This window comes from Sinohyriopsis cumingii, chromosome 16 (assembly GCF_028554795.1).
Source record: "Sinohyriopsis cumingii isolate HCF-2022 chromosome 16, ASM2855479v2, whole genome shotgun sequence".
Taxonomy (NCBI): domain Eukaryota; kingdom Metazoa; phylum Mollusca; class Bivalvia; order Unionida; family Unionidae; genus Sinohyriopsis; species Sinohyriopsis cumingii.
In genome coordinates this window covers 88379997-88507242 of record NC_142976.1, presented here as the reverse complement: position 1 = coordinate 88507242, position 127246 = coordinate 88379997, and the positions used below count along the sequence as shown (strand labels likewise).

General features: G+C 35.7%; 1 protein-coding gene across 2 annotated transcripts; it reads left to right on the top strand.

Annotated features, from left to right (window-relative positions):
* Positions 1 to 5564: 5564 nt before the first annotated feature.
* Positions 5565 to 100112, top strand: LOC149780958 (ATP-dependent translocase ABCB1-like). Of its 2 annotated transcripts, XM_089938058.1 has the most exons (26): positions 5565 to 5635; positions 42182 to 42518; positions 44052 to 44212; positions 46587 to 46844; positions 47825 to 47996; positions 48850 to 48974; positions 50102 to 50279; positions 51564 to 51788; positions 52484 to 52609; positions 53319 to 53522; positions 57063 to 57233; positions 65407 to 65571; positions 66898 to 66925; positions 68621 to 68724; positions 69137 to 69304; positions 72123 to 72224; positions 74525 to 74602; positions 75545 to 75628; positions 77154 to 77357; positions 81069 to 81169; positions 85182 to 85322; positions 86960 to 87116; positions 87883 to 88080; positions 90834 to 91040; positions 91732 to 91878; positions 95693 to 100112. In XM_089938058.1, exons 2-26 carry the CDS (start codon positions 42279 to 42281, stop codon positions 95888 to 95890), a joined length of 3942 nt encoding a protein of 1313 aa, XP_089794184.1. In that variant the 5' UTR covers positions 5565 to 5635; positions 42182 to 42278; the 3' UTR covers positions 95891 to 100112. The 2 variants fall into 2 exon arrangements, with proteins under 2 accessions (XP_089794184.1, XP_089794185.1); XM_089938059.1 differs by lacking the exon at positions 69137 to 69304.
* The last annotated feature ends 27134 nt before the right edge of the window (positions 100113 to 127246 follow it).

The following is a 127246-nucleotide window of genomic DNA, read 5'->3' as shown; positions in this document are numbered from 1 at the left end:
TATGGAATGCAATTTTCCCCAGTTCGGCAGGAGTAAAAAGATAAATGTGATAAGATAGGAAAAGAAACTTTAAACTGCAAAATTGCATTGTTTTGCTTTTACCTTTTGGTCTACAGAACTGATCACTTTACTTTTGATCTACAGAACTGATCTGAAGACAAGAATAAGTGACAACGGTGTCCCATCTAAAATTCTGCCTCAAAGGATTGGTAATCATCTAGTTCTAGAAATGCTGAGGTAACGATACAAATGTTATGGAATGCAATTTTCCCCAGTTCGGCAGGAGTAAAAAGATAAATGTGATAAGATAGGAAAAGAAACTTTAAACTGCAAAATTGCATTGTTTTGCTTTTACCTTTTGGTCTACAGAACTGATCACTTTACTTTTGATCTACAGAACTGATCTGAAGACAAGAATAAGTGACAACGGTGTCCCATCTAAAATTCTGCCTCAAAGGATTGGTAATCATCTAGTTCTAGAAATGCTGAGGTAACGATACAAGTCATTGGCACAATGTATAAAGTTACCATAGTTACCATAATTTGTTTTTTATCCATATGAAACAAATAAATAAATGTTGTTTTCCGCAGTTTTTATTATTAATGAAATATTGACACGAGATCTGAAGATCGGTGAAACTCTTAATACTTTACTTCCTCTAATACAATTTCAGAATACATAGAACTTTAGAACGCGTTTATACTGAGATTAAATATCATGCAAATTCTCAGCGCACAGACCGCTCCGGTGGCCCAAGTGGTCGCCTGGGGTGGGAAGTCACGGGTTACAACCCCGGCCTAGTCACATCAAAGACATAAAAATGGTACTAGCAGCAGCCTGTCTTGGCGCTCAGCATTAAAAGGTTCGTATTAGGTTTAGTCGGCCTGGTGTCAGGATAATGTGACTGGTTGAGACATGTAGTTACGTCTGCGGCATGATGCCCCAGTGCTAGACATCATTATAAACTGCCACACTACAGATATATCAGCGATATGGCTGAAAAAAATGTTAAAGCTACGTTAAAAATCTAAATCGCACACACACACACACACACACACACACTACTCGCATATACTTTGGCCAGATCGAAACTACTGTAAGCAGGGGACGTGTAGATTGGCACGTTGCCAGGAAATCGATAGCTCAGCTAGGAGTTTATTCGTTCTGAGTTATTCAGGAGACGAATGAATATAAACTTTATATTCATTCGTCATAGTGCAAAATGTGGGACCAGGTATTTGGTGTTATTTTGAGTCGTTGCCTATCTCATAAGGTTAAAAAGTGATACGCTGGAAGGATCAAATTAACCTACAGTAAATTCTTTATAAAGTAAACAAAATTTGAACCTACAAGTACTGTGGCGTAATACCTGCACTAGGAGAACAGTTTGTGTCCGTTTTTCCGATAAATATTTTTTTCATTTGTAAAAGATTTTATCGAAATAAGGAACATATAAAATCATTTTTTAAATAAAGAAGCTCTTTTATATGTGTCTATATTTCCAACGGTTCTTAAGAAATAGCGAAAACATTTACCGGTGATAAAACACTTCCGTAGGTATTTTCGTTGTAAATCCGTTTTTATATGTGTGTTAGAGCTGAGTCTGTTTGAAAATTATCAGGTAAGATTTGTATCAGGAAAATGGCAAGGTTTCTCTATTTCGGCGCCACTATCAATGATGGATTGCAAGGAAACTAATTCCAACCCCTATTCATACCTGTTTGAAAATTTGCATACATTCAAGGTCAAGGAGAACACTGTGATCATATTTGGGAAGGTTTGTAAAAGGTCAGATTCTGGAACGCCTGTTTCATAAGCAACTTTTTTAATATTTCTTATTTCAGTACAACCATGTTTCGCACGATCTATTTGTATGCATGGCATATTCATTAATACTTATATCGGCATAAAGACAGACAGAAAGACAGACAGACATGTAGAAAGGGGCAGCTATGTATGCCCTTTAATTGTCTTTTATTCTAGCAAACCTAATGTTTGAGAAATGTCAAAGTTTTGGCAATGAATATCGTAACGATCATATGAACGGCTCATTGAAACCAGAAGGAAAAACGGCAAAATTGGAAGAAATTTATTGTGTTAGTAAAAAAAATATAAAAAAAACTGCACAAAGCTCAAGTCGATATAGCCTTACAACTTAAGTGTAGAGTTGATAGAAACACAAAGCTAAAGTCTATATAGCCTTACAACTTGCGTGTGGGGTTGATAGAAACACAAAGCTCAAGTCTATATAGCCTTACAACTTGCGTGTAGGGTTAATAGAAACACAAAGCCAAAGTCTATATAGCCTTACAACTTGTGTGTAGGGTTGATATAGATACAAAGCTAAAGTCTATATAGCCTTACAACTTGCGTGTAGGGTTGATAGAAACACAAAGCTAAAGTCTATATAGCCTTACAACTTGCGTGTAGGGTTGATAGAAATACAAAGCTAAAGTCTATATAGCCTTACAAGTTGCGTGTAGGGTTGATAGAAACACAAAGCTAAAGTATATATAGCCTTACAACTCGCGTGTAGGGTTGATAGAAACACAAAGCCAAAGTCTATATAGCCTTACAACTTGTGTGTAGGGTAAATATAAATACAAAGCTAAAGTCTATATAGCCTTACAACTTGCGTGTAGGGTTGATAGAACCACAAAGCTAAAGTCTATATAGCCTTACAACTTGTGTGTAGGGTTGATATAGATACAAAGCTAAAGTCTATATAGCCTTACAACTTGCGTGTAGGGTTGATAGAAACACAAAGCTAAAGTCTATATAGCCTTACAACTTGTGTATAGGGTTGATATAAATACAAAGCTAAAGTCTATATAGCCTTACAAGTTGCGTGTAGGGTTAGTAGAAACACAAAGCTAAAGTCTATATAGCCTTACAACTTGCGTGTAGGGTTGATAGAAACACAAAGCTAAATTCTATATAGCCTTACAACTTGCGTGTAGGGTTAATAGAAACATAACATTGGAAAACGTTAGCTCTTAGCTTAATTTTATTCCCACCACTCCACTATAAAACCATCCACATACTGTATCGCTATTTCGTTCCTCAAAATTTAAAAAACAACAGCTTATGTCACAACTTATTTGATAGTATTCTTTAAGGTCTTAGATCCTTTAGGGTATCATAACGTAAGTGATATTATTGTTGAAGGCCTTAGGTCCTTTAGGGTATCATAACGTAAGTGATATTATTGTTGAAGGCCTTAGGTCCTTTAGGGTGTCATAACGGAGGTGATATTATTTTTGAAGGCCTTAGGTCCTTTAGGACGCGTTAATTTCTTATAGTCCCTATATCACTACGTCCCTCATGATAAGGTGACAAAAACTGCACAAATACAATTCTCGAGCTATCATTGATCAACTGCACATATCAAACCCCGTGTTGCAGACGCATCTCAAGGGAACACTAACTTTATGTGAAATTTGTCTTCAGACAGACAAGAATCCTTTTTCCTACCCCTCTTTTCCATTTATCCATTATTATAACATGGATAGGCTGGTAGCAGCCCCGTCATAAACCAATCAAAAGTTAATATAAACTCATCTGAACACATGCTTTACTTGCTTTAAGAATAAATGCATTGGAATCAAAGCTTCATATGATGGCCGTACGTCCCTGTACAAAGACCGGATTTTTAACGTAGCTTTAACAATTTTAGTATACCGCTCCGGTGGCCTAGTGGTTAGAGCGTCCGCCTCGGATGCGGGAGGTCGCGTGTTCGATCCCCGGTCGAGTCATACCAAAGACTTATAAAAATGGTACTAAAAGCTGCCTCGTTACGCGCTCAGCATTAAGATGTTAGTGTTAGGACTGGTCGGCCTGGTGTCAGGATAATGTGACTGGGTGGGACATCATGATACATGTCTGCGGCATGATGCCCCAGTGCTAGACATCACTATAAATTGTCATACTGCAGACATCGTAGCGATATGACTGAAAAAATGTTCAAGCTACGTTAAAAATCCAAATCACACACACACTTAACAATTTTAGTCATATCGCTACGATGTTTTGTAGTGTGGCATCTTATGTCTAGCGCTTGGAACATCATACAGTATGTCCTACACACTCATGTTATCATAACACTTGGCCGACCAGTCCTAACACTAACCTCTTAATGTCGAGCGCCAAGCGAGGCAGCTGCTATGGGGACGTCCATTAATTATGTCAACAATTTTTAGGCAATTTTTTACCTCTCCTTGTCAACAACTGTCAAACTTTCAATGACCCCCCCCACCAATAAAATTTTACCCCCCCCCCCCAAACTAACAATATTTTATACGGCTGGCTTTTATGCCAAAAATAGAATTATGGAAATTAAAAGGTCTACAAATAAATTTTAATACACTTTTTTACTTGTTTAACAGATTTCAAATTGACTATAACACTTTGAATTCATGAAAAAATCGAGAGTTTATATTCTAGCTTCTATCATCTTCCCATGGGGAAGCCAAATGTTCCTCAATTGTTATAATGGGCATAGTGGCTGATTCATTAATTTCTTGTGGAACCGATACAGTCTACAATCTACATTGAATAAAAACAAAATATGATGATGCAAGACTATGACTTCCTTGGCAAGAACTCAACCGGTTTAGGATTAAGCTGGTGGGCTGTTGACGGGCGAGCGTGTACCATACCAACGCACCGACTAATTTCCTATTTTTTGATTTATTAAATTTATTGTAAAAATAACAGTGTTGACGTCAATTTATCTTGAACTCCCCCCATGTCTACAATTGTCAAGCTTCTTCAAACCCCTCCCTCCCCCCATTTTGTTGACATAATTAATGGACGACCCCTAATACCAATTGTGTAAGCCTGTGGTATGGCTCGGCCGAGATTTGAACCACCGACCTCCCCCTCCCCCCCCCCCCCCCGCATCCGAGGCGGACGCTTTAACTACCAGAGCGCTCTCGTAGATAATAGATATCGTACCTGATATAACAGGCTCAAGTAGATATACCTCCTTATATAATGTATGCATGGTAAATACCTGTGAAAGGCTGAAAAGTACGAAATCATGTCAGTTAACGATGATCAACTTGAAAGATCTTGATGAGTATGGGAATCTAGGGAACAAAGGAATTTCTCGTCTAACTTGGCTGTTACTTCTGGTATTATATATTTTTTAATTTTTATATTATATTTATTTATTTAATTATTTCTGCGAAAAGAACGAAAGCTTGTTTTTTATACTAAATAATAATTGGTTTGGAATTGACAAGAATAATAATCAAGACATATTTATCGTTTCTGTCAAATACAATCGTTGAGCTGTTAAGGTTTTATTTTATTTATTTATTTATTTATTTATTTATTGTATTTTTATTATATTTATCATCCGGAACAGACTCGGCTGACGTTGGCTATCGACTTACTTAAAATCAATACTAACAAAGTTAAGTGTGCGTTAAATCAGTGTTATTACAATGAGTAAGCGCCGCAGGTCACATTGTGGAACGCACACTTTTTTTTTTTAATACCAGGCAGGGTATTTAAATTCTCAACATTCAAACCAGTAGAGCATTACCTGGCGAACCGTCGGTGTTATAAGTACTCAGTACGGCACAGGTTGGGTAGCAAATAACTTTTCATGGTTTTAAAGGTTACAAGGTAACTTTCTCTCTCTCCCTCTCTCTCTCTCTCTCACACACACACACACAAACACATCAAAGAAGTTAAGAACTTTATATTTAGGGGTGACCAAACTTATCCTTTAAGAAGGATATCTTCGGTTCGCTTTGATATTTGTAAAATTATTGCATTTTTGTAGATGCTAACATACTGTAGAGTGGCTATATATATATATATATATATATATATATATATATATATATATATATATATATATATATATATATAAACTAATGTTCTTTTTCGTATCTAATTGCAATCGGGTATACAATAATACGAAGGCCGCGCTTGTCATTTCCGTTGTTTTGCCACTTTTTATGCATGTGCTGCTTGACCATATATTTAAAACATATATCGATGCAACAATGGCACTTATTGGCTTGATAGTATTTATCCGACGTTTATTCGAAGATTTGATACCGGATTATTGAATATCAGACAAAGTACAGTGTCTATCCCACCCTCTCTTCTTGTGTGTGTGTGTGTGTGTGTGATTTAGATTTTTAACATAGCTTTAACAATTTTAGTCCTGTCGCTGCCATGTCTGCAGTATGACAGTTTATAGGGATGTCTTTGATTGGGGCATAGTGCTAGCTGCTGGTACCATTTTTTTAAAGTTTCCGGAATGACTTGGCCAGGGTTCGACCATATGAGGCGTACGCTCTAACCACTTAGGCCACCTAAGCGGTCCGCTCCTTTCATGTGTTTTTCAGTGAAGCAGTATTTCTATTACATTTTCTTTTACAATTCCACACAAATCACTAGTAAAAACAACTTTCAAATCAACTGAGCTTCTACACACTGCAGTGCAACGAAAACAAAACATCACAAGCGATATAAATTTGGGGCGTTTGTATCTAAATTAATATAAAGATATTTGTTTAATATATCTCTCATAATTTACATTTATATTAAACTACCCTGGGGTAGAAATAATGAAAGAAATAGTAAAGATGCCCTTTAGATAAGTAACTATGTTGTTTCAACAATGCCAGTTCATGTATGTCACCTCGACTTGTACGATAATTCAGCCCAGCACGACACTAAATGGGTAGCGTATTTGCAATTCAAACGTATTCTTTCCATGAAATGCGATACATGTTTTATGTTAACGTCTCGGTCGAGTGCGAATTTGACGCGGGTGATACATAGACCAGCAGATACCTTTCCGCCCTCGAAAGGTCAAAAATGCTTTAATATTATCCCATCAATAAGTATAAGATAATCGTAGGCCTGTAATATTTCTCTGACCACTCGCTGGCATTTGAGAAAATACAAATTACATTTAAAGTTATATATGATGGGTTTTTCATCATTTTCCAGTATATTATATTATAAACAGGTGTTTACAACCCGTAATTGTCCGGGTATTTTCAGGTCATTGACCCTTATTTGCCGGATTTAATCTGTTTATGAAAGCTATGTGCGTAACACGTAAATGTACTTGTGGCCACTTTAACATTGCCAGGAAAAGAAGCTTCACCATATCAAAAAAAATTCCACCGTTGTTTTTAATTCAATCATGACGTTTACAAACCAGGTACTGCGTAGGTTCGAGCCTCGGGCTCGACCGTTGTGGGTATGTGGGAAAGCATGTCAGTAGATTCCCGTGAGTCGGTGATTCTTACCGGTATTTTTTCGCGGTTCTTACTCCACTAGTTATACTGGCCGCCATGTATAGAGCAGCCTATCACGCTCTGAAAAATGGCGTTAAACCCAAAGCTAAAAAACAACAACAACACTAACAAACAAGTAGATATGATTAAATATATGGTAAGAAATACATAAATCGATAGTTGTGTAAATACTAAACAACAACAAAAAACCAACAAAAAACAAACCAAAAAAAACAAACACAAAAAACTACCCCCCAAAAAAACGTTATCGGAATCTTCTTTTTGTGGCGAATTTAGATACGAAAATGATCTTTTAAAAGAACACAAGATGGTAACATAAATCAGTTTATGGTGTGGTTGAACTTAAGCATTCTCTGTAACCTTATCTTATGATGTAGAAGTGTTGCATTTTGTATTACGGAGAGGTGATTCTGACAATACAGAAATTGTGATTCTTTTGTGAATAATTTAGGAGTAAACCGAATATTTTTATGAACCGGAAGCAAGGATCAGTTGGAAAATCCATCTCTGCTGCTGGATCTGACCAGTATCACATGACAGCTATGGATACTAGTGTGTTGGTGCTTCGGTCGAGCACCTCTGTCTGCGCAGGTTCGAGTCTCGGATTCGGCCAATGTGGGTATGTGAGAAAGCTTGCAAGTAGCTTCTCGTGGGTCGGTGGTTCTTTCCGGTTTTTTCCCGGGTTCTTCCTCCACCACTAATACTGGCCGCCATGTATAGCCTATCGTGTGCTGAAAAATGGCGTTAAATCCAACAACAACAACAGCTTCGGTCGAGCAGGTTGGTGGGAGTGGTAGTGCATGTGTGTTCAGAAATTAAAACAAAAAATGATTTTTTTTTTCAGTGATATGACTCATGAAACTCAATTTAATATTTGAGTGTTTAGGTCAGTCGATTTACCGGTTCTAATCGTTACTTATGGTGAAAAGTTTCAACTGCAAACCTCATTTGCATCCATACCCTATGGACAACCTGTCTTCAAATTCAGGCTACTAAACATGCCATTGATATACAATATTTTTCCCCATGTGTCCAATTTCTTAAATGCTTTCAGTTGCCTGTAAAATCATCTGGAATAAAGTACACACGTACTGTTTTTTTTTTTAACCGGTATACATTACCTTGCTGTATGTATCTTATCTTTCCTAGTACAAGTAAAACTACACAAAGACTTCCTTACATGATCCGTTAAAATACATTATTAAATACCAGTGAGGCACTATCTAGAGAAAAATGCTTCACATTTAACGTTTACAAAATTTTCAGGTTAAGACGAGAATATTAATTTTGGAAACTTAGATTACAAAAAGAACAACAAGAAATGACTCACCAGTCAAGATTTTCCTAGTCTACCATGGGGATTGCGAATTGGTACTCGGTACATTTTTGGGCATGTAGTTTTTTTTTAAGCCCGTTTTCTAACACAGTAATGTGTCCAATCTGACCAAATTAATCGTTTATTTCACTGTCAAACAAAATATTTGATGTTATTATCTTACCGTTCGGAACGGTGGTGGTTCAAATTGGTGTCACATTGCAACCGAAGAGTACATGCTTAGTCAGTAATGAACATGGCTCACCGAGTTTTACAATCCAGGACGCGATGTATTCTTATTGAGCCGAGTACAGTATTTCAATTGTCGACCTTAACAATAGAAGACCATTATTTGGCTAACACTGTATTAGGTAAGGTGGTAATATGGGGTATACAGATGGGATAGTGAATGACGTTTGCTAGTCTGAAAAGATCAAAAGGCAGGCAACTCTCTCTCTCTCTCTCTCTCTCTCTCTCTCTCATATCTACCACGTTTCACATTAACTTTAACACATTCATTACAAATACGTAAGTATGTGTACTCTTACATTATATCTATTTTATTTCTGTTACTTAGATAAACAAATGCTTTAAGCATCCATTTAAATGTATAATCTTGCAAAGCTTAAATTTTTCTAAGTAAAACTGGCTGCACGTACTAACTAATAATAACTTCCAGATAAGAGTCGATACAAATTGAACTTTATCAACTGAAGAAATTCGAATGAAAGTACATTAGACTGATCTACTGCTTTTTTTAACAGGGCACTTGTTAGAGTTAAAACATTTCATACACATGGTATGAAACCCCAACCTAACCAAAAATTGAGATCTATTCAAAACGTTTGTTGGATTTAATGGCACTTACACGTTATTGTCTTTATCGGGTAGAGGAAATGAGAGCTAAATGCATTTCCCAAGTACACAACAAATCAGCTGACCCAGGCTGGTACAGGCTGTATTGAACATGTGACCCTTTGATTACGTGTCCGAAGCTCTACCAACTGAGCTAGTGCTGCTCACCCTACTTCAAAGTACCGTCTTTTCGGAAAGGTTTGCACTTTTCCCTGAGCTAGTTGGGTGCCGTGTTTTCTTACAGGACAGTAACACAAGTAGCTTCTTTAGTGCCGACGCATTCAGAATAAAGTGCGTTGCCCAAATATACACCATCATATCCGACTCAGGCTGATCCTATATCAGGATTCGAACCCGCACCCTTTAGTTCGTGAAATCGACATTTTAAGAAGAAAAAAGGTACTGCATCATCGCAGTTCCTATTTCCATTAGTCACCGCTTACGATAGAGTTGCTATTGCCTATTCTACCTATTCTATTCTTATTCTATTCTTATTCGTAAAGAGCAATGACAAACTCCCAAGCGTGTATTTTTAAATGTTAATGTAACAGCTGGAGAACGCTTAAGGTGGTGTTCTACAGTTTCGTATTTTACATAGGGAGGGTTAGAATTTTAAAGAAAAAGAAGTTCCCAAGCTTTCCTCACTGGTTATACTAGCCATTTATAAAAGACCTTGTATATCTTAGGAATAATTGAAAGAAACTTTAATTCCCTTTATTTTGATGTATGATTGATGGGTGTACTATGGGTTATAGAGTATACAGCTTGGCCTTACTTCGGATGTGCACCTTTCAAAAAAGTGCTAGCTCTATATGGTCATTTTCACTTCCTGAACTTAGAGGTAAATTGTATAAAAAAGAGCCGATAACTTTTTTTTACATTTTATATATTTGGTAATTCATTCATTGCACTTTCAGAAGCTGGTATTGTCTAGTCTGGCAAAATTCATTTTCCCTATTTTAATAGCTGATATGTATAGTGTACTTTAGACTAATTCAGGCTGATTTTTTGGCACAAGGGAGCAGTCATTTCAGTTAACAGTGTGCTTAAATCATGTACAATTTCCAATATCCAAAGAAATATCATCCACATTACATTAATGTAGCATAGAGGTATGCCAACATTCTCTCCATTGTGCACGTTTTAAATGCGAACTACTTCACCTTACATACATCACTCTCTCAAAAGTACATATTAACTGGTGAGCGCCCTCATAAACAAGGTAAAAGCTATCAAATGCGGAACTAGCCTTCGAGCAGTAGTGCATCATGTGGATATTGAGAGGTCACCCAACCAAGGTGTACGCGCGTTGCATTGTGGGTATTTGTGTACTCAATAGTGTTGTCTGTGAAAACAACCCATAGGTGGGCTCCACCTCTAAGTTTCACTTCGTTCATATTTCTAGTGCTTCAATCCTGATAACGCGTGATCTAAAGAATAGTTAAAAAGTGGTCGCGAAGTGAGAATGAATGAGCCGTTTTATTGCTCAAAAGGTTAATCGATCAAAAAACTGGAATATTACAGAATTTTACAAGTTTTCTCAACAAGAGTACACATCTCAATTAAAGAAATAAATTCCTCATAAAAATACACATATTTTATTTATCATGTTTTAGAATATAATATTTCGGTGTTATGAATTTGGTCCAAGACGCTCGCCTTTGCAGATCAGTGATTTCTCACTTCTCTCAGCGTGGGTTCGTGTCTCGGCTCGACCTGCGTGGGTATGTGAGAAAATTTGCTGGTAGTTTCCTGTGGTTTGGTGATTCTTCTCGGGATTTGCAGGTTTTTTTTTCCACTGAACGCCATGTAGAACCTATTTTGTGCTGAAAATTGGCGTTGAACACAGTAAGGATATCGATAGATAGTGTCTTGCCCGAGTGCACATATACTGAACGCCATGTAGAACCTATTTTGTGCTGAAAAGTGGCGTTGAACACAGTAAGGATATCGATAGATAGTGTCTTGCCCGAGTGCACATTTTCAAGGTCGTTATGTTATATGGAATACATTTTGAATTGTTTATGCATGTGTAATTTTAGGGTTAACTTGTTGCATGAAACAAATCACAACTGAATAGACTCGTATGCGGAGACCGGCATCAGATCAAAGTAGTCGTTGGATGTTAATGATTGTGAAATCCCTCTTCCTGGAAAGACGACAATAATAAACAGATCTGATGGGCATCGATACAATGTCATGTTCTGTTATCATGTTGATTCACCAATCGAATTTCTGCGTTCACGCTTCTGAATGTGAGGGACGTCATTCGGAACATGTTGCGAACGATATTTCTCTCAAGTATAAAATGCGAAATGCAACCCTTTGGTAGCTAAAAATTAGAGAACCGTGAATTCCCAAAGTCACCATTGCATGGTCTCCGTTATGTCGTAGATCTCGTTTTATTAATCAAATTGCAGTGGCGCTCTACAGTTTTGTATTTTGCATAGGGAGGGTTAGAATTTTAAAGAAAAATATTTCCACGGTTTCCTCGGACGTAAATTGTTTAAAAAAGATCAGATAACTCTTTTTATTACATTTTATATGGTAGGTAATTCATTATTTTCACTTTCAGACGCTGTATTGTCTAGTCTGGCAAAACTAATTTTCTCTATTTTAATAGCTGTTAAAGATAGTGTACTTTAGACTAGTTCAGGTTGATTTTTTGAGGACATGGGAACAGTTATTTTAGTTAGCAGTGTACTTAAATCATGTACAGTTCCCACAAGTACAATATCCAAATAAATGTAAGCCACAATGCATCAAAGTAGCATAAAGGTATGCCAACATTGTCTCTACTGTGCATGTTTCAAAAGCAAACAACTTCACATTACATACGTCACTCTTTCGAAAGTACATAATAACTGGTGAGCGCCCCCAAAACCCTTACTTGAACATATGGGATTTCTACTGCATAAATGACTGCTCCTTTGTACAGCCAGTCAGAGACAAGCAAAGAGATCAATATTTTATATTGATGAAAGCTGCAGTATACGAATGGATCACATATCGTCAAAAAACAATAGGAAAATACATTGCCTACTGCCCTCCTTTCTTAGTTAGCTCTCAAATGAACACAAAGTAAACCACGTTGAATCTGTACAGATGCACTTGAAAAGAACCCAATTTATTTCAAGTCTTGCACATAAACAAGGTATCCACTGTACGTCTGAAAACAGCGATGTACAGTAAATACTAGTCCTCCCCCCCCCCCCCGAAAAAAAAAGAACAGTGCCGTATGGCGTGGATTATTTAGGATACATTCTTATGATTAAGTAGGCAGTAAATTGTGTAATGGTTACTTTTTTCGTAATTCCTTCCAGCATCATGAATATTCACCTTTCCGGATTAAAGTAGCAGCTTTATGATTTATTAATTTAACTGCAGTTTATGGGTCTGAAATGTAACAAGCGTCTGTCATTAAAATCTAAGAACATTATCCCCCCCCAAAAAAAAAAATTAAAAAAATAAATAATAATAATAATAATAATAATTGCATCATGTGGATTAATATATCCATCGGTGATAACAAGGTCAGTGTGACCTTTATTTTATGATTCACTGATTTGCACTTACCTTTTCGTAAAGTTCGTCTGCTGTAGGTTAGGGTTTGCGTTGAGGCCATCTTATCGACCATTATTATTCAACTCATTTGGTATTTAGATATGTCAATTTGTTGTTCGAAGGAATCCCAAAATATACCGGCACCCCAAGGATACAAATAGTTTTATAGTATTGGCATAGTGCAAGCATGCTATTTATTTAAGTGAAGAATACTTCCTTACTGGTCTTTTTATCTCACCTTGATACCCGCCCACATAGTTGTTTAACAGCTTTCATCACAGTCTATGCTTTTGTCCAGCAATCTGTATGCAATATCTCGGTTTTTCAAGCATTACATTGCAAGAAATGACTGGATAAACATCAAAAAATTTGATATGAAACCTCATACTGAACAGCCGAATAAGCCTTGAAAAGTTTCTATTTTTAAGCATGAAATCCAAGAAAATGTGTATCCTTCTTACCGTGTTTATACAATAGAATTATACCGTATTTATACAACAGAATTATACCGTATTTACACAATAGAATTATACCGTATTTATACAATAGAATTATGCCGTGTTTATACAGTAGAATTAAACCGTGTTTATACAATAGAATTATACCGTATTTATACAATGGAATTAACATCAGTCAACTTCTAAAAAAATAACGTGTAGGATGTGTTTAATTAGCATTATGTTCCCGCATAACAATGTTCTCTCGTCTCCAAAGCATAAATAATAATAATAATAATAATAATAATAATAATAATAATAATGATGATAATGAGGACTTTGTATAGTGCCTAATCTTCAGAAGCTCTAAGCGCTTTACAACATTATACAACACCTATAAGATAAAAAAACATATATAATGATATGATTATAAAAACAAACACCATGAAATTAGAAAACAGAAAAAAAAGGTTGAGAATATTTAAGGTAGGAAACATTATTAGGTCTTTAAGTTTGTAAACTAGGTAGAAGTATTTATTCAGACAGACTTTGGCATATGTATCAATGTTTCGTGCTTCAGTGTAGACTTGAATTCTTACATTTAACTTATTTTTTGTTGACACTATCGAATGTATTGTCCCGAAATGCGACGGTCGTACTCATCATGGAATACGCTACCCATTAAAAGCAATGTAGAGTACATACTTACTGCATGCTTTTACGTGGCATGAAAAGGGAGAATATATTAATCAACATAAAGGATGTAGGCTGCGGCCGAATATGGCGAGATCTAGTGTTCCACGGAACCATGGTTTATTTATTTTATTTACTGTGAGGCAACAATTGTTCAAACTAATTTTTATCTACAAGATCATATATTAGTCTCCAAATAATTTTCATCATTTTCAAAATAATCCTTGACTCCAGTGGCGTCGCTAGGGGGGTGCGGGGGGTGCGGACCGCACCGGGTGACACCATCTCAGAAGGGGTGACACCAAAATGAAAAATTGCAAATTTTACAGAGCACACACAGCTCGGTCTAGTCGGATTTCATAAGCGGATAACCGATCATAGTTAAATACATGACTAGCAGGCACAGCAATTGCGTCGCTAGGGGGATGCGGGGGTGCGGACTGCACCGGGTGACACCATCAGAGGGGGTGACACCAAACTGACATTACTAAGGATTCTGTATGGTCTGTTACGGAAGGAGGACCATGGGGGTGACACCATGAGCTACCGTACTGGGGGACACCAACCCGAGTGACGCCACTGCTTGACTCGACCGGCGAAGTACTTCAGTGTTAAGGGACCGCTCCGGTGGCCTAGTGGTTGGAGCGTCTGCATCGGATGCCATCGGTCGTGCGTTTTAGCCCTGGCCGAGATATTCCAAAGACTTATAAGAATGGTACTAACAACTGCCTCGCTAAGCGCTTAGCATTAAGGGCTCTGTTAGGACTTCACGGCTTGGTGTCAGCATAATGTGATTTGATGGGATATGATGCTACATGTAGGTGGCATAATGTCCCAGAGCTAGACATCACTATACACTGTTACATTCAAGATACTGTAGCGATATGACTGAAAAATTGTTAAAGCTACGCTAAAAATGTAAATCACACACACACACACACACACACACTTCAATGCTAGGCTAATATTGATGAATGTCATGAAAATAAATGGCAGAAGATACATTTATGTCAGCAGCAGGGAGGGTGTACAGACCAGGTGGCTCAGATAAATTTAACCCTCCCACCAAACATTTATCCGTAGAACCCTCAGAATTCAAAAATAAACCCTCCTACGCAAATTAATCCGCAAAATTTCAACCCAAAGTGCATTTTTAGGCATAAAAAAAAACAGCATTTTTTTGGGGGGGGTATTGTAAAATTTGTTTGTGCCATAATTGAATTATGGTGGGCTGCGGATATTAATTTTATTTCACAATAAAACAATATCTTTGAAAATAAGATGAGTCGAAAAGTTAGCACAGTTGGAGAACCTCATTCTGCCAGATTAGCGCGAGAGCAATTAGCGGCATTAAAGAAGTTTATTCCGACAAAACAATTATTTAAGAAAAATGTTCGTGGTTACGAAGATATGCAACATGGAATTTTAGAAACTTCGGCAAAATGGTTGAAGCCAGTTACTAAAACAATTGAACAAACTGTATATGGTGACGAAAAAGATAAGGAAGATGAGGAAGCCAGAAAACGTGGAATTTTTCGTGCGTTGAAAGGTATTGAGGAGCAATCACGAACATTACCCGATCGATTAGCAATAGCAGCAGCGGCAGCGCAACAGGGTGGACAACCTGCAATTGCCTTTAAAGTAGGTCGTAAAGGAAAAACTGAAGCAAGACCTAGAGGGAGAAAACCTGGAGTAAAAAAAATGAAATTTGATATCGATGATTTAAGAGAAAATTTCACCGATGAGGGATGGAATATAATATCACAACCGCTATCTACGATATATAGTTTAGATCAATTTGGTCAACTTGCTGAAGATATGTTCAGTATTCGAAATGATTATTTGTCTGATATAGGAAGAGGAAGATATCCAACTCGTAAAAGTTGGTTTAGTATGTTATTTAGAATTTATGATGGAAAAACGCAAGCGAGTGAAAGGGATCCATCTTTTAGAAGATTTATGGCAGCAGCAGACGATAGATATGGTCATAATAAACAAATGGCGGAAGAAAGAAAACAGCAAGAGAAAGAAAGAAAACAGCAAGAGAAAGAAAGAAAACAACAAGAAAGAAAAGAAAAAACTAAAACACGAGGAAGAAAAGCAGCACCACAGGAAGATATTCAACCACAGGAGCCAATATTTCAACCAGAGGAATTAGGAGCTAGACCAAAAGAAAAAACTCCACCTCAGAAAAAGGAAAGAAAATCAAGAAGGAAAAAAGATCAGAGTGATGAACCGATAATTGTACCTAAATATAAATCATCACCGGCTAGTAGTGTGTTTAAAATTGATCCTAGTGTAACAGCGGATAATTATTTGAATACAAACATGTTGCATTTAACTCGCAACTATGATTCAGTAGTTCAAATGGCTGCGGATGATTCTACGGAAAATAAAAGATTATTTTTGCGAAAAGAATTTGATGCTGATAAAGTTAACACAATTGATTGGTATGCGATGATGTATTTTGGTAGTTTAGGAAAACCAGTAAGATATTCCGATGAAGATTTTGAGAAATTTACAGAAGATGTTCATAAACAGAGAGTAAAGTTATCACAAGGAAAAACAAGAACATCAATTTCAGCAACACCTAAAAAAGATAGTCCTAAAAAATATTATAATCCAACAGAGGAACTTATTTCTAAATTAATATACCCCAAACTCGAACCATCACCTGAAGAAATTTCTACTTTATTACAACCTCTTCCTCCTCGTCCCACTCTCCTTTCATTACCTACAGGTAAGGAAATTTTGCCACCTAAAAGTTCGCCACCTGAAAGTAGTGGTACTCCTGAAAAGGCTTATATTAGTAATCTTCTTACTATAAGGGAAAAATATCCTAAACAAGATAGTCCTGCAGGGGATTTGCCACCAAGGTCATTGTCAGGGACATCTTCAACACTGTCAGGATTATCGTCGTCAGGGACATCTTCATCGCCGTCAGATGAAGTATTCTACGTAACGCCATTGGAATCTCCAGAAAAAAAATCAGGAAAAGGATATGGATATTCAGTTTGTCCTGACAGTGTTGTCAACGATGTATCTCGCCTCGAAGTATTAATCGGAGGAAAGCGAGCCGGAAATAACTCCCGTGAGATAGTCAACGAAGCATCAGATATTTGTCAGCGATTATTCCGTGGTGGTATCATCGATTCTCACATTTATAAGGAGTTTGTCGATGAACTCATCGATTAAATCAACATAATTGAAATAATATGATTATTCACAAACATCAGCGCAGACCAAGACAGGTCCGCATAGTAAACTCTCGATTGCCAGTATACAAATATATTCACGGTAATGGATTCGGCGATATCGTTGGAAGTCTTGTCACGCGAGTAATACCTAAAATTGGACCCGTGATTAAGCAATTTGGGTTGAAAGCGATAGGAAAGATCGGCGAGACTGCCATTTCTGGTATCGGTAATTTGGCCAGTAAAGGCTTCAACGCTATCAAAGATAAAATATTAAGTTTAGTACGTAAAAAGCAACCCGTCAAATTACCCATTACCAGAGAAATGCCACCTGAAGTCAGTAAGGCCATAAATGATGCGGCAAATAAAAAAATAAATGATCTAGCACAGGAAGCTGCTATAACAAATCTAGCGCAGGAAGTTGCTAATACAAATCTAGCGCAGAATGTTGCTAGGACAAATCTAGCAAATACAAGTTTCGTTTCAGGTGATGGTCTTCGTTTTAGACGATATTATTAATAATAAATGTTCTCACAAGTGTCAAATGAAGTATTTAACATGGATGAACCAGTAGGTATGGATACATCAATGCGAGATTTCCAGTATTTCTCGTACGAGGTAGTTGAGCCAGATTCAAGAAATCGAAAGGAAATTCAAGTCCACGATACAACAAGATATTTTCTTCCATCTGAGGCGTATATCGAATTTGTTGGAAGGCTTGTTAGAGCCAACGATACCAACTTTGGAGCAGATTTTAAAGTTGGATTTGTCAATAACGGCATTATGTCATTATTCAAGAGTGCCACTTACATGATCGATGGAAAAGAGATTGAGTCAATCACGAATAATGTTGATATAGCAACGACGATCATAGGACTAGCAAGATACTCGGATGATTTTACCAGATCAGCCGGTCCTAGTATGATGTTTGCCAAGGATAATTCTAATGAAGCTGAACATAATCGGTATAACATCGCTATACCAATGGATAACACTGGTATAGCACCAGCCACCCAGATGGCTTTAATAACTGGCGTCAATGACAATTACAATCTCGGATTTGCCACGCGAAAACTTATGTTGGTTGGTCCGAGTTTAAGATTTTCCTGCGCAATTCCGTTATCTCATATTTTTGGATTTTGTAGACATTTCAGAAAAGTTATTTACGGAGCGAAGCATACGATATCTTTCGTTCGAGATGTCAATGATGACAGAGCCATCTGGCGAGGTGCAAGTGTAGATCCCCTTGATATCGGCAAAGTTGTCCTTGAAAGAATTACCTTGTGGATGCCAGCAATAACACCATCGATGATCATAGAAGAAAAATTATTATCATTTATGAATCAAGGTGGAAAATCCGTTATGTCCTGGCTGACAACTATGACTGACTCCTACGATATTGATATTAACGGAATATTTACCTGGCGAATTGCTTCACAACAAGGTTCTTCTGCACCTAGACATATCTTTGTTGCCCTTCAATCTGTAGATAGAAATGATCAACTGCATAGTCACATGATATTTGATCGATTTGGGGCAACAAACATATCATTAAGAATAAATGGCCAACAGGAGCCAACCGAGGAAATAGCCATCGATTATACCACCAATTCCACGGCACGCGCGTATCATCGATTACTAAGTTTTATGGGACGCGATCAAAATATTGATACCGGATTGCAAATATCACAACTAGATTTTAATACACTCTATCCTATCTATTATTTTTCCCTGGAACATCTCGATTTAGTAAAGCAGTCGGTTGTTGATATTCATTTCAAAGCCAGAATTAACACAGGAGGACCAGCAAGAGCAATCGCAGTAATTCTCAGTGATAGAACGATGATCCTGGAGGGTATCAGTGGTAGAATGAGAGTTATTGACGCGCCCGTAGAGAACATGTAACAAATTCTAAATTTAGATAAAGTGATTATTAATATGCCATACGATCACGTTAGTGTAACTCTGACCCCCGGTCAGGTGAAAAAACTTCAATCAGCAACAGCAGCGCGACGAGGTTTAAGTTTAACTTTGAAAAGTAATCAACTTCACGGTGGACCTAACAAACTATCGTTAACTAAAAATCAACACGGACATTTCACCAAAGCCAGATCGGCAAATACTGGTATTCGTCTGAATCTCTCAATAGGTGCAATCAGAGATATGATCAAAGTAGGTGGTTTTTTTCCATTGGCCGCGCTTATACCCGCGTTAATAGCAGGTGCGAAGGCAGTAGGATTAGGTGCACTTGGTGGGGCGGGTTCTGCAATAGCAGGAAAAGTTGTTGGAAAAATTATGGGAAAGGGATATCGTAAAAAAAAGGGCGGACTTCTCCTACCCCTTCTTCTCGCAAAAATGATGACGCAGCAACAACGACAAGGATCCGGCCTTTACCTAAGACGACCCCCGTACGGATCCGGGTTAAGTCGAGCTTACCAACCTCAAATTTAGATTTAATCAGTGAAGCAAAAAAAAAGAAAATAAAATTTTTCAGAGGCGTATTTATGCGAGATCAACTACCGGACAAACCAAATTCAACCGAGACAGGAATAATAAATCTCGATAAAAATTCCGGTCCTGGAACTCACTGGGTTGCGTATGCGATTAATCCTCGCGAAATCATCTATTTCGATTCATACGGATTAGCACCGCCGAATGAATTTATCAAATATGTGTCAAAATTAAAACTTCCAGTTTGGTATTCAACACTTCCAACACAAACACTAGTAGATCCACCAATATGCGGCCGGGAGACAATTAATGTCCTTGATGAAATTTCAAAATCATCCAAACCTTATCGCAAAATTTTATTTGAATATACCGTAGATAAATATCATGGTTGACATTTACGGTAGATCTCTCTTTAGGAAAGAAAAAAAAGACGTAGTCGACATCGATACATCAAAGTTTGCAACCAAGAGCGATATTAACAATCTTTTATCACTGTCAGAAGTTGATCCTGGCGAAGTTGCTGTTTTTCAAAATACCGAAGGGCGATTACAAACTAGCAACGTTAAAATAACTGACATAATCAAGCGAGACGAATACCGCGATCACATTAGTCAATTTACTCGCCAATCGGAGATGGTATTAAAATCTATTGCTGATATCGCCGATATTATAGCAAAGTTACCCCTGAAGGCCGATAAAGCATTACACGACGATCTTCAGGATAGAATGACAAAAAGACTTAACAGGTTAAATAACGACCTTAAAAAACTTGACGATGCTTTAGATAAATTTAGCAAAAAATTTGACGAGAATATAAAAACATCAACTGATACTTCCTTCGTATCAGATAAAAAAACCGATGACGATCTTAGCGAGAAAATAAAAAAAATCAACGAGGAAATTACTGGTATTCTTGCCGAAATTAACGAAGTAAATATCTTGATGAGCCAGAAACCATCGATCGACGATCTCAACAAAAAAATCAACGAGGAAATTATTAAACTCGGCAATGTTGTTGTTCCTGAATTTACCAGGGGGATTAACGCGATGCAAGTACAAATAAAATCCATCAACGATGAAATTAACGTGGTACGTGAATTAGCGCGTCAAAAGTTAGATACATCAACGTACGACGAAAAAATTCAAGATTTAAAAACAAAAATATCGTCAATGAACCTTGGAAGATTATCGCGAATTTCGATACCAGAGGAAGTAGAAACAAAAAATCTTACCTGCAGTGTGCCATTTGTGGTAGAGATACGAAAAGAGGCATGGTGGACACCCGTGAATAACACATTTACATTTAACCCGCCAATTAGTGGATATTATCGAATATTTATTCAATCTATGGCAAATTTTAAGGTAAAATCTAGTCGTAGCACCCACGGAGAAAATTTTAATTATATTATGCACAAAGGTCATGATCATATATTTGTGCTGGAACCACCAGATAGAACCAATATGGGACCGTTTGGTTATAGTATAGTTTTCGAATATTTAGCCGAATATAGGAAGTAATTATGCAATTGATATCGTAGATTAATAAATGACCGCATCTGATTACCGTTACAATCTTGCGCGATCATGGCAGGATTCGTTACGAAAACAACTTGACGATTATCAAACAAAAATAAATAAATACCAGCGCAAATTAGTTATCATTGATGTTGCAGTGTACGCGGTATCTGCTGTGGTCGCTGGTGCAGGAATAATTCTATCCGCGGTAACAATGATAGCGCCAATCGTTGCAACAATAATAATCTCGTCAACAACAGCAATCGCGGGTGTTCTTAATATCATCGCAAAAAAGATATCCTCGTGCACAAGTGAAAAGTTATCATCGTACAAAAGTAAACTAACTAAAGTTAGTGACGCGTACTCGAAGTTATCATTGTTACTTTCTGAAAGTCTCAACGATGGTATTATATCCGATCTAGAATTTTCTTCAATGATTAGTATTTACTCGGAGATTGAACAAATGAATATTAATAATGTCCGAGTTAGCCCAGATCGTGACAAACACGACACCGCCGACAACAACGTTAATATCGCTAAGTTCAACGAAACCCGAGTTTAGCATTAATTTTTCAACACCAATTAGCGTTAATGAAATTGCGTTAACACAATTGCGCGTCTACAATAGCTGGCCTAATGTTAGATCGAAATCATTTGGTAATTTGATGCCAAATAATTCACTTGTTTTTGCAAATAAAAATAAACCCGATGGAACTCCCGATTGGATCGTCGTTGGTATACCAACCGGTAGTTACGAAATTGATCAGCTGAATAATGAGTTTACCACTAGAATATCAAATTTAACCGGCGATGCTACTCCGGGAATAAAGATATCTTCACATGATCCAACATTGTCATCGATCATCGAAGTAAAATCGCCGTATATTGTTGATATTTACCAATCGTCGATTAGAACCGTATTAGGTTGGCCCGAGGTTGCACCTCTGATAAAACCAAAGAAATCGGATGTTATTATTCCAGGTTGGTATGAGGAGGCAATTCCAGAACTACCGGAACCAAAAAAGGAAGATTTTACAACCGACGAAGGATGGTATGGAGATATCAAACACAAACCTTTGATCCACAGCGCCATCAATCTCATGAATAACCACAAATTTAACCTGGTAATGTTCGCTTTCACTTTTATTAACGAAAGAATTCTCTCATGGTTGCCTCTTCCTAAAATCCCCCCAGATGTGAAAATCTTCGACGCTACCCACATTAACAGGATAATAGCCCCCATAGACGGTATCTTGGTAAGAAGAACATTAGACGAGTTTATTCAAGAACACGAATTACAATTAAATTTATTGCGAGGATCATTTCATGAATGCATCCTAAATAAATCTAGTTCATGTAGCGAAATTATAAAGCACGTGAAAATTTTAAATCAACTTGCGAATGATATTGAATATTATCATGATATGTTTATTCGGGCGATAGTCGACGATATATCAATTGCCGACTATGTTCTTCCTATTAGCAAATTCGAGTTGATCAAGAACTCGGGTGAGAAACAAAAATTCATGAGAGTATTTGAATTAACCGAGGAAACACTGCCAAATTTCAAATTTCCCAATTCTGATTTTGATGCGATGAGAAAATCCGTCACTGATACCATTGATGATTTATTTCCGAAATTATATACCGCATGGACCAAAAAAATACATTCAGAATTGATTCTTAAACACAACAATGATCCTTCCAAACTTGGACGACATATCTCGCCGGGTATCGTTAATATAACGGATGTTATCGCGATTTATCTTCACGCGGATGTTGTCGAGGGTAGTTATAATGTTGATTCGTCAGTGTCGAATCAAGCGAATCAGGGATTTGTATTGTATTCATTTTCACCTAGCGCATCTCCCGGTTATTTGATAATCAAGGAGCCAATGAATCCGTTTTACCTGCGATGTCATAATCGATTTTTGTCAAGAATAAATTTCAAACTAACGGATCAGAAAGGAAATTTACTTGATATACGAGGAGAAACTGTAAGTATCAATCTTTTGGTGAAATCGTGAGAATCTCTGATTCCTGATTTTTAAATCGCAAGTGAGATTTTCCAAATCTGTATCCCAGAAATATTTCTGGGGGAAAAAAATAAATAAAATCCAGGGAAATTTTCAAAATTAATCTTTTTTTTTGTTTTGCGGAGATATTCAATTATTCTTCGTCACTCTCCGAATCAAATATTATTGGTACATAGGAGAATTTGATCCACGAATCAGCATCATAAGAAAATGTTGCGTTGTATTTTCCTTCTGCCACTCGTTTTACTGAATGCGAGTCAATAACGAAATATTTTGCTGCTGCAGACATCGATGTAAACGCGATTTCCTCACCTGTTGCTTGATTCACTGATTTAACAGTCCTCGAATAATTAGGAAATCCACGGTTATTACCAAATCTTGAATTTTCACTCTGGGTTACCGCGCGCAGATTGGAAAGTTTATTGTTAAGTTTATTACCGTCAATGTGGTCGATAACAAGTCCTCTCTCTATTGGTCCTTTGTAGCATTCGAATATAAATCTATGATTCGAATAACATTCTGTTCTTTCATTTCTTTTATGGACTGTAAATTTGAGATATCCCGAATTACAAATACTACCAACACGTTTCTTTGTTTTGATGTTTCTGACATTACCATCCTCAGATGCTTCGTAACCTTCGATGATGGGATGCGATTTATATTCACTCATGGGAATCGCTGATTTCATTTCCATATATGATATTCTCTTTATTTAAATCGAAATTTGCTTTGAAACGATTAATATAATCTTCTTCGCATTTTATTACCGAGGAGGATCTTTTCTCATAATATCTCCGTAACTCACGATATTTTTTCCCTCCACAGGAGAAACATAATCTTGTCTTTCCTCGAATGCCAACTTGACAAACTAAACATCGCTGTGGTCCTTTGTTACCTCGTCGAATTTCGTATATATGAGCGCCACAATATTCACCTCTGCAGGATTTGTTACATGATTTTGTTGATCCAACTGTTATCCACGCGCATTGCTTCATTATATTTAGATATTTGTCTAAAATATAATAATGGATTTATTTGATCTCGATGAGGCAGAATATATCATTCCTGAAGTTGATAGTGCGAAGAAGGAATTTTTTGATGATGGAGCGATTCATGTTTGGTCGACATGGAAAACTAACTTTGTTGATGCTACGATGAATCTGGAGCGAGCGAAAAAGATAATCGAACATATAAAAAATTCACACAAAGAAGAGAGATTTATTTTCGGAATAAAATTTATTGCACAAATGCCCGATGATACTTGGATTATTCGTGATAAACGAGATCCAGTACGTGGCGGTAAGAAAAATGTTGTTCTTGATAAAAATTCGAAACCGGGATTGCTGCTGGGGATTGATGGTCCTTATTATGCTAGGGCGTATCCTTCTAGTGCTGTTGTTTATGGAATTTATCGGCTGAATAATAATCCTGATGTGAAAAATCTACCTGCGATGAGGGAATCGCCGAAAATAAACTGCGTAGCTGAGCGAGTTATCGAACATATGAGGAATGCCCGTCGCGGATCTGGTCTGACTCAATTGAGATTGGATAAAATTAATTCATGGGCAAAGACAGTTGTTGATGGCGCATCAATCGATGATGTTGCTGCGTTAAGTAAGAAACTTAAATTTCCTATTACGGTTAAAACACTATCGGGTGAAATATTATATTCATCGCCGTATAATTCTCGAGGAACACCAATCGAAATTGTTGATCATAATTCACATGCGTGGAGTCAGTCGGTAATGATATTTCCGCGAGATCGTGTTGTTAAGTTTTATCCCGTGGAATCCAAAGATAGTTCCGATGCAATGTTTAGGTTTATCAAACTATTAGCCAAGTCCGATCCAATATCGATTTGGTTATTTTCTAGCGAAGAAAGATACGATCAATTTATCTTACCACGCGGAGATATTTACCGTGATGAAATATTACACGAAACAATGAGAAATATCGCGGAGAAGTATTCGTCTAATCCAAATCAGTTGCTGACAAATTGCTTTACTGTTCCGTCTGTTGCTGCTCATGCTGCCAGAGAAAGAAATTCGTGGAAACCTACAAGAAATGAATTTCTCAATGATATTCAACTTAGTTGTATCGAATACGGCCATGGAGGATTATGGAATACCAAATACTATTTCGAAGATATGATTTCCGTTGATATGAGCGCATGCTATCCTGGAAGTTTCCTCGGATATGGCGATTGTGCAAATTACTTTGCTAAATTCGGTCATCCTACTAACGAGATGACGAGAGTGGCAATTAACGGACCGTTACCCGATTTTGTAATGACAGGATTCGCTTATGTTACTTCATTCGAACTTGCTGAAAATTTGCATAAAATTTGTTATATTTGGTTTGGTCGGCATTTATCTCAGCGAAGATGGGTCCCTACGGTATTATTGAGGTATATGTTGGATTCGTCGATGTTGATATCATTGACGGTAAGTGAAGCGATTATATCGTATAGAAAGCAGACCGAGGTGTGGTTACCCACGGATTGTGAGAACGCGAAAGATATTGGAAGAAAAATAATTGGTAAATTTACTCAAGGAGGATCAGTTGATCATAAACATCGCCACGCTAGGTTATTTATCAATGATGCGGAGATGGATTTTATTATTGCTGATACGGTATCGCGTGGAATATTTTGCAATAGAGAAAATATTATTATTGATGGAACGAAATTAGGAACCGTGATTACTTATCTCGATGGAGAATCAGCGCAGTATACTCATTTAAGATCATCGATGCTCGCTTATGTAAGTATCAATCTGCTATCAATGATAAATAAATTTTCTGATATCGCGGTAAGGGTTGCAACGGATTCATTTTATATCGATAAGAAATTTCAATGTAGATTGGAAAATTTAATCACCGATGGTTCCTGGGGAACTTGGAGAATAAAAAACGAGGATATTCTAGATTATTGTGAGGACGCGGATGTAGAAGATTGCGATAAATTTCATAAAGATAAATGCGATGAAGTATCAACAGCAGTATCAGTGTTCGATCCAATTTCACGAAACAAATTCGTTTACCTAAATGGTCCTGGTGGTAGTGGTAAAACAACACGAGCAATAAACTTATTTTCAAATTCTGATATGATCGTGTTAACTCCAACTCACAGATTAGCGCGAGAAATAAAACAACGTGGCGTTAGTTCTTGTACGTATCATAGTTATTTCAAGTACAGCGGTGGATTGTGGGATTCAGCTCGAATGGGAAACAAATATATCAACAAGATTATAATATTTGATGAAATTTGCACGGTAAATTTAGTTGTGTTAAAATTATTCCTGAGTTGGCTAGAAGAAAAAAATACTGCAGTAATAATGTGCGGCGATCATGGACAACCTGATCCTATTGATGGTGAATCTCCTCACAGATGGCTTAGAAATTTTGTAGATTATTATGAGGAGATTGATGCTGATTATAGATCTAATGATATTTTACTGACCGAGTTTAAAAAAATGATTCGGTTGCAACCTAATAAATTTCAATGTGATGTGATGAGAAAAATAATCGACGAAACTTCGATGGATAATTTTCTAACTTTGTGGCGTCCAGATCATCTGATTGTTGCTAGCAGAAAAATTGTTCGCGATGTTATTCAGGAAATATTATTCAAACTTCATTGTGATAAATTTCCAACATTGCAGGTGCCGTTGTGTTATAGGCCAACTGATACTAGGAAACAAAATATCAATGTTATTTTGCCATGTGGAGAAGAAAAAATATTAGTTTTGAATGATATTATTTTCGTTGATATTAATCTTGTCAATGATGCAATAAACGCAGAAAGATCGCCATGGAAACTCGGATACGCAGCAACGATACATTCATCACAGGGATTAACAGTAGATGGCCAGGTCTGGATCGTCGATGATAGAATTTCCTGGTCAAATTTAGTTTATCTGGCAGTTTCTCGAGTAAGAAAATTATCTCAGCTAGGTAGAATTAAATTTCACATTAACGACAATGGTGGTAATTGAGTATCCTTTGGTATTATTTGTAATTCTTCTTTGGTAAATCCGCGTTGTGGCGCTAGTGAATCTAGAAAATAAATCGCTGGCCTTCCTGATGATCTTGTTACAGCTGATATTTTATGTGTCGTAACACTCCAGTTTGGATCAGTTGCTCTTTTTCTGCCACCCTCGGCTTCTCCCTCCTTATATAAATATCTGACCGTGACGCTACCTAACACAGGTGGAATAGTAGAATCTCGCTTTAGTGGTATTTTTGTCTTTGTAATTGCAGTTGCGGGTTTCATTGATATTGTTCGTGTTACTTCGTTATTTAGCGCATTAATCACGTGAGGTAATCTTGTTACCCAATCGCGAGATCGTTTATCTTGGATAAATTCTCTCGCGTACTGATATCCGAATAATCGTTCTGCAAGAGTTTTATTGAATCTCTCAACGATAGCTTGATTGTGATGAACACCTACAATACCGCGACGGATTTTAACATTATTCTTTTTCATCAGTGAAGTAACCGCACCGAGGAATTCTCGTCCTGGATCAACCTGGAGAAGCTTCGGCCATGTTAATGGAGATCGTGAATAAATTTCGCTAAACGCCTTAGCAATATCTGTTGCTGTTTTATTCGATAATGGTTCCGCTTCCTTGTACCTACTTGCAATATCAACAACCGTCAGAACATATTTGTATGTAACTCCGTCAACGGTATCGTAAGGAAGAAACATAAGATCAGCCTGATGGACTTCATTAGGAACACTGACAGAGAAACTCGCATATGATATTTTCTTAGGCGGAGGAAGATAAATTTGCCAGACTGCTTGCCTCGATAGCCACGATTCAGCGACAGATTGCTTTACTTTTGCTGCCTTAGCAAGTTTGGCTATTGCTGATTTTCCTCGCCAAAATCCTCGCGGAGAATAATATATTTGCTCCATTATAAATTACCAGCACCTAGTACTAATTTACCTTTCATTGCTCCTTTTATCAACCAAGTTGCCAATTTCTCTTTGAAATTTTTATCAGGAATAGCATCTATTGCGTGAATTAATTTAATATCAGCGAGATGTCTTTGTTGTAAATCTCCGCTGCGATATGCAAGATCGTGATAGTAGCATGCGTTATCGATAGCGTTTACTGGATCCTCGCCAGGATTTGGTTGATTATTATCGTTAAGTCTTATATCTAGCCTTGTACCAGGTCCGCAGTAATTATATCCTGGTAAATGTTTCTCTCCGGGATATTTTGCCCAGGGAGTTCCAGGTAGATTTGTTAAGGAGGTTGCGATGTCTCCTCCGGTTCTACTTTTTTTTTTACAAATCTAAACTTAATTGTCTTGCAAACCGCACATTCTCCCTTGATTGCATTCCTGTTGTTGCGCGTGACAACTTCGATTGGATTTAGCGTGGCAGTTCGAGTACGACACTTAACACAATATGAATCCATAATATTCTAATAACATGAATGTAATTGATTTTTCAGCCACAAAAAAACGCGAGCAAGTAAAACATATCGCGTCATTACCAAATTCGATTAGAATGATAATTATTGGACCATCTGGTTCTGGAAAAACACAGTTGTTACTAAATTTGATAATGAGATGGTTAAAATGGGATAAATTGTATTTGGTTGCGCCGTCCGTTGATGATCAGCGATGTTATAAAGTACTAAAGGAATTTAGCGATAAAACTGAGGATGGCACAATAGAATTTATAACGGATATCAATGAATCTCCATCAGTGGAAAGTTTAGATGGCGATACTAATAATCTTGTTGTTTTCGATGATGTGATGCTGGATAAGCAAACTAACCCAGCTAGGATATTCTCGCGTGGCCGACACAAGAACACCGATGTGATTTACGTGACGCAGCGATATACGCAAATTCCGAAGGTAATTAGAGATAATTGTAATATTTTATCAGTTTTCAACGGCGTTGATACTCACACGCTAAGGAATATTCATCAAACTTGGTGCAACGGCGACATGGATATAAATAAGTTTAAAAATTTCTTTAGTCACGCTCAGGCAACACCACACGGTTTTGTCACGATTAATCTTCATGATCCGCGTAGTAGATATCGAGTTGGCCTTGATCAAATTTACTCATAAAATTGCAACCCAATCCTGCAATCACAAACAAATTTTACAATACCCCCCCAAAAAAAATGCTGTTTTTTTTTATGCCTAAAAATGCACTTTGGGTTGAAATTTTGCGGATTAATTTGCGTAGGAGGGTTTATTTTTGAATTCTGAGGGTTCTACGGATAAATGTTTGGTGGGAGGGTTAAATTTATCTGAGCCACCTGGTCTGTACACCCTCCCTGCTGCTTTTATGTCAAATTATTGAAGCTTGAAACAGTCATTGTCTACATTTTATCTGACGTTTCCGCGTGTCTTAAATATATAATATCTACTTACTCCCACACCCTCTTACCCCGGCAATACAATGTGATACAACTGACGATTTCGACAGAGATTACTCCGCTCAAGAAGTTTGGTATACTCTGGGTGGTACTTATTTCCGTGTCTGTCAGAGGTAATATACCATTCGATTCAATCCCTATTGCACACCTGGCCGTAATATCACTCTATCATAAAACTTGCAGTTCATTCCTTTTTAGTGTAGCAAACTATCACGTTAATTTAGTCGCGGGTTTTATACCTGCCTAGGCTCGCCCAAGGCTGTTGATTCGGTGTGTCCTTTGGAAAGGCTCTAATTTCTTCGGCATGATATTGCAAATAAAGTTTTAAAAATGCCGTAAAAACCAACGAAAACGAAACAAAACAAATAGTCCTCTCAATCTCATATTGAACGAATTAGTGCTCCCCAATCCTTCAGTCTGCATGGTTCTTCACATTTTTCTTACTAGAGTAGTAAGTACATACAGGCGTCCATGTTTGCATGTACATTCAAAATATCTCTGAAATTCGTGGCTTGCGGCATATAGATCACGCCCTTCATTGTTTGGGGCTCCAAAAATATATTCTTGAAGTGACGTTTTCATCTTCCTGCATGATTATTTTTTTATCAAATTTGTAAGTCTCTCCTGGAGATAGTCTTTCACGGCAAAATTAAAGACAGATGACGAAACTATTTTTAATGCCGAATGCAGCTTAGTGTATGTTGATGGGACGAGTGGTTTTGAGAAACATCAGATGTTTGTCATGGCTTCCGTATTTAGTTTCAGATGTCACATCAAAACATGTATATACCAACTCGTGTTCAAATTATCTTCCTCCGTTGTTCCATCACCAGATATTGTCATCACTTCTTCTTGTAAGTGCTACGAAACAGTTGACTTAAAGACATTAGATTAACCATGTTGTAGAAGTTATTTACACTTCTTACTAAGTGTTACATAGTTCAAACAATATATGGCAGATTTTATATTTAAAAAATCTTTTTATAAATAATGTTTCCAAATTTCTGATTTGTTATGATGTAAGATCTTTTTAGGATGAATACAGATTTGTCACTTTGAACAATGAAAGAAATAGGTGCATGTTTTTGCCGAGTTTTGTTGATGTTTCTAATTTTCTTGTGATCGTGCCCCAAAACTTCATCCTCCCTTGTTCGGTGATTGCTCTGTTGTTCGATTATCAGTGTTTATAATATAGAAGTTAACGGGAATGACTTTAGTATTTCCAAATCATTTAACCCTATATTTACTATCGATTGTAGGTAATTCTTGAATTTGTTATCCCAAAAATGTAAAAGTTAACAATGTTCAAAAACGCGTAAATCCCAAATAATACAATAAAATTATTTAACGAATTTCTTGAAAATTTAATTAGGTCATCTAAATATAGACAAAATTATGGGATATTGTTTTCTTTTTCTCCTTCAATGGTTTTTGTTTCTTAATCTTGCTAAATATATTTTAATATATCCAAATAATGTATACAAAATAAAAAATTTCTGCAATGGCCATAAAATCTAAGGTCATCTATGTATACATACAAAATACCATAAAAATTAATTTGTTTTCACTAAATGATTTGTGTACAGTGTTGGCAAACGTCTTCTTAAGTAGGACATAATTAAGTTAAGTCGGACGTGCGCATGGGCAGGCGTAAGTACGGACGTGCGCATGGGCAGGCGTAAGTACGGACGTGCGTATGGATGGCCTACGTGTCTTACAGCCACATATATAGTTTCAAAATTAAATGTCATGTAGTAATTTATTGATTTTTTAGGGCAAAGTAGATAAAATAAATAAAATGACTTATTGTTTACTTAAATGTATCTGAACCTTATAATTGGAGACATGAGCATACTAGTCTTTAGAGTTTTATTTCTTTGCACGAATGTATCAATAAAGAAAGATTTTGCTTTTCAAAAGACATTTTTTGGTCTTATTACAAATATTAATCACATATAGTGATTGACGCAACTTAATCCTGGTGTTGAGAGAAACTGTGTGCGTGTGTGTGTGTGTGTGTGTGTGTGAGAGAGAGAGAGAGAGAGAGAGAGAGAGAGAGAGAACGTGTGTCGGGAACAGAACTGTGACTATACCGTTTGACTGTAAAACTGAATTAAAGTGCAACATAACTATTCATATGACACAGCAGTTTACGTTTGAATGTAAAGCTAAATAAAAAACGGCTGCAACAGAACCGTATCAACATCACATGATAGTTGATAGAGAAAGCTATATTAGACTGCAGCTAAACTGTATCTATAATACAGAAACTTGGCTTTTGATCGTAAAACTCACTAAGCCTGGCTCTGAAGGACACACGGTACTAATTATCCGGAAGAGCTGTGAACCAGTCTAGAAATGGGTGAAGAAATAATAGAGTATTTACAGGTTTGATGGTCCATAATTGGTTAATAATGAAAATTAAAATTTTAGGAAAAATATCTTTTGAGAGCTTATCCTATATGTTATGTAAAAAAAATATTGACAAATTTCTACTGATGCAATTTTAGCATTTTTACAGGCTTGACTCAGGAGTACTCAATACTGAAAGTAGCACCTGATTCATTTGGTGCAGAATCAATAACACGTGTTTCATGCACATGTATGTAAACAAATTGCCGCGGGTCATATTGTGTTCTCCACACATAAGCTTGCACCAAGGTTAGATGTGCACGAAAAATTATAGGTGTCATTATCAGCACCCATAAATTTTAAGTTATTGAATTTTGAATATGATAGTGTTTCCATATGTTTACCATTGGAGTGGAATTAGTACCGTGAGTCCTGAACCGTATCTTTCACACAGGAGCTTGACGTTTGTTTTTAAAGCTAAATAATGATGAATAGGTACTCCATGGAACACATAGTTCCCGAATAACGTCATCAGCCGCCATTTTTGTTGTCATTTGGCAGATTGACCGTTGACTTTATATGGTGTTTGGAAGTTGAAATAAATTTATTGAATCTCTAGATACTTTTACGAAATTTACATACATAAACAGAACGCAAATCAGGCTTTATGTTAATATCTATATTTGTGATTTATAAGTTAACCTTGCTTTAGTGTGCCTTGTTAAAAATGGTAAATTGTGGTAATCGCATATAGGAGAAACTTCCAGATTGCCCGTCGTCTAGGTAAAATGGGCAGAATATCGTCTGCTAGTGACCTCATCGGAAAGCATCTGCAGGAGGTTGACGTTTGATTGTGGTAGTACTATAGAGTTTCATATCTTGCATAGGGTTAGATTTTTTAAAAATAAAAATCAAATTCCCAGGTATTCCTCATGCGTTATAGTGACTATTGAAAATACATTGTTTAAATTAGGCATTATGAAAATAGCTTTTAATTCCATTTTATTCACTCGTAGATTGACGGATGTAATTTGGAATATTGAAAATACGGCTTGGCCTTAGTTCAGATGTGCACCTATCAGGAAAACGCTAGCTCCGCTTTGTCATTTTCACTTTTTTATTTACTTCAGCGGTAAATTGTTAAAAAGAGACGATAACCCGATAACCGTTTTACTGTTTTGTAATTCATTCATTATACTTTCAGAAGTTGACATTGTCTAGTGTGGCAAAAAATTGGATTTCCTAGTTTTAAAAACTTTTTAATATTGTGAATTGAAAACTAATTAAGACTGATTTTTCGAGCACATGTGAGCCGCCATTTTGGTTAGCTGTATGTTTAAGTAATGCACAATTTCCACAAGTACCATAGGCAAATACATTTATGTCAGCGTATCGAAATTAACACGGACACACTCTGTCCACTCTTCATTTTGCAAATGCAAACAAAACTTCACATTACACCTGTCACTCTCTCAGAGTGATCATATTTGTAGAGTGCCCCCCCCCCCCGTAAAGCTAAATAAGGCTGAAACAGAACTGTATCTCAAACACAGAAGATTAGCGTTTGATTGTAAAGCTCAATACGTTTGGAGCTGAAATGCATCTTTAACACAGAAGAATAACGCTTGATTGATAAATCGATCAATAACTGGAACAGAACTGTATCTATAACACTGGCGCTTAACGTTTTATTGTAAGCGTCAATGAGACTGGAACAGAACTGTATCAGAAGTCTCATTCAGCGTCAAACATTCTTCATCTATATTCATGAATGATCAAGCTTTTTTTTGTTGTTGTTGTGGGGTTTAACGCCATTTTTCAGCACGATAGGCTACACATGGCGGCCAGTATTAATGGTGGAGGAAGAACCCGGAAAACCCCGGAAAGAACCACCGACCCACGAGAAGCTACTGGCAAGCTTTCTCACATGCCCACATTGGCTGAATCTTAGACTCGAACCGCCGCAGACAGAGGTGAGATGGCATTGATCCGTAACGAAGAGCGCTTTAGACCACTCGGCCACTCGGGACCCCTAATGATCAAGCACCTTCATTGTTCGATGGAGTAAAATATTTATACACTATCTATATATAACCTTTAGCCAATTCACCGCCTCGGGTGGGTTTGTGCGTACTGTACTATAATAGCACATTCTATCAGGTAATTATATTGTGCCACGTTACATTTATGGTGGATGGAATTATCAACAAGGGAAGGGGACAGAAAACAGTAAGTCTGTTCTCAAAAATAGAAAAGAAAAAACTCAGAGATAACAGGGATTGATATTTGCAATTAGGGCAGACACAAAGTGTAAAATGCGAAACGTATTTTGTGTGGTTCCAACAAAAATGTTCTAGTAGATATCGAAGGAAAAAAACAATGTGTTATTGTTTTCATAGAAGACTGTCGGTTAGATTAAAACTGTACGGTCCAACGTTACATATAAAATGTTATCCGCGATGGTACATTACGATACGATGCTGTCCAAATATGAGGTATGTACTTTGATTCCTAGTTCCACTTTTCCATGCTAATTCAAGATTTATACATATTATACAGGTATTTATACATATTACAGGTAACACGAGTGCTCTTTTATCTTTTATTTGCAAAGAAGTTTCAGTTTACTAAAGTCACACACGAACAAACGAACATGTTAAACGTACTTTATATTAAATGTTTCCCTTGTACATACAATAAGTAAAACATTTATTTAATTATAACATTAAAATTGTGTTGAAGTGTTATTGATTATTTTTCTAGTAGTCAGGTGTTCTCTAAACACTTCTTCGTCATTGACGTCATGCAGTGACTTTTAATCGAATCTGTGTATCTGAGAAGAACAAATGCTAGTTCAATGAGTACCGAAACATGCTAAATGTAAAATCTTTCTTTCCTGTACTGTAGAAAAGACTATATACGCAATAAAGCAAATCTAAATACCATCAAGGACCTGAATTAAACAAGATTAATATTAAATCATTCATCAGGGATCTATTTAAAATCGTTCTAATATTAAAACAAATATAAATAGTGTACCTAATGCATATATTGCAAGGTATAGTTTTCTATTTATATTGGTACGTTAATTTGCGTCCAAGTTCAGACAAGACTTTCATTTAACGAACACCTGTTACAATTCCAGAAGACATGATAAAAGTTGAGTGAGTATGTTTTGCTCAAATGTTAGACATCCTTTGCACGTAAGAGACCATCCATTTTATCTTTCCTTGTTATGTTAAGTCGTAAAAGGCGTTGTGATATGGAGAGAAATATCACCTAATTTTTCACAGGCATATGCGTTGGAATATTCATTGTGGGGGTGTGTTGTTACGTATATTTAATTTGTATTTTTTAAAACCCTTATATGTTATATACATTGTATGTTGTAGTTGGCCTTGTCCAAAATCATGTTCACTGTGTACCTGACTAGGGACATTGATTTTGTAAACATAATACATAGCTAATATTTGTCTGTAAGAATAGATTAAATATGATGATCATTATCAATGGAAGTAAATATGTTTATCTTAATCTGAGTCTTGGACATTGGAATTCAGCCTGATACTTGCCATGTTCTTTATTATAATTTTAGTAATAGACCCCGTCTTGCTGACAAATTAGAATGTTTTAGAAATGAACTTTTGACCCTCATACTGATTCTGTTTTTGAGTCTTAGATTGTTTGGTGTTGTTTACTTAAAAAATTACTCATCCCTGTCTTAACATATTTAAACAGAATCAGTCTTATTGTTGTGTTCAGATTTTCGTTTGGGTAGAAGTATTTATTCAAGTTTTATTCACTGGAAATACAAAGTGCTCATCAATAGTATTCGTAGACATAAACATTAATTTCGAATGATAGTGAATTCAGACAAGAAACGTTTTGAATTTTATCATTGTGGTGCATCAAAAGACTCATAGCACATCGCCACAATCCAGGCCACTAGCACATTAGCATATTCAAGACAACAGGCCCAATATCACATTCAATATTGCAATATATTTGGGATACAGTTGAAAATCAGTTGGAAATTTATACATTTGAAACTGTGATAGAAATTTTATGACTATTTTGATTTGATTCACAATACTCTAAGTTCTTTTAAAATTTTCACCTTGTGTTCTAGGGAAATTTCAATTATTTGTTGAATTGTATAAAAAAAACTTGGTTTTTGCTCGCTTCTGTTTCTTAGTTTAAAACCATAGAGTCATAACACCGATCATTGTTCAAAACAATCTTGTTTCTTCACCGTTCAACTTATTGTACACTTATATCCCAGAAAACAGTGATAATTTTGTCAACCAACCTTTAGCTTGTACACATATTGTTTGTAATTTTATATTTTAATTAACTTCGAGACTTTTTATGCAGCAAATAGTATAACTGATGAAAACATATTTAGAGGGGTACACGTTTATATTCCTTTTTATTGTAATCAAACCTATGTATATTTGTATGTTAGTTAAATGTAATTTATATGATCTCCTGTCTTAATCACTTTAGTATTTATAAAGATGAAAGTTGGAAGAAAGAAAGAACAAATGAATGAATGAAAGTGCTAATTCGCACGGAAGCAACATGTGCAATTAGAGGTTATTATTGTCCACTGCAGTCTAACTTGTTTAAAGGGTTTAGGTGTCTTCTACAAATAGTCAATTACCTGGGTTCGATTATATTAATGTCATATCTTTTTTGGAGGGAAATTCCAAACCTTTGTACAGTTTTACTGAATTGTTCGTAGTTTATATACGCATTTCAGCCTTAAGGAAAATAAATATAGATATATTGTATTGCACACATTTCGTCCCAGCATGCTATAAAGTCAGATTGTTCGCTACGGAAAATACCCGCCGGTCATTATTGTTGGTTGGTAGGAGATTTAGTCCACGAATTACCAGATATATATTTTGTCTTCTTCATCTTCTTCATCATTATCATCGTCATCTTCTTCTTCTTCTTCTACAATGACTCTATAATGATTCAGATATCCATCATGTTAATATCCGCTAATGTCACGTAAACCCCTTTCTGCGTCACCAATCATGTGCAGCTACGCTGTAAAATTTGCTACCAGTCGTCATACCAATTTCTGTATGACGCCTGGCACGTGACTCTCTGTCAAAATGACCATGTCACCTATATTCGTGACTTTTCAGTCGCTGGTTCGAATTTTACTATTGGAACAGCCTGGGTAGGCTACTATGGCGTGTCCCTTGGTAAGACAATTTGCTCCCATTGCCTTGGTACTATATAACAGTCACGTGTTGTTGTGCCGCGAAACACCAAATCCATACCACTTATGACACGAGTTTGCTTATTACGCCATTAGGTCAAAGGCAATATTAAGTAAGCATAGGTTATTAAATGAGTCTTGGAAAATACTGGGCCCGAGGGCATTCTACAAAACATGAACGAGAGAGAACATGAACGAGAGAGAACCACGTATTTTTCACATTACTCAGTCAATAATCGTTTTGATATATACATAAAACAGGCATATTGTTCATTTTGTTCTGTAATAGGTTTAGCACAAATGAAACAAAATTACCTTATTGATAATTATTTTTCACGTCATCCACTGTATGAATGAAATCTTAGTATCCCACGGTAAGAAACGTCACTTTACTGCTTTGGATCCGCATGCGTACACGGGTAATTCTATCTCGGAAGCCAAAAAAAACCATGTGTTCAAGTAAATGGAATATCATGCAGCCAACGAAAAACAACGAAATAGTCATATCAGGAAAAATGACGCAATAAATTAATGAAAATTGAAAAAACGATTGCAGATACAATTAGGAAGAGATGAATCAAAACATATTCCTCTAAGGTGGTCGTTGTGATTGCCCTCTTTCGATATTGCTGTCATTCAGTCGGGTAAAATTGAAACGTGCAGTGTGCGTCAGTATTATTGCCAGGGTATTGTGGTCCATCGGTTTTAGATAATACCTAAGAATAAGGATAAAGATTTATTTTGCAATCACTGATGTTTCATTAAATGCCTGGAACAAGATACAACAATACTATAAAACTGCGATGTTTACCCGAGAGAGTTGTTTATTAATGCATTATATCAAAGGTCATTCTCTCTCTCTCTCTCTCTCTCTCTCGTACTAACAGCAGCAACTAGTAATCACAACCATTTCTTTCTTTTTTTCTGGTTGCATTTTAACTCTTTGGATCTATTTAGGTTTTTTAAATTTAATTTGCATTTTATATATATATATATATATATATATATATATATATATATATATATATATATATATATATATATATATATATATATATATATATTGGATTAGAGCTAAACTATGTATACATGAATGTGGCCATGTGGGCGTATTTCCTGATGTTAAATTCAATATTAATTTTAAAATTAAGTACTAAATCAATAGTAACAAAAGTATTTTTATTCCTGGTTTTTAAATGCTATTCACCTTAATTAACAATAAGAAAAGAACTTCCTGACGAAATGTATTATTATTGCAATGGAGTTTTGACAATGGCTACAAAACTGGGTCAAGAAAAGAATACGTCGGGTCTAATCTTAGCCAATGCAGGGTAGCACAATTTTTTTTCCAACACCTGGTGCTTTAATTGTGACACCACAGATGGCGACATTTAATCCGGTATACACTGGATCACAACTCTTGATTGACTTCGTCCTAAATTGTCCACATAATTTAACATTGATCTAGTCGTATGAATTTTTCGTGGCGTTTATGTATGACCTTCCAAGTAATATTGATTGACAATGAGTGAAACAGAGCGAATAATCGCCTTTTGAAGGTGTATGTAATACAATGCTCCAAAATTATACTGATTGCTGAAATAGAACGCCACCTATGTAACTTGTTTTAGATCTCACAAGTTCATCCAGTACTATACATCGATCTAGTCCAACAGTACATACCACATGACCTATAATTACTTTATGATAAGTCACACATCATTAAATAAAGATGACGTTGAAGATGATGTATTACCGCTCCGGTGGCGTAGTGGTTAGAGAGTCCGCCTAGGATGTGGGAGGTCGCGGATTCGAACCCCTGCCGAGTTATACCAAAGACTTATAAAAATGGTACTAAAAGCTGCATCGCTTGGAACTTAGCATTAACAGGTTAGTGCTATAACTGGTCGACCTGTCTCAAGATAATGTGACTGGGTGGGACATGTTTGCGGCATGATGTCCCAGTGCTAGACATCACTATAAACTGTCACACTGCAGACATCGTGGCGATATGACTGAACTTTTTTTTAAAGCCACGTTAAAACTCCAAATCACACAAACACACATATGATGAGGTATTCACCACAAGTGCAGTTTATAATATGTGTCAAGACAAACAACATATTACTTTGTTGTACAAAATGAAGATTTGTTTTCATCAGCAGTGTGTACGTTTGCATTACATAGCATCGTTCACAAACACCATTCGCGTGATTCTGTGCAATCTCCGTCAAACGAGGTCTGAGACCTGCTAAAAAAAAAACTTTCAGAAACAAATAAACAAAATAACAGCAAAAACAACAACAAGAAGTTTCTTCGTCAAGTCGCGACAAACCTTTCCAAAAATTACGAAGAGTGATTTGATAGGGTAAAGGTATGTTATGACGTCATTGTGATAATAAGATGACGTATATTTTGTGTGAGCATGGATATCTTTGCTGTATAATCGAGAAACGCCTCCTGCATCCACATCTGTTTTTCGGACGATATTTAATGATATCTTTTGAAGCTGAAAATAGAATTTTACCTTGAATGATTTCAGAAACTGTCTCGGTGAGATCAGGAGACATTTTTATGGTTTTACCTCCACAAAGCTCGACCGACGCGCCTTCTCTCCGAAACAGTTATCAGACATTTTACTATACCACCATGTCGGCCAATTCTGCGTGTCGGCAGAATTGTAGGCCAATTCTGCGTGTCGGGTAATTCTGCGCATAGATACGTATTTCTGTAAACATTTGATAACATGTTATATTCTGTCAAAAATCCATTTTGTATCAAGAAAGAACGATCATGCTTTAATTAAGAAAAGTGACATTCATAAAGTGTAACAAGATATCCTACATTTTTACTCGAAATGCATTTGAAAATGTGATTTATAAATGTCAACATGAAGACCCACTTCATGACCTTTTTGAACATGTAACCAAGACAATCCTATTTATTGTGCATCTTTTAGAATCATGCAAATACATAAATTATTTAAAACATGGAAACGTTTAACTTAAAAAATCGTGCATCTTAATCCAAGTTCTAATTTTGCAAGTTGTCACACACGTACAAAATCGTTTGCAACCCGACGTGTCAACTGGCCGTTAGAATTGGATTCTCAAGAAATTCCCCAGCGTATAGTCTGTTTCTGAATGTTTTATTAATATTTCCCCATAAACACGACTTTGTAAACACATTACATCATATTCATTGTTGTTTATCTTCCGCATAATAGCTTATTTTTCTAAAATATTGAACTTTACTTAAAAAAAATTTACAAGATCGGATTAATTAGCTTAATTTCTCTTGTCATTTATTGGCATTGTTACGTTGAATTTTGTAAAACTAGCTATAAACCTGACCTAATTACTCGACTGAACTGCTTACAGCAGTGCTGTCCAACCTTTTTGACACCATGGGCCACTGAAAAATGTTTTTCGTGAAGCAGAGGGCCGCAGCAGAAAACTGAAAATCAGCGACTATATAGCTGCTCGAGCTCTGGCGGGCCATTTAAAATCGACCCGGACAGCACTGGCTTACAGAAACAGTCCAAAGTAATGTATTTCATTTCTATAGCCTGATGGATAAAGATTACATCTTTTCAAAGCTGTGCGCAGAATAGACCAACATGGACCAACATCTCGCGAGTCATGATAACATGGGGTGGTGGTATCCCGTGCATCCAAAATTAATATTATTTTGAACAGAATATTCTGGTGAAAATTGCTCTTTTCAAATGGTAAGCATTACAGTATTTTATTTTTGTCAGTTGGTCGAATTCGGTATGCGTTTTGCTTCAATATTGGTGACGGACACCTTAAGTAGGCAGAAATGCCGTACAGCATGGTAAGCAGTATGGCGGAGATCTCAAAGAACCACGCGATGACGTGGTTGAAGAAAACTATGCATAGGCGGTATGTATAAACAGATGATGTTTGTATCCGGTTTCGTCAAATAGCTGAGGCGTTGATCAAATTTTAATGGTACATGATGGACAATGAATAAATTATTGATGGAAAGAGTGCTTATTTATTATTTTCATACTTAATAATTATAAAATTATTGCTGTCACTTCATGAAGTATATATGCTTATTATTATTATTATTATTATTATTGCTCTAAATATTATTGTTTTAAAAGGTTTGGGTAGAAAATATAACTGTCGCCGTCGGGAATTGATCTCGGTTCGTCTGTACTGGAGCAAGATTCACATTCCACAATATCAAAACGTCTAAACCAAATAGTCTGGATAGTAAGCGACCTCGTATACCTCGAAGGCTATACTCCCCTTCAAAACTTTTACAATAGACCCACCTCGTTGAAATTTGTCCTCATGTGTCACCAGTAACCACCTCTAACAGTTGTTGAAATGCATCCTCTAACGCGTCACTGTGATTTGGACGGGCCAGAAATGTAACAGAAAAGGATCCAAATTAGAATTGTTACCGTCGGGAATCGAACCAAGTCTGTCCATTTTGCAACGTGCGCAAATCACACTAAACTAAATGATCCGCTTAGAAAAGTCTAGCTAGTAACTGGTCTCTCAATTATTATTATTATTATTATTATTATTATTATTATATCTCCCTTGCTGTGAAAGCCAAAATAAACATGCTTATCTTAATTTTTAAAATGGGTCAATTTAGACACAAGAACGGATAATATTGAAAACCGGAAAAATATGAGTATAGTATAGCCATTAATATTTTAACATCATGTGATATTTACACAGAAACGATTGTACGTTTTAAATATTGAAAACAAAAAATAATATCACGCTGCCTGCGACATCAGATGATCATCAGGTATCTTTGTCTAAAATATAATTTCTCTTTGATTTCAGAAAATTGGAATCCAGTTCTGTGACGTGTATATAGTATGCGTGTGCAGTAAAAAGCAAACCCTGAACGTGATTATTATACTTTCTGTTCTAAGTGACAATGAGTAAGTCATATTCATTAAATGAAGTCAATGGCGTATCCACGCAGAATCACGAGAAGGCTGCAAAGGACAGCTTTATCATAATAGACCCAAATGAACGAAATAAGCATGCCAACGGGACGTTGAAGGAAAAGAAGGAGCATGAACTCGATTTGACATCGACAGATGTAAAAGTAGTGGATAAGGATGACAAGGAGAAAGATGACAAAACTCCGCCTTCAGTCGGATTCTTTGATCTGGTATGTAGCAATTCAAGGCATTGGGTTTCTCATAGTTACAATGGTATTAGTGTCAGTTGTTAATGAGGTTATTATTTGACATAACCTTCGCCTTAATATTGCAATAAAATCCATTTGGTTCGTTTTTAATATATCGAAGCATCAGATGGTTTTTAAACATTTTAATTGTTTCGCAAAGGGCTATCTGAGTTTTAGAAAAGAGAAAAACAAACGAAAAGCTAACAAAAGAAACACATGAAAAGAAAACAATGAAAAATTCTTTATAGTTGGCCATGAAACCCATACTAGATAATATAAAATAATGGCATCATTAGTATCGGGTGGTGAAGAATATACCTATTGCATGTGTGGTACCTTTCCTTACATTTCGCACCGCTCCGGTGGCCTAGTAGTTAGAGCGTCCGCCTCGGATGCGGGAGATCGTGGGTTCGATACCCGGCCGAGTCATACCAGAGACTTACAAAAATGGTACTAACAGCTGCCTCGCTTGGCGCTCAGCATTAAGAGGTTAGTGTTAGGACTGGTCGGCCTTGTGTCAGGATAATGTGACTGGATGGGACATCATGCTACATGTCTGCGGCATGATACCCCCAGTGCTAGAAATCACTATAAACTGTCACACTGCCGACATCGTAACGATATGACTAATTTTTTTTTAAAGCTACGTTAAAAATCCAAATCACACACACACACACAAGAAAGAAAGATATTACTAAAATTTATCTCTGAGCTGACATTTACAAACTTAAACATACAAACGTTCGTTATAATACTTCGCAGTACTAACAAGTGACCATCTTGCAGAAGGTTGTTGCTTGCTGTTACAAAGTTTTGATTGGAGATTATGGATGCAAACATAATGTGCACCGAAAGAAGATTCGCAAAAATTTGGAGATGGCATAAGGAATAAGTCGTATACAAGATATGAATGTAAACTTCGTTTTCATTTAAGTTTCATTACGTAGACCGAGTGTACGGTCGTATGTTGTAGACATGTGTTGACAGCTTTAAATATAAACTGGGTTTTCATTTCAGTTTCATTACGTAGACCGAGTGTACGGTCGTATGTTGTAGACATGTGTTGACAGCTTTAAATATAAACTGGGTTTTCATTTCAGTTTCATTACGTAGACCGAGTGTACGGTCGTATGTTGTAGACATGTGTTGACAGCTTTAAATATAAACTGGGTTTTCATTTCAGTTTCATTACGTAGACCGAGTGTACGGTCGTATGTTGTAGACATGTGTTGACAGCTTTAAATATAAACTGGGTTTTCATTTCAGTTTCATTACGTAGACCGAGTGTACGGTCGTATGTTGTAGACATGTGTTGACAGCTTTAAATATGAACTGGGTTTTCATTTCAGTTTCGTTCTGCAGAAAAAATGGATGGTCGTATGTTGCAGACACGTCTAAACAGAGTTTAATATAAACTTGGTTTTCATTTCAGTTTCGTTATGCAGACAAAATGGACGGTCGTATGTTGTAGACACGTCTAAACAGCGTTTAATATAAACTTAGTTTTCATTTCAGTTTCGTTATGCAGACGGTTTGGACGTTGTGTTCTTGATATTTGGAATAATATTCACCTTTGGAACCGGTGTTGCGTTTCCTATCAATATGATTGTTTATGGCGACGTGGCAACTGGATTCATTTACAATGATATTTACAAGACAAAATTCATGCATCCCAGGTAAGTGAGTTATCTTACAGAAGATACATTTTAAATAAAACTTCAGTTTTAGTACTTGAAAGCTGTAAATGCCATAAAGACAGAATCTTCATAAGCAACTTCTTAAATCAAGACAAAGCAAAATATATAATTTAAAATTACTGTCATAGATTTGAATTGTTCAATAACTGTAGCTTAAATCCACTATGCAGGATCGGAATTCATTAACAGAGACGAGGCATTGCCGAGTTTTTGACGACATATAGTGCAAGTTGAATCTGACGGTAGATTTTCTCTAACATATAGGAGCACGTCTAGTTTTGTCTTATTCCTTTATCAAGAAAAATAATTAAAATAAAGTGGTGAATTAGCAGTGTTGCAGTGGCCTCAAACGTGAATTGCATGAGGTGATTCCCCCCCCCCCCCAGAAAACAACACGAGGAATTCTTTAAAAACCCATTGTGTGATTTAGACCGCGGGGAGGGGGAGGAGAGCTATGAAGAATGTTTCTTAGTAATGACAACGGCTGCTTGAAATTTTTCAAATTGAAAAATTCTGCTGTCATTTAAATATGACGCTGATTTGATTGTACCCGGTTGCGGTTATATGGTATGCAGTATTTCCGAAATGACCGAACATTTACAGGAACGAGAGAAAGAAATGGCAACATTAAGATTAAGGAGGGAAACACGCAGAACGCATGACCGATGTGTATTTTTACAATGATGTATTTAGTCAATTTTGACTCCTAATAAACTTGCAAGGAACAGCTACAATACTTTGGTCAGATTGAACATAAGCAGTTTGTTTAACTGTTCTGCATTAGTAGAAAGTAAATTTGTTTTTACAAAGAAAACGTAAGAATATCATGTATCACATGACCACTATGTTATTTAAGTTTATTTCCTCATGGCATAATTAGAGACTTGTCAAATCAGACGAAGTCACAGATGACGTCACGAAGTGATGTACGGCGAAAGCCTAATAATCAACGGATCCTAGTGCATTTAAAAGCAGTTCACTACAATGTTCTGCTGTGTCTAAAAAAGGCAAGTAATTATGTCATGTGATCAATATAATCTTGTATTATACAGCTTCCGTGCCGTTGCCAATAGATATTTGGAGACGAACAGAAAGCATAATACCACAGAAAATAAGCAATGTCCAGATTAAAGACGGGGAAGTCTTGCTCAGCTTTGTCGATTTAACAACTGCAATATAATCGAATAATGTGTTTAATAATTTATGTATGAAATGCATGTTTGGAAATTCATAAATTGTATTCCTTCATTAGCTGGTTCTATATCAGCCATTAAAAATGCCTGCGATATTGAATGCAGTTCATGTCATTATTTGACATATTCTATATTTGAAAATTCTTTAAAATTTTATAAAACTGTTCCAAAAAGTTTAATTTATTGCCAACCTAGTGTCGTGGAAGATTTATGCTATTTGATTCATTAATTTAGACTGAAACGGGAGTTCACGTGAGATCGTTGATATAGTTTCTTTCCAGAATAGCAATCAGTTTTGTTTGTTTTTTGGGGTTTTAACGGCACGTTTTTGCTATACCATGCTGAGGAAATGGGAGCAAAGTCACTTCCCAAAGACACACCGATGCAGCCACCTAGGGCTGACCTGGACGGACATCGAACCCAAAACCCTTAGATTACGAGTCTGACGATATACCGAATGAGTTGCCATGACTGGGCTAACAAATAGTAAACGTCTAGTCTATCTAGCAGCACATTGGTGTTAGGTTGCGACATCACTAACACAGAAATGTAGACCTTTGATAAGGAAAGGTAGGTTTTTGTCTCCCTTATGAATTATACGTGCATGCGTGTATGTTTTCAATGTACACTCAGTATCTACGATCACATATAACAGTAATGGCTTATGATTCCAAAATGTCTTGCTCACAGAACACATAAATATTTGTTTTTAAAAATGTCACAACGGCAGTTGTCAGTTTCCATTTAAAATGGCAACATATTTTTAAAACGTATTTTTGAAGAGAGTATGGACGTGGTTTGGGATAGATAAAAGTACAGTATTGGTGAATTTAGTTTTATACGCCTCTTTGTGACACTTGACATGTCGTAGAGTTTGCATACAAAATGTACAGGTACAAATAAAGGATGGGAAGGCAGAATCTACTTTGATCATTGTGATTTCTGATATACAATGTCATTAGGTAAACTTACAATATAAATTAGATAAAGGAATGGTAGCTGTTTGATTTTTTTTTAAATGACAGGTTTCCTTATCCCATCATTTCTTAATTTCTTTAAAAATGTTGTCAACCTTATGAGTTGTACGCATTATACGCATTTATCCCGAGAAAGAAGACTCACAAATGCATTACTCTATCTTCCTCTCGTTTTATTTTCAGTGGAAATGTTACGTTTATGCTAGGAGATCAGTACAAAGACATTTTCGCCTACGTGGTGAATTACAACTACACTTTGTATTTCTGCATGATCGGTCTCGGTTCTGTCATATGTGCTTACTTCGAATTCGCATTCTGGAACCTTGCTGCTGAGAGACAGATGAACAGAATTAGGAAGCGTTTCTACCAGTCTGTTATGAGTCAGGAAATTGGTTGGTTTGATACTCATAAGGTGGGAGAGCTTGGAAATGTATTTACGCAGTAAGTACAATTAAGCACACTACTTCAATGTAAGCACACTTCTTCAAAGTAATGCAAATTTAATTGTCTAGTTAATATAACTTCAGCTGAAGCCGTGGCTGCTTTTTGACAGCGACAAAACTGGCCCAAATTGATTGCAGTTATTTGTTATATATGAAAATGATTCCTGCATGGAGACAACATAACGCCTCTAGAAAGAAAGCGTGGCGATATGCTTTCGTAATGGTCAGCGAAGAGACATATTTAAACTCAATAGTTATTGCCGCTGTAAATGATTCCACAACTAGATGGAACAGTGTCCTCTTTTTTGTCGTTTTCGTTTCTCAGTGTCACTGCAATACAGAAGTTTTGCAAACAATTTCCTTTACTAGATACTACTAGCATGCTACGCATGTTCAAATTTCATCTGAATCCCTGACCTTCAGAATATAGTATGATCCTTCGCATGGATAAATGCAGTTATAGATGGAAGATCCAGTCTATAACTTCTGATTAATGTAATACATGAAACTAAGCAATTGCTGTATTTGATGTATTTGTGACTATGTGAAAGCCTTTTTAATTATTTTCATCGGTACTTATCAAAATGATTTATTCAGAATTTTAAGACTAAATCCGAACAATAACTCACTCCACCCCCACACCATAACAATGGGTAATACTCTTGACCACGATGTCTCTAACCTGTCTGAGAAAAAGAAACTGATCTCATGTTCAGATTTCAAAAACATTTGTTCTTCTCTAATTTTGCTCAGAATGAACCTAGAAGCACACGCTAGCTGGAAGCTAAAAGCACATGCATTCTAGGGTTATGCCATTATTTTTATTTTTATGTGCACGCCGCATTCAGCGGCCTGTGTAGACTCTAAATGTGACTTATTACAGTTTTTATCTCATTGATCTCTCGGAGAGGTTCTTGCCTACCGGGCTTGAGTATCTTTCATTCTAAATATTTAATTGTGATTTAATTTTTGCTGTAGAGATATGCAGGACCTTGCTTCTGGATATGGGGACAAGACAGCCGTATTTTTCCAGTGGATCGCAACGTGGCTTGCATGTTACGTCGTCGCTCTCGTCAAGGGCTGGAAATTGGCACTAGCAACGATATCCGTGTGTCCCTTTCTTGTTATCGTCGGAGGACTTACGATGAGGGTAAGTTGTTAAGTCTGAATGCTTAACTTCTAATCATAGACAACTATATATTTTACATAGGCTGAACGTTTGAACCCGTAACGGTTTTCAGCAAGCATTAACTAATCATTATTCATTGATCTGTTTGTGTTTTAACACTCTGGGACTGTATTTGACTAAAGTGAAAGTAAGATGTCAGGAATTCCTTAGGTGGTACTAGAAATACTTGTGAAGTTTACTCAGTTAGAAAGAGAGGAAAATAGTATTTGTAATGCGGAAATGAATTAAAAACGAGCATTAGTTTATATTTTAATGGACCCAAGATGTATAACGTAAATGTGTACTTATGGAATTGGTAGAAACACTATTGGAGAACTAGAAATGTCTTATCTGTTTTGACATATATGTTGGATGACCTAGTACATCCATTATTGATGGATGTGTACAAAAGGATATGGCGTTCAGATGAGTTATTATTGATACAGAGATACATCCAAATTCTAGAATCCTGTCTTCAGGCATTATTTTTGTTATGGTATATGCCTCCCATATTAACTTTATATACCAGAAAACTTTGAAGGTTAAGTTTGAGGAGGATCGCGAAGATTATACTTTTGCCTGGATTTCGTAATTTCTTGGTTATTATTGCTGTGTTTATTTACCCTAAGTTTGAGCTCATTTTATTTTTCATACTCATGCATTTGATAGAGTGTTTTTGATTATTATCTGTACCCATTTTGTTCTTATAATTTCCTTAACTTTAATATTTGTAAAACCCATAACCAACAGTTTTTGTTTGTTTAAACAAATGACGTTTCCAGATCACTGTTAAAATTGAATAAATAATCCGTGAATTGTCTATTTTTTATTTCAGTGGCTTAAAAACACATCAGTAGAGGAACTTAAAGCGTACTCCTCAGCTGGAGCCGTGGCAGAGGAAGTCTTCAGTGCTATTCGTACAGTAACAGCTTTCAATGGTCAGGAGAAGGAAAGCCAGAGGTAAGGGCCAACTTTAAGAAAAATTCAGATTGCTTGTACGCAGTAACATATAGTAAGAAACGTGGAAGAGAAGCAAACAAATGTAGTGAAAATAATTTGCAGTTGACACCTGTGACATACTGAAAAACAAAATATAACAGTCGAAGATTAATCTTTGTATATCTCTATTCGCACGGAACGAATATTACAAAATTAAGTTCACCTCAGAAAGTTACAGTGCTGATTTGGTCTGGTTAACAATGTGACGCAATTGATATTTTAGTCCAATACAAATATCCGTTCATTCCCTAAACCCTAAAGTCTATTTTCATCAATATTTCTGACTTTACCATAACACTGTCTAGAGCAAAGTTGTAAAAAAGAGGTTGCGGAATTGTTTCGTATTTCATTATTCAACAGTCTGTACGCGGTAAAATCATGTAATATTGAAAGTATTTTACTACTGTTTTCTTGGAGAGAAAAACCAAGAGGTTTAAACTTTATTCGGTTGTCCTTGAGATGTATCATATCCTCCTGCAAGGAGGCAGGTGCAGTGTATTCCAAATGATTTGACAACGGTTGTTTACAATATTGGATCTGGATTATTAAAATATGTAAAGAAGCTGTGAAGAGTGAAACAACAAACATAATGAAACATGGTTTAGTTGCTTTAAACATATTTTGCATGCACTCTTAACACTTTGGGACCATACGTAAATTATTACTCGTGACGTCCAACTTTCCCTGTAAGATATACAATATAGAAACAGAAAGTGTGCAACATAATTATTATGGAGTGACAATCGAAACTTTTTACCTCTATAAGAGACTTCTATAGAACTTTTGAAGGGATAGCATAAAAGATCAAGGATATATGATGACAGTCACATGCATGAGTCGCAGTGAATGTATCTTCAACAACCAGATATCAGCTTTAATCAAATTATGACCAAATTCCATTCAACCTAAATACAGAAAAGTTATCACATAAACTGCAGTTGTCATTTCCATTGAATTCTGATAAACGCTCATTGTACAGATTGCATAGGTTGATTAGGTGCATAGGTTGATTAGGTGACAATGAGAACGAATTTTTAAGACATTGTAGTTTAGGAGGCAATTGACTTGTCAGCTGTTTTCTATCACAGGTTTGAGAAGAGACTGGCGAGTGCACACAGCATGGCAACAAGAAAGGGGTTGGCATTTGGAATGAGCACAGGTGCTTTCTGGTTCTTCATCTTTGCAGCCATGTCCATCGCCTTCTGGTATGGCATTGAACTCATCATCCTTAAGGAACCCGGTTTCGAACCTGGAAACGTAATAACGGTGAGTTAATTGGGGCACTTTTTTAATACACTGTATTTCTCATTGAATTCCATTGTGATTTCCTTGCATGTGATCGAAGATAATTTTTTCAGTGCTGTTTTCAGAACCAATGCATATTTACTTATATGGCTTTTACTGATTTAAAAACAAGTCCACCTCCCACATTTTAGCTTCCTTTCATATAAGATCCATCCATTTCTCATGGCCTACTATTGATCTCTCTCTTTTCTGCCAGCTTGTTATCACTTTTCTTGGTGTAATAGCCTTTATCCGTCAGCCAGTTATCACGTACCTTGGCAAAATAGCCTAGCACGCCTATGCTGTTTTGTCACAGCCATAAGCAACGGTGCCAACACATAGTTGCAAAAACTATGAAGATTGTATCCTCATTTACAGGAATGAACATTTGCTGGTTTGATTGAATAAATTGTATAACAGATATTTACATGTACCTTATTTTATTCCTTTATTTTGGAAGGTCTTTTATCCACACCGTATGCATAATTTCTTCCCCAAAATTTTAATACATACATGTCTATTTCAGTTTTTGTTGAGGACACTTTTTCAAATTTTTGGCGTAAATGTTATTTCCACAAGTTCTTCTCTTCTGATCCAATCGCCATTTAATACGATAGTATTACATAACAGAGTATAACACTTTCAGTAGCCGTACTGCAATTCATTAATTAGCGGTCCAAGCAAGGAATAAAGGGGACTCAGAAAGGGGAGGGATGAAACCCAGGATTTCGTCAAATTTAAACAAATGCAAACGTATTTATTGGGATCGTCATGTTACTGGTTAATATCTTTACAATTTTGAGACAATCATCACTGAAGTAACTGTCATTCGACAAATGGCAAACGAAGTTCCCTGTCATAGAGATAAGGAAGAGCTTACTCTATATCATATAAAGGTGAAATAGTCAACACACCGTATAAAACTTCCACTACAAGAGTCTGGTCTAAAATCACACGAAAGCTTCCATCACAATAGTCTGGTTTAGAATTAAAATCTTTGGAATTTATTAAAGGCTACATAACGAAAGTCTGGAAGCTTAAGATTTTGAACTTTGTCTCGAGAAGAGAAGAAAGAATGTAACATTTCTTGTAATAGCTATAGTTGGCGGACTATAATGTAAAACATGAGATATTCTGTCTGCTGTATCACTGGTCTAAATGTGCCTATTTTTCCATTTGTCAAGCGCATATATCTGAGTTCCAGACATTGCAAGATTAGAGCAAATGTCTTATGCATTAAATAAATTGATATGCTATTTCTTCCAGATATTTTTCTCTGTAATGCTTGGTACCATGTCCCTGGCTCAGGCATTCCCCGCCTTGGAAACAATATCTGCCTCCAGAGCCGCTGCAGGTCGCGTGTTCGAGATCATAGAACGGAAGTCATGCATTGACGTCACATTAAATACTGGAGCTAAGCCAAGTACAGTAAGAGGAAACATCGAAATAAAGGATATCCACTTTCATTACCCATCCAGACCAGATATACAGGTCTGTGGTTCAAAAGAGAAATAAGCAGTTCAAGGCTAACGCTTTCTTCATATTTTCTTTTTATAAATACCTTATTCTTGATTCCAGAAAAGCTTTCACAGTAACGCAGGCATGAAAGTTGGCTGTTTGATACACTGGCTTAAAGGTCAATACTAACAGCAAACAATATCGACCCTGATCTGATGTCGCTTAATGCGCAGGCAGATCATGATCTCTATGGTTTGTTCTACTGATTACTCCTAACTAAGTGCATAGACCTAGATTACTGGTACATTATGCAGTGGTGGATTTGGATCTGTGCAGTTTGCAGTGGGACTTGACTTCAAGCGAGTATATACGGCATGTATGGATTATGCTTTATGTCTAAATTCGGGTATATATCCAAAACAGAAATGCCCTGAGCAAACTGTGAATAGATCTTATTGCTTATTTCATTGTATCTGGTGAAACAACTAAACTAATTATGATTTGATTCAGTCAAGCGGTACATTATTTCTCTGAGTAAATAATCGTTTAGATATGTCCGTTATACAAAATTTCCGTATTGTTTTCTTCTGAATTGATGACATTCATATTTCTGGCCGAAATCATAACAAGGAAAAGCAACATTAGTTCATACAAATATTCTCCGTACCCTGTAGATGGAATCCCCGGAATAAATATTGATAATGTGTTATGAAATATTTTCCTCGCAGGTACTGAAGGGACTGAGCCTTAGGGTCAATGTAGGCAAGACCGTGGCCATTGTTGGCTCTAGTGGGTCTGGCAAGAGCACAGTCATCCAGCTGATACAAAGGTTCTATAATCCACAGCAAGGGCAGGTAACTCCAAACATATTTATGTCACTCTAACCCTTACGCCTTTTCAATTGGGAAATACTATTATTATCCTCAAAAACGGTTTTCAAAATATAAATACTTATATTCTAATGGTTCTGAACCGTTATTATATCCACTCTGAAAGAGAGTCTCATGAAAGCAAAATTTTAAAAATGTAATAAAAATGCCCGTCTTAGTTCAAGTGTAGTCAGGTCTGATCCACTGCAGTGTTTGTATAAATGTTTAATGCAGCCTATGTTGTTGTTGCTTTCAAATTATCCATACTCAGTGCAAACCTTGCAGTATCGTTAAAAGTAACACTCCTGAAAATCTCAAGCTACATTAGATCGGAGATAATATTTGATTACTGCATAATCATCAAATGCATCCTGGAATGGCTTTATCTCATAAGGAAAAGAATGAACCAAGATCTAAAGAATTATTAAATCGTTCTATTCAGTCGGTTTCTTACATTTGGTCTTGATTCCATTGGTTACTTACCTCAAAAATTAAAAACTAAATATCACACACAAGCCCGAATGTCTTGTTCTTTTGTTAGGTTTACATTTTCTCAGGAATAAAATACAGTGCCAGGGCAGCCAGTTCAGTATACTAAAACAATTAAGTGAAACATTGATAGCTTCATATCAATGACACGTGTCTGTCTGTGCAAACATCTTGTATAATAATATTTCTTTTGCTGGAATCATAGGTGTTGCTAGATGGTTATGATATAACGAACCTTAATCTGAAGTGGTTGCGTGAGCAGATTGGTGTGGTCAGCCAGGAACCAATCTTATTTGCTACAACCATCAAGGAAAACATTCGGTATGGTCGCATTGACGTCACAGATAAGGAAATCGAAGATGCAGCAAGAGAAGCAAATGCACATGAATTCATATCCAAGTTTCCAAAGGTATTTCAAATTTATTGCTATAAATTCTAATTTTGGAAGAACTACAAGGAACTATTTAAATATCTTGCTGTAACAGCATGTTCCCCAGTTCAATGTTATGCATCAGGAAATCGAGGAGGCATCTACAGACGCAAATGCACATGAATTCATATCCAAGTTTCCAAAGGGATTTCAAGTTTGGAGTAACCAAACGCAACTGTTAAAATATCTTGCTGTAACAATAAGTTCTCCAGCACAGTGTCCGCAAGGGCATTGTTTAAATATCTGAGAAATAAATTTCTGTGTTAAAATTTTGACTGACATTTTTGTAGTAAGTACTGGTCTGAAAGTCACCATGGAAAAATTTCCACAGTTTATATTATTAAATTTTTTGCAATGAAGATATCAAATTTATGTTCAATTTTATGATTTGGTTCTTTTTTTTATAACCGTCTGCTTGGAAACCAGTCGCAAATAACGAGGTATAGCAAAGACATATATTAAATATGAACTCCATGGCCACTCTTTGCACATCGAAATATTACATTTTACTCTTATTTTTGTCCATCAAAACTTTACATTTTGAGGCATCGGGTGGCCGAGTAGTCTAAAACAGTAGCCTGTACAGATCACTCACATCAGACATTTGTCTGTATGGGTTTGAGTCTTGGCTCGACCAACGCAGAAAGGTGAAAGACCTTGCTAGTAGGTACCCTGGGGTTGGTGGTTCTTCCCAGGGATTCCCGAGTTCTTCTTTCACCAAATATACTTGCTGTCAAATATAGTCTGCAACGTGTTGTAAAATGGCGCCAAACCCCATAAAACTAAAACTTCAAATTTTTATTATGTATTTGACCTTAGTCTCGCAACTTACTGAATGCATTTTATAATGCTCTCTGACATTAAAGAAGTTCAGATCTATAGATCAAAGGTTTAATAATTGTACAAATGAAATAGAAGCAAATACATATATAGACTGTGTTATATACTATCTAAAGTATACAATATTACAATCACAGTGTGTCATGAACTATCTTAAGATCGTAAGTACACAATATTACAACCTGAGTGTATTTTGCACTAATTAAATATACAATATTACAGCCAGTGTCATGTAATATCATAATTAAGCAATATTAGAACCAGAGTGTGTCTTGTACTACATTAATATAAAATACTGCATCCAAAGTGTGTCATGTAATATCATAAGTATACAATATTACAACCAGAGTGTGTCATGTAATATCATAATTAATTAATATTACAACCAGAGTGTCATGTACTACTTATTGGTTACTACATTTGTTTGGGAAAATATGAACGATTTTTTTGGCTGGAATACTGCACGACCTTGGGAGTACAGTATATCCATCTGACAAAATGAGTTCATATTTTCCTGTACAAATGCAGTAACCTTTTTATTATATGCTCATTTTCTTATTCTACCTAAGGCTTACTTATATAAACAAAATACACTACAAGAAACAATGTAAATGAATGAATGCCGCATTCCAAACTAAATACACAAAGGCAGATTTATCATTACACAACATCATTATTAATGCCTACATAACTCCGCCCAGATAAATTTGAACTCGAAATAACTTTCGAAAGAAAATGGCGTGTCTAGTTAAAATTGAAATTTGCAGTCATATTGTGAATGAATGCGCATTGCAGCAACTTTTCCATTTGATCTGGAATAAATAGATTTTGGTATTTTGTTTCGATTCAACGAAAGTTTGTGATTTTGGACTGGATTCATCTGTGCAAATTATACATGAAATACATCGGTTTGAAGACGTGCAGGAGAAGCGTGTTTACATCTGCAAATGTGTTTCTGTTTCTGTTTCTTTCATTGAATGTTTGAAATCATAATGTGGGAAAAATATGAAGTCTTTCAATTGCAGTTATCAAAAAGACGCTATGGAATTTAATGCTTATTTCATTTTGAGTGCAGTAAGGAGGATGCAGTTGCACTTATCATCGAAATTACAGCACAATTTCGAAATGTGTAATCCAGATTGAAAACCTATGACATGGCTTATGTAATTCGGATTTGCAGAATTAAGAAAATACATTTTGAGGAAATTCAGGATGTAAAACTGTAAGTATATTTTATTTTGCCATTCTTATCACCAGCTAAAGAAGAGGGTATATGACTTGAAACTTGTATGTTATTTGTAAGGACCTTATCTTGCATCTGTTATATACTGTAGTTAGCCTAAATCCGTAACATTGTATCAACGTGGAATGTGCCAAAGCAGCTGGTATGTGGCAGTCCACGAAACGTCTGTTTTAGTTCATTCAGAAACAAATTTAAACAACCACAACGTAAAGAGTCTCTTTCGCGAGTGTACATGAGTTGTGTACAAATCAAAAGTGCTGGCATCTGCATCCATTGTTTGTTTACAATAGAAAGTAGTTCCTTTATGCACGTGAATGCTGTATGTGTATTGTCACACGGATTCAATATTGGGTAATACTGCACGATTCTGACAATGTAAAGTTAACGGGGGAAAAAATGAGCATATAATAAATAAGTATACAATATTACAACCAGTGTGTCATATACTATATAAGTATACAATATTACAACCAATGTGTCATGTACTATATAAGTATACAATATTACAACCAGAGTGTGTCATGAACTACATAAGTATACAATATTACAACCAGAGTGTGTCATGTACTACATAAGTATACAATATTACAACCAGAGTGTGTCATGTACTACATTAAGTATACAATATTACAACCAGTGTGTCATGTACTACATAAGTATACAATATTACAACCAGCGTGTCATGTACTAGATAAGTATAAAATATTACAACCATAGTGTGTCATGTACTTCCTAAGTTCACAATAGTGCAACCAGACTGCATCATGTACTACATAAATATACAATATTACAACCAAAGTGTGTTATTTATTATCATAAGTTTACAATATTACAACCAGTGTATCATATACTGTCATAATTATACAATATTAATATTACAACCACAATGTGTCAGGTACTTTTTATTATATGTGTACAATAGTACAAGATGAATAAATGACATAAAAAAAACGAGGTAATGGATTGTCTGTCATGTTTCATACCCTCGAATTATTCATACAATATTAATGAGTTTTCTTTCTCCAAATTGTTTTGGTAAAGAGATTTATTTCTTATTTAATTATTATTTGTTTACGTGTAAGTAGACCGTCACCTGCAATTTCAAGCAATAACATGAAGTCATTGAACATTTAGTGTACAAGGACAATTGCATGACATATGGAATAAAATATGACAGGTTGGGATATTACTGAGCAACACAATATCATTAGAAAGATACCTGTAGCATGACTGCACTTCGTATATAAATTGCAGTCATGCAATACATTACACATAAGAAAGGCAGTACAATGTCATACATCGTACAAAACCACCAGAAGCACAGAAAGATCATAATATCCAGATGGCATGCACAAGAAAATTGAATTAGGATATATTTGCATTCAGAAGGCTGTTTGCTTTTTCACCAAAAATAACACTGTTTTCTTTTTTTATAGGGTTATGATACCCTTGTTGGTGACAGAGGGGCTCAGATGAGTGGTGGACAAAAGCAGCGTATTGCTATAGCGCGGGCTCTTGTCCGAAACCCCAAGATTCTCTTACTCGATGAGGCCACATCAGCCCTGGATAATGAGAGTGAGGCTATCGTGCAAATGGCACTCGAAAAGGCAAATCTCCTTTCTTACAATTTGAAGTCTGCTAACGTTTCTTGCAATAATAGATGGATGTCGACACTATTAAATTCTTGGAAATTATTTCAGGTTTTCTGTAAGATGTTATACAGATTATGATTGCACGATTTGGCATGTATTAGAGCCATCATGTATTCTACACAACCCGTACGAAATTTTCCACATGGAATGGATATGGAATCCATACGTACTTTTACAGAAATATCCATATGGACATTTCGATTCTATAGTTGAAGCACTCTTATGGATTTCAGTGTATCCATATGGAAATGTTATGGACTCCGTACGTACTCCGTATGGAAAATCTCATGGAATATGCTAATTAGTCCATGAGATCTGTAGGTTGTCCATATGGAATAAAATTAAAATTCCATATGGAATTTGGCAATATTCCATATGGAATTTGTGAATAATCCATATGGAATTTGGCAATACTCCATATGGAATTTGTGAATAGTCCATATGGAATTGGCAAATATACCATATGGAATTTGTAAATGGTCCATGTGGAATTTGTAAATAGCTCATATGGAATTTGGTAACAGTTTATTCCATAACAAAATTTTGATGCCTACTTAAGGCAATTTCAAACGGGTTTTTTTAAGCGCTTTGTCTAAACCATAAAAAAATCTGCTTCAGTTTCTATTAAACTGCCTAATGATTCTTAGACATTATTGGGAATCAATGATGAATATTCACCACAATTTTTAAAATGGATCATAAATTTTGACAGACATTATCAAATAATATTTAGGTTTTACTTGTCCTCATTTTCTTTCTCAAATACAAAGCCTAATCCATGATGGCATCACTTAAGTCTTTTTCATTTAAATGAAAAGTCTGGTGAGATTTCACAAATATTTGACTAAAACATTTGTGAGATATCACTACAATTTTGATCATTATGTAGTATTTTACTGAAGTTTCAGAAGTTTTTCATACATTTCAGAAGGTTTCAGATCAATAATGAATATGACTTAAACAAGACTTTATTAACCAAGGTGATATTAAATTTGCATGATTTTTTTTTTTTTTACAGATGTTGTAATTATATGACATCCAAGGCTAGAGATATGGGAGTTAATAATAATAATAATAAAAATAATAATAATAATGACTTTATTTAGAGAAGGTAACTTAATTACAGAACTAATCTACCTTGAGGCCTTCTATCTGTTATGTACAATATTTACGGTATATACAACATGTGAAGAATCTGGCTTGACACTAAATAATTAAGTGATTTTAAAAATCACAAGTATCAAGCCTGGAATACATACACAGGCATCTGTGTACACATAAACATATATAAGATAATCTCCATTTAAAAATTCAACTGTGAAAATAATGCAAAAATACAGAAAAGCATCCATTTGAAACATGAAAAGAAGAAATTCTAAAAGCCTGCAATGTCACTTGTACTGCAACTTGATTTTTGATTAATGTACAAACTATGATGCTGTTGTGGTCTCTTGAATTTGTCCTTGTTCCATAAGCAGCCCTGACAAACGTTTATCATGATAGAAGTACTCTATTTTACACTGAATTCCAACACACCTAGAATATTTTGATAATATACACAATAATGCCTCACGATATTGAACGATGTTCTACGTGTGGGCCAAGAAAATTCCACAAAGATATGACGATCTTTGATAGACATGGGTATTTCGCAAGAATTCCCACCAGTGATCTATACGTTGTCCTCCTTAAATTCATCCTGGAAGTTAATCAGTTCTGAGTTATCGAAATCAACCTGGTTCAATTCCTTGTCCTATTTAGCACGTTAGCCGCTACTGTAGAGCTGTTTATGGCACAAAAAGCAAAATGCTTGTCCTGGCGTTCAGTTTTCATACAGACTGACTAAGTTACACTCCCATCAACTTTGCATTCAAGCTATTCTCTTTGCCGCACATTTTTTCAAATGGTTATTCAAATTCGTATCCCGCTCGAATCGCCATGTTTCGCATTCCCGTCAGTTTCCATTAGGCAACGATTCATTGGGCAAGTACAAAATTTTGACCAATCAGAAAGCTTTTAACAATGATCATCCTTTAAATAATAAACGGAACAAATACTTATTAGAAAGCCCATTGTGGAATGGGACCGGATAGAGCATTATTTAAAAAAAGTTTCGGAGATGATATTAAAAAAAGGGTCCGTATCGAGGAAAATCAGATTCAGGTCAGGAGAAAAGCGAAATTCTGATTCAAAACAGAAAACAAGAAAACTTGTTTAAGGGCAGTTAAATCTAGTTTAAGTTTAAAAAAATACAACAACAATAACAAAATTTGATAAAGAAATATAATACAGAAAGATGTGGAAAGAAGTTATTGTTCCCAAAATAAACAATACAATTACAGCTATCAGAAACAGGGAATATAAATGCTGCTGAAAATCAATCAAATTATACAAGAAACAAAAATAAATTTTATATCTTATTGATAATTTTTTACTAAAATGTCAGTGATATTACAATCACAAAATGTCACTATATTTTTAGAATTTTTGACATACTCTCAGTGAAATTTCAATCACAAATTCCCACTGATATTTTCAGAAATGTTGGCAGAGTCAGTGAAATTTCAATTACAAAATTTCACTGATATTTTCAGAAATTTTGGTAAAATCTCCTAAAATACCTTAATTTAAGTGAAAAAGGACCTTTAAGTGAATGTCAAGAAATGTTCATTTATTTTGCTGACATTTAAGTCACATTTTCACAAGGGTATGATTTTTGTAGAGCATATTTTAATAGGAAGCCAACAAAATTATTTTTCAGAATAAACATTAGATCAAGCCCAAAATCCACCTTGCACCAAATTTTCTAAGTCCAAAGATTCATCTATGCTTGTACTACCAGATATTAATTTTCTGATCATGTTTACATTTTCCCTACTTTTTTGGTCATGTCTTTGTTTTTAAACATCTTTGGAAATAAATTAAAGAAAACTGACATACATCTGTTTCTTCAAATTTATATAGTATATAGTCATCCTTCCACATCAGCTACACTGACATATACATGTGCTCTAACTCCCACCAATATTTCTATTTTAATCAGATAGTTTAGGTTATTAATTCTTCAGAGAGTATTTTCCATGATGTTATAATACATGAGCCTGCTTTCCGTATGGAAAAAAGTGCTTATGGATTAAAGTTGCAACTTTATTCCATATGGAATTTTCACTTGCTGTGAGTACTTATGGAATTGATATGGAATAAGTTGTCTCATTCCATAAGTTTTTCAGTCCATATCTCTTCCATACGGATTCCAATAAGTATTCCATATGGAATCCATGAGAAATTTCTGTACGGGAATGCTTTCAGATATATCCCGGTGCTAGATAAGGAGTAATACTTAACCCAAATCATTCAGATATTTTGTTCAGTTGATAACTAACCACACCTTTCAATTGTTTATATATTATGAACATGGACTCTCCATACATCTCAAGAAAACAGACATAAAGAAATGGCACAAAAATGTGATTTAGTGCCAAACGGTGTCTGCAAATACCACAGTTTTTAAAAAGCTGAAACTGTTTATCATTACATGTATTAAGAATATTTCCAGCTCTACTGTGAGAGTTGTGCAGAATGAAGGTATCTTTCCCAATAATGTCGAATTCGTGCAGTTTAATAAATGTAGCACATCCACAAAAAGTGCAAATGGTAAATGGTCCTAGTTATAAAAAAACTTAAGGCATTTTTGTGGAAAAGATTCTTATAATATAACAGGATTGCAGAATAAAGGTCAAAGGGAATGTGGACACAAGAGGAGTATTTAAAAGTTCTGAAAATTAGTGCACTGTAAGACAAAGATCTTTATTAGCCTGTCCCTTAAAGTAATCTACATGCACCCCTATACCTTTTTCAGTCCGATTATCTAGTTATTAAATACCATTTTTTATTCACTTTTTGGTATATTGTAATATACTGAAAAATTGCATTTCCATCCTGATGGTTGCTTTCAAGTCGTTTGCCTCTCCTCGAATCTTTGATAATGGGATGCAGCCAGAAATCATTTGGAGTTTAGACAGGGATGTATGGAGGATGCGGCAAAGACTGGATGCTGTACCGGTGCGCAGACAGGTAGTTTGGTAGCGTTCCACAAGTATTGGCAACACTTGGAGGCATAGAAATGTCACTGATACTAGTGTAGTCAGGCACAGGCACCTGGATGACCCGGTTGTTTGCATCGAAAATATATGCTTATAAAATTCCGTTGACAATCTGAATACATCAAGTGATTTGTGTTCTTCACTCGCTTTCTCCTATCCAGACTTTATATTTTTTATATTGTGTTGGGTTCAGGAAAGAAAATCCATGTTTCATTACCTGCGTCAAATCTCATTCAGATATATCTGGTCACCTTGCTCATATTTGGCGAGTAGCTGTCTGGTCTATTTTGAACAGTCGTCCGCAAATGTTGTACCCATTTTGCATAAACCTTTCTGATCCTTAATGATTCTTTAGTGTATGATATCTGTTGTCGAACTGATGTCCCTGATAATATACTGTACTAAGTATCTTCGTCGATTGCCCCTTCCCGCTCAAGATTTGAAGACAATGGTCCAGAACGTACGTCAGCTTCCATGAGATTGCAACCAAACGATGAAAGCACCTAAAATTATAGAATATGACATCAAATTACATCCCAAATCTTTATCTTTGTAGACTTTGATATCAGTCAGAAAGTACCCTAGAGTATACACTTTGCTTAGTAGAAAAATTATTTTCCTTCGACATTTTTAATCCACTGTCATACTGTCATTTATATCACTTACCCTTCTTGCAATACACTCATATATATATATATATATATATATATATATATATATATATATATATATATATATATATATATATGAATGCTGCAAACCATTTTTTAGAACATTGTTTTTGTCTATAGATCGGCATTTCTGTTATTGATAGGTTCAAGGAAACAAAAAAAAGGCTATAAATATAGGTTACTGAAGGTGTATGGGAAACAGAGGAACTAGTTTTTCTGAGTAATATTGCACGATCTTGGGAGTGCAGTATTACTCAGAAAAAATAAGGTCATATTTTCCCATTCAAAGGCAGTAACCTTTTGATTATATACTCATTTTTTTCTACCTATGTCTTAATAATAAAAACACATACTATAAAACAACAAAATACTTGAAATTGTACAGTATTCCAAAATAAATGCACAACCGTACATTCATCAATATACAGTAACAATGCTAATGCACACATAGCATCGCTCATCGACCTTAGAACTTGATCAGGCGCTCATAATGTAAAAAATAATTCTCATTTTGATCTACTGAAAATTGAAGTTTAGTATTATATTTTGAATGACTGCACATCGAAACAACTTTTTCAGTTGGTCTGGAGTGAATGGGCTTTATTGTTCTGTCTATTCTACTCTTTTTTGTTTATCTGCTTATGATGGATTTATTAGCTATGACAATTCTGTATGATGTACATGTGACTTTGAGCAGGGAGGGACCCTCTTTGAATCAGCTACATGTGTATTTATTTTCTGTCATTGATTGTTTCGAATCATACTGTAGGAAAAATATCAATTCTTTCAAGTGAAATTGAAAACGACGCTGTGGAATATCAGGTTCATTTCATTTAGGGTACAGTAAGGAAAATGTGATTGTTGTTCGAAATTTAGTCAAAATTACATATCAATTTCTTGGTCTATATCAAGTTATGGAACCATGACATAAGTCACATAATTTGGATTTGCAAAATTAAGAAAGTACATTTTGAGGAAATTCAAGATGCAAAAATGTAAGTAGAATTTTTGCCATTTTTATCAACAGATAAAGAGACATGTTTATGCCTTGTCCTTTGGATGCTTTTTGTGGGGACCCCAGCTATGCGTACATGACCTGTATGGCTTCTATCACCAGCCAAAATCCAAAACATTTGATCTAAAATGTTTATGTGGAGAAATGCAAACCAGCTGATTCATGAAAGTCCATTTAGCCAGTGGAAATAATAACTCTTCTGCCTTTTATCTTATTGGCTCTTACGTTTCTACCAACATCTTCAGGTGCATTTTGACCTCAAATTTAGTACTTTGACTTATAAAGTGGTACTTGTCCGATAGATATGAGACAGCCCTTGGCCTCAATATGCTTTTTTATGCTATTTTTTATTGACCCAGAGAGCACTGGTCATAGTCGGAACCTATGTTCAAAAAGTTACGAGCATTTCTCCTAACTAACTGTTTAAATTATCGGAATGGTATTTTCAATACTGCGTCTCTTGCTTTTGTTGTGAACATTGTAAATATCACTTACATGTGTGTACTTGTTTGAAAATTTCATATGTGACCCAGTAAACTCCTCCACTTTATCATTTCTACTTTCAAATGGACGAAACTACTTATTTAGTTCCTCCACGAAGAAATCTAATAAACCACAATATAAATTGTCAGCTACATGAACGAACATTCTTTACAATCCAGTAGTTCTTAATACATGATACTATTTTTAGACACGTGTTGTGGGATAGGAATCTGTTCAATATGGAAAATACTGTATGATTTGACAATGTAAAGTTAATGAAAAGAAAATGTGCGTATATTAACACAATATTCAGCACTTTTCAATATATTCCACGAAATAATCAAATCCATAAAGAAGACTGTAAATGTTTATAGCGTTGTTTAAAAACAAAATTCCTGTGCACTTGATGACCAAGTTCGTACTGTTTGTTTGATGTAAGCGAAAAATTTCTTGACAATTAAAATATTTTCTTCGCAGCATTTTTTCCAGCTAAATGTCCCTAAATCTCGGTACTGATAAATGGTAGCTTCATCATCAGTGTTGTGCATTGAGTAAATATGAGAACATTTTATCTTGCCAAGAAAGATCGAAGTCATGTTCTAGCACTGTGTAGAAGTTGAAAGCACTGATATGTCTTTTGGATATTGAAAAAGAAAAATCTTGCTGATATTACAGCAAATGGTCTGATCTCGAAGTATTAAGTACAGTATCCATTGTTTTCCCACTTCGAGACTGGTACACTGCTCAATTAATAAAAAGTGGTGTGAGTTCTATAAAAATAATGGTCCAGTCAGAGAATTGATTCGGCTTACTGATCTCGGTTGTTACAGGACATGTCAACATAACTTTTCTTGACCATTGGTTTTGGACGAGTTAGGGTATCCGTAAACATTGGTAGATTCAGACAAAATTCGGAATATTGGGGTGAAATGATTCTAACAATGTCACCTTTTTCTGTTGAATACATTGTACAGTTTTCAGACAAACAAAGCTACATTTTACCTTCTGAAGTAAAATGAAACATCCTCTTGCAAAATCTGAAAATGTTAAAATATTTTGGATCACTTGTTGAAAAAGGTTATGCAGGTCGAAAGTGAGCGTAGCTTTGGTTTTCCAGCATTTGTATTGCCTTGTATTCCTCTTCGGGCTCATAATCCTTGCACAACTTCAGTGAAGGAGTTCCTTTAAAAGCTGTTGTGTATAGTCTAAGAATTATGCAGATTAAAGATTAATAGTGATATATGTGATTATTCTTGTTTAAGCTCAAGGCTAAATTACAAAGGTATGTTTTCTTTGTTTTTTTCACAAGTAGTTTTTTAAAGTTAAAATCCGGTGCTTTACACCCACCAGATGGGTCATGTAGCTAATTTGAGATTACTATGATAGATTATTATATATTTCAGGCAATTGCTAGTACCGAATATGGGCAGATCCTCATAGTTCTCGTGCTGCATTGTATGGATCATTCACCTTCTGGTTAATTATAAAATCAGTTTGTCCCAGTTTCTTGTTTGGTGATGCATAATGAGGGATGCCCAAATCAAAAGTTGTTAAATGTTTTCTTACAGACTGTTGTAGATGGTGACCACCATAAGTTTAAGAAGATTCCACTTGTTTATGACAGTCCACAATTTGGTCCTTTTCGGTGCATATTTATTTCTTCTAAGGAGTTTTTGTTTTCTATGTTATGATAGGCTCTCAGAGAAAAAATTTTGGTTCTGATTCTAATCTGCAGCATACTTTTATTTATATCTTTTGTTCACATTTAGTCTTTCCTCTTTCTGTGTTCCAAAGTGGAACGTCCGCGAAAGAAATTTTTTAAATATAATTTTAGGATTTTATGATTTTGATTCTAGGCTCAGATTGGCAGAACTACAATAATTATCGCTCATAGACTGTCTACCATACGCAATGCGGACACCATTTATGTACTGGTGAATGGTGAGGTTGTGGAACAGGGCACACACAAGGATCTGATGAAGAGAGAGGGTGCTTACCATGGGCTTGTCAAACACCAGGAGGTAAGACCAACAAATTAGTCATTTTTGTATTGTACCTTGACTGCTGCTGAACACAAAATGCAACAGATATAATACATTTGCAGCAGCCACTCAAAAGACATAAAGGACTCTCCCTAGCGTGCAATTGGAAACTCCAACCCGAGGGCCTGAATTGGTCAGCAGAAACAAGACTGTGATCAAATTCTGTTCCAAAAGGTGTGATTGCCCAATCACATGCTAACGCATGTGATGGAGTATTTTTCTTTAATTTCTGATTAGAAAAGAATGATGGAAAGAAGAAGATGGATCACAGGTGTGGAGATAGCAGTAGAAAGACTTGATTTTCATGTCATTATACAGGGCATAGAAAGTTTAGCTTACAAAAATGATTTTTCATTATTAAACCTGAACGGTATGTGTTTTAAGTATTAAAAGCACTAGAAATATTGCCAATATTCATAATAAGTAAACATAATGACACTATAAGTGTCATTGAGCATACATGGAGTTTTGCATAAATTCTGCTCTCATATATATATATATATATATATATATATATATATATATATATATATATATATATATATATATGCGTCTTTCTACAAGAATATATCTTTTACAGAGAGACTTGCATAACTAAGTATGGACAGTTCAAAGCCAAGAACAGCTTTGTAACAAGTCATGCTAATGTTAATTTTACTGCAGACATTGTTTTAAGCGCATCAGAGGCCGTTGTTTGAGTGTTGTTGAACAGATAGCATTACATTGATCATTTCCAAGAAAATTACATTATCGTTTACAACACTAACACATCCATGTTCAGAGTTAATTTAAAATTTCGTACTTTGTTCCTACTTTTTACAGACAATGAACGTCGTTTTCAAAACAGAATATTAACTCCAGAAATGGTCTGAAATTAGTCATGAAGCTTCTTATTATACAATTTCTTTGTTCATCTCTTCTTTGATAGTGGGTACTTTTTGTCAACTAGGTGATATACGAGGCAGAAAATGAACTGTTCATCCCAAATGGGATGCGTTATGTGTGCTATACTGATGGACATGCATTTTTCGCTGTTTAACCTATGACAGTGCCATTTTATTGTTTAACATCAATTCTATTGAAATGAACTCTTTTATGGTGTCGGTCCAATTTTCATTAATGAACATACCATTCCTCCATTCCTCGTTTGCAATTAACATTTTCTTACAAATATTTTCTTTCTCAGGACAGCGAAATAGCTATCTTTACCTCTAAAACCTTTTGTTCATCCATGGTCATGTGCACACAAAATCATGAGGGAATAACTCTTGTTACTTAATTAATTAACTTCATTGTTTTTGACAGATGCAGAAAGTAACGGAGGAAGATGAAGGTGAGTTATCTGTGCTAATTTATGGTGTCGTAAATCGATATATACTATCAGTCGAGATCAAAAATTGAGTAGTAGAAACCAAACTGAGGTTAAAACCCCAAAAATGTCTCATATCATAAAAACGTTTAGATGAACTCTAGTTGTGACAATTCTGAAAGCTCTGCTTTTGTACCTGAGGCTGAGGTTTCACTCTTAGCTATTCATAATTGCACTTTTCAGATGTAAATTGCATTTAAATTTGTTCGTAGGAAACCTCGCTCTCAAATTAAATCCAAATTAGGATCTGACTTTGTTCCTAGCATGTTTTTACCACAGGTTTTGAAAGACCAATTTAGAAAATGTAATTCAACTTAAACTGAATCCTGACTGAAATATTTGTTAATAACATTCACGGCAGCGTGTTAGCCAATACACTAGTTACCGTCTTCAGCTGTTTAGAGTAATCACCTTTGACTCGATAACTAGTTGACACATGCATAGGTAGGACATGTGCTGAATCCTGACTGAAATATTTGTTAATAACATTCACGGCAGCATGTTAGCCAATACACTAGTTACCGTCTTCAGCTGTTTAGAGTAATCACATTTGACTCGATAACTAGTTGACACATAGGTAGGACATGTGCTGATAGATTATTTTGTTATATGTCGAAATTATTAATTTGTTAGTTGTTTGTGATTTTTTAACAAACACTACATAATTTGGTAATGTAGTAATAACTTAAACGTATGATTAATGCCATGACCATATTTAGTGTGTAAAATAGCGTTTGTAGTCACTGTTTATAATAGAAGGAGGGACTGAATATTTTCACAGTGTGATGTTAGCTTATGAAAGCGTATTTTGTCTTGTGAACAAATTATCTTCTGTATGAGGTGTACTGGCCAAACTCTGAACATCATAGCTATGTTTCAAACTTAAATGTCAATTAGACAAGTTAGATATGTGTTCCATTAAAAGCTAAATGTCAGTTAGGTAGAATAGCTGTGTTTCATTAAAAGCTAAATGTCAGTTGAACATTTCAGTTTTGCGCAACATGATAATCATAGGTCCTTCCTACTTTTGTTATTGGTATGTTTTGCATATGTTTTCCAAAATTGAAGGGAAGCTATTTACAACAACACAAATTTAATTCCGTTATTACCAGGTATGACACCTCTTGAAGTAATTTCATTCAAATTTTGGCTTCACTTATCGTAGATTTTTTAATGAAATACAAGCCTAGTGTGTGGTTATGAAACTGATGACATTTTGAAAAACTTTTTTCTCTAATTTTGCTTGGAGTGAGGTTAGAGTTACGTAATTTTGGTTTTATATTATTGTTAAGATTCCTATACAACATGCCAAATTTCGACCATATTGGACGGCTCTAAATACGATTTTTTAATACTTTTGGGCTTGAGTTCAGTATTTATGTGTAGAATGAGACCAAGTGAACAGATAAATCCAATTGCGAATCATTTTTACACCCGTTCAGGTCCTGTAAAAAAAATATTGTTTTCATTTGACTAAGTTTCAGGTTTGTTTCACTCAAGAATTGTGTACTGACAGTAATATATTTTTAGGAATAGTCATGTAGGTCTGATATACAAAATAATCCGATCACATAGAATACATTTTACAGTTAAGCCAAAACTATCGTCTCCAATTTTTAATGTGTTGGATATTTCTCAAAATCTATTTATATTATCCAGTGTTGGAAGAGTTGGAGAAAACATTAGTGGATGTCCCGTCGAGGAACATGGGCTCACCATTACCAGTCCAAAACGAATTATTCAGCCAAAAGAGTCGTATATCAGTAGGTTTATGCTAAAAATTTCTATCACATTCTACAAGAAAAAGCATACCAATGCATACAGTGATTCTACCAGAAGTAAAAATATATTTAAGAGGCTTTAAGTTTGATTTGTGTCATTTTTCCCTTCTTTTTCACGACTCTAAAAACTTATTCTAGCATATAATTTTTGAACAGATGAAATCCAAAGCAATGTTGAGGCTATTGACTTCAGTAAAACAGTTTAATTTTGCCTGGGCAGTGATAATTTCAATAATTCACTGCAGGTTAAAGTGCCTCTCTCGTTTGATATGTGCAATTCGTAGCTATGAATTAATTGAACCAAAGACCTTAAAATCTTGGCAACGTATTATTGTAAATCTCATAATATGGACACATGCTTTCAGGCAGTCATTTTTATGGATTACGTTTTCAGATTTCAGAAGAGAAAACGGAGGAAACAAATCTGCCTGAATTTTCAATGAAACGAATTTTACGTCTCAATGCTCCTGAATGGTATCTTATTGTCATGGGATGCCTGACAGCTATTATTGCAGGAGGCATACATCCGAGCTTCTCCTTTCTCGTTACTGAGTTCATTGGGGTAAGCAGTTTGTACGATACATGTTAGTAGACATGAATTCTTTACACGTAATTGCCGACTGAATTGTTCTTAGTTTAAAATGTAAGCTGTTTTATATCCTTGTACAGTATGATTTAATGTACATGGAGCTTAAAGGTAGATCAGCACAATCCTGGTTATGTACATGGAGCTTAAAGGTAGATCAGCACAATCCTGGTTGTAAGTTGCTGGCTTAAAGATGTTCTTACCATGTAAAAGTAGAATTACTATCACTCTTTTTGAATATAAATCCTTGCAAGAGAAGTAAATATTTACTCCAGAAATGTAAAGTTACAAAAATGAAAGCGTTATAATACTTTCAAAGTCATAGAAAATAAAAGACAAGGGTTTAAAATATACACTCCTTACAATATGAGTTGTAGACTGGCTATACAAACGTCTTTCTTTTATAGAATTCAAGATTTTTTCAGGTGGTACGTCATAAAAAAGCTTCATAAATGAGTTCACAATAAAATACATCTGTCTCAGTGCATGTGTCAATCTACTCAACCTGAATGTTTATGCATGCTGACCAATAGTGACCTTATACGAGTGGTGCCAACCTCTAATGATGACTTTCATGTAGTAAAACATGTTTTTAGAGTTTTTATTCCACTAATTTTGGCAAAGATGTAAGACATACAGATTTTTCCAACATCTGAAGTCAGTATACAGAATTTTCCATTCAGAAATTGGTGGTTGCAAGGTAGCTTTGGCTGCTTTAACTGTCTTTCATTACCAGGAAGCAAAAAGTGTAGAATAATGTTTCCTGATTTTATGAGCAATTCATGTGTCTGTAAGACTTGTGGTATTAGATTGGTGTAAGATTTAGGGTTTTTAAATATTTCAGTTTTTATAAAGAACCCAAAAAACTGAAATTTGCATTACGATAGGGTTCGATATACTTTGAGATATACTTTGAGATTGGCGTTAATTTCTGCGGAAATATATGGAGGTGTACATGGTAATGGGTCTGACATGGCTTCATTGGATATTGCAACAACAGTTACAACTTTGTCTTCATCTTTAGAATCGTTTAATACAAGGTTGCATGGGGACAACAGGAACCTCTAAGTTATTGCATTTACCGTGTAATATGAAGACTGGTAAAGGATTTTCGTAATGGCAATGATGAAATATTGTTTTTGACATTGATAAGCATAGTAATGATTTGGAAATATGTAATTTTGGAGATCCGATCAACATGATTCTTGCTGTTTTTAAATGAGGGTCAAGTCCTAGACCACAATGTGGAAAGATGTATGGTTTGCGATCATACAAGGCTTAGTATTTGTAACTAAAGACGACATCACATACGAGATTAGAAGGACTAGAGAAGATAGGTTGGTAGTATACAAAATATCCAGTGGTTTTTTTTGTCAGAGATAAAGTGTTAAATTGTTTGCCTTATCATAGAATCTTTCTGAAGGTGAAGTTCTAAATGTTCACAGAGTTATCGTCTCTGGTTATGCATCTGATCACGTTTGTACAGGACCGCTGATTCACACACACACACACGTTTGTACAGGACTGCTGATTCACACACACACACACACACACACATGCATTTGTACAGGACTGCTGATTCACACACACACACACGTTTATACATGTAAGATTTGTGAGATTATTGAGCCATTCTCAAATTAGCTGTTACTAAAAACACTTACACCCAGAGACAGACCTTCTGGTATGCTCTCCTATATCTGTTGGATTTGAGTCATATTAAATACATGGCTTTTCAATATTTGCCCTTGAGGTGTCTAAGATATGGAAGGGAAGCTAGTTTCTGCTAAAAAATAAGACCTAATAATTTGGTCTCCTCCACAAAAGGGATCAGAGAACCATTAATAATTAATTGGATCATCATGCATTTTATGCAGTTTACATGCATTGAGTTCAGATGTCAAACGTACGAAAGTAAAAAAATGTTTCCATTATTGATCATATATTTAGTTGATTTTCAATTAATGTCCATACTTTATTTATCTAAAGCAAATTGAACAGTTGTCGATATTCAATCATTGGTCATTTCATGGATTAATGGTATTAAATTTTTTTTACCCAAGTCAAGTGTTTTCACACTTTAATGGATCTCAATGCAAACAATGGAAAGCTGTTGCAATAACAAAGGGAGAATACTTTCTTAACTTCTTATTCGCAACTTTTACACAAAGATGAGAATTCTTGGCCATCATTCTTGACTCGGAACATTTTCCGTTTCTAGATCATTAGCTGAATTGTTCCCTTTTCTTTTTAATCTCCGTCTGCCACTATTGGTTGCCATTTTGTTGAGTTTTCCTAAAATATAACGTTATCAGTTCATCAAACGCGTGCACTACATCCGCCATGGAGAGAAACAATGTAACAAGAATTTAAACTGAAGTGTTGCGCTTGTTATGTCATTGCTATACATTATGATATACATTAATAAAGGTAGAAACCTTACTAGATTTGCACTTGCCACTACTTGTTAGACGATGGTCTTTGCAAGGGTTTCCTTAGTAACAATGGTGAACTTTACAAGTCAGCAGAGAGAAGCTATCTTTCGTTAACCTCATAAACATTGAATGGCTAGCTAGAGGTCGAGGATCCTATCCTTCATAGACACCCATTTGCCACCATTAGTTGCCTTTTAACATATGGGGGAGGGGAGGCGCATCGGGCCTATTGTCCATACATGAACCTGGAAGAGGAGTCATGGAGAAGAAGGGGATATTAAAGTCAATATTGGAAACAATATCTAACAAATTATTGTTTTCTGCAAGTAATGATGTGAAATTTCAAATCCATTTCTTAGGTGTTCAGCGGTGAGCCAGATGGAATGAGATACACAGCAAAAATCCTGGTTGCCATCATCATGGGAATTGCTGTTTTTAATTTTGCAGTGCGAGTGCTATTGGTATGTACATCTTTTGCTGTTAGGTAATGACAGTAGTAGAATCCAAGTTTTATCACCACTTCTGATGATGTTACTATCAAACTTGGGCTAAATATTACCTTAAAGACTGAAAGGCACATACTTTGTCATTGGCTCATCGTCGTATAATATATGTGAATGCATGGGAGAGGATTACAACTAAAATCTAGTCAATAAAATTCATTGGCTGCTTTATCGTTCATTTAAGAAATATTTCTAAACTCTGAGCATGTTTTCAATAAATGTGTTTCTTTTTCTTTTAGCGACTGTTGAACATCGGTTTTGAATTATCAAGGAATTCCGTTTTCAACAAGGGACAGTCTATATAGAATAAGTGTTTTCTTCCCCTTTATGAAGCAAAATGCTAGAAAGAGCAAGGATTGCTAGTCGGACAACCTTACTTTTGTATTAAAATGCTTGTGCAAGCCATCTTAAAATTGTTTGCAAGTCTATAACTTAAGATAGATGAGATATCGGGTTCTGCAAAACCCATGTGTTAAAATTATATATATATTATGAATTTTACTTTCTCACTGCTGCTATACTCAGCAGCTATGGAGATTAATTTATTCTACAATTTACTAAAGAATACACCTATCCACTGCCACAGCAACTGCGTGTTAAACTATAGTTTAAACATAATTTAAATGAAGTGCATATCAGTCTGTTGGATTCAACCTTATATCTCGATTTAAAAGGTCATGGTATTTATAGCACATGTATATATATGAAAACGCATATAAATTTCACCATGATATGGATGCAAATTGTTGCAGGAACTAATTTTGTGTTTGCATTTGGTCTAGAGTTAAAAATGGTATTGTGTGTTCCACAAAATATGCAATACTAGATGGAGAGAAGATCTTTGTAGGGAAACAATTTTGGATAATTTGCTTATAAGTGGATTACATTTTAGTCGCAATGCTTTCTATATTGATCACAAATTGATCGAAAAGGAAAGTATAATACCCATCTTTATGCGAAAAGTAATTTCAAGAATTTAATTCACACAGTAGTTTGTTTTGGTAATAGTATTAAAATACATCTATCATATGCACATAGCAACTATCAATTTGCTGTCAAGTCCTTTATAAACGATTGACATATCTTTGTTTTGCCAAAATTCCATATCCTGCATTCCCTTATCATCGTAAAATGTCACCTTGGCTAGTTATAATGTTTTTCTGTACTATTTTTGTGCAACTTGGTGTCAGCTACATTTCTGGAGCAACCCCATAACTACTTGTTGTTTGTTATAATAGCAGTATTTTGAATTCACATGAAACAAATTCAGGAAAACCTTTGTTGACGAAATCACAAACTGCCTCTACTGCTATTTTCTTTCCTCCTTTCGATAACTGTATACACTTTTTAAAACTCGAATTTATTAAACAATAGACACTATTAAATGTCAAAGCAGCTGTATTTGTTGCAATAAAATTTTATATAATCCAGATCCCATAAGACTAGTGTCATTTCATTTTCGCTTGTTAATTCTGAAATTGCAATGTAAAATTTGGCAAATACAATATGTATGTATGTGTGTATGTATGTATGTATGTGGGTAGTAGTTAGGTATGTAGCTAGGCAGGTAGGTATGTATGTATGTACGTGGGTAGTAGTTAGGTATGTAGCTAGGCAGGTAAGTATGTATGGATGTGGTTAGGTTGGTATGTATGTATGCATGCATGTATGTATGTATGTATGATGTTGCTTTGTTTGTTTTACTACCATTTTATCTTTCATCCATTGGTTTTGTCTTTTAATCTACCAGCATCTCTTACCTGTTCATTATGTAAACCAGTCTATCAATGTTTCCTTAATGTGCGTTGTACCAGTCTGTCAGTGTTTTCCTTAATGTGTGCTGTACCAGTCTATCAGTGTTTTCCTTAATGTGCATTGTACCAGTCTATCAATGTTTTCCTTAGTGTGTTTTGTACCAGTTTGCACTGTACACCTGTTAACACATTTCAAACAGATCAAACAGTTGGATTCTTAAAGTTGGACAAGCTAAATGATACAGCCTGACACAAGTGATGTTACTCGGATTCCATTATATATGTATTCATCAGATTTCATATCTATAGGCCTGTACAGATTGATTTACACATGTACAGGCTTGTATAGATTCACACACACACTCACAATGGCACACAGAGAGAGATGCCCATATATATGAAATCTGATTAACACATATATAATGTATCATTTTGTTGGTCCAACTCTAAGAATCCAAGCTGTATGACTACATATAATTCATTATTGTTATTTACCTATTACAGTTAGTGTGTTTCACTAATGCTGGTGCCAACTTGACTAGACGATTACGGAGCTTGACGTTCAGAGCCATTTTAAGACAGGTAGGTAAAAGTTTCTCCTTATGGATTAGCTTCAGGAATAGAGTTTTTATGATCAGTGTGTCAAATTGGGAGGATCACTTTATTGTTGATCTAGAGAACATTAAGTTTTATCGAATTTCAAGAAAAGGGGAGGACTTAACATTCAATATCTGTTTTCCCTTCCATTTATTTGTCAGTTTCATTGTTGTTATGCCCATCACCTCTTTAATTTAAGCTGACGTTTTGCAGTTTTTGATGAAATTATGATGCATGATATTCTTGAAAGAGTGTGTCACATACCCACTTAATATCCTTTCTTCAACGTCCTGGTCCAAGATCTGCATTTGCAGTCGTTGTCTGCCGTATAACTGTAAAGAGGATAGCGATGCGGGGATAAAACCTTTGTACATCTCTGCATCTTAAGTTGAAGATATGGTTATCAAATTCATGCACACATCTTCAAGGTAAGGCCATAGATCGAAGCACTGAAACTAATTTGTATTTTCTCAGTTTGTAGAGCATGGGACATGATTTGATGAAATTCACTCGTTAAATTTGAATCGCAATCAAAATCCTGGATTTGCAAGAAAACGTTGGCTTATAATAGAATATGAATGAAATGACGTAGAGAGTTTCAAAGGTTTTTGTTCATATAAGTAGTTATCTATTAAATTAATATCCAATCAAAAGGCTAATAAGAAGGCACATTTATCTAGTATATTTGTGTAATATTGAATCGCCTAATGTAGTGTGTAAAATGCAAACAAATTCTGCATCATTGAAGACATTTTAGAAAATTTGAGGCTGTTTGGACTCTAATGAAAATTTCTATTTGAGAAGAATTATATACGTGGTTTGCTTAACTTGAGCGATTAAAAAGGTATGCATTTTCCTCGTTTTTGTGCATTTTCTATGTTCTCGATAACATAATCTATAAAATTTCATAAAGTCATTTCTTTGCAGGATATTGCATTCTTCGATGAACCAAACAACAAGGTGGGTCACCTTACCACCAGACTATCCAATGACTGTACCATAGTACAGGGGGTAAGTGATGTATAATAGTTGTAGCTTCTTCTCTGTTGTTTTTTTGTACCCACGTATATTCAGGATGCTTATGCATGTGTTAAGTATTTGTATTTATTGGTAAGATTGCGAATAATCCTACAATTTTGAAGAAAGCACTTGTTTTCTGTCTGATGTACACATAATTTCTCAAGTCTACTAAATATTTTCTCGTTTGATGAATAAGCATGTTTAATGTTTAGTGGTCCTCTCTGATAAATATCTTGCCCGCCTATTTGTATCCCATTCAGATTATCCGAGTCTATCACATCAATAGTGTAATTATAAAATTGGAGACTTCATTATCAACACTTACTATTTTATCAATATGCTCTCTAATGTTAACATGTCTTTCTCAGTATCAGCTATAGCGTAAGCGTAATAATGTCACTGTAGTTATAGCTTTTTGACTGCAATTTATACAACAATTAACATGCATATAGCAAATTAATTTACTGTAAGGTACTGGCAATTTAATTATCGGAGGGAAGGTGAGGGCTGTGTGGTCTTTTCTGGACCGAAATATTTTATTTTCTTTTATCGCAAGATGATAATTTTTTTTTAATAATATCATGGATAGAACATGGTATTAGTTTGCTATAAATCAAGGCTGTGTATTTTTCCAGTCATTGAAAAATGAAATCAAACACATATATCAGGCCCCTGCCAGAAAACATTGAATTGTTGGTCCCTGATATAATTGTTGGATACTGTGGTACTTCTCTCGGTATGTGGAGAAATGCCACAGTACAAACTTTTTCACAGTACCCGGCTTTGCATCGATTTCTAATGTCACAATACTATATATATCACATCACAGAGATCCCGATTGGATACTTGCAGGCTTCTTTTTATAACGCGGTTCATATGAGTCATTCAGGTGATTCATATTTTAAAGGAGGCAGCGTTATACTGAAGGGCATTCTAAAAAGGTTATATCAGAATAATGCATAAAATGATTTGAAGAAATATTATTTAGCGGTTTGAATCTATGTTAGAATTGTGCCAAGAACCAAAACGAAGTAGCAATGACACAAGGCTATATCAAAATAATGTATAAAATGATTTGAAGAAATATTACTTAGCGGTTTGAAACTAAGTTAGAATTGTGCCAAGAACCAAAACGAAGTAGACACAACATAATTTTACAAATTTAATGACAGCATCGCCCTAACCTAAGTTAACAAGGGGATTGTTATACTGAAGGACTTTATTGCAAAGAATCGATGTATCTTGTTCTGTTTTTTATATCTGCAGCTTGTATGAGCTGCTCTTTATCATCGCAGGTTCTCACAATCTTAACACTTGCAATCCAGCCATCTGATTAAATTTATATGATATTGTCACAAGCAGCACAAGGATAAAAGAAACTATTTTGTTATGTTTAAAAGGTCTGCAAGTCCCTTAACTTCATCTAATTCCTAGTACCTGTGATTTTTAGCAAAGCTATGTAAGTTTTTCAATTTCAGTGACACATTCACATTTTGACTTGTCTTTTCTCCTGCAGGCAACTGGGTCTAAAATCGGGTTGGTATTGGAGTCTATGGCGACTATCATTGCGTCGCTTGTTATCGCTTTCTACTACAGCTGGAAACTTACGCTTGTGATTCTGACCTTTATGCCCATCATGATTGGCGTGGGAATCGTTCAGGGGCGGCTTATTACAGGATTTTCCAAATCAGACAAAAAATCAATAGAAGAAACGGGTCAGGTATGTTACATTGTGCGATAAGTCACATTTATGCATTTGCTGTTGCATTTATTGGAGTGGTAAATACTTTTGTTACATCTTTGGTGGCCCTGAATCAGTAATTACCATTTTCTTTATATTTTACTTATGGGTGAAATTTCTTTAGCAATTATTAAAGTAAAAATATTATCTACTAGACATCAGTAGTAGAATCCGTAACTTCGATTTATAGCTTCCTCTCTTTAGTATTTCAAAGTCGAATTAATTAAGGAATGTGTGAGGTCTTGATCAACGTTAAGAACGATGTATTTCGACACCTCAACACGGCAGTCAGCTACTGGCAAGATTTTGCAAGATTTCAATATTTATAGATGCCATCTTAAGGACATTATATTGGGCCTAGTATGTGAACACTGCATAACATCTTTAACTAGAAATCTATAATTTTAAACAGAGTAAACAATGTTAGAGTAATGTATTTTGAAGTAGAAGTTTGATAGAAGGTCAGAGACAGGCCAAACTGCTGATAATACGAAAACTAAAACTTACGTACACAGTTTCTTACGTATGAACATGCTGAATTTATTTAGTTTTGAAAGACTTTATTTAATTCCAAAAGAGAGTTTATTTATATTCGTCGTATTGTAATAATTCTTAATTTGTTAGAAGTTGAGTGTGAATAGAAACTCTTTGGTATAACATATTTTATTGCATTGTTAAAAAACGTAAAGTACACAAAGTTAAGATAGCGATATATGTCACCAGTTGACCTGATGTGTACAATTGAAACTGTTCGTAAGAAGCATCAATAACCTAGCACATCAGTAATCTATGGTTTCTTCTTAATTTTCAAAAGTAATGTCTTAGCTTACATGGTTTTGTAGTGATGTTCTCTTCAAAATTAAATTCAGATTTAAACATTCTATAGTAGATGATAATTGGATTATATGTAATCATTACGGTTTCAACCGATCTTTAAGTCAATGTTCTGCTGCTGGTTGTATACATTCTAAACTGTGAAAAGCTTGTTAATCTAATATGTTCAATAGTCTATTCTCATATACAGATTTCTTACACGATGTCATCATAGATGCTTATAAGTACCATCTACCTAATTCCTGCACCAATACTGAATAAAACGTAATACATAGTTCATTTTCTGTTTAGTCCATTAATACTTTATCTGAAAAGTATACAATCCTTTTATACAATAACATAAATTGAAATGATCATAACTCTCCAAGAATTATATACCTAGTGTACTGTTTTTACAGTTCAAGACATTTTTGCTAAATAATTTTAAAATTCTCAAACTTCCATGCTTTTGAAATATATGAGAATATAAACAAACCCATAACATGAAATACACATTGTTGCATATCAATAGATAATTCAAACATCCTATATTTACCTACTACACAAAGCACCCTGTCTAGTTTGCCGAAGTAAACAAGCCTTTTCTCTATGAAATTTGCCATTAAAGTTTTAAAAAAATGATACCCAAGGAAACAAAATCGTATGCATCAACATACAAAATTAGATATCTAAAATTACAAACATTTCTTAGCATTGTTTTCAAAAATATGAAAACTTTGGGTTGTTTATTTATTTTTCATAATTTCCATGTATTTTTATATTCCAACATACAGTTTAAGACTATTAGAACATGGTCTGCAGATTCCACAAATATAACTTGTATCATCTGCAAGTATGATTTAAAATAATTTCAAGGGCACCTCAATTATTGTAATGTGCTTCGTGTAAAATGTTACCAACTAATGGTAAGAAAGTTTAGTATTTTGGCATATAGTCACTCAGATCACTTTGGGATATCGCAAACAGTAAGGGTGATAACCCATTCCCTTATCTAACACCTCAATTACAAGAGAAATGTTCTGGCAAGTGAGAATGTATCTATATACAAGATCCTAGTCATTTCACAAATTTGAAACAAATACTCCAGAAATCTTTGAAATGCCACAATGCTTTTTCATAACTAAGTCAGGCATGATACAGCATTTGACTGTTAGCAATCCTAGCAATTGCAAGGATCATTGATACCTTTTTATTCTGTGTAAGCTTAATTGCTGCAGGATGCAAATTGCTTCAAATCACTCCACTGTCAAACACAAAATTAGTGTCTCAACTGCAGACAAATGAATACATTCTGAAACTTTGATAAATTCATTGATTACTTTATAACCACAGCAACCATATTAGTTTGCAGATTATGAATATTGGGAAAGACTTCCTTTTTGTTATGCTGTAATTCAGAAATGGAATCTTGCTTACTTTCAATAAAGATGTGTCAATATTTGTAACGCTATTATCAAATTGACTATTTAGCTTTTAAATAGAAATAGACTGAAAAGTGTTATTACATTTTGCATTTCTGTATTTGAAGACCAGTTAGCTATATCTACAAATATGACAGTGGTGTTACAATAGTCAGCCTTTAACTCATAGCATGAGTATAGGTCTTAAACAGAGCAAATGTTTTCTTCATCGTTGGTGCAAACCATCTGGAGTTATCTTCTTAATATTTCCCATTTTCCTCCAATTCTGAGAGGAGACCGCCTGGTTGGCCTTGTGGTTAGATTGACCACCTCAGATGCAGGAGGTCGTGGGTTTGAACCCCGGCTGAGTCATGCGAAAGACTTATAAAATGGAACTAGCAGTTGCCTGGCTTGGCGCTCAGCATTGAAAGGGTAGTGTTAGGACTGGTTGGCCTGGTACCACGATAATATGATGGTGTGGGACATAATGCTACATGACTGCAGCATGATGCCCCAGTGCTAGACATCACTATAAACTGTCACACTGCAGACATCGTAACGATATGAATGAAAAATAGTTAAAGCTACTTTAAGAATCCACATACACTTTCTTCTCATGTTCATAATAAGCGTGAACCTAAATCACAACAGGCTTCAGTTTCATAAACTGTCAACGAGTCTTAGACTTTAGTCCCTATTTAAGGAATTTGATTGGTCAATTTAATGTCAGACTTGTATAGCAAGTAATCAGAATTCTGGATTCACAATTGAAGTTAAGTTTCGGCTTCATGAAATCCAAACCTGAACTGGATTTGTTGGAGTTAGAACCCCAGAGGCCGGAAAGGAGCATAGTGGGACACCTAAGTATGATTATGTATAAAATATTAATTAAAAGTTTGTTTCTGCCACTCTATCTGTTGCCTGAAATGACATATATGCATAATTTAACTAGCGTTTGATGGACAGATAAGGGTAACCACCCTACCACTTTCAAGGTGGGTCGTAATAATGTAAAGTCTCTGTAAGTTCATCATTTTACGCTTACTTTGCACCAACGTTCTACAAGATTCTTTCGAATCCTATGTCAATTGCTACTATATTCTCCAGAAAGATAAGTATGGATTTGTGCTCATGAGTCTTTGAACATACATACATACATAGATACATACATACATCCATGTTTTTCTACATAGCTTTAACAGAACTAAATTGTACTACTCAGTACATACAGTCCTATATGGTGAAAATGACCATCATAAACAAGAGCTAATATTATCCGAATACATTCAACCTTTGCTATCTCACGATTGGCATCTTCAGTTGATGGGTACTGTCCATATGATATACGTGCACATGATTTCATTAATGAAAGTGTAGAAAATAAATGTTTAACCTAAAATTAATTTTATTTTACAAGCTTAATTGTGATATCACGAACGTTTATGTTCTATTCCAGATTTTCACTGAGTCTGTTGATAACATGAGGACAGTTGTGTCATTAACGAGAGAGGAGACCTTCATAATGAGATATAGCAAGATCATTGACTACATGCTTAGGTATGTTATGATAGGAATTCTAGATTGGCTGCTATTATTAATTTGCTATCTCATTTTCTGGCGCCAGCCTCCAGTCCTCTGTGCAAATTCTTTCTTTCATTTAGTAATTGATCTGAAACAAAAATAAACATAATCCAAATTCGATGTGTTACGCACTCGTCAGTTGATATGTGCGATATAAGACAGGTCTCATGGGCAATAAAAGTTTTGCTCATAAAAATGTCTTTTGTCATATTTTCAATCAATTGTATCCATTTTTGTGTTGCAGCTGACTTTTCTTCTAAGTCTTTGCATTTATTTTCAACCATCAGTGTCCCATTTGTCGTTTTCATGATTTTTTTTGCAAATGCTAGTTAAATGTTATTTCTGTATTTTGGTAATTGTTGTTATTACCAGTGTTAGAGTGCATATGACCCTTTACACATGTTGGTTTTGGTAACTTTCTTCCAGCCTTTCAGGATTCCACAAGAAGTTGGGAAATACAACATGAAGAAACTTCATGGCACACCCATCCAGCTTGTTTGGAATTATTATTTATACTTGCATACATGGCACACCCATCCAGCTTGTTTGGAATTATTATTTGTACTTGCATACATGGCACACCCATCTAGCTTGTTTGGAATTATTATTTGTACTTGCATACATGGCACACCCATCCAGCTTGTTTGGAATTATTATTTGTACTTGCATACATGAATGTCAGAAAAAGGAACCTCTTCTCTTCTTCCTCTTTGGTCAACACCCTCCGTTCAAGCAAGGGATGAAAGGGACTTCTCTGTAATAAGTAAATGACTAATAAGCTGATCCTAGGAGGGATAAATAATATTTTACATTGCAAGAAAGTTGCCAGCTTGCCTATCCCTGAAGGGAGCAAAGCTACTTCTCGGTTTAAGTAATTCGCAGTCATTCCCAATCAAGTTCCAGGAATTGCGGTCTGTTTTTTTCTCCTTGTTAATGGGATCAAGATCGTTGAGTCAAGTTCCATAAATATAAACTCCTCTCTGCGATCTTTTTCACCTGGTTGGCCTCAGGGCTGAGGACTCTGGGTATCAGGCGCCAGTCACCTAGCAAGAAGACAGATGCAGGTCACAGAGTGTCCGTCACCGATAATTGGGTACCCAGAACAAGTCACCTGGCAGGACATCAAATGGTAGTCACTGGGTGTTCTTTTCCGGCAGCACCAGGATTTCTAATTACCTAACCGGATCGTTACCCATTTCAGTCCCTGCTGGTTGTGGGAAATTTGGTGAGACTAAAATGTCTGCCATGGATGTGTTTCCCTTGGGTCCATTGGTGGGTGGAAAAAGCAAGGCTTTCTTCAAATTATTTGGCTCCATTATAGAAGGAAAGGGAAATGGAATTCCACTCATCTGTATTGGTTTCGAACGGGGATTGTCAATCACTTCTCCAAGTAGAGATACCAGAAAAGATAGTCCCGTCACTTCACGCCAGCTGAGATAGGATGTTGAACTATTAGTTCTTATGTACTCCAAAAGAACCACCGGAGTGCCTTTTAAACACCTCGCCCCTCATTTGCTAAAGGGTCTGACATTAATCCAGAGAATGAAGTTTGTGATATCTTCCATCAGCATCATCCCTTAGAACGGAAGTTGTCAACCCTTTCAAGTCGATTTGTTTCCTGCCAACGTCCTAGAAGGCACTAGATTGGGGTGTTTTTCAGGGGCCAGGTCGGACGTAATGGACGGGGATAATTTTGCTTTATCGTTGATTTTCACATACAACAAGGTTATTCTGGAAGAGCATTTCAAGATAGAGATGTCTGTCTTAGTTAGCATAAGGGCGAACATTTTGATAGTCTTTATTGGCCTATAGCGGAATGGAAGGAGGGTATATGTACCTACCTACATATGCCCTCCTTCCATTCCACAGAAAAACCCTTTAACTCTGTGTTCTGGGAACCTTGAATGCAGCGTTGGATAGTTACACAGGAAAGTCATATATGAGGCATCACTAGTTTCTTCTACTGGAAATAGACCTTACATACAACCTCTTGCAACCCAGATTCTATTGGGATCCATATTTTGTTGTCACCACCTCAGCTGTTAGATAAATCAAGACAGATTTCTAGCTGTAGTTCCAATACACACCCCAGAACAAAATTTTTTCCTGCACATCAACAAGATAGAAATGTATGCCATTGTTCTAAACTGCATGGGTTCATCAATCTCATAAACGCAGATGTTTTTCTCTCTTCATGGATATCATGTTGGTTGTGGCATTCATTCCCCTTTCTTGTGTTTGAAAGTCTTCGAATTTGCACAGATTCTGAGGGTATTAGTCTCAGAGTCATCCAAATTCTATGCAAGATGAATATTGTAGTAAACTGCGTGTCCAAACATGGGCAAACAGTCCTCACAAAATGATCTCTGCAACAGCTGGTAGCAAAGAGTCTTTTTCACACATGGGTGACATCAATGGTAGACTTGTTTGCAACGAGGCTGAGCAATAAACTACCACTTAATGTCTCAAAAAGGCCCATACAGTGTGCATGGACGATTGACTCCTTCAGTCTGAAATGATATTGACTGCACGCCTACACCCTCCCAACCCTCAGAATAATGCCTCATGTTCTTTAGAAGGTCTGGACGTCGACGTCACGGTATGTCCTGATAGATCCCCGTGGTGATAATCATAATGGTTCAGTGATCTTCTCGACCTGTTGGTGGTTACCCTGGAGTCCTCACTGCCAAGTTGGTCTGTCCTGCACATCAATCCATTGATGCAGTCAGTCTCTTGCTCACTTGTTTCTAGGTGGAAACTTTCATGTGTACAATTTTCGTTATCAATGTTTCATAATGAACTTCTGAGTGAGGCTTTTTTCTAGAATCTTACCTTAAAGACAGTAGCTTCCTTCTTTATTTAACACCAGCTAGAAGTGACATACAAGTATTATCGTTGTCAATTGAATCATATTGAGCCAGTATTAATAATTCCTCTTAGAATCATATCATGAAAGCCTCCTTTTGGTGCTGATTCATCCTTTATTCCATTCGACCTTCCTTTGACAGCGCACCAGAGTGTTTGTTTTCACTCTAGTCCTCGAGTTACTAATTGAAAGAGAAAATTTCACGTTAGACTGATGACAAATGCAAGAAAAGAGATAGAAACGTTAAAATAGCAAGTAAGTAGTACAGGATTCAGTTTATCTCTTCCCCAATATACTAACACACACCATGTTGTAATGACTAAAGTTTAGAAACCTCAATGACCACCATTTTCGAAAATGTTTTTGTTCCAGGTACTTTGATTTCGATTGATGCTGCAACCAGTCTTTGATTAACACAGCTTCCATGCCTATTTACTAGTTTGGATGATCAGCGCATGCGTGTATCCTCAAACGTATAGCATACAAAATATATGCTATAATGAGAACTGTTTTCAGAGAAGTTTAAAAAGAAAGTCAAATAGTTGATCTTCTTACCTTAATTTTCTATTAATTATACACAAATGAAAGGATATAAATATATACATTAAACTAGACTGAAATCGCATTTGTTGTCACATGTAATATCACAGTGAAAGTGTTTTTGGCACAATGTTTCTGTAATAACATCATTGGACAATAGGTGAAAGATAGTTTGTTTCATCCCGTTACTGATACAAACATTTTGTGACTTAGAATATCAATCGTGGAGATATAGATGTATTCGTATTTGTTCCATATCTTGCTGTGAATTTTAATAACTTTGGTGTCATCAAATAGTATTGAAATTTAGCATATGCTGTACTTTGTAATAGACACTTTTAGCAAATTAATTAAATTTATAATGCACATGTCATTGCATGACAGTATTCACAAAGTATTCTGCACTCAGTTTCACGTACGAAATTCTGGCAAATTTTATGCTTGTGATGGAGGTTTAATTACAGCAAAATTTCAGTATTCTTAAACTACAAACACAGGCCGTAAATGTAAAAAAATATGACCCCATTGAAATTCACCAGATCAAAGGAAAATAAACTTTTGTTTTTAAATTTTCCTTTACAGCCAAGGAATAAGGAGGGCTTTTGTAGCTGGTTTCTTTTTTGCCATGTCTAACGGAATCGTTTTCTTCGCTTATGCTGCTGCCTTTACCTATGGAGCTTATCTTGTACAGAATGAGAATTTGACTTTCAACTACGTTTTCAGGTAAGAAATGTTGTATATATCAAGTTTGTAAGATGTGGCTAATAAAGACACAGTAAACATCATTCCAACGGATCCTTATTTTTTGTCTGGGCATTATCGTGTCTGTCCAACAATATTGCAGGATTAATACGATGTCATTATATGCACAGTCTAAGATATACTCCAACACTTGGGATAAAACAAGGTTAATTTGTTGATTTGGGATAACTTTGCTGTGTTTTGAGGAATAACTAAATGGATTGATGAAACAAGTTTCTAAAAGATGAAAACCTTTTTCATAAGGGTTGGGAATATGTCTGATATACCACTAGTTGGGAATATGCCACCCAAGTGTTTCATGTTAAGCTTTGCAAGTACATCAGCATGCGTTTCATCAGTAAATTCCAGGACATGATTGGGTATTTGTCTTGATTCTCAGTACATGAATAGTTTCATATTTAGAACTCACTTTTTATTTCTGCGTAACCAGTATCTGGTTAAATGAAATGTGCGGGCATGACTTTAGGCTTTACCCATGGGCTTTGATATGAATAGGTTTACATACCGATTGTCACTATATTGTCACGCTTAATTAGACTTACAGATCTTTTGTTTGTAATTATGTACAAGAATAGGAAACTGAATTTCAATTCATCTTTGTGATTTTGAGGTGAGTGTGTGGATTGAGTCAACTCCCCGCAACCCCATTTTCTACTTAGTCCAAAATAGGTCTTTCTTTACTTGTAAACATTGTTTAGCTAAAATGAAAGATCCAGTCTCAACATGAAAACACTCTGGTAAGCAAAATCTTTTATCTTCCTGCATGGTGCACAACTTGATACCTATTTGGGACCCTCGGCAGTGCATCCCTATCTATAAATACTATTGAGGTCTTCCCAACAGAATCTCATTGCAGGTTCTAGACAGAGTTGTTTCACATGCAACAATTATTTCAGATTTTCCAAAGAACAAACGAAACTCATCTGAAACAAACGGTTGCTTCAAACCATCTTCAATTCAGGAAACGTCAGACATCATTGTTTGGATAGTTACCTTTGTCAGTCTCATCGATTCGTATTGCCTTGTCAAATGAATTGGACAAATTTCAATGATATAACAACACTGGTGGGTGTTACTGGAAAAGCTCCACATGATCCTCAGACCATCTGCCAAAAGCTCAGTATCTTATGTTTTCATGCTTGGACAAATGAAATGTCATTGGAAATATTATATAAAATATTGAATAACTTAGTGACTGTCTGCAGTCTTGGGGGAGATGAGAGGACTGGAATTTGATAATGTCCAAGACTGCTTGCTAGCCTTGGAATAAATTTCTCATATTATTAGGCGATGATAATATTTAAAAATGTATTTGAGCACTAAGGATAACCACAGACATGATACCACCAGATTTTAATGTCCAATACCTAAATCACTTAAGAAAGTCAAAACTGCTTTAGATGATTATGTGATACATTAAGTGGTTTGACTTTATCAAATTTAAGATAAATAGCATTATTTCCACACAAGGGAGCTAAATTATGTTCTTTACAGAGCACAGTGTATGTGTATATTTCATTTTGTTGTTAATTATTATATTAAGTTTTTGCATAACTATAATCTCCTAAACGTAATACTTTTTGTCCACTTATCTCCAGGGTGTTCGCAGCAATCATATTTGGAGGGATGAGTATAGGAAGAAATGCCGCATCATCACAAGATTTCAACAAAGCCAAACTGGCTACTGCCAGACTCTTTGCCATTATAGACAGGGTTCCTGCAATTGACACAGCCAGTACTGATGGCAGAACATCTGTAAGTATTTGATGATGTTGTTCTTGTCCACCGATATTATTAGGAGGAGGAATAAAGAGATCTGTTTAGCTGGCTGTCCATAATTTGTCTTTTCATCTGTCTCTAAGTATATTTGTTTCTGGACCTTAACTCTTACACTGTTCAGTACATCTTTTTAATACATGGTGCACATATTGTGTTAATTGTCCAGGTAATCAATCCATTCATTATCTACTCTTTCATTTCGCAGGACCAAACTAGAAAAATGAAGACAAATGTCTCTTTGAACACATTACACTACAGAGTCCTGATACAATATGAATTCTGTTCCATATACTGTACAGAAGAAATCATAAGACATGTGAAAATTTTAGCGATTTAGCGGTCTCAGGAGTGAAATTGCTAAAATAAATCCTGTTGGTCATCTTAACCTCACTAAATCTGCAGTCAGTCAAATTTAACTAGTCAAAATTGATTCCCATATTGGTGTAACAAAGTCAGGAAATTTGATCCTTGCGGAAATGTTCGGTAAAATCTTTTCTTGTATTGCTCTTTTACCTCTTTGTATAATCCACATATCACTATAGAAGCATGGAGTACAATTTTTGTAAGCCGTAAAGATGATTTGTGTGAATAATCGACTTGCATGCCTTGTGGTCAGCAAGTTCCAGTTTTTTTTCGTAAAATGGCTGCCTGCTATTTTATTTGGATAATTTTTCAATCCAATCTAATTTGTTATGAAGTCCAACATTTTACTTCTATAAACATGTTTTGTTCTCTTCTTTAGATGTCTTTCTCTGGTGCAATTGAGTTTAAGAAAGTCAGCTTCCATTACCCAGCAAGACCAGATGCCAAAATCCTTAATGAAATTAGTTTTGATGTAAAACCAGGGGAAATTCTAGCTCTAGTAGGGACCAGTGGGTGCGGAAAGAGTACCACAGTCAGCCTCATCGAAAGATTCTATGACCCGACAGGTGGAAAAGTGGTAGGAATATGCCAAATATGTTTTTGTTACTGGAATGGTAAAGTCAATATCTCAAAATTTTGTGTGTGACAAACAAAGGCAGAATGTATTGAGTATAGCAGCGGTACCGAGTGCTAGTAGCTACTGGCTGTGACAGTGCATGAATAATGAGACACTTAGACTCTAAGATGGTGTATTAGGTTTGGAAAATGTTAGTCATTACAATAGCTAGGTTGATCACATAGTGTGTGTGTGTGTATGTGTGATTTAGAGTTTTAACATAGCATTAACAATTTTTCAGTCATATCGCTATGATGTCTGCAGTTTGGCAATTGTCTAGCTCTGGGACATTATGCCGCAGACATTTAACAACATATCTCACCCAGTCACATTATCCTGACACCAGACCGACCAGTCCTAAAATTAACCTCTTAATACTGAGTGCCAGGTGAGGCAGCTGCTAGTATAATTTGTATAAGTCTTTGGTATGACTTGGACAGTGTACGAATTCAAATCACATTAGACAAACACACATACACCAGAAATTTTCTTGTTACAAGCCAGGGGTCTTTACTTGACCAAGCGGTTGTCAGACTCTGGCGTGATTCCCAATAGAAGTCATAAGTTTACCACAACTTTCCAAAGACTTCCATACAACTTCATTTGTAAATTAGAAACCCCAATGTGCCCATTCTATACCTCAATTTTTCAAGACCACAGATAAGACAACCTGCCATATATATGGATCAGTGACGTTTCCAAAGATCTAACAGTTTGATGCTTAATCAAGACTCCATAGGAAATATTACTTCACAGGTCGTTGTTTTGATCAGCTAGAGCAGTACATGTAAATGTAAAAAAACAAAGCTACTTCTGTAATAAATGCCCGTCATGTCAAAATTTCAGTTGATTGATGATTTATTGATAAATTGAAGTGTAATGCACATCAGCACATGAAAGCCTAATATGTGCCAAGACTTTGGGTTCTAAAATGTCTTGTATAGAGACATGCCACAGCATCTTATTCGGGCTGGTCAGGGTAGGATTTGAACCAAAAACTCTGTATATGAGTCCAGCACACTAAAACACTGAGCTACCGAGGCTTCCAGAAAAAAATATAAGATAGGTAGACATGATTAATATTAACACATGCAGGGTTAATGACAACACAGACAAGGTTAATATTAACACAGACAAGGTTAATGGTAACACTGACAAGGTTAATGATAACATGGACAAGGTTAATGATAACACAGACAAGGTTAATGGTAACATGGACAAGGTTAATTGGTAACACAAGCATGGTTAATGATAACATGGACAAGGTTAATGGTAACTCAAGCATGGTTAATGATAACACAGACAAGGTTAATGGTAATACAAGCATGGTTAATGATAACACAGACAAGATTAATGGTAACACAAGCATAGTTAATGATAACACAGACAAGGTTAATGGTAACTCAAGCATGGTTAATGATAACACAGACAAGGTTAATGGTAACACAAGCATGGTTAATGATAACACAGACAAGGTTAATGGTAACTCAAGCATGGTTAATGATAACACAGACAAGGTTAATGGTAACACAAGCATGGTTAATGATAACACAGACAAGGTTAATGGTAACACAAGCATGGTTAATGATAACACAGACAAGGTTAATGGTAACACAGACCAGGTTAATGGTAACACTGACAAGGTTAATGATAACATGGACAAGGTTAATGATAACACAGACAAGGTTAATGGTAACATGGACAAGGTTAATTGGTAACACAAGCATGGTTAATGATAACATGGACAAGGTTAATGGTAACTCAAGCATGGTTAATGATAACACAGACAAGGTTAATGGTAACACAAGCATGGTTAATGATAACATGGACAAGGTTAATGGTAACACAAGCATAGTTAATGATAACACAGACAAGGTTAATGGTAACTCAAGCATGGTTAATGATAACACAGACAAGGTTAATGGTAACACAAGCATGGTTAATGATAACACAGACAAGGTTAATGGTAACTCAAGCATGGTTAATGATAACACAGACAAGGTTAATGGTAACACAAGCATGGTTAATGATAACACAGACAAGGTTAATGGTAACACAAGCATGGTTAATGATAACACAGACAAGGTTAATGGTAACACAGACCAGGTTAATGGTAACACTGACAAGGTTAATGATAACATGGACAAGGTTAATGATAACACAGACAAGGTTAATGGTAACATGGACAAGGTTAATTGGTAACACAAGCATGGTTAATGATAACATGGACAAGGTTAATGGTAACTCAAGCATGGTTAATGATAACACAGACAAGGTTAATGGTAACACAAGCATGGTTAATGATAACATGGACAAGGTTAATGGTAACACAAGCATGGTTAATGATAACACAGACAAGGTTAATGGTAACACAAGCATGGTTAATGATAACACAGACAAGGTTAATGGTAACACAAGCATGGTTAATGATAACACAGACAAGGTTAATGGTAACACAAGCATGGTTAATGATAACACAGACAAGGTTAATGGTAACACAAGCATGGTTAATGATAATATGGGTATGATTAATGGTAACAAAGATATGATTACTAGTAACACGGGCATGATTAAGGGACAAAATATTAGCATCCTGCATGGTACATAAAGTCATAATGAAAAGAAGGCAATGGCTGATAGAAAAAGTCAAAGAAACATGCTTCTGTGTTACATAAGTGGTTAAATTAGCAAGATTCTATTATTTGTCCTTATAGCTTGCAGATAGATATGATGTCAAAAGCCTGAACCTCCAGTGGCTACGGTCACAGATCAGTGTGGTCTCCCAGGAGCCAACCCTATTTGATGCTAGCATCACAGAGAACATCGCGTACGGAGATAATGACCGTGTTGTGACAATGGAGGAGATTATACAGGCAGCCAGAAGTGCCAACATTCATAACTTTATTAATTCTCTTCCAATGGTATGACTTTAGTTTATTTCCATATTAAATCAAAATCATTTATGAATCTTGACCCTGTATTGAATCTATTGTTTGCACGGCAACCTGTTACCACTTTTTTTCTGGGTTCATTTTTAATTTAAAGAAAACAATAAATTAATCAGTTGCTGTTTGTGCTAAGCCAACTATGGTAGTTTTTAAATGATGCAAGTGCTCTTGATTTAAATCATTTTATTGACCACATGACAACTGCAGATACTGATCAAGATGATTATGATGATGATGCAGTTTAATACATGTGAATGAATAATTTTATCTGATTTTGCCTAGCTGACAGAATTCTAAATGTCAGCATAACATGTGTGTCATCGGCTAGTTAATTATATTTATTTCTTCTACTATTTCACCTCGTGAAATAATGCAACATAAAAGGTTAAGATGTCAAAATGTCTGTAAAATTTATATTTTAAAAATTAGATCAAAAATATATAAAATCCCATAAGTTATAGACACATATTGTTAAAGAAACACATTCCTTCAAAACGACAATGAATATCTCAGTTGGTACATATGTTGATGCAATTTCAGAACTTTTATTTGATTTGCTAGATTGAGAAAACATACCATCAGTCGCTTTCTTATTTGTTGGGACCAGATTATTTTATATCGCTGCAATTATCTGAATTAAATGACAGTATTCTTCCTGTTCTAGGGCTATGAGACAAATGTGGGTCGTAAGGGGACACAACTCAGTGGTGGACAGAAACAGAGAATCGCAATAGCCAGAGCCCTAATTAGAAATCCGAAGATCCTCTTGTTGGATGAGGCAACATCCGCATTAGACTCAGAGAGTGAAAAGGTATACCAAATTACCCCCTTGATAGACACCTTTTGGCTGTCTGAAGCATTTTGGTATGTCCTGCATACCAAATATATCTCTAGCATTTGCTACAGTTTCCTACATTTGATAACTATATTATGCGTACTATTAATGAAAACACGATCTCCAGCATTTCATATATTTTAACAAAGAATATTTAATTGAAAATCAATTTTAATAACCTCAGTACATTTTTGGTTTGTTTTCATTTCATTGCCCTGTAATGAATATACAACATGTAATGAGTATACAGTCTGAAGCGAGGATACAATGTGCATTGAGTGTACAATGTGCATTGAGTGTACAATGTGCAATGAGTATAAAATGTATAATGAGTATACAATGTATAATGAGTATACAATATGCAATGAGTATACAATGTATAATGAGTATACAATGTATAATGAGTATACAAAGTGCAGTGAGTATACAATATGCAATGAGTATACAATGTATAATGAGTATACAATATGCAATGAGTATACAATGTATAATGAGTATTCATTGTGTAATGAGTATACAAAGTGCAGTGAGTATACAATATGCAATGAGTATACAATGTATAATGACTGTTTTTTGTGTAATGAGTACACAAATTTCTTTGTGTAATGAGTATACAAAGTGCAGGGAGTATATAATGCTCAGTGAATACACCATGTATAATGAGTATTCAGTGTGTAATGAGTATACAAAGTGCAGGGAGTATATAATGCTCAGTGAATACACAATGTATAATGAGTATTCAGTGTGTAATGAGTATATAATGTCCAATGATTATACAGTGTGCAGTGATTATACAATGTATATTGAGTATACAATGGATAATGAGTATACTCTCTGAAGTGAGTATATGTGCAGTGAGTATAACAAGTGTTATGGGTATATAATGTGTGATTGGTAAATGAATACATATATTCTTCCCAAATTTAATTTTCTACCAATAAGAGTGTTTCTGTTAGGCTTTTGTCACAAATGTGTATTTAATAGTAGTTATGGCTCAAATTCAGGTCCGAGCCAGAATTACAGATGTGTGGACATACAAACCATATGGACAAACCCAATTCTGATGTCGCATTAGGGGCAGAGAAAGTCATCCATCATATTTATGCAATCTCCATCTTTTTATGCTGATTTCAATATGCCACAGAGGTTATATAGGATAGACAGAGACTGAGGATGGATCAAACCATCAGAAAAAGCCTTTTTCATTTGCAAGAATTTTGTATTCACACTAAATGAACCTATTATCAATGGGGCAATAGCTGTATTATCGTCAAGGTTACTACCGGCTTTAGGCAATTTCAGTAATGGTTAAAGAAAGTGGGCAAGTGTACATGTAGACTGTGAAACAGCAGTAAATATGTGTACAAACATAAATTAGTGTGATATTTGTTTAAAAACAAACAGTAGTATTTTACGTTACTGCTGTAAAGGTATATCTATTTCTGAACATTAACTTTTATCTTAAAACGTATTATCTATTGTATCAGTCATGTATGTACACCGATTTAAAATAAGGTACCCATCCATGTGAATTTTAGTTTTATAATGTATCCTCCAAAGCAGCAAAAGAGATAATACTAAAAAGCAGAGTATGCAGTTCCTTTATAGTTGGTTAGGCTAAAAATAATTACAGTTCAGGATACGAAAAATGTATCTCTATAGTCATGAAAATACATTTAGTATTTATCCTCAATTTCAAGAACGGTGAAGCTCAAATCTAGAAAAATTTGTTCTATAAGAGGTGATCTCTTTAAAAATATGATTGTCTTCAAAGTCATATCCTTTATAGGTGCATTGCATTTGTTCCAATTGTGTTGAACAACAAAGTATCTCCAAATTAAGTCAAATTGAACCCAAAATACAATATGAGAGTTTAGACCAACGTTCCCGCTGTGGTACTTGGCCAAACCACAATGTCACTGATGTCACTAATGCCACATACGACTGGTGGTTCTTGTGAAACAAACATCTACAACTTCTATAACCTCCAGACCATAATAGATTGCACAAACATAACTGCAACAATTTACATTAAATTTTATGACATATATTTCAGATTTTCTTTATAAATGATGCTATAAAATGTGAACACAGATAAATAATCAATACATACAAATAAAACCATTCCCTTGTACAAATACCATATATTTTTTGTGCAAATTGTAGTCACATGTGTGCATATATGAGTGCTGTTTCTCAGTGTTTCCTAATGGAAAAGTATACTGATAAAAAATATGACCAGTTTATTACACAATAAAGGACAACAATAATTCCTTTCAAAACTAAAAGTTCTTTAGACTGATTAATTACATACAGAATGACATTAATAAGATTAAGACTACCTCTGTCAAACGTGATTTTCACTTGTATCAAAATGTCGTACATTGGTCTCTACTGTGCAACACTTTATCATTAATCATTCCTTGGACACAACAATTTGTTGCTACACAATCAGTTTAAGGCAATTCATAAATTGTTCACTAAGGTGGTTCATTTTCAAAATTAGAAAGACTCCCAGGGTCCCTGTAGTACCATTTCACCTGTATTTTTTCATAGCCTCCAATTTTTCCTTTCCTATTAATCCATAAAATGATAATCTTGTTTTTGTTTTAGTTATTTGAATAGTTAACTCTTATCTTAAAATATTTGACAATTTCGACATTTAAGAAAATTTTAATTATTATTCTTACTGATGATTGGTTGTACACCTTAAACTATAAATAGAAAAAAAATGGCTGAAATACTGACATTAAGCTGAGATTTTTCTCATTTAGACACTTTTCATACTAAATCAAAAAGTGGCCTCTCAAAAGAGGTTTAAAAGCATTTATAGCAAAGACTATGAAAAATTATATAGTATACCTGACTATACCATAGATAGATGGGAAGACCATCACTATTTACTTATAGTATACCTGACTATACCGTAGATAAATGGGAAAGCTATCACTATTTCATGACAGTACTATTTACTAATAATGTACCTGACTATACCAAATATAGCTGTAGAGGCCATAACTATTGCAGGCCAGCACTATTTACTTATAGTATACCTGACTATACCGTAGATAGATGGGGAGGCCATCACTATTTACTTATAGTATACTTGACTATACCGTAGATAGATGGGGAGGCCATCACTATTTACTTATAGTATATTTGACTATACAGTATATTGATGTGGAGGCCATGACTATTTACTTATAGTGTTCCTGACTATACCGTATATTGACTGGGAGGCCACCGCTCTTTGCTTATCATATACGTGATTATACAGTATATTGATGTGGGGGCCATGACTATTTACTTATAGTGTTCCTGACTATACCGTATATTGACTGGGAGGCCATCGCTCTTTGCTTATCATATACTTGATTATACAGTATACTGATGTGGGGGCCATGGCTATTTACTTATAGTGTTCCTGACTATACCGTATATTGTCTGGGAGGCCATCGCTATTTGCTTATTGTATACCTAGAAAAGGCAATGTTTGATTGCATAGTAGTTTGAACTCCAACAGTTTACTTTTGAGGTCTAATTGCTTTTAGAACATACAATTTACTACTTTAAAAATCAAACCTTTAATTAATTACATGTAATACAAATCATGAATTGGAATCATTCAACACTACAGTTTGTGCCGTCAAATGTAATTTAGATCTTACTCTTTATTTATAATACTACAGTTTTAGTGTAGCTTGTTGTAATTAGATGCAGAAATATGATGACTAAACGAACTTCACTTGTCCGAATCCTTTTGAATGACAAACAAATTACTTTTTTTCAGATTGTGCAGGAAGCTCTTAGCGAGGCACAGAAAGGTCGCACCTGTATTGTGATTGCTCATAGATTGTCCACAATCCAAAATGCTGACAAAATAGCCATTATACATAAAGGAGGTGTGGTTGAATTAGGCAATCATGCAGAACTGATGGCTAAGAAAGGAGTGTATTATAGACTACAAAATGCCCAGCAGAGGAGATGAAACTTTCTGTGATACCTTTTCCCATATAGTTCTCTCCAAATTCATCAAATTTTTATCTACGAAGGATGTAGAAGACAATCATTCCTCTTGACAGCATTGAGACATAAATGTTTAGTAAGTAAATCTCTACTGAAAAGCAGCTGACCAAGATTGCCAATTTGGAGCGGATGACAGCCATTTCTTGTACAGAGATGTATTTTTTGACCCAAATGTTTGCAGTCGGAAATTGATATATAAATATGACTAGTCCCATGTACTGTTGTTCTTCATAGTACAAATCATTGTTTCAAATTGTTTTTGCTATTGTGTTAAATGATTTCTTTGCATTTTCAGCCTTGTCATGGTCAAACGTTTTGATAAATTTAGTTGTTGCTTACTTAGCTTGTATAGGCCATGAAAAGTGTTTTACTTCAATTGCTGACATTAACATAGCTTCACGCAAAACGTTACTTTCATGCTTATTGAATGAATCATTGTAAGCATCAAAGAATAAATTGTCAGTTGTGTGCCTGGTGTAGATGTGATGTACTCAGAATATACAATTACAGCAGTTTATTTCAAAATTTGCATTAAATCACTGTCAGGAAAATATTTAAATATTTCTGTCATTTAATATGTTCATTCTTAGCAAAATTTGAAATAATAGTCATAGACCTGATCATTTTTTTTTCTGGGGGGATAGAGCTTTTCAATGAAAGGCCGTGGATAGCCCATGATCGATATTTTTAATGTTTACGCAACCACCGTTTACTGCTTCTTTGGTTGATTGAACATTTCATTGGTTTTCATTAATTGCTTCAGAATATAATTTTTCTTTTTTTTTCTCAATGCTTTGATCATGTTTGAGTTTTTCCTCTGGATCAGCATCAGTACCAATGCATTGCATAATCATCAGAATGTATATTTTGTTTAGGTTTCATGGAAGCCTAAAGGGTGGTGCTAAATGAACTGCATAATAATTTTCCAAGGCACACATTTGTTTCTTTCCTTATCGAGATAATAGAAAATATTTAAAAAGAGTGTGTGCGTGTTTATTATTTTATTTTTAATGTAGCTTTAGCACTTTTCCAGAGGGTCCCCTGAGTGGCTGAATAGTCTAAAGCACTCTCCATTACGGATCACTGCCATCTCACCTCTGTCTGCATGGGTTCAAGTCTCGGATTCGGCCAATGTGGATATGTGACAAAGCTTGCCAGTAGCTTCTCGTGGGTCGGTGGTTCTTTCCGGGTTTTCCCGGGTTCTTCCTCCATCATTAATACTGGCCGCCATGTATAGCCTATCGTGTGCTGAAAAATGGCATTAAACCCCACAACAACAACACTTTTCCAGTCATCTCGCTACTATGTCTGCAGCGTAACAGCAAAATGAGTGAATGTTTGTGTGTTGTTTGTAATGTTTGAGACTCTTAGTGAAGTTATCCCATTCCTTCAAAGTTCTCGAAAACAAATGTATAATATCTGACGTTACCTATTGCTTTGATGAAATAAACGGCTTTAACTTGCATCAGATAATATGCTGGTAAGACTGTCAGCCAAATAGTTCTTGTCATTAAAATTTGACAAAGCCACTTTTTCATTTTGGTATGACACATTTCATGATTGTATGATCTGGAGATACTAATGTCTAGGTAATTGTCTTCGTGGAACTAATCACTGAACATCATTCGTTAAGAATGGTTTTATTACACTTCCTTTACAGATTTAATTTCTTCATGATAAATTTAGCTCTTAATAGGTTTTCATCCAGCATGTCCTTCAAAATACCATTATTGTTTTTATTTTTTGTAGTAGGTTAAACGCATTTTTCGTTGCGTAGTCACTGATTTTTTAATTTGTTTACATAATGCATTGTTTATCACCAATTTGACGAAGTCGTTTTTGAAATAGTTCTCTTGTGGTGTTTGAAACATTTAGATGTATTTAGCTCAATGATCAGAAAGAGCAACTCTTGAGTTTTTTTCTTTTTAATCCTATTGGTATATACAACAACAGATTTCTGAACTGAATTACAAATTTGTTTCAGCATACAACATAATAATGAGGTATGGATGGTTTAGTTACATAATGAGGTATGGATGGTTTAGTTACATAATAATAAGGTATGGATGGTTTAGTTACATAATAATGAGGTATGGTTGGTTTAGTTATATAATAATGAGGTATTGATGGTTTAGTTACATAATAATAAGGTATGGATGGTTTAGTTACATAATAATGAGGTGTGGATGGTTTAGTTACATAATAATGATGTATGGATGGTTTAGTTACATAATAATAAGGTATGGATGGTTTAGTTACATAATAATTAGTTGCTTCTTGAAGATCTAGGAAATCTTACAGAGGTGATACAAATTTTTTCATGGGTGTAATCGGATAACTTGTAATGGAAATGCAACTGCTATGCAGAATATTGATGAGAACTGTTTTATTATCTAATTTTTTTGTTACCTGCCCATCCAATATTCGTAAATGGCATATATGGATTTGGAGTCTAACTATATATGGTATTAATCAATATTCGTAAATGGCATATATGGGCTTGAAGTCTAACTATATATGGTATTGATCAGTATTCGTAAATGGCATATATGGGCTTGGAGTCTAACTATATATGGTATTAATCAATATTTGTAAATGGCATATATGGGCTTGAAGTCTAACTATATATGGTATTGATCAATATTTGTAAATGGCATATATGGATTTGGAGTCTAACTATATATGGTATTAATCAATATTCGTAAATGGCATATATGGATTTGGAGTCTAACTATATATGGTATTGATCAGTATTCGTAAATGGCATATATGGATTTGGAGTCTAACTATATATGGTATTAATCAATATTTGTAAATGGCATATATGAGCTTGAAGTCTAACTATATATGGTATTGATCAGTATTCGTAAATGGCATATATGGGCTTGGAGTCCAACTATATATGGTATTAATCAATAAGAACATGAAAAAGAAATTCTGTTCAAATTTATCGTACTCACCGTAATGTTATAATTTTCCCATTACCATACGCATAATATTCTCAACTGGCTTCTTCATATTGATGTATCAAAATAGTTCTCATTGTGATCCACTCTCTAACATCAGAAACATTTTTATAGTCTGTCACTAGTTCTAGTTCTACACCAATGAAATAAACAATTGATAATGAACTAATGCTGGTGCACTGAAATATCCATCATGGTGTGTGCATTCTACAAGATTTTAATTCTAGATGTTCAATATTTTGCGATGTTGCTCAAAGTATTGTAAGACACCTAAAATGCAGTCAGCACACCTGATGTCTCCGGCATCTTGCAAACAGAAACAGAGTTCCTTTTTGCAAAGAGCTTATTGGTTTTTATGTCTATTTCCGACTAGGCACAAATTTCGGTTTATCCCTACTTTACTATTTACACCCTTCATCTTGACAAATAACTATGAACATATCAGTGTGCCTTTCTTTCTGACATTTTATGACCGCAAAAGGCCCAACATATCTATCATCAAATTTCACGTACACATTTATGAAAATAGTTCATTCACCTTCAGTTTTGTATACATCCTAAATTTGTACAGAACAGATATTGAACAAATGACCAATCAAAATTATTCGTTGACCTTCTAGGAATTATTTCTAACTTATTTAGGATTGATAGAATTACACTAAAAATTAATTTGCTATTTTTCATGTTAATGTGTTTTTCATTATTGCAATAAATATTAGAAGAGACAATTACTAAATTACATCACTGAAAATGGCAAATGAATCATTTAAGAAAATAGTAAAGCCACAACAAAAACTCACTAAAGAGATTCATCATACAAAATAATTGATAGGATGTATGCACACAGTGGAGAAAAGCAAATCATTATTAACTAGATGGAAGTTTGCATCTGTGATTCTTTGAATCCATATATTAAGAAAGTCGTGTTTTTAATTTAGCTCAGAAATGCCTAAATGTTACGTAGTTATGAAGGTGACAGTATTTGGTCACTGAACTTCCTTTGAAATTCAATTTTGAAAGGTTGTTTCTTATTTGGAATATTTTAACTTTTTCAAGGAATACTCTGTTGTTACTGTTTTATTTCTTGCCCATACTCTCACGATCTTATCTATTAATCTTTTATTTATTTTTTACGTTTCATAATTATGCTTTTTTACTAACGATAAATGAATGTTATACTTATTAATAACTGCGATCAATAAATATTACTTCCTACAATTCATGTTTTACTATTATTTTCAATTAGAGTTTACTTGTATAAATCTTGTGTAACTATATTCTGTATTTTCACTGCCTCTCTGTTTTTCTTTGTCTTTCTGTCTTACAACTAAAGATTTTGTCAATAATATAAATACAATGTTCAAAGCTCTGTGTATTTATTGTTGCAACCCCGCCACTAGAAGTTATTAGAGTCATGACTAAGATATGTCCTGTTGTCTTGGCTGGACAAATAAATATCTGATTACAATGCTATTACAATGGACAAGTGAGAGAAAGAAACTATAGTAACTGGCGATGGTCTGTTTTGTTACTGAGTGACATGGTTATAAGAATGAATTTTATTTTTGCATATATAAACACAGTTTATTAAAATAATCCAAAGGCATGTTATCAGTTGCTCTTGGAACAGCAGCAGAGAGGGTGAACAGACCTTTTGCTGAAACATCATTTTGAAAACTAAGATGTTATATGAAAAAAAATATATAAAATAAGGTCACTATCGCTAAACCAGAGCCTCTAACTTTAGCGAGAGTTTCTCTAAATGGGTTAGTTTTTTTGTTACTTTGTCTTTGTTGTTTGTGTTTTTCTAAATTTGTACATGTGTTTTCATTTACCCATCGGATGTTTCATTGAGATTGCACCCTCTCTGCTGCTATAACTAAATCATTATTACATCAATAATGACACTTGGCACAGAATCTTATACTGCTAGTTCAGCTCGAGAAAGATTAGAAGCAATCAAAAAGTTTTTACCTGTTCGCGATTCTCTTAGACAAAAACTTCAAGAACATCAGGAATAACAAGTTGAGTATACAGAAGGTACAGAAAAATTATTTAAACCTATTACAAAGGTTACTGAAAGAGTTGCAGAAGCTACTGAAGGTCTTCTTCCAGCAGTAAAACAAACTGCTGAGCAAACTGAAAAATAGCAAGAAGAACTAAACAAACAAAAAAGATTTAAAAAGATATTTCAGATGAAGTAGATGATATTCAGCTTATTGACATAGATAAAGAAGTACTCAAAGATATTGAACAAGCTCGTATTAAAAAGGGTGATACACCAGAACAAGAAAAGCTTTATGTAATTGATAAATTTAGCAATGATAGCATTCCCTACATAAGGAATATTAAAGACGTAGATTTACCTATATTTGCCGTGGACAGTTATAATGATAAAACAGCATTTTTGAAACCTGCGTACTCAAATAAATATGTAAAAAGTGAAACCTGGTTTGATTGGGTTTACAAAATACGTTATAACCTTGATAGGATCGATAAAAGAAAAGATCCAAGATATAATGATTTTATTGATAGAGTAAGTAACTCTAGTGAAAAATTACAATGGCTAGAATCACAAAAACTACTTGTATTACAGAAGCAACCATCTCCAACAATAAGTGATAAAGAAGCTGAACAAAAAAGAAAAAAAAAAAACTAAACAAGAGAGAGAAAAAGAAAAAGACCCAGAATTTATGAGGACTAGACAAATGTGGGAATTACGTTCTTCGCCAGGTAGGAAAGAAGCAGAAGAAACAACTGGAAGTGTTTTTTCTTCCCTGACTACATCAGGAGGAAGTGGTCTTATTGCTTGTCCTTAATTCTCCAGAAATCATCAACGAAATATATTTGTCAAAGATTATTTACAGGAGGTGTTATGGATCATAATATTTATCAGTCTCTCATTAATGAAATTGTTGATGATTATCACAGCGACTGAAAACATTTAATTGGCATGTAATTTAAAAATGATTATACGCAGCTCAACGTGGGCCTGTAATAGTTAGGGTAGTAAACTCACGATTACCAACTTACAAACCGATTTACAGAGATGGATTTGGTGATGTTGTTGTGGGTTTATTCGAAAGGATGGCTCCAAAAGCAATACCGATTGCAAAACAATTAGGGATGAAGGCTATTGAGGCTGTTCATGATAAAGGTATTAGTGATATTGGTAATATTGCCGGTAAAGCATTTTCATCGATCAAAGAAAGATTAGCTCAGTTAGTATGAAGAAAACCACAGCCACCAGTGAAACTGGCCAGCACTGAAGTTATGCCTGCAAATGTCAGTAAAATAATAAATCAAGCTGCAAATCAAAAACTAGCAGAGTTGGCTGGGTCCCATTTAAGAAAAAAGAAAAAGAAAAAATATAACTGCTAGTGTGATAGCAGGAAGTGGTCTTCGTGTTACACAATAACAATTATAATAAAAATGTTCAAGCGTATATCCGATCCAGCGTTCTATATGGACGCACCGGTTCTTAAAGATAAATCTATACGCGATTATCATTATTATTCTTATGATGCACGAGTAGCACATCAGTATGGTCGAATCGAATTACAAGTTCAAGATACAAGCAGATATTTCTTACCTGCTGAATCATTTATTGAAGTAGAAGGTAGACTTTTAAAGCAGATGATACAGCATACGGAATTGGTGATCGGGTTGGTTTTGTTAATAATGGTGTCATGGCATTATTTAACATTGTTATGTACATGATAGACGGCAAAATATTGAATCATGTCTCGAAAATGTTGATATTGCTACGACGACATTAGGTCTGACAAGACATTCTGATGATTACTCGAAGTCAGCTGGTCCGTCAATGATGTTTGCAAAGGATACCACGGATCAGCCTGAGAGTGATTACATAAATATAGGTGATGTAAGAAACGCTGCAGGAGCTGCAGAAACACCTGCAGTAATATCAATGAACGAACATTTCAACTTAGGATTTGCACACGTAGATCAGTGAAGAAAATTTTTCATGTTTGATTCCACTATCGCATATTTTTGGATTTTGTAGAAATGTTAGAAAAGTTATATTTGGAGCTAAACATATTGTGGTACTTGTAAGAAAAGCCATCGACAATGTTGCAATCTGGCGAACTAACGCAATTGATGCTGGTAAAGTAATATTAACAAAACTGTCACTGTGGGTGCCGGTAATGACACCATCGCTTGCTGAAGAAGAAAAACTAACTGATTTTATGAATTCAGGTGTTAAACTGTTGTTGTCATGGTTGACAATGACTACAGATAGCGTTCAAAGCAATGCGGCTTGGTTATTCACATGGCAAATAGCATCACAGCAAGGAGTTTCTGCGCTACGCCATATATTAATCGCATTTCAGGAAAATGCCAGAGTAGATTCATAGGAAAGAAATCCAATGGCATTTGACACACTTTGAGTTTCTGAAGTTGCTTTGAGGATAAACGGACATCAAGAACCATCTGAAGAAGTTTTGTTAAATTTTGAACGCAATCATGTTGCACGCACAGCGGCTCGTATCGTTGCTTAAAATTGACTTGTAATACATGTATTATAGTCCTATATGTAAGACCTGACGCTGATATTTATGTTGTGGGCGTCAAGGTCTTACAGCCTAACTAACGGAGTCACGGTACTAATTCAACTCCCATAGTAAACATATGGAAACACCAACATATTCAAAATTCAATAACTTTAAATTTCTGGGTGCTGATGATCAGACTTATATTACTCCATGCACAACTATCCTTGGTGCAAGCTTCTGTGTGGAGAACACCATATGACCCACGGCATTTTTTAAATCTACATGTGCCTGAAACACGTTATTGATTCTGCGCCAAATGAATCAGGTGCTACTTTCACTACTGAGTACTCCTAAGTCAAACCTGTACAAATACTAAAATTGCATCAATAGAATTTTGTCTATATTTTTTTTTAAATTACAGATAGGATAAGCTTTCAAAAGATATTTTTTACTAAAATTTTCATTTTCATTATTAATCAATTATGGACCACCAAACCCGTATATACTCTATTATTAGAGAAGATTTACAAGGAAGTTTGGCAGGGACTTGCCAGAACAAAATCTCATTTGGTGACTGTAGAATGTTTGTGTCGAGAAATTCACAAGAGGAAACTCGTCAAACTTCTCTTAATCAAGTCTGCGTTCTTTCGAGTACTCCTATTTAGACCATTTACATTAGAAGTTTTTACTGACATTCTTGACCGTTTCCCGGAATGGCAGTGGTCAGAAATTACTCACTACGTCCATCACTTTCGCTCTAGGAGAACTTTTTAAAAAAAATAAGGGCAATTAGAAGTGACCCCTCAACCTGAGTATAAATACTGACTGACATGGTCTCGGATGCTTTACACGAGAACATTCTTGGTTTGCCTGTAGAGTTGAGAGAACGTATTTACTGAGAATACGTCAAAATACAAGTAAAACTCAAAGAACTGCATATTTTACGTCACCAGTGTTTGAACCACTGGTATCAGAATGCTATAAGAGGACTAATTCTGATGACAGCGTTCCAATGGTCAGACACTGATGAACTTTGTGAGGGTCAGAAGGATTTGGATACAACAGATTCTACTTACAAAGTGTCCATACTGCACCGAATTCCAGAGGAAGAGTTAGAGGATTGCCAAAATCTTTTACACGGACTAATCTTGGTTGGAGAGGTAACATATGTTCGCCGTCTGGTGTGCGAGTTAGTGATTAACAATTTGGATACGCCATCAGTACATTTATTACCGCCAACAAAAGAGGGTATAAAAACACGTTACCATGCCAAGACCTGTATCATTAGTGACACAACAAATTCCTTGGAAGGAAGTCAATGACACTATTAAAAAAGTGGAGGATTACCAACACTTTCTACGAGAACTGTGTTCATTGAATTTGGGTCGTCGAGTGGTGTGTGTCTTAGGGACTTCCATTCTGGGATTTCGCCTACCAGCCGATTCCTTGTGTGCTCCTTACGATCTGTACCAACCAAAACAAAACATGAAGGTGATACCTTTAAATGTACACGTGAGATTCATTTTGTTAGAAACGTTGCGATTTCATCTCCATACTTCTCTACCTCCACGGGAAAAAAAAAAGATTCGTCACCGAGGATGCTCACAAACATGTGTGTGACTTGCACCCTCACTGGACAGATGTACGTGACTGGAAAAGTTTTGGTTTCGAGGCTTGGACAAACGAAGTGGCTCATTATGCCAAAGACTTGTGTTAATGACTTCAAACGATCAGTGGAAAATGTAACCTTTAAACCCGTGTTAGTCACATTGCCAGAAGAACCCGGCACGGTGGATTTTTGTTGTTGTTGTAGGGTTTAACGCCATTTTTCAGCACACGATAGGTTATACATGGCGGCCAGTATTAACGGTGGTGGAAGAATCCGGGAAATCACCAGAAAGAACCACCGACACACGAGAAGCTACTGGCAAGCTTTCTCACATACCCACATTGGCCGAATCCGAGACTCGAACCCACGCAGACAGAGGTGAGATATCAGTGATCCGTAAGCACTTTAGACCACTCGGCCACACGGGACCCCTCCCGGCACCGAGGAAAACACTCCATTCACTACAGTACTGTCATCGACATGGACACCCCCAAAAAGCCATTCCGTGAGGAGACCTGTGAGACTGTACCAAGTGGTGTAGAGACTATAAGAACATTCCACGGTGTCCCTAGGACACCACACCTTCGTCACAAAAAATGTTGTACAGTAACTTGTTTACATTCCTTTTTGATCATTTTGATTTGCATTTTATTGATGTACTTTTATGTATTTTTACTTTTCGTGTTCAATTTTAAACATTTAGGAAAAAAGTGTCCTGAAAAGTAAAAATAACTCTCGTCTTGTCCTCGTTCTTTTAAAAGTGACATCACCTTCACTATGGCTACCTCTGCTGTCTCTGCTACCTCCTGCTCCGCTTTGAAAGTCATCTACGAAAAGTTAGATCGTGCTACTTGGGAGGAATTGTATCTTCGCCATCCTTTTAACATGTCAATATGTTAATTGCTAGACAAAGCGGTTCAGGAAAAACAGAATTTATCAAACGTATGATCGAACATAAATATCATTGGATCGATCGTCCACCTCAAAGTATCGTGTGGTGTTACAAAGAGCAGCAATCGGCATACAGCCTCCTGTGAGAAAATCAAGGATATTCCTATTGTGTTTGTGGAAGGCATTACTCGCGATGAAGACTTGATCGTGTCTGACCCCAGTCTAATCCATCTGGTGATCTTCGACATGTTAGGAGAAGACAAAGAAGAAATTAAACTGTGGTTTAGGCGCAAAGGGCATCATCGTAATGCCAGTGTTATTTACGTCACCCATCATTCGTTTCAACAAGGTAAAGCCCATCGCACCATCAGCCTCAATCTCATTACGTAGTCTTGTTTAAAAGTCCAAGAAATAAATCGCAAGTGCAAGTGTTAGCCAGACAATTAGGAACTTCTTGGCGGACTCATGCGTGCGGCGATGCCACGCAAACCCCTCACTCCCATTTACTCGTGTATTTAAAACCCACTACCCTCGATCATATGCGATTTTGTGCCCATTTGTTTCACCACTGATGCCAAGACGGAGGGCCTGTCGTGTACACGTCCCTGTCGACTTAAAAAATCTATCAAAACCTCGGACACTTTTGGTCTGTCTCAAACATCTTCAACATGACGTCCCTTCAGTCTCATTTTTTCTTTCAAATTGATTCGTGGTTTGTGCGGCATCAGCCGAAACAAAAATCCACAAATACGTGCTCGTGTCGTAGAAGCGAGTCTCAGAGAAATCCTACTATGGTTTTCAGTGACAACACATCAATTACTTCAAGGCATCATTCATATCCCTCATCAAACCAAACTCTTTTTTGACAAAACAAAGTAGCCTTGACGCAACTGGCAGATCTCCGCATCAACATTCAAACCAAAATGCAAATCATTTTGAAACCTGGAGATAGATGTTATCATGAAGGTGTCATCATTAGTTCCTTCTTAAAATAGGATCCTAATGACCTAAAAGTCACCCCCAAGAAAAAAGCCTCTCCCCACCCCAAACGTACCAGACGAAAACGTGCAGTGGTGTCAAGACTAGGTAACAGACCCAAAGAAAAAAAGTTCCCATAAAAAGAAATGTCCCAAGAAAAGACCCCAGAAAACAGCTTTTTACCGCAAAAGAGTGACATTGCTATCTGGACGCAACCTTACATTCCCAAGCCAGCACCTGCAGGGACGGTGACCGCGTCTCCGGTAGCCTCAGTTTCTTTCACGTCACCGTTGCCAGTGATGCCAGCCAAACCCAATTTGAAACCCGTTTGTCCCCATTTCATGAACAAATGGAAACCCCTGTCTCCAGAAACTTCTCTAGCGGTGACACCCTCCTCCTCTTTAGCTCCAGTGGAAGCTCTTAACAAAGTACCTGCCCTCAAAATTAAAGTCCAAGAGAGATCGGGCATGTTCCAGAGATTACTGGATTCATCCAAGCAAGAACTGACACGATTTAATCCGTTACGAACCCCTGAACGAGGAGTGTTGCTTGTCATAAAGTTGATACGACGTAGCTACAATCAGTGGTGACGCATTCCACTATAAAAAAGACCCGTGCCAGAAGATGAGTATCAGCGTTTTTTTGCTCCTGAAAGCAAAACGATGTCACCTAAAAGAAGTCACACCACCGATATTGTCGTTCTCCTGTACAAAAAAGAAAAAGAAAAGGACAGTCTCAACGTTTGACCCTGCATCCGAGAAAGATGTCTAGCCCAACAGTGCTCACCAAAGAAAAGACACAATCGTCCAATGAAAAAGAGGAGCTGCCAAAGGGAAGGTTTCTATGATTCGATAGTCAAACAGTTCGTCAAACAGACTGGTTACAATCCCTACGAACTACTAAAAATTATACTAAAAAACAATAAGATAAATTGACGTGTGCCAAGTCTTCAACGTCTGTGTATTTTGTGTGTGCTCCGTAACGAATAAAGATGTCACCCCCACCCCCCGAAACCATGTTTCTTCTAACCCAAAAGGAAAGAAAAGGAAATGACTTCCTCCTCGTTTAGCCAAACATTGTCCGTCCTGTCCAAAGCCCCTCCACCCATACGAAAACACCGCATTCAAACAGCGAATTTTGCCTGAATGTCTTGAACGGAATGGTACCTTTGTCTCAACATCAGAAAAATGCTTAGCCAAGCATCGATCGACACGTTCTTCGCCAAATAATGCAAACAGAATACACATCTATCAAAACAAAAAGATGCTAGTACAACGCGGAGTATTTGTGCACCCGTTGTTAGGACCGTTGGTGACAGGAGTATTGGTAACAATGATTACAGGACTCATGACGAGAGCTGATTCACAAATGGGTCCAAGGATCAAGAAGATAAAAGTGACCTCATGGGTTAAAAGATTTCAGACGTGTACTTTGGAATCTGATGGAAGGACGAAAGCTGACATTAGGGGCAAACGATGGATGTAATTCCATCGTTATCAAGAACAACGCCCCCCGTATTTACCTCCCAGTCCTCATTTGACCGAGATGTCCCAGTTACAACACTAATTGCAATCGTTGATGGATCGCAGGGATTTGTCAGTAATGGAAAAATCACAAAGGTACGGTCAAGTGTTACAACGATTTCAACTCTTTCACCAGAAAGCTTTAGAAGAAACAGCTCCACCGATGTCAAGGCCCTAATGAAAATTCCATCGCCACCGCTACCACCACCAGTAACCAAGACAGACGCAGTCCCACGGATGCCCGAGGAAGAAGAGACTTTCAAATACCGTCAGTGGCTCCCATCCCTAGTAAGATTTCAGCGTCCTTGTTGAACACTTCTCCCACACCCCAACACAAAGAACTCAAAGCTTGGGTAAAAAAGATAAATGTCCATTCCTCTTTCGACAGAAATGAAAAAGAAAGAAGGGAAAGCAGATGTGAAAAAAGAAAGCAAGACAAAAGCCATCTCATTGCCACCACCACTATCTTGACTTCTACTCCCGTGGCACGTCGGACACGTAAAGCCGTTTCCAAACCACCTCACCCAAGTTAGAGTATAATCCGTGAAGAGTGGGTGACTTATTTAAGAGAGAGAGTTCTAATGGATCATTTGTTAGCTAACATTTACTACGATCCAGCCCATCCTGCGCATTACGCAGGATTTAGTAACTGAATTGTGCAGACAAAACCAGACTGAAAAGTATCCGTTTACCTTAAGTGCAACGCTAGTTACAAGATCAAGCCAGGTATTCACAAACCAATTAGGCGAAAAGTTTCCAAAAGTCACACCCGAGTGGAGAGTATTGATCATCAATGGCAAGTCGATTTAGCTGATGTTTCTCATTTGGCTACCAACAGTAGTGGCTACAAATATTTGTTTTATGTCATCGACGTCTTTTCCAAATTTGCCTGGGTGCGCCATTGACTTTCAAATTGAGCACTGAGTTAGTGCGATCCTTAACATTGGTGTTGAAACAAAGTGGTCGTCACCCTCTTCGATGGCAAACCGACAAAGGCACCAAATTTCTGAACCAAGCCTTCCAAAAAGAATTGAATAAACAAGACATTCATTGTTTCATCCCCGAGAATCAAGAAACCAAGGCCAGCATCGTGGAACATTTTCAACGTACCCTGAAAGAACGCATGTGTAAATATTTACGCATCAACACACTCTCAAGTACATCGACGTCTTGCCACGTCTGGTCAAAGCGTAAAATCAATCTTACCATCACAGCATTGGATGCGCCCCCCGAAGAAGTGACTCCTGTCAACGAAGAGGTCGTCTTAGATAGTCTGTTTGGTACGTCCCCGACTGCGGATGCCCCCAAGAAAGGTGGAGTGTATACGACGGGAGATTGGATGTGCTTTGGCAAAACCAAACGCACCTTCGACAAAGGATATTTACTTAACTGGACCACCGAATTGCTTGATGTCACTTAACTAGTGCACGACCAATGACGAGGAAGATGGAAACACCTATCACGTTTACTGCGAATTTGTACATCCTCATTATTTGCCCGTCAGTAAGTCGTCTTTCGACAGTGTCAACATTCGTATAAAAGGAGATCTAGGGCAAAATATTCCATTCTTCAAAAGGAAAGTCACAGTGAAACTCCAGTTTTCAAAAACGATTCTCTAATGACTTGTAAGTCATGCATCCTGTGTGCCGAGTAGTCGATTGACAGGAAAGACAAAATTTACGTGATTTTCAAGGAAAAAGTCAGAATTGAATAGATGACTTATTATCACCTGTGAAAAAGGAAACAAACAAAATGGATACCTGGGAACTTGATTACCTTTTGAAATACAGTTCGTACACCGCTTCTTGGAATCCTGTTGTGTGCGATAAATATTAAGTTCCTCATCGCAAACCAAAAGACCATCAAGCTTATGTGATCAACACGAATGACAGTTGTCTCCCAGGAACCCACTGGGTAACCGTCTAGTTTCCCGATGATACCTGTGTGGAATATTTTGATTCGTATGGATTTCCGCTTTTGAAAGACATCATCGACTTCATGAGAAGAAATGCCAAGACCACACGATTCAATAATCTGAAATTACAAGGCACAGATTTCATGGTGTGTGGACTATATTGTATGTATTTTCTTCATCAACGCAGTCTTAGATATCCCTTAGAACTTTTAGTGATTCATTTTGATCGTGACTCTTCTAGAAACGAACACAAAGTAGATATATGGCTTTGTGACCATTATATATATCTCTTGTATTTAGCTAGGAGGTGAAACCAAGTCATTTGACTAGTGGAATGGAGTCAATGGCAATTGAGGGATCCCTAAGGGAGGAGAAAAAAGGAAACAATTCCTTTTACTATCCCAGCACCGCCACACAAAATTAAGGACCACAACAATTTAAGTAGATTTGTAGCAGCCACATTACCATTCTTAGCCCAGAAAATGGACGCGGGTTTAACAACAACAACAACTACTACTACAACAACTGCTGTTGCTAAACCAAAAACTGGAATAACAACAACTTCAACAACTCGAGTAGCAGACTCTGACATCTCCTACTGCAGTACCCCCTAAACCATCTAGCGGGAAAATTGCTACCGATCATGGGAAACTCACATCAACAACAACAACAACCAAAACTAGTGAGCGTACCAAGAAACAACAACCCACTGCACTTCCAACTGAAGCAACATCAACATCAACTACAACCAAGTCAGCAACCACTGGTGCCATACCAAAAACGTGTACACCACCAGAAAGTAGTAAAAAAAATTACTACCACAAGCTGAGAAAAAAGACACTAAAGAAACAAAACAAGAAGTGGCCCAACCAAGACTGACCAAGCCACAATTCAAACAGACGTAGAAAACTATGTGGCCGACCAATTTGATGCATGGGACCTTTCCTACCTACCTCAAAACAACAATGCAGCCATTTATTTCAATGACGCACTCCGAACTATACTCGAAGCCCATCACAAGATATATTATGATGGAGCGCTAGAAAAGAAAAACCTCAAAATATTTAAAGATGCTAAATAAGCCATTGTAGATATCAGCACCATGGGCAAAGCAGTTTATGACTGCCCAATACCAATCTTGACAATGCTGATAAACGAGCTTTTAAAGTTCCATGGAGTGCAGTCCAATCCAATCAAAAGACGCCATCATTGGAAACTCCTGGTCCTGGGGGACCTATGCGGTTTAGATGGATACGCAGGACGTAGAAGGGAAAGCTTCAACCCTACATCAAATATCCAGCCGTTCCTGTATCCATTCTCCGAGGGGTAGCCCTCAGCCCTTCAACCAAAACTCTTAACAAGCCAAACATACCTTTTCAGGGCTTCAAACATATCTCTAGAAAAGAGATAGTACTTTATTGCCAAATGTATCTGTATTTGTGTGTTGATCTTTGAGTGTGTTTGTAAGTCAAGAGATAGAAGTGTGTCTATTAAACACTCACTTCGTTTCCTTGAATTTTAGGAGTGTGTGTGTGTGTGTTTATTTTAGGGTTGTATGAATTTGGTTTAGTAGAGTGAGTTTGTATGAAAAAGTGGAAGTGAATGTTTCTTTTAGGCCTGCGGTCCATGGTTTGGTTATGGTGTGTGTATCGTTAGTTTTGTCTATATGGTTTTTTCCTTCACGTCCGTGCCTCAGATATATAAAGCGGGGCGTTCGTCAGTCTGGCTATCCACCACTCACTGATCGAGATCTAAGAAGATAAGCAGAATTCCCAAACTGTTGAAACTTCAAATGTACCTGGACTATGTCCGTCGCCTACCGGATGAGCTGACCATGGAGGAAATAGAAGAAAGTGCCAGGATTGAAGAAGAGGAGGAGAAGAAAAAGAAAGAATACGAGAAGAAAGAAACAATCCTGCCTCACCTGATGCTTAAACAGAACTGTGACGTCAAACCAATGGTGAGGACACCTAAACAGCGTCAAACACCACAGCTACTACTACAACCAAGACCCCTGGTCCCTCACATTGAAACTTAGGATGAGGGATTGAAGAGGCAAACACAAGAGTGGGAGCCACAGAGACCTCAATATCCATGGGTCTGGAATAGACGAAGTAGAGAGGTCTTCACTATCTCACAAACTGTGGAATGTGATAGTGAAGCCAATCAAGCTGCCTCTTCACTCCTAGCCACACACATAAATCGGGAGCAAGACTGGTGTAGGCATTGTGTGAGGGGGCCTGACCTTTGAGGTGTAGGCATTAGCCAGGTGTATTGGGAGTTTTAAAACAAAACAACCCTTCTCATGGCTAACCAGATCTCTAGAAAAGAGAGACTAATCAAGTTGCTAATCATATGTTAGTGTTAACAAAACCCTTGTCCCTACTCTCATGAGTGTTTGTTTTGTCTGAAAGCGGAGTAGTGTGACTATAAACACCGACTCCCTTTGCTGGTGTATAGTGTGTGTGTGTGAGTGTTTTTGTGTGTGTGTGTTTGTGTGTGTGTGTTTGGAATGACATGGTAATTGTAGGTGAGGGTTTGTTGATGTCTTGTTAAAATATTCCCTTCTATGCTATGTGTTCATAGGAGACCATTTGTTGGTAATAGTGTGAAAAATATGCAAAATAGTTTTATTTTAGGTTATCATTGTTATCTCTGTGGGTTGTTTGGCATATAATATGTGTATTTTCCTTCACGTCCGTGCTTGAGGTATATAAAGTCTTTCGTTCGTCAGTCTGGCTATATTCACATTGATCGAGCTAGAAGCAACAGTGATGGAAGTCAATACTGCGACACAAAGCGTGCAAGGCGTGACTCCAAGATGGCTACCAGCTATCGCAGTAATACCCACTCCATCACTAAGGGCCATTAAGGCTATTGGTTTATCTCTAGCTTCAAATTGGAGTCTGAGAGCTGGAGCAAGAAGAACAACACTATTATTAGTCTGGGACTCTAACATTGAGGGTGCAGACCTTAATATCGGAGAGGAAGACTATTGCATTGTCAAAAGAAAGAAAAGCAATATGAAAAGTAATCAGAGAAGGAAACCTGCCCACAACGAGGCGGCTAGCCACTCCATTACTCCGGCTTCTAACTTAGGCGGTATACAAGGCCACCAACACCCGGTAAAGGCGCCCCAAATGCTTTAGAACTACATCTATTTCCACCCAGACCAACGTTCAGTAGCCCTAAAAAGGAAGGACGCTGTAACACAGATGGACATATCCACAAGGGAAGCTACCACCATGACTGAGAAACCACTACAAACTAAACTAGAAAAGCGCTCAGCAAAACATACGGTAGGAGCGGAATGAGGGAAGGATAAGAACGGAGAAAAAGATACGGTCGAGCAATGCGCCACGAGGTTGGGTTATCAACATACTCTAAATGACACCAAAAAGGCCAAAAATTTCATCAGTTCCATCAAGTACATGGCATGGAGATCTCTGCAACCAATGAAGCAGCCCAACACACAACAATGGCAATTTGCTCAACTTACACTAAGGAACTATCCGAAAGCCTATGAGAATTGCCCGCTTACCACCCTTGTGAAACTCGCCACTGCGTTGTCAATTATCCGTGGGTATGAGGCATTTCCCACAGAAGAATATGATGATAAACACACTCCTGTTTTTGAGAACCACAGGGACACCTTCTGGTTGTGGACATAAAAACAAAAGCCCTTCTCAGGGCTACAAATTGCCTCTTTTCTTTAGGGAACCATTTTGGCTTGGTATCCCTCTTTGATAAAACTATGTTCACACAAACTTGATCCATTGGATTGCCACATCAAAACTTAAAACCTTCTATGACCTAACAGTGACCAAACTTTTTATTTTGTCTTTTAGACATATTAGTTAAATAGGAAAATTAAAGCATTTTTATTACGTACACTATGTAATAGAATTAGATAAATTTATTAAGAAGTAGGATTATTTTTAGACTTGCTGGATTTGATCTAATTGCACAGGTGGCTAACACATTATTGGTCTCGACTAACTAACTAACAGTCTGGCTACCTTTGTTGACCAGTCAACACGTTAAAAATGAATTTGGTTAATGATTTAAAAGACGGTTGGTATTGGATGATGGATGTAACGTATATGCTAGAAAGGATTGCAGATGAATGGAGGTATACAGTTACCCTCAACTTTGTGACTAGTCAAGTGACGAGTCTAAAAGCAGTCCGAGATCTGGTCAAAGACGTCGTAGAGGAGGAAGTGGAGAAGTTGAGAGGATTCATTAAGTCTGAGTATGTTAACGTGAGTAAATTTAAGGAGGCTGTAGATAGTGTGATAAAAGTAAAGTGTTTATAGAGAATTTAAAAGCTTGGTCTTACTTGTCACTCAGGAGTGTGAAATGGGATTAGAAAAATTAAGTAATGCAGAACAAATTTTTAAAAATTGGACGAAAGGGAAGGTGAAGAAGATAAAAGCTACCTGGACTCAGGAGAGAACGGCGAATGAAAAAAGACAGATAAAATCGGCATTTGACAGACTCAATGAAAATTGGATAAAGGTGCAGGAAAAATTCAGAGCCATGGGACATCCTGACTGGATACCAGAGGGTGAAAAGAAGAAGAAGAAGAAGAAAGGAATAGAGAAATTGAGGAGATGGTTAAAGAACTGGAGGAAGAAGAAGAAGAACCCAAAGGCCCTTTTCAGAGCCACTCATATGTCTCGACAAGATGTCTATTCTCTTTTGCCTAAATATTTTAGTCGGTTGTATATTTGTTTGTTTGGTAGATTTATGTATATAAATCTATGTATATCTTTGTCTATGTATATGTCTATGTCTCTGTACATGTCTCTAAACATATCTCTATGTCTAAGCCTGTATTGTGTTTACCCCTTGTCCCTAGAGTAGCGCGTATTCAGGTCAGCCACTTGCAACACTGTTCCTCGTTGCTCTACCCAGTTGAGGTCAGCCACTTGCAACATTGTTGGCACTGTTTCCCCAGTGTCCAGTACCGTGACGTCACCCATGTTAAATTCGTACTGTCCATAGACGTTCCCAAAACATAGTAGCCATTCATCCCTATGTTAAATTCCCATTGCCCCTAGAAAGTCCCACCCATGTTAAAGTTCCATTGTTTGCCGATTACAGCCCCTCTGTTTTAACATTAAAGTACAATTGTCCCTCACTCGCCCCCCTATACTACTTTTGCATCTTCGCATTCGTGATGAATCCCCAAGAATCCATTTAAAAGTTGATTATTTAATTTATCGCTGACTCTTTTATTTCCATTTTGCACCTTGAAAATGCGCATGAGACTGACTCTAATTTTATCAAGTTTAACACAATAAGGTTTTTAAAAATAAAGTGGCAGGGGTCTCCCGTGTTGTTGTATGAAAAGATATAAAATAAACTAATTATCATACTGTCAGAATTGTTACATGTCTTCTGTTAATTATTATATCTTGTTAATCTCTCTGGTATTCGTTTGGCCAGGAATTGCTTACATCTACACATAATTAATATGTACTGTTATTGTTCTCTCTCTATTTGAATCTTCTCTAGTCTCAGGTTGATTATTTAATATCATTTGGCCTGTTTTAGATATTGTAATCCTAAATATATTATGAATGATGCAAGGAAATAAAAATAAAATTGATATTTCGTTTCCTAAAAATGTCTTGCTAGGAAATGAACTCGGGTTTTAGTTTGTTTGGGGGTTGGGGGTGGGGGTGGGGTGTAGTTTACATGCTCTTTATATAATAATCTTTTCTCATTTTTATACGCTCTATACATTCTCAAAAATTTCATTTGCAATGTAAAGAGATCCTGGTATAATCTGAAGTAACCACTGTATAATCTCTGCTATTTAATTGTTTGTTGTTGTTGATCATCATCATCATCATCATCATCATCATCATCATGTTTTGGGATGGGGTTTTTTTTACATCAGATTCCTTTATTCTGTTTATTCCGGATTCCTGCATACTCTATTCAAATATATTTTATTTAACAATTCTAAATTCTGTCTGCTTTTTCAGTATACCTATTAATAAAATCTTTTTTTTTTTAAATTCTTCTTTAATAGCATCTTCCCGTTTTCATTCTTGCTTCCTCATAATCGATATGCATTGTATTTATCGCCAAGTCTACCAATGTCATAAATAGCTGAAAAGGTTTTTATCCTTTTTAACGATAAAAGTGTTGACAAAACACGTGAACTGTAAGTCCTATCGCACATACAGTAGATAGACACAATCCTTGTAATACAAGCTTTTGTAAGTTTTGCAACGTGCTAGACAATGAGTATAGCTTTGTATTGGAATGTCAATGTTATTGGCCTCAAAGAAAGAAGTAAACACATTCTAATGTTTGAAAGGGCTCAAGTATGTTGGAATGTATGTAAGTTAATGGAGGCGGCGTTTTAGCTTACGTTCAAAAATTATAGGTTAACATGCAGTCAAGTTGTCACCGATCACTCCTGGATGTTATTGTTGACATATTTCTGATAGCTTATGTGAACTCTGTATAGGACTTGTCTCCCCGTTGCTCACTGTTTAAAAATTGCTAAAAATCATTGATGTTTTCACGATGCTTCGCGGATAAAGTCTGATGTCTCACATAAAGCATAGCAGCGTTGTGACAAAGATTGTAACAGCCACATGTACGCATAAGTTGCAGCTACTAAATTTATCTGCTAACGACTTTTTACAATGATGAATCATGGGTAGTATTTTTTACAGGTGATTGGTCAGTTTAATCAACTGAATGACAGCGTAGATGTACATTCAGATCAGATCTCGGCTTACCTGAAAACAATTACCCTTAAGCCAATGCATATAAAGTGATCTAACTGCACATTTGACAAAGTAGGAAGTCGGAGAGACCTGATTGCTATGGACCTTGATAAAGCAGGACTAATCTATTGATTGCTTATTTTGAAGTTATTTTTTACGAGCAAAACTTCATTTATAAACGAGAACAAAAGCTGCTTGGAGAATAAAGAACGTGACAGACATTGAATACATCTGCATTTATTACTTTACACCAGGTAGAGCCATTACGATCTTTTACGAGTCAAAATAGTTTCGTATCTAAGTAAATACTTATTTTTGTAATATTAATATTTATGGGAAATACACTAGCACTTTCGACTCAAAATATAAATAGAAACCTGATGTAATTAATGAATTTACTAATAAAGTAATTTCCTCATCAGTCAGCTTGAACTTCGATAAAATACTGAAAAAAATGTATAATATTATTGTCAGTAACTATTAAATCTATTATTAAATCTATTTAGCGTACACATTCGAGTTCGTTTGATCGATATGGCTCGTCATATAAGCCATATATTTGGGTATAATGGAGATGAGTTTTAGTTGGCAGAAAGAATATATTAATGGGAGCTCGAAGAGGAATGTTAAGAATAACTGGCAACTTTTGAGGGGATGTATTACTAAGCATATACCAGCTAAATCAATAAATGACTTTAAAGTCTTTTTAAGTGTACCAACAGCAAAAAAACTCTTAAAAAGACTTTTTTCAGAACTCGATGCTTTCCAGAGATTTGGTATGAGGGTAAAGTTATACCTGTCCACAAGAAAGTTTCTATAAATAACTTAGAAGATTCAGAGCTGTCACTCTTTAAAGTGTCATGAGTCAATTGTTCACTACGATTGTAAAAACGAATCGTAGGCTCGTTAATTGATGATTAGGTTTATGTTGATTCCCTGTCTGGTTTTTGGAAAAACATTTCCAGTACTGATAACATGATTACATTAAATGGATTAATAACACATTATGTTCAGATTATATTATTAAATATTGTTTTGTTGATTTGACTAAAGCATTTGATTCTATTAAAATCGATATTGTATGGCATTAATTACTAAGTTAGGAATAAGATTTAAAATATTTAATATTATGTATTTAATGTAAGAAAGTGTCAGGAGTAAAATGGGATTCAATGCTATCATGTAGGAGATTTTATTTTTGTAACAGGTTTGCGCCAAAGGGAATGTTTGTCGCACTTCTTATTTTGCAGGTTTATTAATCAAATGGAAGGAGAATTTATTACCAGTGGTGCACAAGGAGCTGACTTGGGTAAGCTACAACTGTTTAAAATTTTATAAGCAGATGATCTAGTAATAATTTTTGGATCAAAAAAAAATGTGAACAGGGCTAACGTGTTCTGAGTGCGTACCACAACAAGTGTCACCTTAAACACAATACAAAAAAAAAAAATTTTTTTTTTAAGGATTTCCATAGGAAGGATAGCAGATGATACTTTATTCCTTCAGAAAGGCTTAGAATTAGAGATTGTAAATAAATACGCGTTTCTTTTGAAATGTTTTCCCACTAATCGGTTATAACGCACAACGCTGAAGCAAATTGAACTCTGGCAAAACTCCAGAACGAACAGTGGTTTTTATAATAATAATAATAATAATATGCCTGGAAGTTTCTTGATGACAATTGAGGTGCAGAGGAATCAATAATCAAGACTGAGTAGAATTGGGTTAAAGAAAATTAGTGTTAAATTTTGAAAGAACAATTTATATTTAATTTAAAATGAGAAAATGACCATACATGACCCATGTGACTTGTACTATAGGATGTGTTCGAGGAATTACATAATGCGCTAGTTGGCGATGATTGCTATTACCAAATTTACTCTAATTAATACAAATTATATTGATTAACGGCAAAGTGCATTTTGCGAATTCTGAAATCAGTAAATACAAGACGTTTTGTATTTTTTTTATAAAAAAAACACAACGAGGCACACGCTAAAAGTTGGGAAAATTAGTTCCAATTCTGTCATTTTCAAACTTAACGACGAGACATTAAGACAGCACTAGATGTGTTCTTTTTACATGTATATACTTTAAATACTGCATATTTTCCTATGAAGAAAACGACGCCGACTTCAGAGTAGTGAAGCATTATAACACACTGCGTTTGGATTAAACAACTACATGAAAATGCAGTTCTTTTGATATTAGTGACATCAATAATTATCTGACTTAAAAGAAGAAAAAGAAACAAATAAAGCAAAACTCATAAAATTCTCTAAAACTCTCCTCTGCTGCTTTCTCTATCCCTGACAAGGAACTTTGTTCTGACACTAAAAGAAATACTCTTCACATCCAGAGAAATATGTATTTGAGTAAATAAAGTTATCTCTATACTAAGTTTTTATACATATATACTTGTTTTTAGTGATAAAACTGTCATAACCCGTAAGTACGAGTTTTACATTACATACCTAATCGTATATACTTTAGGGAGAAAGGTTACTTGAAGTTTGTAATACCAGATAAATTATACAAGGTTTTGAAGAAATATAAACCGTACAAATTTACAACGCCATTCTTTATAATTGCCATCAATATTAGTATATAAAATGTGTATTCATTACAGAAGCCTGATCGACATGCATTTAAGTGTTTTAGTTACAGATATCAATGAATAAATAACCATTGTCTTGTTTGATTTTCATCGTCCTGAATTTATCAAACCTACACACAACCTCAACAGTGTACACGCGGACTTGGTGAAATGGCAATGATCCATAAAACTACTGTTGAATACTCGACCACCCTGCTATATTGTTATCGCGTTTTATTTGTGTCGTCCGCCTGAGAAAATTAATTGAATAACGTTTTTATTATCTGACGAGCCGAGGCCAGATAAACAACGGCGGTCAGTGTTGCAAAAAAAAAAAAAAACATGCGATAGCCTTAGGCCAGGGGCATCGCTAATTTCGTAAGTAGTGTCTTTTGTATTGTAAGTATTTTTAACATTTGTACACTGTAATGAACGCGCTACCATAATACATTTGTGTGACAAGCTTAAATGTATATGTATACGCTTGCTGATGGCCAACTGACTACATGCAAATAACGTTCTTAGTTTTGCATTCGAATAAAAGTTGTTATCGGTCAGTATCATGTACGTATCTCGATGTATTTTTCTCATTGTCAGCAGTAGAGATAGCCGTGACATTAAAACGAAGAAACAGGTGATGCCTTACCGTTGTATATGGGGGAGGGGTTGAATATCAGCTTGGCTGATATTTTTCTGTGTCTTTATACTCGTGGTCTAACACACCGGAGAAAACCCACAAAAATTGCAACCCCACGAATTTAAAGTGTTTCTGGGTAATTCTTCTCAACAATATACAGTCTCTTGAAACACTTAAATCATATATATGCAAATTTAGAATGTGTTGATAATAATGATTGGTTCTCCGTCGGGGTTTGAACGATCACTCCTGCGAATTTATCTGATGGAAGATGTACTGGTATTCAGACTGAAAGTTTGAAAGAATCAATGCTATATTCTTATCACCAGGTGAATCCAGCTAACCTTGATCTCTGCTCAGGTATATTCCTAAATCAGACGGTACACAGGACAAATCTTTGAATGGCCCTATGACTTTGACTGGCAAAAAAAAAATCTGTCTCGATTGGAAGTAAAATTAAATATTGCTCAGAATGTCATTTTGATTTGGATTCATCCTCATTTATTTATCCTGGCATAAGACTTTCCACCGAGATAAACAATATAGTTAAATTAAACTATGATCACAAAATCAGGGAAATTAAAAATTTAATTCAGCACTGTGTAAAAAGATCACTAACACCATTTACTAAAACTACAGTCATGAAGCGTTTGGCATTATCAAAAAGTACCTCCTTAATATGAGTTTTACCAAATCCCCAGTTCACATAAAATTGTATATGTTTACCATTTTAACGTTGAAAACAAAGAAGAACCCACTGTCCACAAATATAGATCAATTTTAAAATTATTATTGGAAACTCTACAATAATGTGTAAAAACTGGATTGAAAAAGGAATTTCTATATAAATGACTTTGTAAATGAAGATGGTTTGTGGATCAACCTTGAAAGGTTTCGTAATAATTTTGGATCCCATGTACATTTCTTAGAATTTCAGGGGCTATATCGATGCCCCAGCAATATGTCAGTCGTAAATTTGTATGTATCAGCTCTAATATATAGTACCCATGTACATGGTTTATTTATAATAATGGCTGAAAAAGGCCATTCAAGAATTTACAAAACTCATCTGTAATACGCACAAGCCAGCATCAATTGCAAAAGTGAATACAGAATTTGACAACTTAAATAAGAATGCATTTTTCCTTACTAGGTAACCAGAACTTCTAGAACTAAATGGCTTCAAGCTCATATTTTGCACAAAAGTTTGGCAACAAATACAGTGTTGAACATTGGAAAAATTTCATTTAATTTATGTTTTATCTGCACTAGTCATGTAGAAGTTATATCACATCGTCTATTGGAATGTCTAGAAAAGAAAAACAAATCTTGGCTAGGCTCAGAGACTGGATAAAAAGTGAGTCCGGTCATCTCTATAACTTCTATGTGACAAAGAGAAACTTTCTACTCGATATTACAGATAAAATATCTGATACTGCAATTAACGTTTTATAGCACAGTTGAATGATATATTTATAACTGTAGATTTAAAAATGAATTTCCAAATTGACTCATTTTAGGAAGCAACTGAAACTGCATAACGGTTTGTTTGCGCATGTGGATGGAATGTTGGATGTCAACAATCAAAAGAATATAAATGTGGGAAGACTAAAGTACTCTCTCTCTCTCTCTCTCTCTCAAACAGTTATATAATTTAATTGGATCCACTACTGTATCTCATATTCATATTTCTTCATCAATGCCCTTAAGGCTTTACTTTAAACTAGATGTAACTGACCTCGTATTTGGATCCTTTGTGAAAAGAATGAGACTGTACTTCCCAACTTACATTAACTCAGACTGATTGTAGATACCAGTGCTTGCATGAACATATAGTTTTGTCTAGTCCAGAGTACAATCGCCACATTGGACGCCTTGAAATAACCTTTCAAAGTGGGTGGTTTCACTGTTGCTTAAGACTGTATATGAATACACCCCAAACTTATTTCTTTTCAATAGAATCAGTCTAGATGTGGTGGTGTATTGAAGTTAACATCTTAAACTTGGGACGAGTGCCGTTGACGAATACGTTGGTAGGGTAGGTCACGTTCTTTACTGATACAATTAGAAGGAGTCGAAATGAAGTTATGAAATCAATTGTTCAGGTAGATTCATTTATAATTAATTTAACCAATGTAGACGCATCCCATGTGACATGTAACAAGGGTTAATTACCGCCATGAACACTAATGGTGCTAGAGTACAGCGCAGTTTTTTAAATATAAAAAACAGCAGTGCAATGTATATTGTTGATAGCTTAAAATGGTGAGTTGAAGCTTGTATCAAAGTATATATTTCGTATTTTCCAGTAAACATATTCATTTTCAGTAATACTTAGATTGAAGTCTATAGCTCAATAACATTGTAGTCCATGTCAAAGTATTTATTTACTCATGGCCATGTGGGGGGGGGGGGAGAATATTTGTAAAGGATGCATTTTCGACGCGCACAGACACACACACACACACACACATATATATATATATATATATATATATATATATATATATATATATATATATATATATATATATATATATATGGTACCCATGTATGCACCCACCTGGTTTACTTATAATAATGGCCAAAAAGGCCATTCAAGAATTTACAAAACTCATCTGTAATATGCACAAGCCAGCATCAATTGCAAATTGAATACAGAATTTGACAACTTAAACGAAAAACCATTTTTCCTTACTAGGCAACCAGAACTTCTAGAACTAACAATCACAGATAATGCAAAATGTTAGTCTAGTCAGCAATTATTTAATACATTATTTAAAATAATGTTTGAAAAGTTAAATGCATCAGCACGAAAACTGTCATTGTTATTGCTATTATTATTATTATTCAAAGTTGCTTACTGTGCATTTATGAATAGTAAGAGGTTGATTGCATGTTTTTCAGAGCATTTTGGGGGCTGGTGTTTTATTGTAATACTAACACTAAAATAAATACTTCATCCTAATATTAAAATGTATGTGTTGGAGTACGCGAAGTTTAGTCGATACTCAGTGTTTTAACATATGTGATTTTATTGATAAAACTGTCCGAACCCGTAAGTTTTGAGTTTACATTACATACCTAATCTTTCTTTCCTGTAGAGATAATAGTTTTTGAGGTTTCTAATTTTGGTCAATCGAAGAAGCTGTAAGCAAAATGTAAGACAAACTCTTGCTATTTTTGAGACCTAGCGAAAATAATCCTTCAAGTCCACGTGCAATTAGAAAGCGCTACTTCAGAGACAAGTGACTGTCATAAACAAGTCTTTACAACGTCAAGAGCTCAGTAAAAAGTTCATAGTTTAGTGACTGGTCGTATGAGTGATACATTCGCCTAGAGGGTATGTAGAGGTTACTGATATGTCAAAGATTTATTCCCGGCAACAACACTTGTCTACCGCGGATTTAAGAGCTCGTGTGTTTTGAACAAAAAGGAAAAGTGGGGGAAGGAGAAAAGGTACAAATAAGTAAGACAATGATTGTGAGAACGAATTTAAATATTCATGGTTCTAGAATTGGTAAATGATAGGGTTAATTATGTATGTGGCTAGAGTGTTGGTAGATCTTATTGATATGTTAAAGATGTTATCGATATGGTTAAGATGTTATCGATATAGTAAAGATGTTATCGATATAGTAAAGATGGTATAGATCTTGTGATATTGATATATTAAAGATTATTTTCAGTATACAGACATATGATATGGATTCGCATCTGAGCGAAATTAAAAAATACGAGAGATTCATATATCATGCTTTGATCGTTGCACACTCTAACTGGATGTTTATACCAAAGAACAGACTGTAATACCAAAGAACAGACTGTAATCTAATTCCCCAAAAGTGATATATAAAACAAGCTTAACATTTTAAATATTTTAGTTTGAAAATGACTTCCAAAGAGTTGCATTGAGAGAAGTGTATCCTCCAGTATGGCTAGTGGAGACCTTTCCAATTAAGAATAAAAATGACTTTTTTGTGTCCGACATCACACAGATGGTTTCTATATCAAGAGTGACTGCATGGTGAAGTGGATTAAAACGTTTTGATTTTTCGAACTGTTTTAGTAGAACTAGTCTCTATCAAAACGACCGATTAAGTGCAATATGCGAAAATGTTATTTAATGAACTAAATATAATACTCTGATGCTAATTTGTGACGTTTAAAATTTCAAAGTTTTTACATTTGAATTACTTTTATTTCTTTTATAAAACTCAAAATATATATCAAAGACAATCAATTTATTATAGGGAACGTTAGAGCCATTTTCTAAAGAAGAATGTTTAGAAACGTTGAATCACAATTCGGCAAATTCAACTCTTCTTGCATGACAGGATACGTTATACTAGATTTTAAAGTGATATAAACGGTATAAATTCACGAAATCATAATTAAAACATTGGCTTCAAAATCAAGATGTGTATCCATTACGGAAGCCTGCTCGACATACATTAAAGGCCTTGTAGTTACAGACATAAATAATTAAATGACCATCGGGGTGGTAAATTGATGAACGTCCTCAATGTATCACAACAAAAATGACGAGTAATTAATATTTTTCAAGGTTTTAAAGACTCGTGCCACTGAAAAAATACAACTTCTAAGCCTATCGTTCAAGCTATAAATTCCTTGGCTCAAACATGTAACACACTTAGAAAGCTACGCACGGACAAAGGGTCGGAATTGAACAACTTTATTTCATTACTCAAAACGGCCTTAAGAAATCTACTTAAAACAGGTTACGCCTCCAAGAAAACTACTCAGGACGGAATCAGAGAACATTTATAAACACGATGCACCGTTAGTGTCCAATTTCACTAGTGGAGTGAGAGCTTATGTATTCTCGACACAGGTGGAGTGAGTGTTTACTGGTGGAGTGAGTGTTTATCTGTTCACTATACGAATGGAGCAAGGGGATGAGGGGATCTATCTTCACGACACTAGTTGAATGGGGTTTATAGGTTTATGTGTTTCACGAGACAGTACCTAGATCAAGGAAAAAGGACACGTAAATAGAGCAATGATAATTATAGCTCACTTCAGTGCTTGAAAGTGTAGAATGTAGTGTCTCATCAAGTTAATGAAGTCATAAGTAGTGGTGGTGCTCATTGTTGTTTGAAACCTTATTTATTTGTCAACGCAGCCATTGTAGTAGAATGCTGCTTATTTGTGCATGTGATTGAGAGAAAGAGAGACAAGAAAAGGAGAAATTAACATATACACAAATAGACCACTAACTTATCTAAATTAAATTGTGTATTTTTTAAGACAGACGATATTCACTCTTGCATATATTATAATATACAATACTGAATCAGTGCAACAAACGTACCACTGTTTTGTTATGTCTTTCTGTAGAGTATATTTCCTTTATTGTTCATTATTGTCCATAGCTCAAGTTATTATAATACACTTTTCTTGGTGGTAGTTCTGTTTTCAAATGTCGACACATTTGCTAAGTCATAGCGGAAATTACGGTAGGAAGCGCTATACGTTCACTACAAACCTTACAGTGATGCATGCGCTATACGTTCGCTACAAACCTTACGGTGATACATTCGATCGGATTAAAACTAAAGATAATGCGTAACATTTGAGGATTAAGTCAAAGTCCTCAGATCAATTTTTACACGACCATCAACGGAAGGCTTCAATAAACGAATTTAGGAAAATAGTACTGGTAATTAATGAATAATGCTGTCTTTGGTAAATATCTTGAAAACATCAAACGTCACAAATATATCAAACTCACACATCGCAACAGAAACAAAAAAATGCAAAAGGTTGGCATCGAAGCCATCATTCGAGAATATTCAATGGCTATCTCGTCGTAGTGAACATTAAACATGTCAAACTCTAACTCAATCGTCCTGTGTACGCGAGAATATTTATTGTAAACCTACCTAAATTGTTGATATATGAGTTTTGTTTACAACGTCATGAAAACTCTGGGACGACAAAAAAGGGAAAATAATCTGTTTTGAACAATGACATCGTCATTATTCCATTCAAACCAATGAAATGTAGCATGTCAGGTTGAAACACAATAAATAGGAGAATTCATCAGGGTACTGTGTGAAAATCAAATTGATGGTGTAGCCGATGCCAAAGTCCTTACAAAAAGGAAACATCAATCCACGGGTTAACGAATTATTCATCCCAGGTATGAGTCATTTATTGATGAATAAAGCTTTCTTTTCAGCATTTCGTCTTTTAAATCCACAAGTTTTACAGAACCAAATTCAATCACCTTTTCGGATTGAAATACACTGACAAGTCTTAATAATTCAACCTTTTTAACGCTTGATTTACAAAAGGTTCACCAAAGGGGGAAGGAGAAGTTAATATGCTTTAATTAGCCAGTTTATTTGCTAGTTATCTCGAAAACGACGCAAGCTGATAGTTGAATCTATTCCTGGGCTGTTACGGATACAGACTCAAAATTTTGAGATACGGTAATGACAGATTGGAAGAGGATGTGTAATTATGATGTAACAGCTTAATACTTACCTTCTTTTATTTAACCGCATCCATTAACTGATGACTTTACGACTCAAGATGTAATCGTATAATATCGTAAATGATGAGCAGGAAAAGAGCAAAAGGGCGTTGTGAAGTCTATGGATTTAAGGCATAAACATTATAAACCGAGATCACAAATATTTTTATTTTTATTTTTTACAGTTCCAATTGATCCCATTCCAGGTGTGCAATTTTTAGATTTCAATATTTATATATTTTCACAAAGAATTGTTTTTGGATAATCTATCAATGCCAAAATCTAGTTTTGTTCTATTATACGTAATTTTATTTGTAACAATCCTTTTCTTAAATTTATATGAGATACCTTTTTCTCGCAAAAGTACGGTTCAAACAGTTCACCTTGTTTCATTGTTTAACTTGTCGAAGATTATATTTCAAGTATTAGTTT

What these genes read in the sequence shown, in the direction of transcription:
- LOC149780958 (XM_089938058.1), top strand. Translation starts at nt 42,279, where the DNA reads ATGAGTAAGTCATATTCATTAAATGAAGTCAATGGCGTATCCACGCAG. An exon ending in GCCAAAAGAGTCGTATATCA is followed by an intron (nt 68,725 to 69,136) that starts GTAGGTTTATGC and finishes TTACGTTTTCAG; the next exon opens with ATTTCAGAAGAGAAAACGGA. An exon ending in TTGCAGTGCGAGTGCTATTG is followed by an intron (nt 72,225 to 74,524) that starts GTATGTACATCT and finishes TACCTATTACAG; the next exon opens with TTAGTGTGTTTCACTAATGC.